General features: G+C 41.5%; 2 protein-coding genes across 4 annotated transcripts; one reads left to right on the top strand and one right to left on the bottom strand.

Moving 5' to 3' along the window:
* The first annotated feature begins 6913 nt into the window (after positions 1–6913).
* On the top strand, positions 6914–8796 carry LOC110343399 (testis-expressed protein 13C-1-like). The gene is made up of 2 exons (XM_021234722.2): positions 6914–7616; positions 8573–8796. The coding sequence occupies exons 1-2, from the start codon at positions 7007–7009 to the stop codon at positions 8620–8622; spliced, it is 660 nt and encodes a 219-aa protein (XP_021090381.2). The 5' UTR covers positions 6914–7006; the 3' UTR covers positions 8623–8796.
* Positions 8797–41117: 32321 nt separating this feature from the next.
* On the bottom strand, positions 41118–90454 carry Lamp2 (lysosomal associated membrane protein 2). 3 transcript variants are annotated; one of them, XM_021234703.2, is made up of 9 exons: positions 90228–90454; positions 74512–74630; positions 72893–73106; positions 66708–66866; positions 64632–64828; positions 63681–63803; positions 59154–59217; positions 58374–58538; positions 41118–43467 (listed from the first exon to the last, which is right to left on the bottom strand). In XM_021234703.2, the coding sequence occupies exons 1-9, from the start codon at positions 90424–90426 to the stop codon at positions 43325–43327; spliced, it is 1383 nt and encodes a 460-aa protein (XP_021090362.1). In that variant the 5' UTR covers positions 90427–90454; the 3' UTR covers positions 41118–43324. The 3 variants fall into 3 exon arrangements, with proteins under 3 accessions (XP_021090362.1, XP_012978254.2, XP_012978255.2); XM_013122800.3 differs by lacking the exon at positions 41118–43467 and adding an exon at positions 46108–46588; XM_013122801.3 differs by lacking the exon at positions 41118–43467 and adding an exon at positions 53671–56002.
* Between the last annotated feature and the right edge of the window lie 36027 nt (positions 90455–126481).

Here is a 126481-nt window from a genome sequence, read left to right on the forward strand (position 1 = left end):
GGTTTGGTTAATCTATGGGGCCTCTGGTAGTGGATCAGTATTTATCCCTAGTTTAAGAATTGATTTTTGGAACCCACTCCACATAGAGGAATATTCTCTCATCCTAGACACATGGGGGAGGGGAGGGCCTAGGACCTGCTCCAAGTGATATGACAGACTTTGATGATCCCCCATGGAAGGCCTCACCCTCCCTGGGGAGCAGAAAGGGGATGGGATAGGGGTTCAGTGGGGGCAGGGAAGGAGAGGGAACTGGGATTAACATGTAAAACAAACTTGTTTCTAATTTAAATTAAAAAAGGAAAAAAGAAATCCTGTCTCAAAAAAAAACAAGAAAAATAATCAAATTTGATAAAAGAAATATAAATCCAAGTGTGAGCAGTATTTAGAATTCCATTCAGACACAACCAGAAAACTGCCTTTCCCTGTTATATCATAGCTAAAATATTAAGTGCAAAGAACAAAGAAATACTGGAAGCTGCAAGAAAGAAGTGGCAAATTCCTTACAAAAGCAAACCTATCAGAATAATAACAGACTTCTCAGCAGAAACCCTAAAACCAGGAAAACATGAATTGATGTATTTTGAGTGCTGAGAATAAATAATTGCAAAGCAAGGCTACTATACCTTGCAAAGTTATCCTTTAAAATAAAAGGAGAAAGTCATTGCAGGGTAAATATAAACTAAAGCAATTTGTGTCTGCTAAGTCAGCATTGCATATGGTTCTTAAAGGAGTACTACACAGGAAAGAAAAAAGCTCAAGCCTATATATATGTATACCACAGAAGCTCAAGAAAGAACACACCTCACTAGAAGTATGGATTAAAAATAAGAATACTGGCCTTTTTTTTTTGGTTTTTACGAGACAGGGTTTCTCTGTATTGTTTCGGAGGCTATTGGTCCAGCCCGGCCTCACAGAGATCAGCCTGCCTCTGCCTCCCAAGTGCTGGGATTAAAGGCGTGCGCCACCATCGCCCAGCTAGAATACTGGCCTTTAATGGTGGCACATCCCTTTACTCTCAGCAATGGGAGACAGAGGCAGGCAGATCTCTGAGTTCAAGGCCAGCCTGGTCTACAGAGTGAGTTCCAACTTAGCCAGGACCATGTATCAAAAAAAAAAAGAATTTGAAATAATCGAAGGTTATCAACACAGTAAATAAGCAAATACCTAAGATGAAGGAAAAATTGATACACACCATTCAATAATAACTCTAAAAGTATGTTGTCTTAATAATTAAAAGTCACAGATTGGCTTAATGGATCAAAATACTATTTTTGTGTGCCCTAAAGAACCTCACCTCACTAAAACACATACAAACTGAAGGCAAAAGGATAGAAAATGATATTTCAAGAAATTAGAATCCAAAAGCAAACAAGTGTGTTTGTTCTAGTATGTGATAAACAGACTTCAAACCAAAATTAGCCAGAAGGGATTTTTAAATAAGGTGATTACATATTAATAAATGAGTTGTATTAGTTAGGGCTCTCTCTAGGAAAAAACTTGTGTGTGTGTGTGAGAGAGAGAGAGAGAGAGAGAGAGAGAGAGAGAGAGAGAGAGAGAGATTTTAGAGTGGCTTACAGGCTGTGGTCTGGGTAGTCCCCCGTTGGTTGTCTCCTGATGAAAAAGTCAAGGATCTAGTAGTTGCAGTCCATGAGACTGTATGTCTCTGCTGTCCCAATCTTGTGCTAGAGTCCCAGAGCGGTCCTAGAAAGCTGCTCGTCTTCATTCTACATTGGGCTCCTGAAAAAGAAGGTTCTAATACCAATGAAGAATTACTCGGCAACAGAAAGATGACTTCATCAGCAAGAGTGAGGCAAAGAGAAAAAAATTCCATCTTCTATATCCTTTTGTGTGGGCTGCCACCAGAAGGTGTGGCCCAGATTTGGGGTGGGTTTCCCACCTCAAATATCTAGATTTAGGGTGCATCTTCCAACTTCAACTGATCCAATCAAGAAAACCCATCACAGACATGCCTAGGTGCTTGGATTTTGCTTAATTATATAGTCAAGTTGACAGCCAAGATTAGGGTTCACAGGGAATAATCCATCAAGAGGCTATAAAAGGGTCAGCAAGATGGCTCAGCAGGTAAAGGTGTCTTACGCCAAATCTGACCATTAGAGTTCAATTCCTGAAACCCACATAGAACAACATCCATAAATTTTATATTGACCTCAACATATGTGCACTGTACTTACACATATGTGTACATGCAATTGTGTGTGTGCACACATGCATGTGAACATACATATACCCCCTACACCCAAACACACATACACAAAAAATCTAATTTTAAAAATTAGGCCACTGAGAAGGCTCAAGTGTTAGTGGTGTTTGTTGTCAAGCCTAACAACCTGATTTTGATCCTGGAGCCCACATGACAAAAGGAAAGGTCAACTCTCAAAAATTTTCCTCTGACCTCCACACTTGTACACATGTGTGCAAAAACACACATACACTCAAACTAAAGAAATGCCATTTCAAAAAATTCTAACTTAGAAAACTGAAGAAAATTAAATACAATTTACTAGAACCCTTGGTGCACAGCTATGGCTGCTCTGAGAGGAATGTTTTAGTTATGAGTGCTTATATTAAAAAACCAGAGAGTGGGGGGAGAGCCCCCCAGTGCAGGCCAATGCCATCATACTTGGTTGTCCACCAGAACTTGGCAGTATGGCCCTATTAGTGAATACAGCTCAGACTGGTCACAGGACTTGGAGAAATCAAGCTGACACTGAACTAGCAGTCTCCCCCAACCTGCTGTTAGCTTCCATAGTACTAGGTAGGCATCCCAGAGAGAACAGGCACAGTGTTAGCTAGCTGTCACCCCTATGAACTACAATAACAACTCACCTGGAAAGATGTGCCATTGGTGTAAGTATGGCATGGCTATTTTCAGCAGGAGTAGTCAATGGCTGACAGCTGGATTTAAGGCATGCTCAACAGGAGTACCTCATGCTTGATATGGTAAATTTGGCAAAAAACAAAACAGTCCATGATTAGAGGGGTGGTAGAGCCTATCAGAGAATCTAATACTATCGTTCTGCTAAACTGTCATAGTATCTCACTGCCTTCTAAATACTTACCCTTGTACCCATAGATTAGCCCAGCTCACACTCCTTATCAAAGAAGTCTCTTTTTGCAGTGGTGGAAATTAACATGGAGAGCACAAATAATCAAAGTACAGGGAATAAGAGACTACGGAGTACTCATCCCTAAATAGGGCATCTATTTCATAGCCCCTTCCCATAAGGCTCAGGGAACATGACAGAAGATGGGGCAGAAAGACTGTAAGATCTAGAGCTTGTGGAGGGTAGCTTCAAAACTGTCTTCTGAACATGACAGGCAGTTGCACTCATGAGCAGCTGTGGTTGTCTACACAAGATCTGCACAAGAACAATCAAGTCAATATTACAGCATGATGGAAAGGGGAGTGAGTCAAAAGGTCTAGCTCTTAGTTAAGATGCTACGGGAAATCCATGGCTGTCAGAGGAGAGAAAGGTCAGTTTTCTTCAGAGGTGTGGCCCCTGGTAGCTTGTACATACCCTTCTATACTTGTGTGCTTTTGGGCAACAATAAGTGGACTCAGTAGGTTTTATATATGCATATGTAAAAACAATTATAACTAATAAATATTTATATTAAAGTATATAGTAGTAGTAGATTGTGTTTAAAAAGCAGTAGTTTCAAAATTGTATCCAGTAGTCACATATGTTTCCCTAGAATATTTTCTTTGACTATGAGCTTGGGAAATAAAATGATTTCAAAGTGAAAAAAATAGAGATATCTTAAATATCTTATTAATGTACTCTAGGGTCTAAGAAAAATGAGTATAATCCAAACCCCAAAGCAGTAGACAGCAAAAAGTAATAAAGATCAACATAGAAATTAATAAAATAGAGACAAGGAAAAATACATAGGCTCGATCAAACAAAAAAATTGTTTCTTAGGAGAAAAAAAGATTGAGAGACCCATAACCAAATCAACACCCCCAAAATCTGAATTAATGACATTGCAGAAGAAAAGGAAGTTGTTAGACTCCTGTGAAATCCAGAAACTCATTGAGAAATACATGGAAATTTTCTATTCCAAATATCTAGAGTAGATAAAATGGACAAATTCCTATACACCTATGATGTACCAAATTAAATGATGATGATTTAAACAACTTAAACAGGTCCAAAACAAAAACAGGATTCACTGCCCAATTCTTTCAAAGTTTTAGAAAGGCAATACCAATGTTTCTCAAACTGTTCTATCAAATATGAAGTCAATGGAAACTACAAAAATTGTTCTGAAAAACCAAAATCACCCTGATACTAAACTGAGTAAGAACACAACAAAGTACTGACCAATTTCCATGGTGAACATAGATGCAAAGATTCTCAACAAATATCTTATGATCTGTATTCCAGAACACATTAAGAAGATCACACACCATGGCTGAACAGTTTCAATTCTAGAGATACAAGTTTGATTCAACAAAAGCAAAAAAAGAAGTGTAATATAGCACCCAAACAGAATTAAGAACCAAAACTATGTTATTATCTTATCAGATATGCCAAATATCTTCAAGAAAACTCAACATCCCTTCTCTCATGATAAAGTCCCCAAAGAAACTAGAAATAGATGGAATACACCTCAGTAAAATAGGGGCAATAATATGTGACAAACCTATGACTGACAATATACTAAATGACGACAAAACTGTGATTGTTGTCTCCAAAATCTGAAATAAGACAAAGTGTGCACTATCTCCTTTTTTATTCAATATAGTGCTTGATGTCTTAGCTGGAACAATGTAATAAGAGAAAGAAATAAAAGCTATAGAAATAGGAATAGAAGAAGTCAAACTATCTTTAGTTTCAGATGGCACGATCCTAGTTGTAAACGATCTTAAACCCCTATCAGAAAACTCTTAGGACTGATAAACCATTCATCTAAGTAACAGAATACAAATTAACATGCACCATACAATGATAAACTTGCCAAGAAATAAATAATGGGGGAAATGCCATTCACAATAGCTTAAAAATAAATACCTAGCAATAAACCTAGCTAAAGAGGTTAAAAAACCCTCTATAATGAAAACTTCAACACAATGAACAAATAAACTTAAGACATTAGAAGATAAGACCTCCCATGCTCATGAACTGACATAATTTACTGAAAGCAATCTCAAGATTCAATGCAATCTCTATCAAAATATCAGTGATATCCTTTAAAGAATGAATGAAAACAATTCATATGGGACCAAAGAAAGAACCTACACCATCAAAGCAATCCTAAGTACAATGAGTGATGCTGAAGGAACCACCATACCTGATCTCAAACTATGTCGCAGAGGGGGCCAGAGAGATGAATCAGTGGGGAAAAGCACTTGTATCGCAAGACCAACAACCTGAGTTTGTATCCCTGGAACCCAAATAAAAGCCAACATATTCTTGACCTCTGGTCTCCACATCATGGAGAATAATCACTGCAAAGAGATGACCTACTGAATGGAAGGGAAAAAACTTAACCTACTGTATACCAGACAGATGATTAATGTTTCCAGTATATAGAGTCACAATATTAAACAGCAAAAACAAATCATCCAATCAGAATAAGTGCTGATGAACTGAACAGACAGCTCTCAAAAGAAAAATGCAAATGGACAATAAATACTTGGAAAAAATCTCAACATCATTTGTCATCATGAAAATGTAATTTAAAATTGCTTTGAGATTCATTCTCACTCACTCAGAATGGCTCTCATCAAGAAAACTAATGACAACAATTGCTGGCAGGGATGTGGAATAAGAGGGACATTTATACACTGTTGGTGGGTATGTAAATTTGTGAGGCTACTATGGAAATCAGTGTGCAAGTTCCTCAAAAGACAGAAAATGCGCCGGGCGGTGGTGGCTCACACCTTTAATCCCAGCACTCGGGAGGCAGAGGCAGGCAGATCTCTGTGAGTTCGAGGCCAGGCTGGACCGATAGCCTCCGAAACAATACAGAGAAACCCTGTCTCATAAAAACCAAAAAAAAGACAGAAAATGGGACTGCCACATGACCTAGCTATATCACTCTTGGGGATACGCTTCAAGGATTCTAAACCAACATATCATAAAGATGCGTGGTGTTCTAGTCACAATAGGTAAGAAATGCAACTAGTCTACATTTCTTTCAACAGATAAAGTAAATGCAAATAAAAACAAGTAAATAAAGTGTGGCACTTAAACACATTGGAATTTTATTCAACCAGAAGGAAAAAATGAAATTTCAACTTTTATAAGAACATGGATTAAATTGGAAACCATTACAAAAAATAAGAAAGTTAGTAAGACAAATAGCACAGGTCTTCTCTCATCTGTAGAACTTATATTTAAAGGTGTGTGTGTGTGTGTGTGTGTGTGTGTGTGTGTGTGTGTGTGTGTGTGTGTAGGGAATCACTGGTGATCTTAAGGGGAGAGAGCGTAATGGAATGCATGTCACATGAAAGCAGAAAGGTGAACGAACCATTTGGAAAGAGGAGGAAAAGCATCCAGAGAAGGAGGAAGCACTGGGAAGGCAGTTGGGAAGAGCCAGTCATGACTGTTTGGGAAGAGGAAGGAGGTAAAGAAAGAAGGGGAGAATAAAGAAGGAAGAGCAAGAGAGAAAGAATCCATGCCAGATAGGCTGCTGTACCTTTCAGAAACTCTGAGGAAACTGTGGCCTCACTGCAGTCTCCAGGACTGTTGTACTCCCATGGCCTACCTTACAGAACAGACACACAGCTTACCAGATGATCCAGTTATCTGTGCCACTACATTTTGGTCCCAGCGGGCAGTGCTGCATGTCTCACAGCCCATGTCTATGACGTCCCCGCTGTGTTAATCCCTTGCGTAGAAGGAGTTGGTGTGAGGGGCTTCAGGAATTCAGTCAAGGTGAGGAGAGGAAAGAAGTAGGAGGTAGGACCCAGGACTGGACAGGGCACCAAAGTGAAGGGCGAGCCCATTGCAGTCCACTACTTAGAACAGGTTCAGCCATGGCTGTGGACATTGCGGACCCCAAGAATGGTTTCCGCCACTGCGAAGTGGTTGTGTTCATCAATGAAGAGGTGATAAGGAATGGCGGTGGTCCTGCCTTCTACCTGACTTTCCGTTCACGGCCATGGAAGGATATAGAAGATTGTCTGAGGTATGTCATAGCCGATACCCACGTACCACGCACCATCAAGAGGGCCTGCGCATGGAGCGCTCTGGCCCTGGGCGTGAGGGTGGCTACCAGGCAACGAGAAAAGCAGTCGCGACGTGTCCAGCACCTGAACGACCAGGTAGAAGAGCATGAGGCAGCGACCTGGACTTTGGCCACAGACTTACAACGGCTGCGTGAGGAGCGTGATGAAGTGGTCTCTGAGCTTCGCAGTGCAAGAGACAACCTGAAGCAAGTCATACACGAGTGTGGTATGCTGCATAAGAGGCTGATTGAGTTCGAGCTGTCACAGAAACTCCTCGCTGAGTCACAAGATACTGAGTATCCAGGAACTCTGCCATGGCATCTAACTGTCAAAGAACATAGAGAGGCTCTTGACACAGACTTGCAGAATGAGCAATATGCCGTGTCCCGGAAGAAAGCCCCGATGTCATCCATAACAGGTATGCCGGTGTCCCCTAGTCCTTGAGATAGGCCCCATAACCCCCTCTGCCAATGTCCTCTGCATTATTGCCAATGACATCTCCTCCCTCATCCAGAGTACTCTCAGAAGGGGAAGGAGGAACTCCATCCATTAGCTCCCTTGCCTGAAGTTGACTACAGTGGGATCCCTGTGCCGGGGCTTGCAGGGTCAAACTCAGGGACAAAAACTAATCTAGATATAATCAGGGAAGCTGGGAAGCTTTGGCGCAACACAAACTCCTCACTGGATTTAGGAAGGGAAAAAAAAGAATGGAGATGTGTTTCAAAAAGAAATCATTTCTTGAGGGCCCTTTCCTAATATATGTGATTTGTTATTTTATTTACTTCATATACTATTTGAAAACTCATCAAGTAAAACTTTTCACTATGCTACCACCACGAAATAACCTCTGGGCTTCTTTGCTTCCTGTGCTAGGGGATCCAACCCATGGTCTCATGCATGCTGGCACAGTACTCTACCACTGAGCTATACCCTTAATCTGCAATTACCCTTTTTAGCATAGTAAATCTAATTGCATGTGTGAATCTCTTTCTCCAGATTCAATTATACATGTGTATGTGTATATATAATTTGTATTGTTTTGAGAAGGATAAAATTCTACTGAATATGTCAATTTAGTTTTAAAAGGAAAACATTTCCATTTGCAGGTACATTTACCAGTGAACGGTAGTTGAGTGCTATCCATTTAGTTACCACTCAGAAGAAACTGATGTTACGGAACATGCTCTTTTCTTTTTCTGTACCCTCTTTAACTTCCTTCTTGCATAAAATCAGATCTTCTGCAGGCATAGATATGTTTTTAAAATATTAGATGCAGCATGCTCCAGGTATGTTGCTTTATCTTTGAGAATGTTATTGCTGTTTCTTTCATTGGTTTTTGTAACATTCACGGGTGCTATTCTTTGTGTATCTAAGTTCTAGAAACTGTGAATGAAGCTGAAGAATTCCCAGCTTCCGGTGTGTGAATCTTCATGAAACGCCCTTCAGCAGCAGCCACCGCCTCAGTAAGACCTTAGCTAGCTGCTGCTACAAGCAACATGAGGAACTGAGGAGAAGAAAGCATACAGATTTTGTTAGAACTTAATCCGCTGACATTGCAGAGTTCAAAGGGATTCAAAGGCCAATGTAAAATTTTAGAGGATGTCACAAGTTTGTTGAATTTCATTCATTAGTCCTTGGAAAGGTTACTGATAAATCGGTGTGTGTGTGTAAACTACAATTACACTACCCGGTATACACACTATAATCCCTTTGGGTAAGGTTGGTAGGTGACAGTAGACGACATAATTTCAGACACGGCGTGGATCATGATGCCCTTTGTCCTGTGTGAAATATAACCTTTGGAGAAACTTTATTGAAAGAATATCAAGATCCATTTCTGTAAGGTAGTGGGGGGTCATTTAGAGACTTTTATTTGAGCAACACCGGCGGACAAAATAGTCTTGTTAAAATTTAATTTCTGCCTTTATGGAAGGATTAATTTCATAATTAAGGAAAAATTTTTGATTTAGTTTTTTTTGAGAAAGGGTTTCTCTATGTAGCCTTGGCTGTCCTGGAACTCACTATGTAGACCAGGCTGGCCTCGAAATCACAGAGATCCACCTGCCTCTGCCTCCTGAGTTCTGGGATTAAAGGCATGAACACCACTGCCCATCTGATAATTAAGGAAGAATTTAAAGAGCTATAGTGTTAATAGTAAATTTGATCAATTTTGAGTAATTCATAAAACAAAGTTATTGATTGCTTGGGGTTTGCTAGGAGTTGGAACTATATTGGATAGTGACTGGTACATATCATAATTCTTGGTTAGTTTAGCAAAGAAGGAGCATAATTTGGGATTCAAATGAGGTCAGGACTGTTTTCTCTGTCTTGCATATAATGTGGTCCTGGGTAAAACCAATAGAAAGAATAGTTTGGGTCCATTTTTTCAGTTAGTTTGGGGGGCAACATGAAAGAGTTATTCATGAATGGATTTGGGTCCATTTTTTCAGTTAGTTTGGGGGGCAACATGAAAGAGTTATTCATGAATGGATTTGAGTGACCACTCTTCCTTTTCTTAGTCTCAAGTTACACAAACTAATGGGGCCAAAGACCAGGAAGGTGGTCTCATGAAAATACAGGCAGGACTTTCCTGACCCTCCAGCTGTTTCCTCCATGGAGGATCATAGGTGTTTTCCTAGCTTTTCACCAGACTACCTGGAAGATCACTAGGTCGTCTTGAAGTATTTAGGGGAGTTTTGGCTACACTCTCCAGCCCTCAGCCCTGAACTGTCCCCATCCCAAGTACCTCTCCTGTCAGAAGTGATGAAGATCAGGGCTACCACAGCACTCTGTATGGATGGTCCTTCCATGGAAGGACTAATTGGGTTTTAAATAGAACTGGTGTGTAGGAAGTCACACTTCCCAGTCTCTTCCACGATGTGTAGGATTTGCAGGCTTTCTGTTCCCCTGGGTCAGTGGCAGCAAGGCATGGAGTAGCCATGGTGGAGCTGGGCCTGGTAGGCTAGGTAGAGCCACCTTCAGTCTGAACTACAAGTGTCCCTGAGGTCCCTGAAGACCCTGCCCAGCTAACAGGGATCCACTTTGGCATAGTTTTTCTGGTGTTGATTGGTAATGGAGTGTGCACCGGCCTGGTGTGTGTTCTGTGGAGCTTGTATTTCAGAGATTTGTTTACTTTCCTTCCATCTCAACGGAGTAAAGTGAAGTTCAACCTCACTCCCTATTGGAATGCTGATCCTGCTGTGATGATTACCAGGAATTGGAGGCACCTCTGAGGGTGAGGCCTTCAATCTGGTATAATTTTCCCAGCTACCCTCATTATCTAAGTCTGCATGGGCCCTTGGAAGTGGGCCTATCTGCAGTTCCTGAGCTAGGAGAGTGAGGTGAGTATCTCTCCCTGATATCTGGGGTCCAACATCCCTCTGTGGAACAACGTTATTTTCCTGTGGCTCCCCGCAGTTCCTTAATGTGTTATAAGCAGAAATCTCTCTTGCTTTTCTGCCATTTGTGGTTTTGTCCCCATTCACAATTTCTTTTCCTTTCTTTCCTTCCTTCTTTCTTTTTGTCTTTTTTCCTTCCATCTTTCCTTCCTCCTCCCCCTCTCTCTCCTTCCACCCAACTCACTCTTCTCCGATCCACCCAGCTGTCTGTCCATCTGTCTGTCTTGTGTAGCTTACACTGGTCTTGAACTCACTAGCTAACTGATGAACTGGTATATACTCTTGCCTCTGCCTCCTGAGTACTGGCACTATGCATGTGGCCCTCAACTTCTGGGTTTACATGAAGCTGAGGAATGCCATCCAGAGCCTTGTGCATGCTAGGTTCCAACTGAACTACATCCTCAGCCCCTCTCGTACACATAATCTTACCAAGATGCTGACTCTGGAAAGCAGTCAGGCCACAGACTAGTCACAAGATAAATGTTCCATAAGGCTTAGCAAGGGTATAGGCTGACTGCCTGCTTGGTGTTGGGATAGGAAAGGGGGCAAATGACAAAGTGACCCTGCCTCCATGACATTCTCATCCCTCAGTTTTGTGATTACTTACAGAGTCTGGAATACTAAAGAGGAAGGAGTCCACAAGGGATATTGGCCTCAAAGCTAGACTGTCTGGATTGGGGTACTTTTTATGATATTCTTGTGTGCTACCATAGCCCTTTGAAATATGGGAAAGACAGGACACAAATGAGACTTGGGTGTACCATGGTCCATTTTAGTGTGGACCAATTGGGTAAAGATTACTGGGGTTTGTTAGTTGTAAATTCTCAAGTACAACTTCATACTTGCTGACTTCAGACATTCTGGAAGTGATACCTAGCAGGCATGACAGATGCATGCCTAAAATACACAGCAAAGGGTTGGCTCCTGTTTTCATATATATTCTGTTAGCTTGTCTTTTTATAGGTGAATTGAGTCCATGGATATCAATGACCAGTGATTGTCAATTCCTGTTATTTTTGTTTTGTTGTTGTTGTTGCTGTTTTATTCATGGTGGTGGAAGTGTGTGTGTTTTTCCCTTCTTTGGGATTTGCTCATCTATTAGCTGTGTTTTTGCAGGTATAGCTAACTTCCCTGGGTTGGAGTTTTACTTTTAGTGCTTTCTGTAGTGTTGGATTTGTGCATAGGTATTGTTTAAATCCAGTTTTGTCGTGGAATACCTTGCTTTCTCTGTCTATGGTGATTGGAGGTTTAGCTGGGTATAGGAGTCTAGGCTGGCATCTGTGATTCCTTAGTGTCTGCACATGTCTGTCCAGTATCTTCTGGCTTTCAGAATCTCCATTGAGAAGTCGAGTGTTATTCTGATGGATCTGCCTTTTTCCTTTTTCCTTTGCAGCTATTAATATTCTTTCTTTATTCTGTATGTTTAGTGGTTTGGTTATTATGTGTGAGAGGACTTTTTTTTGGTTTAGCCTATTTGGTGTTCTGTAAGCTTCTTATATCTTCATAGGCATTTCCTTCTTTAGGTTGGGAAAGTATTTTCTGTGTATTTGAGCTGATACTCTTGTCCTTCTTCAATCCCTGTTGTTCTTAGGTTTGATCTTTTCATGGTGTCCCAAATTTCCTAAACATTTTGTGTTGTCTTTGTTGGCTTTAGTTTTTCTCTGGTAAATGAATCTATTTTTTTCTATCATATCGTCAATGTCAGAGATTCTTTCTTCCATCTCTTGCATTTGTTGGTTATGCTTTCACCTGTAATTCCCATTCATTTACCCAGATTTTCCATTTCCAGTATTCCCTTGATTTGTGTTTCTTTTATTGCATCTATTTCATTTTTCAATTCTTTTGCTGTGTCCTTCACCTGTTTAATTGCTTTTTCTTGGTTTTCTTGATTTCTAAGGAATTTATTGGTTTCTTCCAATTTTGTTTATCTTTTCCTTAATTTCTTTAAGGGAATTTTTTTTCATTTCTTCTTTAAGGGCCTCTACTATCGTCATAAAGTTATTTTAAGGTCATTTTCTTCTGCTTCTTCTATGTTAGGATGTTCAGGTCTTACTGTTGTAGGACTACTAGGTTCTGATGTTGCCATGTTGCTCTTTATGTTGTTGAATGTATTTTTATCTTTTTTAATTAACTTTTTATGCATGTCACATTCAGTTCCCTCTCCCTCCCCTCCACCCCTACCCCCTAATCCTCCCAAACCCTCACCCCCACTCCGTCCCCCCTCTGTTCCCTAGGGAGGGCAAGGGCCTTCATGAGGGATTTTCAGAGTCCGTCACATCATCCTGGGAAGGGCCCATGTTCTTCCCCATGCTTCTAGGCTGAGAGAGCATCCCTCCACATGGTATGGGTTCCCAGAGTCCTTCTATATGCCAGGAATAAATACTGCTCCACTTTTCAAGGACCCACAGATTGCCAAGGCCCCCTCTCTGTCACCCAGGTTCAGGGGGAGGGTGTCTGGATCAGTCCCATACTGGCCCCTAAGTCATCAGACTGGGGTCCATGTGTTCCCCTTTGTTTAGGTCAGCTGCCTCTGTGGGTTTCACCAACCCGATCTTGATTCCTTTGGTCATCACTCTTCTTTGCAACTGGGTTCCAGGAGTTCAATTCGGTTCACAGCTGTGGGTGTCTTCCTCTGCCTCCATCAGCCACTGGATGAGAGTTCTAGGATGGCATATAAGGTAGTCATCATTCCCATTATCATGGGAGGGCATTTAAGATAGCCTTAATGTCAGAAGATCTCACTAGTGCCAGATCTCTCCTCCAACTTATAATGGCTCCCTCTTTTATGGTATCTCCCATACTTTTCTCCTCTATTCTTACCCTGATTCAACCTTCCTGCTTTCCGATGTCCTCCTCTCCCCTCCTCTTTTCTCCTTCTCTTCCTTGTATCTCCTTCTACCCTCCCCTTCCCCCCCCAATCCAATTAAGAGATCACATCCCCTAACCCTTCTCCGGGTTACCATGTATATCTCTCTTAGGGTCCTCCCTGCACCACAGACTCTCTGGCGGTGGGATTGTGGGCTGGCAATGCCCTCCTCCATGTCTAAAATCCATATATGGGTGAGTACATACCATGCTTGTCTTTTTGTGACTGGATTACCTCACTCAGGTTGGTTTCTTCTAGTGTCATCCATTTGCCTGCAAATTTCAATATTCCATTGGTTTTTTCCTGCTGAGTAGTAATCCATTGTGTAAATGTACCACATTTTCCCTATCCACTCTTCAGTTGAGGGGCATCTAGGTTCTTTCCAGGTTCTGGCTATTACAAATAATGCTGCTATGAACATAGTTGAGCAGATGTCTTTATTGTATGAGGGTACATCTTTTGGGTATATGCCTAAGAGTGGAATTGCTGGATCTTGCGGTAGACTGATTTCAATTTTTCTGAGGAATCTCCATACTGATCTCCAAAGTGGCTGCACAAGTTGGCATTCCCACCAGCAGTGGAGGAGTAGTCCCCTTTCTCCACATCCTCTCCAGCATAAACTGTCATTAGTGTTTTAGATTGTAGCCATTCTGACAGGAGTGAGATGGTGTCTCAGAGTTGTTTTGATTTGCATTTCCCGGATGGCTAAGGATGATGAGCACTTTCTCAAGTGTCTTTCAGCCATTTTAGACTCCTCTATTGAGAATTCTCTATGTTGTTCTGTACCCCATTTTTTAATTGGATCCTTTGGTATTCTGGAGACTTGCCTCTTGAGTTCTTTGTAAATTTTGGAGATCAGCCCTCTGTCAGATGTGGGGTTTGTGAATATCTTTTCCCATTCTGTGGACTGTTGTTTTGTCTTGTTGACTGTGTCCCTTGCCCTGCAGAAGCTCCTCAGTTTCAGGAAGTCCCATTTATTAATTGTCGATCTCAGTGTCTGTGCTACTGGTGTTATGTTCAGGAAGCCGTCTCCTGTACCAATTCGTTCCAAGGTACTTCCCACTTTCTCCTCTAAGAGATTCCATGTGGCTGGATTGATGTTGAGGTCTTTGATCCATTTGGACTTAAGTTTTGTGCATGGTGATAGATATGGATCTATCTGTTGTCTTTTACATGCCAGCATCCAGTTACTCCAGCACCATTTGTTGAAGATGCTTTCTTTTTTCCATTGTATAGTTTTAGCTTATTTGTCAAGGTCAGGTGTTCAAAGGTGTGTGGGTTGATATCAGGGTCTTCGATTCGATTCCATTGGTCTACCTGTCTGCTTTTGTACCAATACCAAGCTGTTTTCAGGACTATACCTCTATAATAGAGCTTGAAGTCAGGGATGTTGATGCCTCCGGAAGGTCCTTTATTGTACAGGGTTGCCTTGGCTATCCTGGGTCTTTTGTTTCTCCATATAAAGCTGAGGATTGTCCTTTCGAGGTTGATGAAAAATTGTGCTGGTATTTTGATAGGGATTGCATTGAATCTGTAGATTGCTTTTGGTAAGATTGCCATTTTTACTATGTTGATCCTACCTATCCAAGAGTATGGGAGATCTTTCCATTTTCTGGTATCTTCTTTAGTTTCTTTCTTTAAAGACTCAAAGTTCTTGTTATAGAGTTCTTTCACCTGTTTGGTTAGAGTTACCCCAAGATATTTTATGGTGTTTGTGGCTATTGTAAAGGGTGATGTTTCTCTGATTTCTTTATCATCCCCTTTATTGTCTATATATATTAGGGCTTCTGATTTTTTTGAGTTAATTTTGTATCCTGCCATTTTGCTGAAGGTGTTTATAAGCTGTAAGAGTTTCCTGGTAGAATTCTTTGGGTCGCTTACATATATTATCATATCGTCTGCAAATAGTAAAAGTTTGACTTCTTCCTTTCCAATTCATATCCACTCGATCTCCTTTCGTTGTCTTATTGCTCTAGCTAGAATTTCAAGTACAATACTGAAGAGATATGGAGAGAGTGGACATCCTTGTCTTGTTCCTGATTTTAGAGGAATACCCTTTAGTTTCTCTCCATTTAGTTTGATGCTGGCTGTTGGGTTGATGTATATAGATTTTATTATGTTTAGGTATATTCCTGTTATCCCTGATCTCTCAAAGACCTTTATCATAAAGGGGTGTTGGATTTTGTCAAAGGCTTTTTCAGCATCTAGCGAGATGATCATATGGTTTTTATTTTCATATTGTTTATATGGTAGATTACATTGATGGATTTTCATATGTTGAACCATCTCTGCATCCCTGGGATGAAGCCTACTGGATCATGGTGGATGATTTTTCTGATGTGTTCTTGGATTCGATTTGCCAGTATTTTATTGAGTATTTTTGCATCAATGTTCATGAGGGAGATTGGTCTGTAATTCCCTATCTTGGTTGTGTCTTTGTGTGGTTTGGCTACTAATGTAATTGTAGCCTCGTAAAAAAAAAGAGTTTGGCAGTGATCCTTCTGTTTTTATTGTATGGAACAATTTGAAGAGTATTGGTATTAGCTCTTCCTTGAATTTTTGGTAAAATTCTGTACTGAAACCATCTGGCCCTGGACTTTTCTTGGTTGGGAGACTTTTTATGGCTGCTTTTATTTCTTTAGGGGATATATATCTGTTTAAATTGTTTATCTCTTCTTGATTTAATTTTGGTAAGTGATATCTATCCAGAAAATCATCCATTTCCTTTAGATTTTTCAATTTAGTGGAGTACAGATTTTCAAAGTATGATCTGATGATTCTTTGGATTTCCAAGGTGTCACCTTTTGCTTTTCTGATTTTGCTAATTAGCATGTTCTTTCTCTGTCTTTTAGTTAGATTTGATAAACGTTTACGTATCTTGTTGATTTTCTCAAAGAACCAACTCTTTATATTGTTTTCTTTGTTTCTACTTTATTGATTTCAGCTTTCAATTTGATTATTTCCTGGCGTGTACTCCTCCTGGGTGAGTTTGCCTCTTTTTGTTCTAGAGTTTTCAGGTGTTCTGTTAATTCTCTAGTGTGGCAATTGTCCAGTTTCTTCACATGGGCACTTAGTGCTATGAATTTTCCTCTTAGAACTGCTTTCAAAGTGTCCCAAAGGTTTGGGTATGTTGTGCCTTCATTTTCATTGAATTCTAGGTAGTCTTTTATTTCTTTCTTTATTTCTTCCTTTACCCAGGGGTGATACATTTGATCATTGTTCAATCTCCATGAGTTTGTGAGGTTTCTGCAATTTGTGTTGACATTGAATTCTAATTTTAAGCTGCGGTAGTCTGACAGGATACAGGGGTTATTCCATTTTTTTTATCTGTTAAGGTTTGCTTTACTGCCAAGCATGTGGTCGATTTTAGAGAAGGTTCCGTGTGGTGCTGAGAAGAAGGTATATTCTTTTTAGTTTGGGTAGAATGTTCTATAGATATCTGTTAAACCTAGTTGGGTGATAACTTCTATTAGTTCCATTGTTTCTTTGCTAAGTTTCAGTCTGGTAGACCTATCCAGTTGTGTGAGTGGGGTGTTGAAGCCTCCCACTATAAGGTGTGTGGGGGTTTAACATGTGATTTGAGTTGTAGTAATGTTTCTTTTATGAATGTGGGTGCCTTTATATTTGGGGCATATATGTTCAGAATTGAGACTTCTTCCTGATGGATTTTTTCCTATGATAAATATGAAATGACCTTCTTCATCTCTTTTGACTATTTGAAGTCTATTTTGTTAGATATTAGAATAGCTACACCCACTTGCTTTTTACGTCCGTTTGATTGGAAAGTATTTTCCCAACCCTTAACCTTGAGGTAGCATGTGTCTTTGAAATTGAGGTGTGTTTCTTTTTTTCATCATCATCAGAAATAACTTTATTATTATGTATTTTTAAGGCAATTCAAAGAAATTCGTAGCAAAATGGCCAATAAACCAAACCAACTGAAGAGCTAAGAGAACAATTACTTAATGTTTTTATTTTAATTTTAAATAGCTTGCTTCACATGTCAATCCCAGTTCCCTTTCCCTCCCCTCCTCCTGTCCCCCCACCATCCCCCCAGCCTCCCACCATATCACCACTTCCTTCCACATAGGGGAAATCTAGAGTCTGTCATTTCACTCAGGGCAGGGTCCAGGCACTCCCCTAAGAGTCCAGGCTGAGAGAGCATTCCTCTTTGTGTTATGGACACACGAAGTCTGTTTGTATGCCAGGGATAAACACTGATCCACTGCTCAGGGCCCCATAGGTTGCCCAGGCCTCCTCACTGACACTCACATTCAGGGGTCCGGATCAGTCTCATGCTGGCCTCCCAGCTGTTGGTCTGGGGTCCAAGAGCTCTCCCCTGTTCAGATCAGCTGTCTCTGCTGGTTTTGCCAGCCCATTCTTTGCCAATGTGCTCATCGCTCCTCTCTCTGTGTAACTGGGTTCCTTGGGTTCAGTTCAGTGTTTAACTGTGGGTGTTTGCCTCTGCTTCCATCAGTTACGGGATGAAAGCTCCAGGATGGTTATAGACATCAAGTTCATTATCAGGAATGGGCATTCAAGGTGTTCTCTCCACTATTGCTTAGTTTGCCAGTTGGTGTCATCACTTTAGATCATTAGAGGTCTCACTGGTGCCAATTCTGTCTTCTAACCTATGATTCCCTCTTCCCCCTATTCTACCCCCCACTCAACCTTCCTGTTCCCCCATGACCTACTCTCTCTTCCTCTTCTCCCCCTCTCTTCTTCCCAGCTCCCACTCCCCCCCAACACTTGCCGTGTTCCCAATCTGTTCAGAAGATCTTGCCTCATTCCTCTTCTCTGGGGTATCATGCACATTTCTCTTAGTTTCTTTCCTGTTTCCCAGACTCTCTGTCAGTAGAAGTGCAGACTGCCACTATCCTGATCCATGTCTAAAATCCATATATGAGTGAGTACATACCATGTTTGTCTTTTTGTGACTGGGTTACCTCGCTCAGGATGGTTTCTTCTAGTGCCATCCATTTACCTGCGAATTTCAAGATTCCATTGTTTTTTTTTTTTCCACTGAATAGTACACCATTGTGTAAATGTACCACATTTTCTCTATCCACTCTTCAGTTGAGGGGCATCTAGGTTGCTTCCAGGTTCTGGCTATTACAAATAATGCTGCTATGAACATAGTGGAGCAGATGTCCTTGTTGTATGAATTTGCATCTTTTGGATATATGCCTAAGAGTGGAATTGCTGGGTCTTGTGGTAGATTGATTCCCATTTTCCTGAGGAATCTCCATACTGATTTCCAAAGTGACCGTATGAGTTGGCACTCCCACCAGCAGTGGAGGAGTGTTCCCCTCTCTCCACATCCTCTCCAGCATAAATTGTCATTGGTGTTTTTGATTTTAGTGATTCTGACAGGAGTGAGATGGTATCTCAGAATTGTTTTGATTTGCATTTCCTTAATGGCTAAGGATGTTGAACACTTTCTCAAGTGTCTTTCAGCCATTTTAGACTCCTCTATTGAGAATTCTCTATTTAGTTCTGTACCCCACTTTTTGATTGGATCCTTTGTTGGTTTGGAGACATGTTTCTTGAATCCTTTGTAAATTTTGGAGATCAGCCATCTGTCAGATATGGGGTTAGTGAATATCTTTCCCCATTATGTGGACTGCCTTTTTGTCTTGTTGACTGTGTTCTTTGCCTTACATAAGATTCTTAGTTTCAGAAGGTCCCATTGGTTAATTGGCGATCTCAGTGTCTGTGCTACAGGTGTTATGTTCAGAAAGTGGTCTCCTGTACCAATTCGTTTAAGAGTACCTCCCACCTCCCACTTTCTCTTCTAGGAGGTTCAGTTTGGCTGGGTTTATGTTGAGGTCTTTGATCCATTTGGGCTTAAGTTTTGTGCATGGCGATAGACATGTATCTATCTGCAATCTTCTACATGCCAATATCCGGTTATGCCAGCACAATTTGTTGAAGATTGTTTCTTTTTTACATTGTATAATTTTAGCTTCTTTGTCAAAAATTGAGTGTTCATAGGTGTGTGGGTTAAAATCAGGGTTTTCAGTTCAATTCCACTTGGTCTACCAACACCAAGCTGTTTTCAGGACTATAACTCTGTAATAGAACTTGAAGTCAGGGATGGTGATGCCTCCGGAAGTTCCTTTATTGTACAGGGTTGTTTTGTCTATCCTGGGTATTTCATTTTTCCACATAAAGTTGATTATTGGTCTTTCAAGGTCTGTGAAGAATTGTGCTGGTGTTTTGATGGGGATTGCATTGAATCTCTAGATTGCTTTTGGCAAGATTGCCATTTTTACTACGTTGATACTAGCAATCCAAGAGCATGGGAGATCATTCCATTTTCTGGTATCCTCTTTGATTTCTTTCTTTAGAGACTCAAAGTTGTTACTATACAGGTCTTTCACTTGTTTGTTTAGCGTTATCCCCAGCTATTTAATGTTGTTTGCGGCTATTGTAAAGGGTGGTGTTTGGTTCATTGAATGTAATGGTTTTCAATTTTTACATTAGGTTTATTAATTTTATGTGTTTTTCCTTCATGCATATATGTGTATCACATATGTGCTTGATGCCCACATATGTGCTTTAAGTTAGAAGAAGGCATTGGATCCCCTGGAACTGGAGTTGTAGATGTTGTGAACACTATGTGGTTTTCTTAGCTGCTTAGCCCTCTCTCTAACTTCACTACAAACCTCTTTTCTACTATTTTTCTCTCATTCCGACTTCAGTTTCCCCTCCCTCCAATTCTCTGAGCACCTCCCAACTTCCTTCTCTCCCATATCTACTCCTCCTCTGTTTCCCTTACTAAAAAAAGAGCAAGCCTTCCAGGGATATCAACCAAGTATGGCCTAACAAATTTCAATAAGACTAGGTACCGAGGGGAAAAAAAGCTGGGCAGTGGCCGCGCATGCCATTAATCCCAGTACTTGGGAGGCAGAGACAGGTGGATCTCTATGAGTTTGAGGCCAGTCTGGTCTAGAATGAGTTCCAGAACATGCTCCAAAGTTATAGAGAATCTATGTCTTGAAAAACGCAAATCAAACAAAAAAGACTAGGCTCAAAAACCTCCCACTGGATAAGGCAACCCAGTAGGAGAAGGACCCCAAGAGCAGGTAATGAGTCAGACACACACACACACACACACACACACACACACACACACACACACTCCCACTTTGGAGAGACCCAGAAGAACACCAATTTACACAAACATAAGGTATATGCAAACGGCCTCATTCAGATGCATTCAAGATCCCTGATTGTCAGTCCAGTCTCTGTAAGCCCTTCTTAGTTGAGCATTCTATGTGCTATGTTCTCATGGTGTACTCAACCCCTCTGGTTCCTACAATGCTTCCTCCTCCTCTTATGTGGGGTTCCCCCTGGCTCTGCCTAGTGCTTGGCTATGGGTCTCTGTATCTGTTCCCATTAGTGGCTAGAAGACACCCCTCTGTTGATAATTGGGCTAGGCACTTATTTATGAGTGTAGCAGAATTTCATTAAGAATCATTTCACTGACTTTTTTCCCAGTAGTATTTGCTTCTCTCTTGGGTCTCTGGGCTGTCCCACCTCTGGTTCTTGCCAATCTAGGCAGTATCAGGCGTCGGCTCCCTCTCCTTGGCTAGGCCTCAAGCTGGACAAGTCATTGGTTGGCTACTCCCAGAAGTTCTATGCCACCATTATCCCAGCACATTTTGCAGGCAGGACAAATTGTAGGTCAAAGGTTTTGTGGCCAGGTTGATGTTCCAGTCCCACTGCTGGAACATTGCCTGGTTATGGAAGATGGCTAGTTCGGACTCTGTATCTCCCATTACTAGGAGAGTTTGCTAGGGTCAGTCTTGTAGAGTGCAGGGAGTTTCCACTACACTGGGTTTCAACATTGCCCCCAAGTGCCCTCCAATTCCAATCATCTCTCCCAGTACTCTCTCCCTTCTACCCCCATCTGATCCCTCCTGTTCCCATCCCCAGCCGACTCCAATCCACCAGAAAAATCTATTCTATTTCCCCTTATGAGTGAGAGCCCTCCTTGTTACTTAGCCTCTCTGGATCTCTGGATTATAGCATGATTACCCTTTATAGCTAATATCTACTTTTTAAACTTTTTATTACTTTAATTTTAAATAGCTTGCTTCACATGTCAATCCCAGTTCCCTCTCCCGCACCCCCCCTCACCAATCTCCCCAGCCTCCCACCCTATCCCCACTTCCTTCCACATAGGGGATATCCAGAGTCTGTCATTTCGTTCGGGGCAGGGTCCAGGCACTCCCCTAAGAGTCCAGGCTGAGAGAGCATCCCTCTTTGTGTTATGGACACACGAAGTCCATTTGTATGCCAGGAATAAACACTGATCTACTTTTAAGTGACTACATACCATGCTTGTCATTCTGGGTCTGGATTACTTCACTCAGGATGATCTTTTCTAGTTCCATCCATTTGCTTGCAATTTTCATTGTTGTGGATGATGCTGCTTGGACACCCTTGGGGGAGGGGGTGAGAAGATGCAGCGCCAACAACTCAGGCACTGGGAGTCAGTGAGTAACAGAGCATGCTGCAGAGTCATTTATTAAGGGGGCCTGCCTTCATGCCCCCTCCCAAGGTCCCATTGGTGTCTCTGGCCAGGTGTCTCTGTCAGCAGTCTCTGAGCATAGAGGCAGGCTTGGCTCAGGGAGGAAGTGTCTGCCAAGCATGCTCATACTGGGCTGGCCTGGGCACCTGAACAGGGTGACTGTGGCTTGGGTAGGATGGCCAACAGTTTCTCCTACATTTCATGATGTCATTGTTTTTTACAGCTGAGTAATACTTCATTGTGTAAAAGTACCACATTTTCTTTATCCATTCTTTGGTTGAGGGACATCCATGTTGTTTCCAGTTTCTGGATATTATGAATAAAGCTGCTATGAACATAGTTGAGCAAGTGTCCTTGTGGTAGGATAAAGCATCCTTTGGATATATGCCCAAGAATGGTACAGCTGGGTCTTGAGGTATGTCAATTCCCAATTTTCTGAAGAACAGCCATACTGATTTCCATAGTGGTTTTACAAGTTGACACTCCTACCAGCAATGGAGGAGTGTTCCCTTTGCTTCACATCCTCTCCAGCATAAACTGTCACTTGTGTTTTTATCTTAACCATTCTGTCAGGTGTAAGATGGAAACTCAGAGTCATTTTGATTTGTGCTTCCCTGTTCAAGGATGTTGAACATTTCTTTAAGTGTTTCACGGCCATCTGAGATTCTTCTGTTGAGAATTCTTTGTTTAGATTTGTACCCCATTTTTAACTGAATCATTTGGTTTGTTAATGTCTAGGTAATTGACATTGTATATCACATATATGATATTAGCTCTCTGTCAGATGTGGAGTTGGTAAAAAATTTTCCAATTCTGTAGACTGCCATTTTGTCCTTTTGACAGTGTCCTTTACTGTGCAGAAGCTTTTCTGTTTCATGAGGTCCTGTTTATTAATTGTAGATCTTAGTGCTTGCTCTAATGGTATTCTGTTCAGGAAGTTGTCTCCTGCGCCAATTAGTTCAAGGCTATCTCCTACTTTCTCTTCTATCAGGTTCAGTGTATCTAGTTTTATGTTGAGGTCTTTGATCCACTTGGACTTGAGTTTTGTGCATGGTGATAGATATGGATGTATTCATATTGTTCTACAACAGTGACATCCAGTTAGACCAGCACCATTTGTTGAAGATGCTTTCTTTTTTTCCATTGTGTATTTCTGGCTTCTTTATCAGAAATCAGGTGTTCATAGGTGTGTGAATTTACATCTGGGTCATCAATTCAATTCCATTGATTCCTGTCTGTTTTTGTGCTAATATTATGCAGTTTTGATTAGGATGTCTCTGTAATATTGCTTGAAATCAGGGATGGTGATACCTCTGGAAGTTCTTTTATTATACAGTATTGTTTTAGCTATCCTGGCTTTTTTGTTTTTGCATATGAAGTTGTTTGTAATTTCAAAGTCTGTAAAGAATTATATTGGAATATTGATGAAGATTGCATTGAATCTGTAGATTACTTTTAATAGGACGACCATTTTTACTGTTAATCTTAGTGATCCATGGGCATGGGAGATATTTCCATCTTTTGGTATCTTCTTCAATTTATTTCTTCAAAGACTCGAATTTTTGTCTTATAAGTCTATAATTCTCTTGGTTAGAGTTACCCCATGATATTTTATATTATTTGTGGTTATTGTGAAGGGTGTTGCATCCCTGATTCCTTTCTCAGTCCTTTTGTCATTTCTATATAGATGGGATACTGATTTTCGATACCTTTGGTGTTATGTAAGTTTCTTGTAGCTTTATACAAGAAACTTACTTTAGAAAAAATTTCTCCTATGATTTTGTTAAAAATATTTTCTAGGGCCGGGCGGCGGTGGCACACTCCTTTAATCCCAGCACTTGGGAGGCAGAGGCAGGCGGATCTCTGTGAGTTCGAGGCCAGGCTAGACTGACAGCCTCCAAAACAATACAGAGAAACCCTGTCTCGTAAAACCAAAAAAAAATATTTTCTAGGAAATTGGGAATCAATCTTCCTCAAGACCCAGTGATATCACTCTCAGACATATGCCCAAAGGATGCTCAACCATACCAGAAGGACACTTGCTTAACTATGTTCATAGCAGCATTATTCATAATAGCCATTACCTAGAAACAACCTAGATGTCACTCATCTGAAGAATGGATAAAGAAAATGTGGTATATCTACACAATGGAGTGTTACTCAGTTGGAAAAAAAGGCATCATGAAATTTGCAGGCAAATGGATGGAACTAGAAAAAATCCTGAGGTAACCTAGACCCAGAAAGACAAACATGGTATGTACTCACTCATAAGTGTATATTAGATATAAAGCAAAGGATAACCAAGCTATAATCCCCGGACCCAGAGAAGCTAGATAACGAGGACCCTAAGAGGGATGCATGGATCTCCCTAGAAGAAATAGATGACACATCCTAGGTAAAATAGGGGCAGGAAGTAGATAGAAGGAAATGAGAGACGGGAACATGAGGGATCAGGATGGTCAAGGTTGGGGTGGGGTGGAGGGGAAGAGTAGTGAAAAAGATATCTTGATAGAGAGGGGTTAATATGTGGTTAGGGACTCACGAGGATGACCCCAGCTAAGATCCTAGCAATAGTAGACAGGGTACATGAACTGGCCTTCCCCTGTAATCATATTGGTGATTCCTCTAATTGTCATCATAGAGCCTTCATCCAGTACTTTATGGAAGAAGATGCAGAGAACTATAGCCAAGCACTGGGCTGAGCTCTGGGAGTCCAGTTGAAGAGAGAGTGGGGGGGTTATTTGAGCAAGGGGGTCGAGATAATGATGGGGAAACCCAGAGACAGCTAACCTGAGCTTGTGGGAGCCAGCATGGGAACAACCTAGGCCCTCTGCATCTGGGTGACAGCTTTGTTTGTAGCTTGGTCTTTTGTGGGGCCCCTAGCAGTGGGACCAGGACCTGTCCCTGATGCATGAGCTGGCTCTTAGGAACCTATTCCTTATAATGGGGTGCCTCACCCAGCCTTGATGTGGAGTGGGGGTGGAGTGGGGGGGGGGAGCTTGGTCCTGCCTCAACTTGATATGACATGCTTTGCTGATTCCCAGGGAAGGCCTTACCCCATCTGAATGAAGATGGAGGAATAGATGGCAAGGGGGGGTTGAAGGGAAGGGAACAGGAGGAGAGGAGGGAGTGGAAACTGTGGCTGGTATATAAAAATAAAATGATGAAAAATATATTTTCTGGGCCTTTGAGCAGAGATTCTACTTATTCCTAGTATTCTTAGGTTTGGTCTTTTCATGGTGTCCCAGATTGCCTGGATATTTTTTGTCAGCAAGTTTTTAGATCTAACATTTCTTTGACCAATATCAATCATGAGATTCTCTCTTCCATACCTCATATTCTGTTGGTGATGCTTGCTTGCGTCTTTAGTTCCTGTTGGCTTACATAGATTTTTTTCAGGATTCCTTCAGTTTGTGTTTTCTTTATTGCTTCTATTCCCATTTTCAGATCTTGAACAATTTTATTCATTTCCTTCAACTTTCTTTTCTTGGCTTTAAGAGATTCACTCATTCCCTCCAATCATGTGTGTCTTCCTGGATTTCTTTGAGGGATTTGTTCTTTTCCTATTTAAGGACGTCTATCATCTTCATGAAGTTGGTATTAATGTCATTTTCTAGTGCTTCAGCTGTGTTGGAATATTTAGGCCTTACTGTGGTAGGATAGCTGGGCTCTGGTGGTGACATAGTGCCCTGGCTGTTTGTTGTTGATTATGTTCTTACACTGGTGTCTAGGCATCTTGGTTTGGGATAATTATGGGACTAGGTGTCAATTTCTGAGTTTCTTTGTTGGATGGGTGTATTTCCTTGGTTTCTGTTTCCTCTCTGGTCTTCTGGGAAGAGTGGCCTGTAGTTAAGTAGTGTCTCTGAGTTGGGGGCTGGAGTTCTGGCATTTGGCATAGCCTCTGATCTAGCTGGGGATCCTTCCACAGGAGTTGGGGCTGGGGTATGGTGATGAGGAGGGGGGTTAGGGGTAGGCTGGGCAGAAGGAGTAGGGATACTGCTGGACTGGGCAGGCTACCTGTGGTTCCTGGTTGATAGTATGTTCTATGGTTCAGCAGGGTACCTATTGTGGAGTTGGGGGCCAGATAAGGTGATGAAGAGGTAAGAGCTAGTTGGGGATGGGATGGGCACACACTGAGAAAGCATGGGTGGTCCACGGGCAATGAGCAGCCAGCCAGAATGTCCTCTGATGGGTTAGAGACCTTCCACCAGAGTTGTGGGCCAGATATGGTGAAAAGGGGTGGAGGGCAGTTGGGGGTAGCCTGGGCAGGCACTGAGTGTTGGCAGTCTGTAGGGGTGGAGACTGCCTGCGGTCCTGGTTACCAGATATGGTGAAAAGGGGTGGAGGGCAGTTGGGGGTAGCCTGGGCAGGCACTGAGTGTTGGCAGTCTGTAGGGGTGGGGACTGCCTGCGGTCCTGGTTACCAGATATGGTGAAAAGGGGTGGAGGGCAGTTGGAGGTAGCCTGGGCAGGCACTGAGTGTTGGCAGTCTGTAGGGGTGGAGACTGCCTGCGGTCCTGGGTACCAGATATGGTGAAAAGGGGTGGAGGGCAGTTGGGGGTAGCCTGGGCAGGCACTGAGTGTTGGCAGTCTGTAGGGGTGGAGACTGCCTGCGGTCCTGGGTACCAGATATGGTGAAAAGGGGTGGAGGGCAGTTGGGGGTAGCCTGGGCAGGCACTGAGTGTTGGCAGTCTGTAGGGGTGGAGACTGCCTGCGGTCCTGGGTACCAGATATGGTGAAAAGGGGTGGAGGGCAGTTGGGGGTAGCCTGGGCAGGCACTGAGTGTTGGCAGTCTGTAGGGGTGGAGACTGCCTGCGGTCCTGGGTACCAGATATGGTGAAAAGGGGTGGAGGGCAGTTGGGGGTAGCCTGGGCAGGCACTGAGTGTTGGCAGTCTGTAGGGGTGGAGACTGCCTGCGGTCCTGGGTACCAGATATGGTGAAAAGGGGTGGAGGGCAGTTGGGGGTAGCCTGGGCAGGCACTGAGTGTTGGCAGTCTGTAGGGGTGGAGACTGCCTGCGGTCCTGGGTACCAGCTTGGCTTCTGGTGGAGCAGGGGGCTTCCACTAGGGTTGTGGACGCAGATATGGTGACAAGGAGAGGGAGGAAATTGGGGGTGGCCTGGGAAGGTGCTGAGGGAATGTTGGCAGTCTGAAAGCAGTGGGGACAGGCTTTCCTGGGGTTCTGGATGATAGTGTAGTCTCTGATAAAACAGGGGCAACTGTTTAAAAATGTTAAAATTGTCATAGAAAGTCTTTCTATCTCCTTCAATATTGGCAGATAGTTTTGTTGGTTATATTAGTCTTAACTGGCCATCATAGTCTTTATCTTTTCTTCCAACAGGTGTGGCTTGTGCCTATGCCTGTTCTTCCAACTAGTGTGGATTGTAACTGTGCCTATGTAGTCTGCAGGGGAGGGCTGACCAGAGAGGATGCTCAGGTGTGTGAAGTTGGGCAGCAGAGTTGGTCTTGGAAGGAGAGAGTCCAGTGGGTGGCAGGGGTGGGGCACAGCCTGGAGGCAGGTCTCTCGCCTGCTTGAAGGCTGGTGGGAACTGCCATCATGGTCTTTAAGGACTGGGAATGCATTGCTCTAGGCTCTTTTGGCTTTTACAGTTCCCCTTGGGAAGTCAGCTATATTCTGATGGGTTTTCCTTTATATGTGACTTATGTTCTTTTTTATTTTCTCTTGCAGCTTTTAATACATTTTCTTAATTATGTATAGTTTGTGTTTTAACTATGATATGCCATGGGGACATGGGAATTTTCTCTTCTCATCATCTCTAGTTGGTGTTTAGTATGCTTCTTGTTTCTGTATGGGTGCCTTTATTCTAGTTTGGGAAAGTTTCCTTTCATTATCTTGTTGAAGAGAACTTGAGATTCTTCTCCATCTATGCCTATAACTAAAAGGTTTAATTTTTTCATGGTATTCTACATTTCCTGTGTATTCCTTTCTTCTAGCATTTTAAATTGTTCACACTCAATGCTTATTTGGTGTAGATCTTCAAATACTTATATTCTATATTCTGATACTATTTCCTGTGTGTAAGGCTTTCCTTCAAGTTCCCTAGTCGAATTTATCGGGGCTCTCAATTTCCTCTTCATTCCAGCTTAACTCCTCTTCAATAGTTCTATCTCCTTACTGAATTTTGTTCTCAAGGCCTGGATTGTCTTGGTCATTTCCATCAGTCTTATATTTGTGTTTTCTTGGGTATCACTCAGGCATTTATTCTCCTTAAGGTCCAGTGGTTCTCACCCTTCCTAATGCTGCAACCCTTTAATACAGTTCCTCATGTTGTGGTGACCACAACCATAAAATTATTTTGTTGATACCTCATTGCTGTAATTTTGCTGTTATGAATTATAATATAAATATCTGATATGCAGAATATCTGATATTCAACCCCCAAAGGGGTCACGACCCATAGGTTGAAAACTACTGCTTAAGCTCTTTTTCCTTAATTGCATTGAGCTATTTCCATCTTCTTTAAACTCCTTGAGTTCTTTGATAAATTTTATCATTGTTCTTTTAAATTTTGTGCCTTGGGTTCACCTAGGAAATTTTCATTGGCAAACTTTTCTACAGGACTGGTACATTTTGGAGAGAAGATACTGGCTTGACCTTTCATACTGTTTGTATTTTTGTGATGAGATCTGGGCATGTGGACTTGTTTTCTTTTGTATTGTTTTGTTTTACAAGACAGGGTTTCTCTATGTAGCCCTGGCTGTCCTGAAACTCTCTCTCTGTAGACCAGTTGGAGATCTTCCTGCATCTGCCTTCCAAGTGCTGGGATTAAGGGCATGTGTTAACACTGCCAGCTATGGATTTCTTTTGTTATTTCTGACTCTGATAATGACAGAGCAGGTTGGGCCTAGAGATTGGAAACAGCTTGGATGGAATGAAGTCAGGTAGACAGAGGGGACTGGACTGGCATACAAGATGTGCTTCCTGGTCCAGTCCTGGAGTTTAAGGGTAGATTTGGCTCAGTGGAAAGATTGGATATGTCACGGGAGGGTCCTGTGAGTTGGAGAACAGTTAGCCTAGAAATCATTTGTGGTATAAGCAGGAGAGCCAGACTAAGCTGGGTCCTGGGCTAGATCTGGCAGGTTGGGGGAAGGTATGGATGGGGAAGTCACAGGGACTCACCAGGCTAGATCCTAAAGGGGAGATGGAAATTTTGGGTGGGTGCAGAGATTAGATGAGAACAAGAGGGACCTATTGGTGGTGTCAGGTAGGGTGGGTCCTGGGAGAAGCCTAGATGTTGGCAGTGGTATAGATGAAATGGCCAGATTATGCAGGAATACAGGATGTGGGACCCAGTGGAGGCTTCTAAACCTCTTTTCTTTTTGAAATACCCACCTTAAGTATTTTACTGTAGTAGCAAAAAATAAATAAATGGATTGATACAGTACTTATAACACTGTGTATGGTATAGCTATAATAGACACCCTTACTGAGAATTCTTTAGAGGCTGGACGATGGTGGTGCATGCCTTTAATCAGAATACTCAGCAGGCAGAGGCAAGCGGATCTCTGTGAGTTCAAGGCCAGCCTTGTCTACAGAGCAAGTTCCAGGACAGTCTCCAAAACAATACAGAGAAATCCTGTCTCGAAAAACCAAAAACAAAATTATTATTATTATTATTCAGAAAACATATTTGCATATTTATTCAATTTAGTGCAAGTCAATCACTTACCCATAGTCATTACTTGGAAATTAACACAACCTGAATGTCAAATTGGACATCAAATCCATACTGTTTCTATATTATTAATCTTTTATCCTTGACAGCTAATAGTAAGCAACAGGGTCTGATTGATGGTGCCTTGATCCACAGAAATGACAACAGAGCAGGGAGTTTGAGTCAGAGAGCTAATCTGATAGACAGGAAAGTGGGTGGAGATGGCATATTCCCTAGTGTTGATACTAGCAAAGGAGGTGACTATTGAGCACATGACCTGCTGACACCATTAGGGACATTAATAGAGTCCCTTCCCCTAAGCATGTCCAACTCATGTTTGTCTCAACTACAAGTACTGGCTCCCAACTGACCCCTCCTCGTGAGGGCCCTTGCATACATGTATGGAAAGGCATGATGACAGAAAGTACCCTTGCCTGTCACCTCAGACAGACCGGAGAGCTGTGCTTCTGCACCCTTCTGGGGTAGAGCTTGGGAGCCCAGGTGTATGTGACTAGACTAATGAACAACATAAAAGAAAGGATAAGTGTGTATTTCAAAGAGTGATGGGAGATGAGAAGTGAGGGCTTTGTCCTTTCAATTGTGTGCTGAGGACAAGGGAGAGCCAAGGAGATTCAAAAAAGCCCACTCTGAGAGAATTATGTTCCCAAGGCCTTTCTCATTATCAAAGAAAACTGGATTCAGTTAAACTGAACTACAAAAAGTAGTGAGAACCATTCATAACCCAAAAGTCAAGAGGAGGTTAAAATTTGATCTATCGGCCGGGTGTTGGTGGTGCACGCCTTTAATCCCAGCACTCAGGAGGCAGGGCAGGTGGATCTCTGTGAGTTCGAAGTTAGCCTGGTCTACCGAGCGAGTTCCAGGACAGGCTCCAAAGCAATACAGAGAAACCCTGTCTCGAAAAAAACTTTTTAAAAAATTTGATCTATCTTCTTTATACATACAAATACCTTTCTACATACATATATAATATATAGACTATGGGATTTTTTATAGGTTCCACAATTGCATAAGCAGGGGTCCCAAGTGTATCCTTCAGTTTTAGACTGTGTAGACAGCATGAGGGAAGACTCAGGGAAAGGAAGAATGTTTGGAGGAGAGGAAAAGTGATGAAACAGAGGGAAATAACTTACATATCCCGAGAAAGCAGTGTATTTGTTGTGTAGCCGGAGAAGACCAGTTCTTCCTGCCTCCACTGCCCACTCACTAGAATTATAGGTATGCAACACTGGGAATGAACCCCAGGGGGTCATGCCTGCAAGATGAGCACCTTTCCCACTGAAACACACCCTCAGCCCACTATTTTTAACAGACATAATCACATTGTCATTCTAATTTGAGAATGAGACTTTAAATGGGTATATGATACTCTAGCACTCAGCATTATGCTAGTGTGTGGTTGTCTGAATCACAGGCAAAAGTAGATATTATCATTAAAAATACAATCTAGGGAGCTGACGAGATGGTTGCTGTGAAACTTGGGGATCTGTGTGCAAGCCCTCAGAACGTACATCAGAGCAGAAGGCACGAGTTTTCCTCTCATCCCCACCCATGCGCAGTAAGAGCACGCACACACACGCATGGTAATCCTCCTTAACTTGAAGAAATGTTTAGCTGATAGTTAAACTGCTTTCCTTTCTGTCTCTTCAGTGACTATGAAGATGGAGCATCTTCTCAAGTTGTCTATTTGCAGCTTTTCTGCTATGATACACCTATCTGAGTCTTTACTCCAGTTCCCTCTTGGGAATGGCTGTCTTCTCTTTTCTTTTTTTTCTTTTTTTTTTTTTTTTTTTTGGTTTTTACGAGACAGGGTTTCTCTGTATTGTTTCGGAGGCTATCGGAGGCTATCGGTCCAGCCCGGCCTCGAACTCACAGAGATCCGCCTGTCTCTGCCTCCCGAGTGCTGGGATTAAAGGCGTGTGCCACCACCGCCCGGCTGTCTTCTCTTTTTTTTTGTCAGGATCTGGCAGTAAGAGTGTTATCCTAACCCATATACTTTAGAAAACAAATACGTTCTCTCGTTTTTTCCCTTTCATGTTTAACTTTCTGACTGGTGTCACTTTAATGTTTAGAAACAGTAAACTTTTATGGATTCGAATGCATTCATTTACACTGTCGTTTTCAGCCTTCATTATATTGTGTGTGTGTAAGGGGGGGGTGGGGATTATTCCACAGTCCTGTACATGTTCAGCAAGTGCTCTGCCAGAACAATTGCCTCAGTACTGTGCTCTTTGAGGTAAGATACACAGCCCAAATTTTTTGGTTTTTGTTATTTTTTTTAGTATAAATGCTTGACTGACAGCTCAGGCTTATTACTGACTCTTACATTTAGATTAATCCATATTTCTTATCTATGGGTTGCCATGTGACATGCCCATCTTGCTTCCCTCTTTGTCTGCTTGAGACTCCTGTGGCTCTGTCCTTCCTCTTCCCAGCATTCTCCTAGGCTGGCTCTCCTGCTCAGTTATAGGCCAGTCAGCTCTTTATTAACCAAAGAGAGTAATACATATTTACAGTGCACAAAGATTGCTCCTCAGCAATGAAGGGTTCTGCTTACTGGCTTACTCCCCCTGGCTTGCTCAATGTGCTTTCTTTATTTTTATCTTTTTTAAAATTTAAATAAGAAACAAGCTTGCCACTCGGGAGGCAGAGACAGGTGGATCTCTGTGAGTTCGAGGCCAGGCTGGACGGACAGCCTCCAAAACAATACAGAGAAACCCTGTCTCGTAAAAACCAAAAAAAAAAAAAAAAAAAAACAAGCTTGCTTCACATGTCAATCCCAGCTCCTTCTCCCTCCCCTCCTCCCCCAGCCCCACCAACCATCAACCCCCCACCCAATCCTCACTCTGCTCCCCAGGGAGGGTGAGGCCCTCCTTAAGGGATCTCCATAGTCTGTCCTTTCATTCAGGGCCCTCCCCCATGTGTCCAGGCTGAGAGAGCCTCCCTCCATGTGGAATGGGCACAGCCCAATTTTAACAGACCAACAGTTCTACAGATAAACTACAGTACACACAAGCATGCTGTCAAGTGTACATGTGCTTGTTAATTTAGAGTTGTTCTCCTCTGATCAGTAGGGGAAGAGTGGAACATTGAAAACGATGCTTAGCTATTAAAACAATAGGTTACTTATTTGTGGAAAATGGGTTTAGACACCTAACTTTATAACATTAAAATAAATACAAATGTGCTTAAAGAGGTTAAAAATTTAAACTACAAAAGATCTAGAATCAAATATAGATGTTTGATTCTAACTTCATAACACATTTCAATAAATGCATTATGTTATTACTCACCAAATAAGGTCCTTTTAATTATTATTTTGTATCTGATGAGTTGTGTTGTGCATGTGTATTTGTGTGTGGAGGGGGTGCGTGTACAAGCAGAGACCAGAAGAGGACCTCAGGTGTCTTCCTCTATAAGAATCTGCTATATTCTGAGACAGGGTCTCTCAGCTATCCTGAAGCCCAACATTTCGGTGGCTCTGCTGTCAGGGTTGCAAGTTCCCTGGCTCCATCTGTCTCTTCCACACAAAGCTGGAATAAAAGGCATACATGATGGTGTCCCAATTTTATGTGTGTCATGGAAACTCAAACCCAGATGTTCATCCTTGCGCAGCAAGCCTCTTACCCACTGACCAGTCTCCATAGCTCATATTTTTAAAAACTGACACATAACTATAAATAATAATGGGACACACTGTGACATTTCAATACATTTTTCTATATTTATGTAGTAATCAGTTCAGGGCAACTGATATATATTTGTGATGTGAACATTCACAATTCTCCCTACAAGTTTTTAATGTTTAAAAAGGTATTTTTCAACTACAGTTATCCTACTCTGCTACAGAACCTTAGGGGTTATTCCTCCTACGCAACTTCATCTCTGTACTCTGAAAAATTCTCTGTCCATCCTCTTCTCCCTATATCCTTCCCAGATTCTAGTAGCCAGGATTCCACTCCCTGCTTTCTATGGAAACAACATTTTAAGGTTCCTCCTATCAATGGGAACATATGGCATTGTCTTTCTATGCCAGATACATTTCATGTAACAAATATCCTCCAATTCTATCCATGTTGCTGCAAATGATTAAATTGCAGTTTTTTCCTCTTTCTACATAAAAAAACACGTGTAAGATTGTTTTGCCTGCAAGCATGTCTGTGCACTATGTGTATGCCTGTTGCCTATGGAGCTTAGAAGACGGTGTCAGATCCCCTGGAATTGGAGTTTCAGATGTTTGTGAGCTGCCATGTGGGCAGTGGGAATTCAACCCAGATCCTCTGAAAGAGCAGCCATCTCTCCAGCTCCAAACGGCATTTTTTTGAGATTGAAGAATGCTCTACTGTGCATTTGTACAACACTTTCTTTATACCTTCACCTGTCAATGGACACACAGGGTGCTTCCATATCTGAGCTCTGGTGAATAGTACTGCACCTAACCTGTAAGTATTGAATCATACTGATTTCATTTCCTCTGGATTTGAACCCAGCAGTGGGCTTGTTATATCATGTGATAGTTCTATTTCTCGTTGTGAGAAATCTTTCTATTATTTTCCACAAATATTTGTTTACAGCAACAGTTTTCAAACCTTTAGCAGTATTTGTTAGTTTTTGCCCTTTTAGTAGTGAAGTAGTATCTCACTGTGGCTTCTTCGTATTCATCGCTGATGTATTCTCTCAACTGAAGCTTTCAAATCAAAGACTTTATCCCTTTGAGACTCGTGTTTACATATTTCAAGTGGATTCTGAGACTCACTATGTAACTTCACAACCCAGCCTTCTTTTTCTAACTCCGTTTCAGTATATGTCTTCTGTTTTGTCTGTTTTAGTTATATGTCTCCAGGTTTTATCTCAGCCCCATTCCCTCTCCTCTTGTGATCCCAACATCTTGAATTTATCATCCTTAAGGAACAGATTCAGCTTGATATCATTAAGCAAATATGTATTGCCTACTATATACTTGATGGCATTCTCTTCAACCTTTTAACTCTACACCATAGAATGGATTGTTACTTTGGAGATGGATAAGCCTAACTTGGAGAATTTAAGGAAATTGTTCAGGGCCACACAGCTACTTTGTGGTTTAAAAGCCAGGTTTGAAAATATGTTCTGACATATATGCCATACTCGAAGATACAGCACTTAAAAGAAAGCAAAGAGGACATTGAACATGCTATTTCCCTTAAAATTGAAAAGTCCAGCAGCCAAAGATACAGACTACCTTTTAGAATTAGAAGTGACACAGTAACTACTGTGTTCTAACTTTAGCCATCTGGGAAATGGACATTAAACTACATTGCGACTCCATCTCACCCCAGACAGAATGGCTACCAGCAAGAAAACTGACAATGGCAAATGCTGGAGAGGCTGTGAGGAAAGAAAAACCCTTACAGTACAGATGTAAACTGGTGTAGCCAGTACTCAAATCAGTGTGAAGGACCCACAAAACAACTAAAAATGCAAGTTTCATCTAATCCAGCCATAACACTCCCGAGTATATGTTCAAAGGACTGTAAGTCCCTACCACAGAGGCACTTACACATCCATGTTTATTTCTGTACTCTTCATAATAGCTAAGAAACAGAATCAGATCAATGAGTAAGAAAAAACGGTCAATATATGCAATGCATTTTTATGCTACCTTAGAAATGCAATCCGGGGGCTGGAGAGAAGGTGCAGTAAGAGTGTCTGCTGCGCCGGGCGGTGGTGGCGCACGCCTTTAATCCCAGCACTCAGGAGGCAGAGGCAGGCGGATCTCTGTGAGTTCGAGGCCGGGCTGGACCGATAGCCTCCAAAACAATACAGAGAAACCCTGTCTCGTAAAATAAATAAATAAATAAAAATAAAAAAAGAGTGTCTGCTGCTCTTCTAGAGGACCTGAACTCACAACCACCTTTAACTTTAGCTCCTGATAATTTCGGACCCTCTTCTGGCCTCTATAGACACCTGCACTCATGTGCATACACATAACAACCAAGTACACACATATACATACAACTAAAAACAAATCTTTAAAAAAAAGAATCATTCAACCTACCGCAAGACCCTGTAATACCACTTTTGGGCATATACCCAAAGGAGGTACATTCTTACCACAAGGACATTTGCTCAACTATGTTCAGAGCAACATTATTCTCAATAGTCAGACCTTGGAGACAACCAGGATGCTCCTCAACTGAAGAATGGATAAAGAAAATGTGGTACATTTACACAATGGAGTATTACTTGGAGGAAAAAAACAATGAAATAATGAAATTGGCAGGCAAATGGACAGAACTAGAAAAAACAATTGTGAGTGAGATAATCCAGACCAACATGTGCTCACTCATAAGTGGATACCAGACATAAAGCAAAAGATACACAGCCTTCAATCCACAACCACAGAGAAGTTAGAACCCTCTTCCAGAAACAGATGAAAGCAGATGCAGAAATCCACACCTAACCAGTGGGCCAAGCTCCTGGAACATAACTGAACTGAGGGAGGAGCGACAATATAAACAAAGGAGTCAAGACCATGATAAGGAAATCCACATAATCAGCTGACCCAAGCTAGTGAGAAGTCACTGACTCTAGTCTGACAAATGGGGAACCTACATAAAACTGAACTATACTCCTTTAATATAGGTGACAATGATGTGAATGGAACAATATATACGGCTATTGGCAGTGGGTCCAAGATCTAATTGTAATGCAAAAACTTAGTGGAGCCCATTCTATATGGAGAGATACCTTGCTCAGCCTAGACACAGGGATGTGGGGGTAGGGAGATGCCTTGGTCCTGCCTCAACGAGATGATGGGGCAGACTTTGTAGACTTCCTAGGGGAGGCCTTGAGCAGATGGGAGGTAGGGGGAAGTTTAGATAGCGAGAGAAGAGGGGCAACTGTGGTTGAAATGTAAAAACTAAATTAGTAACAAATGTTAAAAAGGGAAAATCTTAACATTTATGGAAAAATAAATGGAATGGCATTATGTGACATAACAATTATCACACACATAAGAAAGCACATTCTCTCATGGATCCTAGTAAAATACACGTTTTTATTTTATACCTTTGTGGTTTTGTGGGTGTGGTTATTGGCTGTGAAAGTAGGAAGGAGACCATGAAGCCAATCTGTTGATGGAGTTTCTGTCCCACCTGGTACCACACCTGTTTAGCCCAAAATAAGCACACAGAGACTTACAATAATTATAAACTGTTTGACCTATGACTTAGGCTTCTTACTGGTTAGCTCTCTCTCAGTTATTAACCCATTTCTTTTAAACTGTGTATCTCCATGTGGTTTTGGCTTACTGGCAAATGCTCCAGCATGTTACTCCTTCAGCAGCTACATGGCGTCCCTCTGGCAACTCCTCACTGCATCCTCCTCCACGAATTCTCCTTGTGTGGTAGTCCTACCTATACTTCCTGCTTGGCTACTGGCCAATCAGTGTTTTATTCATCAACCAATAAGAGAAACATATATACAGAAGGACATCCCCATCACCAATCCCCTGGGACAAGAGTTACAGATGGTTTTGAGCTGCCATATGGGTACAGGCAATTGAACCCAGGTCCTCTGGAAGAACAGCCAGTGCTTGTATCTGCTGGGTCATCTCTCCAGCCCCCGCATGTCAATTGCTCAAAAATTTAGAAGAGGATCAATAAGATGGCTCAGTGGGTGAACGGACCTGGCACAAAGCCTGATAACCTGATTTGATCCTTGAAATTCACATGGTGGAGAGAGAAGCAACTCCCACAAGTGATCCTCTGACCTCTGCACATATGTGCATGCCAGTACACCAAATGAAAATGTGAAAGTTTCAAAAATGAGGATTGGTATCCTGTCCTATAGAAGGTTGTGTAAGAGCCCTGACTTGATCATTTCCATGATACAGATGGTATATGTTTAGTTTTCATTAAATGATTGATTAATGGTAGATGATATAATCTATGTACAGCACTCTCCATGGTGCCTGAAAAACATCAATTCCAAAATCTTTTTTATTCCAATTTTTAACAACTTTGAAATCAGCAGGACTCTTATGGCTACATTATAATTGGCAATATTGATCTTACCATTGATAGATCTTAGACTTGATGGAGTAAGGCACTTAGTGCTTAATAAATGTTTAGCTGTTGTAGGAGATGATTGTTCATTCATTTAATAAGTTCTTTTTTTCTCCTGAATAAATCATATGCCAGCCAGTAACTGTTTTAGGTACTGGGACAGAATAAAAGATTCACCAACAACTCCTGTTCTCACTAAATTCATCTTCTAGAGGGAAACATACTTGAAACATACATTAACTTAACATGGAAGGGACACAGAATGTCTGATAGAGACACAAAGTAAGGAGAATGGAAAGCCATCGGGATGCTGTTAACATGTGTGTTTGTGTGTATGTGGTGTGTGTGATGGGGGTGGTGTGGAGGTGTGTGTATGTATGTGTATGGTGTGCCTGTGTATGTGTAGGGGGTGGTAGTATGATGTATGTGTGTGGTATGTGTGGTGTGTGTGTATGCATTAGTGTGTATCTTTGTGCACATGCAAAAGCCAGAAGACAACAGGTGCCCTATGATTTTCCACCTTATCTCTGTGAAACAGGGTTTCTTTCCCTTCCCATATTTTTAGCATGTTTCCCCTCCCCAATTCCTCCATTTCCCACCCAACTTCATGTCTTCTCTGTCCCTCTCCCAACCTCAATCAAAACAGTAAGAAAAATTCAAAACAAAGTTTAACCATAACCTCCCCACACACATACACATACAAAACAACAACAATAACAACAACAAAACATGGAGTTTCATACTGGCCTGAAGTTTGCCAGCAATATCCTCCAGCACCTGCTGGTCTCTGCTCCTGGTGCTGGGGTTATGAGTATGCATGGCCATACCCAGCTAGGGGTTCAAATGCAGGTCCTTAAGCTTGCACAGCGAGTGCTCTTACACACTGAGCCATTTCTTCAGCCCTGGAGTGCCATTTTAAACAGGCTGGGCAGGTAATGCTTCGCTGACAAGATGACGGTTTAAAAGACATGACAGCGCTGAGAGGGTGAGCTAGGGAGAGCTAGGGAACAAGCATTCCAGGTAGAAGGCATATGAAGTGCAAGATGAGAACACCCTTGGGAGTTTGGGAGGTGTCAATCTGGCTAGAGAGGAGTACAGCAATGTATTGGACATAGTGTATAGTCACTTATAAATGAACATTAGCTGTTAAATAAATTTAACATGCTACCATCCACAGACCTAAAGAAGCTAAGTAACAAGGAGGGCTCTAGAGAGAGCACATAGATCTCCCTTGAAACTCTTTCAAAACTGCTCTAGATTGGGGAGTAGGAACTGTGTGTGCATCAGGGTTCAAACTGCCAAGTGTCATAACTACAGTGCACTTAAAGCCAAGGGATGACTCGGGGACAGGAGTGACATTAATTTAAGGAAAGTGAGGACAGAGAGAGTTCCATTTAGTTTCTTAAATACACTAATGCACAGTCAAAATGATTCATGATGCAGAAGAACTTAAGGGCAAAATGATAATGGTATGTGACCAGAATAACTGAATGAGGCTAGCTTGGGGGAAATGTCATCCAGAGGCTAACATCAGATTAATAAGGTACACTGCAAACTGGCACCAAACTTTGAAAAGGCATGCTGCCACAACATTCGTCCACCCTTCAAAACTCAAGACTACTAAAGACCATTTATGGATTCATTATAGGCAAGCTGGTAGTGGACAAAAGTTGGGTTTCTGTAACTAATATAAGGCAAATGCTTTATAAGCCTACCATTTCTTAGAAGGGCAGGATGCATGGCACGATCTGTGGGGGCAGACAAAGCGGAGCTCAGATGTCAGCTCAGCCTCTACCTTCAATGCTTCGGTGACGTCACCTCTGAAAACTGGGAATGATAATAAAGAACCTCAGAATTCCTTTCCTGAATAAAACAGTGTGTGACAAATGCTTAGCACTGGAACTGTTCACTTAAAGTAGAGTTGCTACCAGGAGTGGGGTGGGGTCCTTTAACAACAGGAAGATCTCTTGTGAAGTCTGAAGTCAGCCAGGGCTACACAGTGAGACCTTGTCTCAAGGGGAAAAAAGAGGACAGAAGAAAAGAAACCACAGCTGCTTTGCTACTAGAAATGCATTGTGTACCAAAATTTGTCATTCACTATACATAGTTCTTGAAGCAAAGCAATCCAGATTTAGAGTACCACCAAAATACATAAGCAGCAAAAGTAATGGAAAAGAGGAAATGTTTCCTAAGCATTCTAAATGCAGTACTAGCTTTCAAGTATTAGACACACTGACCTTAAAGGGTGATCCTTCAAGTTGACTTAGATCCATAGAAATCCTTACAAGCAGCACACATACTCTACTTGCTAGCTGTAATCTTGTTTCTGTTTTGTTTTTGTTTTTTGAGACAGGGTTTCTCTGTGTAGCTTTGGAGCCTGTCCTGGAACTCACTCTGTAGGCCAGGCTGGCCTCAAACTCACAGAGATCTGCCTGCTTCTGCCTCCCAAGTGCTGGGATTAAAGGTGTGCGCCACCAATGCCCAGTTTGCTAGCTGTAATCTTAAAGTAAGGTATTGAATTGTGAAATATATTCAATAAAGGAGCTGAAACTAGTCCCACCAAATATTTGTAAAGTGTAAAGCCATTTTCCCACTTAAAGCTATAAAAGCTACACATGGCAGTACTGTCTACAACATCAGTACCCAGGAGGTAGAAGCAGGAGGCTCAGTTCAAAGCCCCAGCCTGGGTTAGGTGAGATCATGTCTCAGGAAAAAACAGGGGGGGCATACCTGGGTGTAATAATGTATGTCTTTAATCCCAGCACTGGGGAGGCAGAGGCAGGCAGATCTCTGTGAGTTCGAGGTCAGCCTGGTCTACAAAACAAATTCTCGAACAGCCAGGGCTATTACATAGAGAACCCTGCCTCAAATAAAAAAAGAATAAAAGGGGGGAACATGAAACACATAGCAGTCTCAAAATGAAATGTAAACATTTAAGAACAATTGAATGTCAGTGTTAAATTCCTTCTCCCACCAAAATTTATGTACATAGGAAGGAGAACAGTTATGTATTATTTAACCTAGTCATCTAACAAATGAGTAGGCAGAGGAGTTGTAAGGAATTTAGGGAATCCTTGAGCTCCTCTCCTGCCTCTGTTGGAAAGCATCTACTGATGAGAGTAAAATTCAGTAATGAGTACAGGTCATTGGTGCTCACAAAATAGAAGTACATTTATTAAGAAGTTAGCGTTCTGGATGTATACATTTTGGTTTGGGCATTTTCTTGGCATTTTCATGACTATGTAAGCCCTCATATTTGAATTGTCTACTAAAAAGGTTCTAGTACCTTCCTCACAATGGGACTCAGTCAAGTTGCAGACCCCTGAGATCATGATTCCACTGTGCACAGAGAATAAAAATGAAGATATCCATGGTGTCACAGAATGCATCACCTTTATTGGCTTTAATGTATCAATCCAAAATCACACATAGGAGACCAAACAATATCACAGCATACTTTATTTTTCCCCAATTCATTAGCTCTTTAAATGAGCAAATCCAAATCTTGAAAGAGCAGCAAGCATCAATTCTCCCAAAGAGGGTTGGGTGGAAAATGAATCACCATTCATGAGTTCAAAGCCTTAGTCTGATGCACTGTTGTATTGTTATAAAATGAACTCACGGAGAAAGGCTAATTGAACACTCCACTCAGTTCACAGACTTTGAACCTCCTATATTTGATTGGAGCTGAAGGAGCTTTTCTACCCTTCTGTTATTATTTTGTATTATAATGCTCAGGGAATAAAATACATGTCTGCTAATTATCTAAGATAAAGCCATGACACCTAATGAAGAATTATTTACATTAGTTTCCTGCTCAAAAAGTAGAAAGGTTTTAAATAAACCCATACTTTTGGAAGCTATCTGAACATTCAAGTCATATACTTAGCAAGCCAAAAAGTCCATTTAATTAATCAGGCTTCTAGATAATCATCCAAAATGCGTATTGAAATGAAGCCACCGTTCTTTATAGTACCAAGTGACTTTTACTAAGTAACAAATAAGCAGTAGCTTTTGGAGGACATCTTTTTAAAAGCCATTCTATATATACTGGAGCAAATGGAGCACTTGACTCTGCTAAAGGAGATGGGGTTGAGTAATCCAGTACTCGACCCATTGGAAGTCTCTACCTTTGAGATGGACGCAGAGATAAAATAGCAGCTTTCTTTTTAACACAATTCCCTAACTGCAATTAATGGCAAAATATCCTGGTATCAGTTAACGAGAGCAACACAATGTTGAGAGCTGCCCTGTGCTGAGAGGTAGATTGGGACTTGAGCCTGGGATCTGCTACCAAACTAACATCACTTAGACTTACGATCACTGTTTTAGGCTTAATAAAAATTGCTCAAGTGAATCTTTGGGTTCTTCTGTTTTTAACTGAGAGAAAATAGCTCAAGAAAATCAACATCTGCCTCATGCTAATATCGGGTGTGCAAAGCTGACATTTGGGACCTAAACATGCACAGTAGTAAACGTCAAGAAACTCAGAGGCTGAAGAACCCAGCAAACATAAAGATGAGTAGTCTCTATTACCCTACTCCATAAGGGAGAGCCATTAGTTGGCCCCTACAGGGATAGACTATCAAGAACAATAAATGTCTAAGATCATCCCAGCCGAGCTTTGGTTAGGCGGCCACCTGATGGATGGCACGTCAGGGCCCACTAAATTCCACAGTTAGCACGTGCTACTGTGAGAGGAAGAAGTCAATGCGTTAGAAATATCAATTTGAACTCACTGAGGCACAAAAAGTATACAGATGGGGTTTTCTTTTGTTATGCAGGGTGAATGAACTCTCTGAACAAGTTACAAGCCTGGAAACAGTTCTAAATTCCAGCCTTAAAAAAACAGTCTATTCAAAATCAACACCTCACACAGCGCTGACAGGGTTGCTTCATCTTGCAGTATAAATATGATCAATACATTCCCAACTGCAGAAGCCAACAAGAAAATGAAAAGAAAATCCTTGTTAAAATATAGTCGTTCTAACAGTAATGAAGAAACAGGCAGAGTTTTCTGTTGAGTACATTTTTTCTTTAAAAACATTATTTTTGCAGTTATGAGGGTAGAACTCAGAACTTCACATATACATGCACTATCACTGGGATATGCCCCCAGACCCCCCTTGTTTTAGTAAAAAGTATTACACAGACTTAAATACTTCTCTTAAGAAGGTGAAAAAACTCATTATTATGTATGTCCAAGATGAATTCATTAAGTTTTAAGCTTTTACTTTGGGAAGCAAGTTAAATTCTCTATCAGCTTTGATTTTGCAAGTAACATCAAAGTAGCAAAATACAACTAACTACAATATATAAAATTATATTTCAGTAGAAATGCTTTCAAAATTGGATCCAGATGCTTAAAATTATAAAGAGACATAGTGTGAAGTGTAGGTTTTCTTTCGATTACATCTTAACAAATGGAGAAGAAAATGAAGGGGGAAGACTGGTCCTAACATATTTTCTTAAGTTACTGCTCATGTCCAAGCCAGCTTGCAATTCACCAAAGTCAGTCCATGAATCAATCTAACGCACAGCGATCCTTGGCCTTTAGCCAATGGAAGCACTAGACTGATCTGATTATACAGACTGATAACCAGTACGACTTTTCCTTCTTCCAATCAGGTAAGATATAAACACAGCAATTATTAGGAAGCCCAAGGCCACACCCACTGCAACTGGAATAAGAAAGCTGAGGTCAGAATCAGCAGCACATTCTTCAGCTGTTAGAAAAGAACAGACAGACAGCAAAGAAAGGAAATTAGTAAAGGATGCAACAAGATAGAAAGAAACAAACAAGACACATTTGGAGAGTGTAGACACATGCTAATCTCTTTAGAGCACAACCCTTATTTTCTCAATAGCCACCCGAACATTCCATGGCCATAGATCACTGTTTAACACTTCATGTAAAATGACCAAATTTCTCAGTATAATAGGGGAAAATGGGGAAGGGTTCAAATTCAGAATTAAGCTTATACAATATGGCTATATTATTAGAGGTATGATTTTAGACAATAGGGACTGCCTCTGAGTCTCATTTCCTTTCTCCCTTGCTGCATCTACCCTTAGAGTGACCTAGCTCAGTGCTAGAGTACTCGCCTAACATGCTTAAGGCTCTTAGGTTCTGTACCAAGCACATTTGGGAAAAAATAATTCTGTACAAGTAAAAGACAGGATCGAGGTAATGTGCTCTAGCTCTTTTAAAGATTCATTTATTTGTATTTTATGACTGGGTTTTTAAATATATGTCTGTATACCACATTTGTCCAGTGCCCTGGAGTTACAGGTGGGCAATACCTGGCATGTGGGGGCTGGGAAACAAACCCAGATACTCTGCAAGAGCAACAGATATTCTTAACAATATCTCCAGCATCTTTTTGTTTGTTTGTTTTTTGAGACTGTTTCTCTGAAACTCACTATGTAGACCAGGCTGGCCTCGAACTCACAGACATCTGCCTGCCTCTGTCTCCCAAGTGCTGGGATTAAAGGCGTGTGCCACCACTGCTTGGCTTAGTACTTTTTTAACATAGGCATTCAGTAGCTCACAGGTTACATGTAATTCTTTCCAGCTAACTGATGGCCTTGTTGAAGAAGAGTCTAAGACATACAAGTCCATCCCATGGAATCAGACTCTTTGCAGTACTAACTTAAGGATGACTTTATCAAGTTACTTAAGCTGCACCTCATTTCCTTCAACTATTAAAAGGCAATACTGATGGCTACATCATAAGGGAGTTCAGGAGTCACTATATTTTTAAAGTACCTGACCCACAGCAAGTGATCCACAATTACTCATTCCCTTCTCTTTCCCTCCTATATTTATGATTCAGAGGCTTGGGTTTTGACAGCACAGAAATTCTAACAGGTGTGTCTTAGTACATGACTGAGAAGGAAGGCCTATATTCATTAATTCAAAATGACTAAAGCAAAACAAAGGACAACTCAAAGTGCCTACCTCTGGTCTCAAAAGTGCAAGTTTAAATCAGTCATCATTTTACTATTGAGCAATTGCATTTCATTCAGATTTGAATCCAAATACTAATGGGTTCATTGCTACCATAAATGGAACATCAGTGAAGTCATGTCCCTTTCCATACTATTCTGGACTTAAGAGTAAATAATCTCTAAGGTCTTTTCAGTACAAGGCTAAAGCAATGAATAAATTATAGTGTTTTGTGTGATCTCTGATCATCAACGGCCTGCCTATATGCTCTGAGACTTCCTCTTCTTACACTTTTGTCATTCACAGAAACACTGCCATGGCTCTGAAAACATAATGTGAATTTCAGTAACTACAATTAGCCTTTTTTTGGGGAGGGCTACTGTTTAACTGAAAGCTCCCTAGCAGACACTGACAGCTGGGTACCTAAACACATTTGTACTGTTAATTAGTACATGACAGAAACTCTGAACAAGTCAATATACACATTCGAATGAATTAATGATCTTTTCAGTATGAACATGGCGTCATGTGTTAAATAATTGGATTTATTTATATATCCCACCAGTGCCTCACTTTTACCATGAGAACATTTCAATCTGGACTGGCTGGCTAACATTAATGCCCCACAGCGCCTGTCTTGGAGAAGCAAGGGCATAGATGCTTTGCTTTGTTGCGTCCCTTCTGAGATCGCTGTTAGCTTCCACTGCATAAGTACCAGTCTGATGACAACACTAAATAGATTTTAATGCTCCAGAGATCAACAAGATGAGGTAGAGAAACACAACACAATCTGTCCTAATTATTTCATAGAATCTCCTATCTTTCAGTGTTAATCAGGCATCCAGAGAGGAGGAAAACAAAGCAAGTGGTTAAATGTTGGAATGTCTTCAGTCTATATTGCTGAAAAATAAACATTTTCTTAAAAGCCCAGGTTGTCCTATGATCTCCGCATTTGGCAAGCCAACACAAGTGGATATCTGTGAGTTTGAAGCTTGGACTCCATAGCAAGTACCAGAGAAGCCAAGGCTACAGAAACTCTTGACTCATAAGACAACACCCCACCCCCCATCCCCACCAAAAATCCTCTAATTAAGAAGCCAGTTTGGGTTCTCTTATAGCCTCGTGAGTCTGTTTTTAAATCTAGGGAAAAATCACAAACTTGAAAATCAAATTTCATATTTAACTTGAACTCAAAGGCAACAGCAAAAGTCATAACTGTAGAAAGATGTAAAGCTCTGGTTTGTCTTCAGGTCTTATAAAAATGAGGATAGCCCTAAGGACTATCTGTACTTCAGACCCCTGAAAACCAAATCTAAGCATATTCGATAGGCATTTGAAGCCTTGAACTATATTGCAAAGGCGTAGTAGTGATGAGCTTAAATCAGAACAGCTGTCACACATCAAAACAGAACACCAGTAGTGAAGTAGTATTTATTAATTCCAGTGAGATACAACTCCATATATCTTTTTATAATGGTCATATTAATACGTTTAAGGCATCTCAGGTTAGGATCCCAATTTTGCCAAAGCTTCTTAAGACAGACCTTAATACTGTGTTCTTTTTTTAAGCCACTATGCATTTTAAGATGATCAGAGGAGAACAGTTTTTATGAAAAATTAAAAAAAAGATTGATATCAAAATGTTGGGGCTGATTTAGGAATGAAAGTTCCAAGGTGTCTGTTTTAAGGAGCACGGACAGGCAAGAAAATCTTGTTATTTGAATGTATTTTATAATATAGTCAATCAGATTGCAGGTTCTAAAACTGCTCATATCCAGTATGATGGCGCTTGAGACCAATAAAATAAACCAGCAACACTAGAGCAAGTACTCCTGCCAGAGCTGCTCCCACCGCTATAGGCACAAGGAAGTTGTCTTCATCTGCACTGCAGTCTTGAGCTGGATGTGGAGAAAGGACAATTGAGAACAGACACAATGACATTTCAAATGTCTCCATTTTAAGTTAAATGACAGCACTTCCTAACATACATATTTTTACATCAAAACAGCAAAATCATTTTGGCATTCATTATCAGTAAAGGAGATGTTCCCAAAAGTGATCCCTTAAAAAAACAAAAGCAGACAAAAACAAAACAGCACTTTTATGCAGTCGCCCCTCCTTAAAAAGCAGTCATGGGGGGGGATATATATATAGTGATCACATACTCCCAGGCTTCTTACAGAAAGTGACAATGAATAAATATAATTTGATTTCCCTTAATCAGCCTAGAGCTTTCAGAACTAACTACCATGTTGAATTCTGAATGTTCTAAGTCATGAAATGAACAGCAGCTATTTCGAGCTGACACAAGAGCACAACTCACAGCATGTGCGCTCAGTTGGTAATGAGGAAAGATAATCTGGCCCTACTGGTGTAGCTGTTGGCTTCATGATATGTATGTAATCTAGGGAAAGAGGAACACTTATTCACTACTGGTAGGAATGTAAATTCGGTTTAGCCATCATGGAAATCAGTATCAAGTTTCCACAGGGGATGGGAGGTAATTATGAATCTGGAAAAGATACTGGCCAGGAACGAGAGCACATTGAAAAGGGAGGGAGGGAGAGGAGGGAGGGAGGGAGGGGAGGGAGGGATGCAGGAGAGAATATTCAGAATACAATGTATAGATACATCAAATTGTCAAAGAAACAAAATTAATCTGAAAAATTAAAAAGAAATACCATATATACAGTTATCCAGGAATTCTATTACTGGTTATGTATCCACAGAAAATTAATTTAGCATATCACAACAAAACACCTTAAAAATAGAATCTCCATATGATCCAGCTATACCACCCCTCAATATACATCCAAAAAATAAATCAACACATCACAGAAATACCTGACCACTCACGTTTATTGCAGCACTAGTCACAAGATGGTCAAGACCTAACTTAGACATCTAACAGGTGAGCAGATAAGTGTGCTATATATGCAAAATGGAATTTTATGTAGCAATAAAAAATGAAATTCTTCCATTTGAAGGAAAACTGATGGATCTAAAAATAGCATGTTATGCAAAGTAAGAGAGACTCACACAAACCCCACTTATTTATATGCAGATTCTAAATGTGTGTGTGGATACAAAGGAAACCATGAAGGGTAGACGAGCTTCTGAAGAGGCAGAAGAGGGCATAGATGTGTGGTTCATGTCACACAGATGGCATGAAAGCAGAAGAGGAGGCTATTTGTCAAGAAGCGATAAGCAAGAGGGGAACAGGAAGGACAAGGAGGGCACTGCGGATGGATAAAATGAGAACAAAATATAACAGAATATGTATGAGATGCTATTAACCAGCCTAGTCTACAGAGCGAATTCCAGAACAGCCAGGGCTATTATACAGAGAAACTGTCTTGAAAAACAAAACAAAATGCTATAATAAAACACTGTATGCTAACTTAAAAAATACGTGTAGTCTAGTGTAAGAGTGAAACAAAGAAATCAGTGGTTAGAAATGCAAGATATGCTATGGTGGGGCAAGCAAAACACAAAACATCATGGAAGTGGTCAGCTTTGTTGCCTAAGACACCTTGGAAAGGTGACATTTGGGCTGAGTTTTAAGACAATGCAGGTAGTGGGAGGCACTGTAGGTATAAGAAACAGTACAGACAAAGCATGGAGGGTAAGAAAACATGAAACTCCAGGGAGCAACGCAAGGAGGGTGACATAGAACAGTGGGTGGGTTGGATGGGAGCCAGAAAGAAGGTACATAAGACCAGCTCAAAAAAGTGCTCTCCACTCTTAGGTGCTTCTGCCTTCTCCCAATGAAAGCAAACAAACAGCAACAGAAATTCCAGCAGGGTAACTGTTTCAGAACTGCAGATTGCAGGTAGTAAGCTAGGAGCCACCGCAATTGCTAGCATCCTAGTGACCAATATAATTTTCCTGAACTGGGTTAATGAAATGTAGATGCAAAAGGGAGAGACCACATATCCATTTAGAAGGCAAACTTGACAAAAATGGATGTAAAAACTTGACCAAAATGGCTGTAGTGACAGGATGTTTTCCAATTCTACACTTGAGTGGTTTCAGAAATGATGGTGCTGTCAATCATGATGGTAATCCAAAAGAAAGAAATGTAAATGTATTTTAGTCTTGCTGCACTTGTAGTTGTTGAGGATGAGTGGGATAGAGGGAAACAGTTAGCAGAAGAGGGAGATACTCAATTTTCGATTGAATTATAGATGTCTGTGTCCCCAGGTATACCGTTCCTGAGTGCACACCTAAAGGGGTCTATCCTACCTGCTGCACTGCATATAGCAGTAAACAAACACATAGTAGGAACCAGCCTACAAGTCTACAGAAAAGTGACTAAAGAAAATGTGGCACACACAATGGAAATGAAATCATTCCATTTGAAGGAAATTTGATGGACTAAAATGAGCATGTTAGGCAAAAGAAGCCAGATGCAAAGACAAATCCCACAGGATTTCTCTCATACTCATATACTGTATTTTAATTTCTATATATAGTCATGGAACTTGACCATAGCGGGGAGCTGTTTTTAAGGAAGGAAGAGTGTGATCCAATGCATGTGACATGTAAGCAGAAGAGGGAGGGGAGGGCAAAGAGCATCAGCAAAAATGGGTGGGTAGGAAAATATAATGAAAACCCATACCCTGTGTAGTTTCCTTAAACGCTAACAAAACAATATATCTGGGTCCCAACCAAACTGTCTATAAACTGGGACAAGTAAAATGAAAAGGGTCCAAACAGAAAACGCCCGGAATACTAATATTTGAGATGTAGGAAAGGCAGGTAGAAGATGGTGTGGCAGCTTAGGAGGGGGAGAGCTCCAATTGGCATGGGAAAAGAGTTTAATATATTACAGTATTCTGAAACAATGCATACTGGATCTAGCCATGTGGAGGATAAGGTATGAGTCAAACCGCTGCAAAGACTAGTGAATGGCAAGTGAATAGCTAGTGATCAGTCACAGCATCAAGGACTAAGGAGAAAAAAGTCATTTCTATAAATTTAAGATCCAGAGAAAGAAAGCATGGAGGTACTTGCAATAGAGACATAAAGAAAAGGTGGCATCTGGAATAGATAAATACGTTTGTAAGATGAGATAAAGGGGGAAGGAAAATGTTCATAAAGAGCGAGGCTAATATTTCTCCCCCATATTCTCACGGACAAAGTGGAGTCTGCTAGAATGTGTGCAATGTGTGTTATCTTGGCAGATTAAAGAGCAGATATGGAGTAACAGCTTCCCTTTATGAAAACATAGGGGTTTTTAGGACTTGGTGTCTTTAATTACCATCTTCAGTTTGAAAAACTTGTTCTATTTAACAAACAAGTAATTTTTTAAAAGAACAAGGCTAATGACATATTGAAGATGTTCAACGGAGGGTTTCCTAGGACATAAAGGAATGAGATTCCAGAAGTACAGATTATAAAAAGAACAACCTACTGTGACTGCAGACAAAGATGGATAGAAAAGCCACTTGCAAAGATCCACAATGAAGACCAGGGTTCTAAAACACCACTTAACCGTATTCCCCACTCCCTTGCCTCATGTTGCCTGCAGTTTTCTTCCAGGGACTAGACTCTACCAAAGGTTGATAAATCACAAAATTAAATACATTTACTAGGATTGCGTCAAAGTAAGAATGAACAGCACTGCAGTTAAGAGCACTGGCTGTTCTTCTAGAGGACCTGGGTTTGATTCCCAGCATCCACATGGCAGCTCATAACCATTTATAACACCCATTCTCAGGAATCTGGTACCCTCTTCTTCATTCCACATTGAAAGGGCACACAAGTGGTACACAGACATACATGTAGGCAAACATACATAAGACAAAAAGGAATGAATAGGCTGAAATGAAGTTCTGACCATGACATGCAATCACAAAATATGCCAAGCTCTTTTCTGACAGCCAGCCTCTAGGGCAATAACCGGAAACTAGAAAGAAGCCTGGAGTTTATAGACAGTCTAACATTGACTCTGGCTGCCAACTTGATGGTCATTCTAAACTGGGTTCTATTAAGAATCCAGAGATAACACTGCTGGATTTGACTTGTGAACAGATGCTACTAAAGTTCCCGGTGAACTGTGCCCCTTTAATTTCCCAAATTACCACTCAGCCTATAAGATACTAGGTAGCACATACCAGACAGAATTATGCCTTAGATTTAATACCTCTTGGATTTTTGAAAATTCATTAGTAGATTAATTTATTTTGGCAAAAGTCTCAACAGTCCTTTCGTTCCCAAATTTGGGTATTTGATCCAGTACTGAGATGACTTTCATAAACAGTGCCAATAAGGCTTTCATGTAAGACAAATATTCCCAGAGCAGATCAAAAAGGCAATTCCACTAATACAAAGATTTTTCTAGATGCTGTCACTTACTTAAAATGCTCACTTAGTATGTGAAATATTAATTTATAATTATTGATTTTTATGAATTCAACTATAAGGGTATGTATGTAATTGAAACAAATTCTGATTTTACAAAAAGCAATTGTTTTACTCTTTGTTCTTTGTTTTTGAAACAGAGTCTCATGCAGTCCAACTTGGCCTCAAATTCACTATGTGGCCAAGGATGACCTAGAAATCCTGGTCTCCTGCCTCCACCTCCCGGGTGCTGAGATTATGAATGTGCTCCACCACTAAAACAGTTAATATTAATAGGACTGTGTCCTGAAGAAAAGAAATACTCATTATGTAGGTCAATTTGACCTCGGCTATTTGCTTAATGTACACTTAATAATATAATGAAAATGTTTCTGCGAAAGGAAATAAACTGTATTTGTGGGATTTTCTTGAGACAGGATCTAAGTGTGTCATCCTGTTTGACCTTAAACTCACGATGCAAACCAGGCTTGACTTGAACTTGCAGGTATATCTGCCTGCTTCATTCTCCCGAGTGTCTGATTAAAGGAATGTGTGGCACATTGTCTAACTGTTAAGATCCCTTACCCCTAGCACTGGGACTTGAACTCAGACCCTGATACATGCTAAGAAAGTGCTTTATTACTCAGATACCCACAACCCTGTGAAAAAGTTTCCATGCCACAGAAGCAATAAAAGTTTTAAAGACAGTGGGCGGTGGTGGCGCACGCCTTTAATCCCAGCATTCAGGAGGCAGAGGCAGGAAGATCTCTGTAAGCTCGAGGCCAGCCGGGTCTACAAAGAGAGTGACAAGACAGGTTGCAAAGAAAATACAGAGAAACCCTGTCTCAAAACATTTAAATATTAAAGGGTTCCATGGCCATTAAAATTCAATTGAAGCTACCTATAGAGAAAAACAAACCCCTGCTAATCTTCAATTTTCTACTCAAAGATCTTTCAAAGATAATTTTCAGTCTAAGAATTAGAAAATACTTCTCTATCTATAACAAAATATGAAACTCCTCTTAAAAACTAAGTTTTTTAAAAGGGTCACTTCACGACTCACCTTCTAATACAACATCTTATTTACGTATCTTTTAGATCTATATTCAAAACATTTCAAGTACATCGCATGAAGCTGAACAGATACTTGAGACTGGCACAGGAGAGATGGCTCAGTGGGTAAAGAGTATGTTGTGTAAGCATGAAGAACTAAGTTGAGATGTCCAGCATCCACTGTGTGCATCTGCAACCCCAGGTCAGCAGTAGGGGATGAGACAGAGGATCCAAGAGCACTCTGGCCAACTGTCTAGTGAAAACAGTAAGCTTCAGGTTAATGAAGACCCTGTCTGAAAAACTAAGATGGAAAGCACACAGGAAGAAACTAGACCTTGATGTAGACTTCTGGCCTTCACATGCGTACACGCAGACAACCACACACACACACACACACACACACACACACACACACACACACACACAATATATATACACACATGCAAGTACATGTACATGCACACACACAAAATATTTGAAGCTATTCAGTATAACATGTCTACAACAATTTCAAAGACAGAGATATAATGATTACACAGGAATTTAGCTACCCAGGTAAAGGAAAAGGAGATAAGTGGGAAAAAATGAATCCAAGACAACTTTATCTACCTAAACAAACAGATGAAGTGCTATCATCTTAAAAACAGTGAATCTTCTAAGAATTCCTCCTGGAAACATGCAGGAAATCTAAAATGGTGCACAGCTCACTGAGTTTAAGTATGCACTTGAAATAAACCATGTGGCCTCTTAGTTTTCTTCTAAAATACTCAATGGCATATTTATCTTTTCTGAAATGGAAGGTACTACTAAAAGCAAGAGGCAGCAGAATTTTCAAGCTTCTAATCCCTAGATGAAGAAAACTGTGAGGCTACCACCCTCAAGAAGTTCAGCAACTTGCCCCAAGTCTCACAGTAGCTAACAATCATGTTGAGAAGTGTGGTAACTGTAATCCCAAGGTTTACCTCAGAAATCCAGGAGAAATCTGCCAGCTGGGTGCTAAACTGTCTTGCATGACATACTAACATGACTGAAAAGTTACGTGGAGATTCTGGAGATAATGTAAGAGAAAGATTGTGTTATGGATATAAAATGCTAGCCTCGACTTAAGAATCAACAAAAGTGTACCAAAAAGATGTTATGAAGCTTTTGATATGAAACAAATAACTTAGATCACTATTTTCCTCACTAGCAGTGATTGTGACTCAACAAAGGTGCTGACAGACAGACAGACAGACAGACAGACAGGTGCACACACACACACACACACACACACACACACACACACACACACACACACACACACAGACTTTATCACAGACTTGCCAAATAAAATCACCCAGCCCTGCAGCCTAGGTAAAGAAGCATGTCTCAGGTAAGTGTTATTCTGCAGCCAGCTTTATGTCAGTCACGCCTTACATATGGGACTTTCTTTCCAGACAACAGCACACAGACAAAATGTATTGAACACAGTCTAGTTCTTCTCTTAAGCACTTCTTCTAAAGGTCATTTTTTTCTGTTTGAAACTGCCATCATGTAATATACAAAATCTTCACTTTAACCAATGGGAAAAAATGTAAGCAAATTTCCTTAAGAAATAAAAGATCTTTATTGATTTAGAAGCAATGTTGGGCAAACAGACAGGCAAATATCTGAGAAGAGATATCGTACATCAACTAGCACTTTAAACATTTGAAGAAAAAACATGGAAAGTACTTACATGGACCAGTTTCTTATACAAGTGCTAAAGCATGGAAAAACATCCCAAATCAAATAGAGTACTATGATCAAGGCGCAAAACCAGTCAAACAAAACAAAAATACAAAAGATACAAAGACAATGTGTCTATAGGAAATAAAAGTGTAAATAGCAGTACATAAACTGGCCCATGTAAAATACAAAAATATTCATTGAAGTCAGATCTTTCTATAAAACAGTGCTTTGGAGGTATTTTAATATGAGACCGGTATATAATCTAAATGTAAAAACTTTTAGAAACATTTTAACAGCATTAAGCCAATGCCACCCACTTGTTCCAATTAGTCTTTATAAAACTCAGTTTTGTTGATTCGTGACAAAGGTCTAATACCTATGTTCTTAAAAGCATAATCCTTTCTTTTAAGATTAACAAGCTTATGCTAAAACATGGTTTAAATGGAAAAATATTTTAAAAATTAGATTTCCATTTCATTCCTAACAAGTGTTTAAGCTGGCCATGCAGATCCCTGTTGCTGTAGGAGACGGTTAGTTAGGAATATGATTCAGAACCAATAAGGTTTTCAGGCTAAGTGGATAGCAAGTTAAAGTGACACAATCTCTGTCACTTCTATATAACTCAAAAGACACTTACAGACATACACATGCTAACATGCAATTACCTATACATGTATGTATATGTACCATGTATTCTACATTAGCATTTTGGAACCCAGACAGTTCTTCATTTTCTGGTGAATGAAAGCCATACAATCTGCTCTCCCCAAGTAACAAGAACCTGCTACACATGGCTGCAGATCAATATTTTAAGAAATGTTTGCTGAGTCATACCAACATTTATGTATGTATGCATATATGTATGAAAGATCTTGAAGCTGCAAGGAATACATGATGTGCTATCGGGCTGAAATAATTTGCTCTCATATAAGCATTAGCTGATGCACAGCAAATGAACAACTGGAGCCATCTCTGCGCACAAAACTGAATACAAAAGTACTACAATCAGCAGTAACAATGGAAGTTTGATTAGCACAGAACCATTTAAACATGAAGCCAAATTAGTAAATGCTGTAGCAGTCGATGCAAACTGCAAATGAAGACTGTGTTAATGGACTAAGGCAAGACTATGACTTTTGAATTAGGTGCTATTTTGTGAGTGTAAGTGCACTTCGTTACCTAGGTTCTAAGACATACTGACATTTCTTGAAGAAAAAAAGAAAAGAATAAAGCATATTGCCACCAACAAGGAAGACTGGATGGTTTAAGAGAAATCTGTATTCATCTTAGTGCTGCATGTAGAGGCCAATTTCTGGGTACAAAGCACTAATGCCTTCATTTGGCACTGCCTAGCAATTATCTCTAAAGCACCTAAAAACATTGAAATGCCCAGTTGGAACTGCCTTGTGTCTTGCAATTTAAAAGATTGAAATATCCAGTTTTAAAAAAATTAACATCTATTCTAAAATTTAAAAAGCTTTTTTTGTGTTTTTGTCATTTCAGCCACATTAAATACAAATGTATTCAAAAAGCATGAGAAAAGGATTTTACTGGCAAGAGCATGATACTGCTGGACTCTGCTCAAATCTACTGATACCTCTTTCACAGGTCAAATACGGAGCAATGCCAAAGTAGCTAAGTCAACCTGCAAACAAAAGTCACACACAATGCAAAAGAAGCAAGTACAAATTCTGGAGATCATGTTCAAAGTCAACCTCATGCAGGCAGAGAAAACCTGCACTTTTTCCTACACTGTACATTCTCATCAAAATTTTTAAGTCAAACACTGAGACACAAATTCCACCCAGTGAAACAGAACCTGTAGCTCAGGTAATTTTGTACACCCCTTTTGCTATAGAAGTTTTAAACTCCTTGGTCAGGAAAAGCAAACTTGCATGACTCAGTTGTAGTTGACAGTATTTGGGATTCTCTTGTTAAAGTTTGAAATCTACCATACCACCCATCTAAGAGCAGGACTGTAACTAAGTGTACCTTCAATAGTATTACATACAGAACTTGTACTTGCTTTGTTATTTTGTAACAAAGATCACATGTGAATTAGCGTTACAGAGTCTGATATCCAGCATAACTCTTTCTTCTGCCAATTAGGTAAGCAATCACTATAACGATAATCAAGCCTGAAAGACCAGCACCAACTATAATTGGTATTAGAATGGTGTCATCATCCAGCGAACACTCCTGGGCTGTAGGTGAGAAAAAGTGTGTAACAAATAATGAGTATAATCAAAAAAGAATGTCCAAAAGTAAAAGATGTTGATTCAAAAGTCAGAAATGCTCTAACAAAATAAATTTCAACTAACAAAGGCAGGCATATTTTTATGACAAAATATAGAAAGTGATGAACAGTTAAAGCTAAAATTCAAAAGTGTGTTCGCCCTTTCATTTGTGAGTATATAAGAAAATATTCATATCTGTAAATAATGTATACTCATTTACTGCTCTAAGTAAAACCATGTATCACATGATATACACACTGCATTATACTTCTAAGATAGGAAAATTACTTTATCAGAAATGAAGAGACCTAAACCAGCCCATGTCTACAGAACCAGTTTAACCTCTGAATGGGAAAGTGTACATCTCTGGGGAGACAAAGAAAACCAAGGTTATCACTGGACTGAGCAATTCCTGGCTTTGGAGTTCTTTAACAATGGGGGTCAGCAAACTACAGCCCATGGGCCAAACCTGGCTGAAGAGCTAAAAATAATATGAATAATCAATTTTAAATGACTGGAAAAGAAGATAGTCTTTTATGAAACATGAGAGTTACATGAAATTCAAATTTTCATATCCTTAAAGTTTTACTGGAATGTAGCCACACTCATTTGTATGAATTGCCTAGAGCAGTTTCTAAACTACAATGGCAGAGTTGAAGAGTTGTGACACACACCAGATGACCTCAAAGCTTGAGAAATCAGTTTAGACTTTTTCTCAAAAAGCTTGTACGTCCCTGGCTTGAAATATGTGAAGAGTTAAGAAACTAGGACCTCTTACTAATTTAAGTGTGTTTACTACATGTTTTATCAATCTGGCTCAGAATAGCAGGCCAAAGGGGCTATTTTTTCTATTTATAGCAAGTAGTCTGATCTAATACAATCCAATCAACACTCTTCAAATTGACTGCAATTCTATTTCCTCCCTGAATAAACACTTAAGTATTACCTGGGTGTTATATTTATAGTTACCCACAACCAAGAACCTAGTGCCATAAATAGATCATGCATTCAATATCAGTATTAAACGTTATATATCTCTCTGGCACCCAATCTTTCAAATTAGGCAAAGAGCATAGCTCATCTTGGGCTACTGCCAACTAGAAAAACAGACCTGAACTGAGAATAATACTGCAGGTGATTTTAAATTCTAAACACAAATTCAGACCTCAAATTAGGATAATTATGTAGGAGAAATAGACTTAAAAAATAAATCGATTACAAGATCAAAATAATTAAGGTAATAAGCAAAACCAACACACAGGAAGAAACTGGATTCTGCTTTAGTTTATTTGAAGTAGGATTTCATATACCCCAGCCTAACCTCGAACTGACTATGTAGCCAAGGATGACCTTGAACTCCAAATACCCCTGCCTTGACTGCCTGAGTACTATGATTATAAGCATGTCACCACTCCTGGCAAAGCAAATGGAGTCTTGAAATTTTTGAAGCTGTGAATAACCTTTCTTCCCACAAGAATGGTAGGGTAAAGGGCCAACTATGTGTTTGATACTCCTGCAAATGCACCAAATAGTTCATAGATGAATAGCTCACAGCACATTCACTTTAATCACAGCTTCTCCATTTACTTATAAACCTCTAGATTAATTGTTTGAAAGGATGGGGATGATTGGAATAGTTCTGCTCAGCAAAGCTCTGCTCCACAAACTCCCAATTTTAAGTAATTGGTTTAAAAGCATAAGTCACTTAAGGAATTTGCTGTACTTTCTTTCTGTCATGCAAATTTTAATCTTCATTGCCAAATACATCTTTTCATATTCACACAAATACAATATAATGAACCCTTCAGGAGATTTCATTAAAACATGATAAAGGCCATCATTAGCCCAAACAAAGTAGGTCTTCAAAAAGCCTTATTTGAACTAAGACTCACTCTAAGGACTGCCTACGTCATTGTGGCTAGCAGACTAGAATTCATGGGATGCAAGTCTTTGCTACCACTACCACCCTTTATCTTGTGTCTTGAGCAAATCAAACCAAGCTGTTTTCATTTGGGTACAAAATGTTTCGCAAGATGGTCCACAGAAGGCAGGTGTAAGGTGCTTAAAGCTGCTGCTTCAAGTGCCACCCCACCCCAAATGCAACCCTAGGGGAGCACCTGTTTCTTAAAATGATTTTCAAAAATTACATCTGCTTTGAACAAAATGATGAGCCAAATGAAGTTACACAATTTGTCCCAGGCTCTAAGAACTTTGTATCAGAATCAAGAAGGGAATTTGTATTTCTCTATGTTCATGTACAAAATCCCCGGGACTCAGAGGAAAAGCCACCTGTAGGATGACAGAAGAATGTAGTAAATAAAGTTTGCTTGCTTCTTACCTGTGGAATACTTTCCTTTCGTCACATTAAAAGGTTGCACCTTTAGGTTAAAGGTGTTTATCTGAAAGGTTCTAGACACTGTAACAACCTGCTCTTTGTTACACATATAAGAACTTCCAAGAGGGGCATCCCAGAAGCTAAGGTTGTTATTTGCAACGCTGAAAACTGCAGGAAAAAAGACAGGCTAATTAACTTCTTAATCTATCAACATAAGAAAAATGAGACAGTCACTAGAGTTGTAAGGGGTTTTAGTAAAATACAGCAGTTTGGAGTCAGGTTCTGACCCCCAAAAAGCAACTCTCACCATCACTAAGTTCACTAATTCATTTGTTTTCTTTTGCTTGGTTTCTGACACAGGACCTCACTATTTAGCCAAAACTGACCTATGCATCCCAGGATGTCCTCAACCTTATGACCCTACTTGTCCCTGCTTCCGAAGGCTGCAATTCCAGGAATGCACCACCACATCCACTTCTCCCTAGTCTTTCCATCAATGCTTCTCTAGTCTAAAATTCAGGCATTTCAATAGCAATTATCCACCATACTTTGAAAAGACGATTCTGCAGAGGAGATTATTCTACAAGAGATACACTATAGTTCTACACTATAAAGTACGGTCTAGTTGTCTAGTTCTACATCAGATTCTAAGTTGTGATGAAGAAATACTTTTTACATAGCATCTTCTATTTTGTAAGACATGGTCTGGCCATAAGCTAATTATCATTTTCACTCCTTCCATAAAACCTGAACTCTTCTCCCCAAGTAAAATGCTGTGCTTACCTGAGCCATTAGCCATATACATGCTGACATTAACTTCCTTCAGATAGAAACGGTTTTCACTTTTCTGTTTGAAAAAGAGCTTCCAGTTAATAACATAGCACAGCTGTCTAAAGAAGCAGTTACTATACAGATGGGGAAACTGTTAGACATCAGCCAGCAGTATAAACTACAACTTAAGTCTTGTCACTAATTGTAATAAAACCATTTTCCAATGCATTTCATTTCTAAACTCTTTGAGCACATTATTCAGGAATTCCTGGATACAGGATGATTGTCCTCTGTTTTATTCTTCTTGTCACTTGCTGAGTCCATACTATGTAGCCTATGTCACAATGTGACCTTTTTTGTTTTTGTTTTGTTTTGTTTTTTGAGACAGGGTTTCTCTGTGTGGTCCTGGCTATCCTGGAAGTCCAGGGCTATCTAGTCACTCTGTAGATCAGGCTGGCCTTAAACACAAAGATCTGCCTGCCTCTGCCTCTTAAGTGCTGGGATTAAAGGCATGCACCACCATACCAGGCTCATAATGTGACCTTTAACTGTGGGTCCTGTCTATCTTACCTGCTCACCATATTGATTTCTCAATACTATTACCTTTGCATTTTATTTTTGCTTTCTAACCTTTGTGTTTGGGGCTGGATCCCAGGGTTTATTGCACATACCATGCAAATGTTTTTCAATTGAGGACATCATCAATCCAACGTTTGTCTACTACAATTTCCATTGCAGTTATTTGTTTTGTGTCTGTGGATGCATGAACTCATACCGTGTGATGTGTGGAGGTCAGAGAACAACTCATAGGACTTGACTCTCACCCTCTACCATGTTGGTTCTGGGGATGGAACTCAAGTCAGCATCATGCTTGGCAGCAAGTGTCGTTGCCCACTGACCCATCTTGTCCAGTTTTTTTGTTGTTATTGGTTTTTTTGAGACAAGGTTTTTCCAGGGAGCCTTGGCTGTCCTGAAATTCTCTCAGTAGACCAGGGTGGACTTGAATTAACAGAGATCCACCTGTCTCAATCCCGAGTGCTGGAGTGAAAAGCATGCTCCACTACTACCCAGCACTTAATTATATGTATTAATGGTGCTTGGTGTGGTACCCTGACACATGTATACAGTGTGTACTAATCAAATAAGGGTAACTGGCATTCCCCTCACCTTAGAACTATCAATGTTTGAAGCTCTGATGTCCCCTTTTCTTTTTTCTTTCTTTTTCTTTTTCTTTTTCTTTTTTTCTTTTTTTTTTTTTTTTTGGATTTTCGAGACAGGGTTTTTCTATGTAGCTTTGGATACTATCCTGGAACTCACTCGGTAGACCAGTCTGGCCTCGAACTCACAGAGATCCGGATGCCTCTGCCTCCCGAGTGCTGGGATTAAAGGAGTGTGCCACCAACACCCGGTTAATGTGCCCTTTTCTAGATCTTCATGAAATATAAACTAGGGTATTCACAACTAGTCATTCCATTGCGGTGAGGAACACTTGCTGTATCTTATCCAGTATCCCTCTACCTAGCCTCCCCACCTTATCTATTATCTTTCTGAAACATTCAACTGATGAACCAGCCATTCTAATAATACAAGTGCTTAGCATACACCAAGTAACATATTTAAGTGCTCCATGGAACTAACAAGCTGAAACAGACTTGTATCTTGCCCTCCTAGTACTTGTAATCTGTCAAGGAATATAAGATAAATACATAATAAATTAAAGATATAGCTCAGTTGTGGAGGACCTGTTTAGCATTTATGAGCCATGGAGTTCTGTTCCCACACCAACTCCACTAACCCCTGGACTGGAAAGAACAGATATACAAATAAGCTAATCCTGTTACAAAAAGAAAGTAGCAAGTTAAGAAAATTGACAGGGCCAGGCATTGGTGGCACACTCCTTTAATACTAGCACTTGGGAGGCAGAGGCTGGCGGATCTCTGTGAGTTCGAAGCCAGCCTGGTCTACAGAGTGAGTTCCAGGACAGGATCCAAAGCAATACAGAGAAACCCTGTCTCGAAAAACCAAAAAAAAAAAAAAAAAAAAAAAAAAAAGGAGGAAAGAAAATTGACAGGAATGAAATTATTTCCAATGAGCTGATGAAGGATGGGGAATGTGGGGTGGGCAGGATTTGGTTACAAAACAAGTGGACAAAGGATATATTCGAGAAGGCAATAATAGCATAAGCAAAGGTAATCAGAAATAAGCATTATCCACACACTTGAGAACTAAATGCCAACCTTGTTCTTTTTGTATGTGAGACAGTGGATTAAACCCAGCATTCTACACACACTGGGCAAGCATCCTGACACTGAGTTATTTTATTTGCTATTTTGAGACAGGGTCTCACTAAGCTGCCCATACTAGTGCTGAACTCATAACACAGGTTGGCCTTGAATTTGCAATCCTCTTATCTCAGCTTCCCAAGTAGCTGGGAGTATAATACCTATGCCACCAGCCCTGGCTCCAACACCTCTATACTACTAATGCCGTTATTGTCCCCAGTTTAAAATGAGTCATTCAAGCACAGAGTTGCTAAGTGACTTCCCCCACTGCTGCCAATTAGTGATCGGCGAGCTGGAATTTCAACCCAAAGTCTGACTACAAATATATGGACTGGTTACTGCTGTGCTCAGATTTCACAAGCTACACCTGAAAGTCAGAGTAAAGGAGAGCCTACTCTTGCTGTATCGAAGAGGTTAGTGAAATAACATACTGACATTTTTTGAGTGGTATTTTTTTGAGACAGTGCCTCACTGTCTAGGTAGCCTTGGACTCTTGATCTTCCCACTTCGCTGTAGGTAGATGTATACCTCCTGCCCCGTCCATAGGTACTTCTTATACATCAGACACTAAGACTCTATCCCCACCTACATATAGTAATATGATTGAAAGCCAAAGTAGTTTGCGTACAATTCTGCTCCAGAATGGTGGTGACTCTCCATCTTCCATCACTTATAACTATGTCCTATTCTTCATTCCCATTTGCTACTATTGCACACATATAACCACCAATCACACAAAACTAAAACTAGTAATTGTTTCTGAGATGGGAGAAATTAAGATCTCCAGTTACTAACAGCTCCTAGTTCATAAATTAACATAAGTATGAGCAACAAAAAAACTGAATGCTGGCCAGGCAGTGATGGTACACACCTTTAATACCAGCACTCAGGAGGCAGAGGCAGGTGGATTTCTGTGAGTTCGAGACCAGCCTGGTCCACAAGAGATAGTTCCAGGACAGCCTCCAAAGCCACAGAGAAGCCCTGTCTCAAACCCCCCCAAACCCCCAAATGTTGGCACTATAAAGGATCCTGGTTTATGAGTTAATATGTACACTTAACACAGAGACTTCATATAACAAGAGAACTGTCCCTCAAATTCTCAGAGGATCAGCACCAGGATCCACTACAAATAACAAAATCTAGGATGCTCAAGTCCCTTTTTCAAAATGGTGCTACCTGCTTACAACTTATACATATCTTATAAATACTTTCAATCACCCCCACATTACTTATAATCCTTAAATATAAATGCTTTGTAAAAGGAATAGTGCATTGTTTACATTTTAATAACAAGACCAGGTCTGTGCACTATAAATGCAATTTTTGTGGCTCTGGTGACAAAACCAGGGTCTTGGGCATTCTAAGCAAAATTGTCTGCCACTAATCTTAAACCCCAGACCTTTTTACTTAATATTGACTCAAGATTGTTTTAATCCGTGTATGCAGGACCTAGAGAAACAAACAGCTGACTATGCTTATTAATGCTAGCTATTACTAATATAGACACTATTATAAAGATTCTTAATGAGGACTGTAGAGTGGGCTCAGCAGTTGGGAGCAGTAGCTGCTCTTCCAGGACCCGGGTTCAATTCCCAGCACCCACATGGCTGCTTGCAGTGGTTTATGGCTTTAGTTCCAGGGGATCTGGCACCCTCCCACAGACATGTATGCAGGCAAAACACCAATGCACGCAATCAAAAATATATTTTTTTAAAAAAGAATCTTAAGCTAGGTGGCGGCGGCGCATGCCTTTAATCCCAGTACTCGGGAGGCAGAGGCAGATGGATCACTGTGAGTTCAAAGCCATGCTAGTCTAAGAGTTTCAGGACAGCCAAGGCTACACAAAGTAACCCTGTCTCAAAAAACAGCGAAAAAGAATCTTAACTATAAATAATTTAAATGTTATGTGTAAACATGAGAATTGTTAAATAGAGAAAATATTACAAAAAATAATTATATGTGGAGTAATTAATTATAGTTAGTTTTTTTTAATATGAGTTCATTCTTTTTCCTAAATTAAAGTATATATAATGGCAGAATGGCAACTTACTCTGTGATTATTAATACAAGAGTCCAGCTCACAGAAAATCGAACTGACTCAGAAATGAACAAGAGTAAACAAGCTTTACTTTATAGTAGTCAAGGTTAAAAGTGAAAAGAAATCCAAATACCCCCACACATACACCTACCGCTGTTTAGACTTTCATATGCACTTCGCAGAGAAAGAACTTAACTTTAGAAAACAGTTGGTACTCACCACAGCAAAGATAAAGTCAAGATACTTAATTTGGCTGTTGTTCAGCCTAAGTTGAGCAGTTTGAGGATGACAGCTGCCAGTGAAGTTAGTTGTACTGGGGTTGATGTTAAAAATGAAAGGCGCCTTCAGGAGAATAAGCAGAAGGAAGGTACAGATTAACTAAAAGTCCATAGCGATGCCTTATACTCTGATGAAACCAGCTTCAATGTACAACAAAAACGCCTTTGTTTCAATATGTGAATTTGTAGTGTCTTACTTTCACAAGAACTTGGCACAAGCCCTCAAGCTATGACTCAGCCGACTTCAACAACAATAACAAGAGGGAAGCTTCCTCAGTAATGAGCCAAATAAAAACACATTTTTGCAGAGCACAAGAGCCATCTGTCTGGCTTGTTTCAATCACAGAATCCTGAAAATGGGATTTGTTCAACAGCCCTCCCCCTGGTGCCTCAATGAGGTACTGCAACCAAACAAGTACTTGAGAGCATAGCTATGCTCTCTGACTCATCAAATAGCCTTGCTCCAGCACACCAACCTACAATGTGGTTCAAAGAAAAGGGTGAAACAGTTTTGGTTTGGTTTTTTATTTCTGGTGGCGTTTGGATGGCACCCAGTGTCTTGTGCATGTTATGAAAGTGCTCCACCTCTTAACTACATCCATTCCCATGCCCAACTTAACTATGTATGCTGAGCTACTGAAGGCTGACAGAATCTAAACCATAAAGAAGCCTGTCAAGCCGGCAGGTATTCTTCTGGCCAAGATGCCTTGAAGGTGATATTAACTCTTCATGGCTATAGTCATTCCAAACTAAACAAAACGCAAGTCAACACCAAATCTGCATTTAAACTTGAATCATTCTAGTAACAGTTCTTAAGTCTATGATAGCCTATATATTACTTGAGATGGAAGTTTAAAAAAAAAAGGTTTACTAATAAAACAGACAGCCCTACCTTCTCCTCAGTGAGGTTCAGCTGCAGCCCCATGGTAGCCAACAGACAGGTAGCATTGCCATTACTAACGGAATAGTTTCCAACCTTTGGATTTGGAGGGGCTGTCGGAGTTGGAGTGGGCGTCGTAGTAGATGGCACAGTAGTATGAATGCTGGGTGCTGCAGTGGTGACAGGTCTGTCTTCCTCACACACAAATTCTAAAACAAAGGATAAAATAAGCTGTGGTAGTCGTCTTGCTTTATTAGGCCAGGGGAGAGCAAACTACTTCTCAGAGTTAGGTTTTCACTGTCTCCGAGCGTTAATTCAAGCAAATGAAGGCCTTGGTGCTATATTTCTAAAGTGGATTACACAGGGGTTCTTCCACTACTGTTTCATATACACATGATGTCTTGTGAGTTTTGACCAGAGTAGACAAACTCAGAATACATCAGAAGGTTGGAGCTACTCAAGTATGGCCACATACTCTTATTTTTCAGGCCCACAAAGCCCTTTATTTCAAAGAACTTCACCTGCCTCTGATGGGAAAGTCATAGCATGACTGAAAACACCCCCAACCCCAGCTAAAATGTTTTTCCTTCCAACATACAACCACTGTGAGGAAGGAAACTGCTTACCAAAAAATAGTTTGGAAATCATTAAGGGTTTTGAATACAAAGGAATCTTTTATTTCCATTCCCCCTACAGCAGGTCACAGGCACTTAAATCCCTTCTTAGGAAGTATCAGTAGTTTTCCAATAATGAATATGAAATTATTACATTTCTATTAAAAAACACATAATATTGTTTTAAAATCAACTTCCGAAAGGTCAAGGTTAGAACACAGAAATCTAATTTCTAAACTTTGGGCACAGAACTGCTAAGAGCACATGGCCAAGCAATTTGAGGAATTGTTCAATGGTCAGGTTTTACAGGCTGAAAACATCAAAGAAAGTATTTTTAAAAGACTATTCCAAGGGCTAGATAACTGGCTCAGCAGTTAAGACCACTATTTGTTCTTCCAGAGGATCTGAGTTCAAGTCCCAGCACCCACATGGTGGCTCAAAACTGTGTGTAGCTCCAGTTACAGGGGATCAGACAGCAGGCATACATATGGTACACAGACATGCATGCAGGTAAACCACGCATACCTACAAATTAAAAAACATCAAATGACCATTCAGAGCCAGGCATGGTGGTGTATGTCTTTAATGCAAGGAATGTAAGAAAGAGAAAGAGGCAAGTAGATCGATGTCTGGGAGTAGGAGGTCAGTCTGGTCTCTACAGTTCCAGGCCCTGGCTCACAAAAACCAAAAGCCATTCCAAGGCTGAGGCTGGAGACATACATAACTCAGCTGGTAAAGTATTTACTCTGCGAGTCTGAGACTTGAGATAAAACCCCAGAACTCCTATAGAAAATAAGCATAGAGGCATATGCTTTCAAACCAGTAGTGAAGGAGCGGGTAGCCACAGGGAGATTCCCACAACTCCCTGGCCCACCAGCCTAGCCTACTCAGTAGTTTCCAGGCCAGTAAGAGACCTTGTCAAGAACCTATGTGAAGGTACCTGAGAAGTTATACCCAAGATTACCTCCAGTGCATGCCCCCCCCCCGACACCATATCTTGTATATATCATAAATTTGCAAGTGAAATTAGCAGTAAGAAGGACTATCACTTTAACCCAGGCATGGTGGCCACACTTTTAGTCCCAGGAGGCAGAAGGTGGGTTTCTGAGTTCAAGGCCTGTCTGGACTACAGAACAACCTCTGGGACAGCCAGGACTATGAAGAGAAACCCTGTCTCAAAAAAACAAAAAAGAATTTCTACCATTTTAAAAATATTTAGACTGGCCAGGCGGTAGTGGTGCATCCTTTAATCCCAGAACTCTGCTGGCAGAAGCAGGGGATCTCTGTGAGTTTGAGGCCAGCCTGGTCTACAGAGCGAGTTCCAGGACAGTCAGGGTTACACAGAGAAACGCTGTCTCAAAAAAACAAGAAGTAAACTGTGCCTTAAGAAATGTTCTCAGATGATGACCTCAATGATACAGTCAGCCCTTAAAAATAAGAGCACATAATATAAATCCATACTTTGAGCACTCACCTTTTTTACTCAGTGTGCCGTTTTCAACAAAAGCTTGCAGATGAACATCCCAGTAGTTCTGGACCACAGAATCCTTAGTGACAGTTAATAAACTATTGCATCTAAAGATGTCATTCAATGGAATTTTGAATCTCTGAGCACTGATAACATCAACACTTCCTATAAAACAATATTAACAATGGCATTTCCAGGAAAACATGAGAAACTGTTAATACATTAACATACAAATGTAGGTTCTTTCCTTCTAGGCCTCCCCCCACCCCGACCATGCCAAATGTGGGGCATGTTGACAGGAATGACAAGTTCACTGTGGCTGAAACTGTAGGGAGCAGGGAAGGCAAGTAATAAGGGTTAAGTAAGACATCAGTAAGACTACAGGAATGGCTCAGTGGTTAAGAACACTGCCAGCTCTTCCAGAGTTCCAGAGTTCAGTCCCCAGCAACCACATGGAGGCTCTCAATGCTTGATTCCAGTTCCATATGATTTGACACCCTTTTCTAGCCTCTGTGGGCAACAGGCACAAATGGAGGCTTTCCACTTTAGCTGCTATTATTTTAATTATTTTGGGTGCATGTGCATTCATTTGCTATGGACATGAACACATATAGGGAGGTCAGAGGATAAGCTTCAGGAGATGGCTTTCTCTTCCTATCACAGGTTTCAGAGAGTCAACTCAGACTGTCACACTCGCACAGCAAGCACTTTTACACATGGAATGATCTGAACAGTCCCACATCAGTTTTTTTATACAATATATTCTGATCATGTTTTCCCCTCTCCCAACTCCTCCCTGACCGTCCCCACCTCCCTATTCACCCAACTTCATATTCTGTCTTCTCCTTACTCCCTCTCTCTTAAAATAAGCAAGAGCACAGCAATGAAAATTGAAACAAAAAAGTGTCAAAACAGAAAGTCCACAAAGAAACACACACACACACGCACACACACACGCACACACACACAACCAGGAGTCCATCTTTTTGCTGGCTAACTACCAGCAGATACCAATTACAAATATCTTGGTTGGGAGTGGGGCTTAAAAGAGGAAATAAGGCCAAATTTATTTTAAGGGCTGTAACAAATATGCAACAAAAAGTAGAGAAAAGCCCTAACTTTTAATTAACAGGGGAAACAGAAGGCCAATGGGCTATACTTAGGTAAAAAGTGAGGGTGGAAAAGAGGGGGTTGCCAACACTAAGAGAGTGATGAGCAGGAGGAAAGATCAAATTAAAAATGTCTCTCTAGGTAGGAGAGACCTTAGTGACTATAAGAAAGGAAGAGTGCTGAGAACATAGCTCAGGGGATACAGTGCTGGTACTTTACAGGTAGACCAGCAGCCCCAGGTTCAATACCCAGAACCCCACAAAATGAATGAGGAGGTGGATCCAAACAGGCAAGTACTGAAACCTCTGCCACTCCAGAGCTAGAAGCTGAAAGACTGGGACTTCAAGCTCATGCTTGACTTCAGCTGGCTAGAGGCCCACCTGGGCTTCATTACAAATGACAGATCTCTCCTCCTCCCTGGGCTGCTGAGATGGCTCAGGGAGAAAAGCGAGGGTTCACTTCTCAGGGCCTACATGAAGATGAGAGAACTGACCCCACAAAGTTGTTCTCTGACCCCCACATACACTCCCACACATCTTAACAGTGATGATAACAACTGTTTTTCAAAAGACAGTCTGATTAAACACAGATTTTTATAATCAATCTCTATTTTTGTGGTACTATTCACAAGTATGTTACATCAATTGTAATTTACTTATAAACTTATTCCTAGATGGAATTTGAACATGATTCCAGCTAGGCGGTAGTGGCGCATGCCTTTAATCCCAGCACTCAGGAGGCAGAGGCAGGCGGATCTCTGTGAGTTCGAGGCCAGCCTGGTGTACAGAGCGAGTCCCAGGACAGGCTCCAAAACAATACAGAGAAACCCTGTCTCGAAAAAACAAAAAAAGAAAAATAAAGATGATTCCATTTCAGGAAATCTCTAGATAAAAAAGTTATACCGCTGTGAACAGTTTTCACTGGAATGCCTACAGTGAAAATTCAAAATACTGATTTCATACAAATCTAAACGGCTTAGTCTCTTGGAGAAACAGAAAAGGCATTAATGATCATTAATACAGGCCTTCTGTGCCTCATCATAAAACAAGGTATCCACTTAATGCTATCTTGGCACCCCCTAATGGGCAGATGAGGTTTGAGAGTTTTTTAAAATTTGAATTTGTTTTCCTAAATTTGTTGCCTTCTTTTTCTTATCAAAAAGGAACAGATGTGAACTTGCTATATAAAGACAGACCTCAAAACACAATGAAGGGGAAACAGGGTGCGGTGGTGCATGCCTTTACTTCCACAACTCAGGAAACAGGCAGATGGATCTCTGTATGGTTGATGCCAGCCTGGTCTACATAGTTGAGTTCCAGACCAGCCAGAACTACTTGGTGAGACCCTGTTTCAAAACAAATTAAACAAACAAACAAAAACAATGATGGAGGTGCAGGGCCCAAGCTTTTAATCCCAGCATTTGGGAGGTGGGGCAGGTGAATCTCTTGAGTTTGAGGCCAGCCTGGTCTACAGAGTGAGTTCCAGGACAGTCAGAGCTGTGGCACAGAGAAACTGTGTCTTGAAAAAAAAACTGATGGGGTAAAAAGTTCTAGACATATTAGGGTTATACTATGAAACTATATAAAAATTACAACTATTATTTTTGAACACAGATAATATTACACAGGAATGACACACCCTGAATTTATGAGGCTGGTTGCTTCTAGCAGGCAGGGAGGAAAGTGTACCTGAGGACTACCTTAAATAGATCTGTAAAGTTTGTTTCTTTAAAATAATGAAGCAAGCCGGGCGTTGGTGGCACACGCCTTTAATCCCAGCACTCGGGAGGCAGAGGCAGGCAGATCTTTGTGAGTTCGAGGCCAGCCTGGTCTACAGAGCGAGTTCCAGGACAGCCTCCAAAACAATACAGAGAAACCCTGTCTCGAAAAACCAAAAAAATAATGAAGCAGCCATTTAAAAACTACATTTATTAGGCCAGGCACACTCCTTTAATCCCAGGACCCAGGAGGCAGAGGCAGACAGATTCTGTGAATTGAAGACCAACCTGGTCTACATAGGGAATTCCAGGACACCTAGGGCTATACAGTAAGGCTGTCTAACATAAAAAATTAATTCTGAGCAATGAGTCTCTGTAGGTCTGCTATTTTATTCTCTCTAGCTTTTTTGTATTTTAATCATGAAAACATTTTGACTAGCAGCTTCAAAGTTACTTCAATTATTAAATGCCTAAAATTAGTATTTCAAAATAGTAAATTATTTCAAAGACAATTCCCAAAAGTGCATGTAAGGAAAGTATTTTTAATTCCAAACAGTTATAATAAATACATTATTATACAGAATACAGTCATAGAAAAATTCATCAAACACTAGTTTAAAAACAAGGAAGGAGGCAACATGTCAATGATTTTATCTGTCAGACTAAAGCCATCTTCCTTTAACAGTTGACCACGTGGTTGGGGCATGCATTACATCATCTCCTGATTATTATAACAGCCTCTGAAGCTGGCTTCTCTGCTTGTAGTCTCCTCACTTCCAAATTAACCGGGCAGTATATTCTCTAGAAGCCATTCCCTCTGCTTTGCTTGTATCGTTTTCTGGCTAAGGAAACCTGCCACAGTCTCCCTGGTGCCTACCCCATCATGCTAACGGCCTTTTCTTGGCTTCCCAGGACCCCTATAATGAGGCCACTGCACTGAGCCAACGGTCTTTGCCTCCTGCTACACGTACAGACAGCCTGGGTTTAATCAGGCAATGGCTGCTGTGCATCCTCTGCTTCCCCCTGGTGGAAACACTCTGCTCAAGGTTTTCCACTTACTCACATTGTACCGTTAGCGGCTGCAACTCAGGCCCCATTTCTCCAGCAAGCTCTTTTACTCCTCCATCATAAACTGACCTCTCTTTCTGTTTCCAACCTCTTCTCTCTCTGCCCCTCATCAGGACCACTAGTGAGAACACTCAGAAAGTAGGCACGCAGCCCAGAGATCAACAGAGGCAATTGCAGAATGCATACTACATTCTAAATTTACTGTGTGCTTTTATGGTGTTGAGAAAGAGAGCCTAGAACTTTCCTCCCATACTCAGAAAAGATTTATGAAGTCTCTACCTACTCAAACAGAAACCACAAACAAAAAATTCAGACTGAGCTCCGTGTTCTTCCTATCACTTGGAAAAGCAAATAAGCTTTGTCTTCCTCAATGATTTCCAAACCACTTGCAAGTCAAGGACAAATCTTATCCTAGTTATTACAGATAATGCCTCACCCACAGAGAGGGTATCTAAAATAGACAATAAGCTCTTGCCTCAGTTATTCTTTCAAATTAAGAGATTAGCCAAATTAAAACTTGGATTTGCACAAGAAAACCCATAGCATCAACTAACCTGGGTTCCCAGGGACTCACAGAGACTGACGTGACAACCAGGGAGCCTGCATGGGACTGACCTAGACCCTCTGTCCATGTGACAGGTGTGTAGTTTGGTCTTCTTGTGGGAACACAGGCCGTCTCTGACTCTGTTGCCTGCTTTCAGGACCCTTTCCTCCTACTGTGCTGCCTCATTCGGCCTTGATAGAAGAGGAGATGCTCAGTCTCACTGAATTTGATATTCCATGGCTGCCTTATAGCCATGGAAGGCCCCCCTTTTCTTAAAAGAAACAGGAAAACTGGAAATGGGGAGACTGGGAGAAGAGGAGGGAGGGAAAGCAGCAGTTGGGGTATAAAAATAATTTTAAAACGCTTGGGTTTGATTTTCAAGTCCTAGTTTGCGCTAGCTCTGAAGTTTAACATGAAACTTATTCACTTCTGAGTCTTTGGTGGGGGCAGGGTGGAGACAGAATTTCTCTGTATAGTCCTGACTGTCCTGGAACTTGGTTCTGTAGACCAGGTGGGCTTTGAACTCATTTACCTGCCTCTGCCTCAAGAGTGCTGGAATTAAAGGCATGCGTCACCACCACCTGGCACACTTTGGAGTCTTTAAGGCATGATTTTTCCATCCACCAGTCCAAAGATATTATTAAACGCCAGATGTAGGCACCTGATGTTGATCTGTTAGTGTTTGTGCAGTCAGAATGGCATACTACATGTGAGAGGTAATTACTACTCCAGACACCATATTAATCTTATCTCATGGGAGGAAGTTGAAAGGAGAGAACTATGTCCCTAATAAAATCAGCATCATAAATTGAACATGGTGGTGTGCAAACACCCATAACCTCAATACTTCAGGGTGCTGCAATAAGAGGAGTGTGTATTATAGGTCAGTCTGGCTTGGAGAGACAAAAGAACTTAAAATCTCCACTATACACACTTTCAAAACACCTTAATGCATATTTGTTTTAAGAATAACAAGATAGCCAGGCACTGGTGGTGCACACCATTAATTCCAGCACTCGGGAGGCAGAGGCAGGTAGATATCTGTGAGTTCGAGGTCTGCCTGGTCTACAAGAGTTCCAGGACAGCCAGGACTGTTAAACAAAGAAACCCTGTCTCACAAAACCAAAAAGGAAAAAAAGAATGACAAGACTGGCCTAATTATCTAAGTTGTTCTTGACCTGAAGTTGTCTCAAAATAGCAAATGTTGACCTTAGTTAACTTTAATCCCTATTTATCTTTCAAGTAAAAGTGCATCCTAATAGTAAAGAGATCTGAAGGGGAGGTATTTCTTCTAATCTCAAATTACTGAACTTGTATACTTTCAGTTAGTAAAGAATTTTCTCATTCATTTAACATCTGCTGAGTGTCCATAATAAGTGTATGAACTCTATCGCCAAGTAAGCTTTGCTTCAAACGCTAGCTTTTCACTCACTAAATTTGGAGCCTTTTGCAAAAGTCACCAAGCCTTGTTCCCTTTACTTACCTCCCAGGGTTGCTATAAATTGTACGCTCACTAAAACACTGCGTGTGACAATCAGGTAATCAATGGTATAGAGTAACACACTCCAGCAATGACAGTCAATATCACTTTGTGCCCAACACTCTTCTATTCACAGAGTCAGGACTGAGATTGGTAAGAAAACTGATTTTTCATTTTTATTAAGACAAATGGGCATATTAATGATTATTTTGTTATATTTTTGTTACTACCAAAAGCAAGAGAATGTAACATAAACCAATTCTGAAGGTTACCTTTATGGGCAGCACCAGGAAATGTTGTGTTATCACTAGTATTGTAGGAAATTGAGATGTTGTCAATAAAATAATGAGATGCATCCTTGGTAAAAGTCACATTCCAAGAGACAGCGGATCCAAATTGCACAGCTATTTTAGCGCCACTCCGGTCATCACCACAGCTGCTTCCATTATATGTCACGTTGTGAGGTTCTGAAATGGTTACTGTTTTCTGAAAGATAAAAAAAAATTTAGAACTGGCTGAGAAAAACCAGCCGTGAGCCCAGCACCTTTGCCTGTGTGTATATTGCTATGAAAAGCGATCTCAGCTTCTTGAGTTCCACACCAGGTATCTGGACAAGTCCGTATATGTCTAAAGAAGATGGGAAAAGCTACCCGAGTCTTCTAATCTAGCCGCTCGCTCATTTCTGCAGACTTGGAGACGGAGTTCAGGGTCTCATGCACAATGGGCAAGTGTTCTACCACTGAGCAATTTCCCAGCTCGTACTATTTTTGTAAGTGATGCTATAGAGAAGGCCTTAACAAAATGAAAATAAGGCAAAAAGACCAAGAAAAGAACAACAAAAAGGCAGACAGAAATAGCAAACTAGTTCTTAGAAGCCGGGAACTGGACAGATGGCTCTGTGGTTAAGAGCACTGGCTGCTTATCCACAGCACCCAGATTGGATTCACAGAATCCACACTGGGCTCACAACTGTCTGGAACTCCAGTTCCAGGGAAAGCAATGCCCTTCTCTGTCCTCTTCTGGCACCAGGAAAGAGTGGCACACAAACATACATAGAAAAAAATTTAAATCCACATATCCATATATACACACAAAATTTTTTAAAGATGAAAAAAAGAAATTCAAGATTTAATGTTAGTGTGTTATTTTAGAAATGGTTAAAACTGAAATACCATGAAGACTTTCCTCATTGGCATATAACCGTATCCAAGGAAAACGCCAAAAAAAAAATGAATTGAAAGCATCCACTCCAGGTGGATAAGAGTATAATCCTTTTTGAAAACATAGGATTTAAGTGTTAGGTCAATTAACATGAAATCTTATTTTGTACACATATATCTAAATGGTAAAAAAAAAGTCTAAACATGAAGACAGGCGTAGTGGTGCACACCTTTAATCTCAGTACTCAAGAGGCAAAGGCAGGCGGATCTCTGAGTTTAAGGCCAACCTGGTCCAGAGTTCCAGGACACCCAGGGTTGCATAGAGAAAACCTGCCTCAAACAAAACAACAAAAAGAGCCTAAATATATATAAATCCCTACTATAAAACTCAAGACAAATATGGGACTGGGAAGTAGTACAGTGACAAAGTACTTACCTAGCACCTAAGAGGCTCTGGGTTCAAACCCCAGCACCACCACCAAAACAAACAAACTGTTTACTATAAGGGATTAGAAAGATTCCCCAGTGTTTAACAGCAGTGGCTACTACTCTTCCAGGGGATTCCCAGAACCCACATGGCAGCTCACTCTCATCTGTAACTCTGGTTCCACAGGATTTGATGCTGTCTATTGACCTCTAAGGACACTATACGAACATACACAGATACCCATTCAGGCAAACCACCCATATACATAAAAAGTAAATCTCAAAAATGACAAATGTTTACTTACATAGGTTTTGTTTGTTGTAGTTTCATAAGATATTGTGAAATTCATCTCCCATTTTGCAAAAAGGCAAGTACCTTTCAAATCTTTCAAATTAAGTTCCAATGCATAGGACTTAACAGCTCCTAGATTTAAAAAAAATTGAACAATATAAGATAAAAATAAATTCTAGCTACTGCTGAAGTTCAACTCTAAAATGAAACCCATACGTTCAAGTATATGGTGTCCTGGTAGTTACTTTCTTTGTAGTTTTTAACAGAGCACTAGTAATTAAGGTACCATTTTCTCTTCTGGAAATAAACGGCTGCTAGATCCTTGATGCTTAGGTGATGGCAGAAAGTAGCGACTTTCGATTCCCACATTCACTTGTACCTTATTAGTTCAGTTTTTTCCTGTTTTTTTTTTTTAACGAAACAGGGTTTCTCTGTATTGTTTTGGAGGCTATCGGTCCAGCCGGGCCTCGAAATCCCAGAGATCCGCCTGCCTCTGCCTCCTGAGTGCTGGGATTAAAGGCGTGCGCCACCACTGCCCTTAGTTCAGTTTTTGACAATTACAGTTGCCTTTTTGCTGTTCTTGCTTGTTTTTTGCAGTGCTGTTGATCAAACCAGGGCTTCACGTACTGGCAAGTGCTCTACTGAGCCACACTCAATGCTTCTTTTAGTTTTGGGGGTAGCTAAGGTAGGGGAAAGTTTGGAAGGAAGATTAAACTTCTGTTTCTCACCGGGCGTTGGTGGGGCATGCCTTTAATCCCAGCACTCGGGAGGCAGAGGCAGGTAGATCTCTGTGAGTTCGAGACCAGCCTGGTCTTTAATAAGAGCAAGTTCCAGGACAGCCTCCAAAGCCACAGAGAAACCCTGACTCAAAAAACAAAAACAAAAACAAAACCCTCTTACTTCTCTCAAATCTATCAGTGAAACTTTCTCTGCAATAATGATAGGTCAGATGTCTTATGCTCTCCCTCAGAATTGTGTTGTCAACTGGATGCTATGACACATGGAAGTCTTCTCAAATGATTTTTCTGATATGATCAGGGTTAGCTTTTCTAAATACTGTATCGCAAGACCCAAGAAGCATCATCTCAACAGGCTGTCAGAGCCTAGATCCGTAAGAAAAGTCAATCTTTACAAATGCAGATTTCATAAATTTATTTCAGCCTACAATTAAACTGAGTGTCAGGAGATGGTGTCACGCCTTGAATCCCAGCACTTGGAAGGCAGAGGTGGGTGGATCCCAGTGAATTTGAAGGCAGCCTGATCTACAGAATGAGTTCCAGGACAGCCAGAACTATTACACAGAGAAAACCTCTCGAACAACCAAAACGAAAACAACAACAAAAAAACTGAATTGAATAAAAAGCTGATGAACCTTTCACATGGACCCACAATTCCTTCCTAAATTCTCAACCTGCTCCTTTTGTAAATGGAGAAACTTTTCAGGCAGAAATGCTTTGGGACTTTTCACCTAACTTAACTCTCATGTATACTTAAAGGTTACTGAACTTAAACTCAACTGCTTAAAGCTTCAATATTCTAATGGAGAAGGGGGAAATATACCAGCAAATACACCTGCAGCATACATAACAGGCAACCCTATGAGAATTGTCTTGCCTGTCTTATACATTACCCAAGGGGAAAGTTGTTTCCTGTTAAGATAGCTGCACACCCTTTAATTCTATCCGACCAGTCCAGTGTCATCTACAGGTAGGGACATGTTATTAGACTAGAGAAAACTCCTGCGAGGAATACCAAACTGGCATGCCTCGGCACCAACTTTCATGCTGCTGAGACCTGGCTGCCTTAGCAAGCCCAAACAGTTTGCTAAAGCTTGTGGTTGCTGACAGGGACTAAGTACTGGCAAGGATACATAAAGACCTTGTATGAGGGACACAGGTTTTTGCCACCGTTCTTTTCTCCATAGCCATGGGATGGAACTGTCAAGCAGATCCAAGTCTACCCTGCAGAGTGCTGCTGAGAACTCCAGCTTACAATTTTCCCAGTCATCTGAAGGTTTGGTGTGCCTGTGCTCACTCCCTACGCTTGGCATAAAGTCCCTAGCTTGTGTTCCTGGTATAAAGCCTACTGGATCATGATATATGACCTTTTAAATAATTTGCTGGATTCAATTTGCTATTGTTTCATTAATAATTTTGCGTCTATATTTACTACAGGTATCAGTGTACAGCTCTCTTTTATTGTACTCCTTAGAAGTTGAGGCTGGAATTGTGGTCACAAGAAACTAGGCAGAGTAGATGGAGATCGAGTTACAATTAGGACAATTAGGAGTGAGAAACCCTGATGTGCTTCAGTGCACTACACAGTGGGGTGAATACAGACAGAAGCAATGCTTCACAAAGAAAGGATTTTCAAAACTTTCCCTATAGAGGTGAGCAACGCCAGGAATCAATGTTTAGTTTGAGTCTTTAAAAATCATACAATACTCATATGTGTAAAAATCATAATACCTCATTTTATTGTGTACAATTTTGTTTCATGTATTAGTTAAAATCAATTTTTAAATAAATGGTACTCTTCTTCTACTCAAACCACTCAAACTATTAGGAAAATAATTGAGGGGGCTGGAGAGATGGCTCAGAGGTTAAGAGCACTGACTGCTCTTCCAGAGGCCCTGAGTTCAATTCCCAGCAACCACTTGGTAGCTCACAACCATCTGTAATGAGATCTGGTGCCCTGTTCTGGCCTGCAGGCATACATGCAGGTAGAACACTGTACACATAATAAATAAATCTTTTTAAAAAAAGGAAATAATTGAGAATCCAGGCATGGTGGTGCACACTTAAAACTCAACATTCAGCAGGCTGAGGCATGAGGCTGCAGGTTATGGCTAAAAGCATCTGTCGTTCTTTCAGAGGACAGGTATTCAATTCCTAGTACCCACATGGCAGCTCACAGTTCCAGGGATCCCATGCCCTCTTCTGGCTTCTGTGGGCACATAATTATATACATGCAAAGCACTAATATACATAAAAACAAATGTGAAATACTAAGCAACAAAGGATACGCTGGAGAAATGGCTCAGTGGTCAAGAGCATTAGATGCTGTTCCTGAGTTTGAGTCCCAGAACCCCATGGTGGCTCCAAACAGCCTGTAACTGCAGCTCCTGATATCCTCTTCCGATCTCGGCTGCACTAGGAACACAAGTGAGGCACAGACATGCACACAGGCAAACCGCCACGCCCATAAATTAAATTTTAAAAATGTAAAGAGGCTGAGGCAGGTGAATTACATGTTCAGAGCTAACCTAAGCTACAAAGAAAGATGGTCTCAAAAACAGTATTTGGAGGCAGGAGGATCCCTATGAGTTTACGGCCAAAATGGACTACAGAGCAAGTTCCAGTACAGCCAGGGCTGTTACACAAAGGAATGCTATTTTAGGAAAAAAAATTATGGAAAATAAGTATCTCATATGGCAATTATTCTCAAAGATATTAAAGTAACAGAAAGAAAGTTGTGTAGATAGTAATGGGAACATTTTGCCCAAGGTGAGAAAATAAAGATTTTAAGAAGAGTTCGGGTGGCAAGCGGTGGTGGCGCACGCCTTTAATCCCAGCACTCGGGAGGCAGAGGCAGGAGGATCTCTGTGAGTTCGAGGCCAGCCTGGTCTACAAGAGCTAGTTCCAGGACAGCCTCCAAAGTCACAGAGAAACCCTGTCTCGGAAAAACAAAAACAAAAACAAAAACAAACAAGCAAAACAAATACCAAAAAAAAAAAAAAAACAAGAACAAGAAGAGTTCGGGTAGTTGTTCACATTTATCACTTACAATCAAACCCAAGATAGCTAATCTACCTCCTGAAGACTGGAAACAGGAATGCCCTGGAAATGACACTTACCAACCCATCCCTCTCCAAGCCCACCAATATAGTGGTTGCTTTTACTCCAAGGCTTATCAACTCAACAAGTTCAAAATCCACCTTCATTCTTTTACCTCCCCCTCCAAATGGCTTCCCTCCTCACCCCCATCCCTTGAAATAGAAAAGCAAAGTCTGAGATTTTCTTCCTACTTTTTATTCCCAATCAACCACTCCATCGTTATGCTACTACAGACCCCTCTGAGATGTCCCTGAAAAGCACTGCTAGATACTAACTCCTTCTCCAAAATACCCCCATTTAAACACTTACCGGTTCCCAAACTAAATTTAAGTTCCTGTCTGACTTTCAAAGTAATCTTTAATCTTGTCCTACCCTATGGCTTCAATACCATTCAGATCATTTTTCCAGAACACACCCTTTAATCTGGTCGAAACTTGTTTCCACTGAGCCCAAAGGCTACACTCCACTCAGTGGCTTCTATGGTTTCTAGCACTTGACATCCACTTTCTTCTGATGGCTTAAATCTTTTGAGGACTGCATTCCTTGGGGCTGTAAAGGTGAGATAACTGAGCCTTGGCCGTGGTGGCGCACACCTTGAATACCAGCAGAAGCAGGACGCTCTCTGTGAGTTCAAGGCCAGCATGATCTACAGAGCAGAGTTCCAGGAACAAACAACAACAAAACTGCTGGCCCACATCACTGGCTGCTACATGAACTGAAAATGTTGAACACTTGCTTTCCCAGCCTCCCTTACAGCTAAGCTAACAAAGAACTCTATCCCAGACTTAAAGTAAAAGCACTGAGAATGGAGCCCAGCATCCTATGGTTAAGGAAATGGCTCAGCAGATTCAAGTGCCCAGGCAAAAAGGTGACACTAGCCAGTGGTAAGAGCTTTTTTGCACTTGGTCATAACAGTGCAATCCAGTATTGAACCTGGTTTTGTTACACAAGGCCAGAGGTGTTCCTCTTTCTAAGTCACTTAACCTATTATGCACCTTTGTAAATTTTTGCACATCATTTATTTTATGGTTTGGGTGCTGGAGATTGAACTGGAGGGCAAGTGTGCTACATGCACAGCCCTTGCTCACTTTTGTAAAAAGATAAATGTTATTAAGATGTAACATTCTTGTCAGGAGTTGGTGGCGCACGCCTTTAGTCCCAGCATTCGGGAGGCAGAGGCAGGCAGATCTCTTGTGAGTTCGAGGCCAGCCTGGTCTACAGACCAGGACAGCTTCCAAAACAACAACAAAAAAAGATGTAACGTTCACAACAGAACATGCAAGGAAAAGGTGTACCCAGTGTTAAATATAGCTCAGAGCATTTTTTTATTACATGGGCAAATGAATACTCCTTCAAGAAGCAGAACATTCCAGGTACAGTCTCAGTATCCATAGGAACATGGGAACAGACTCCAGGACTTTCAGAGGACACCGAAGTTGACAAATGCTCTAGTCCCTTACATAAAATGGTATATAAAATATTTGCACTTAACCCATCCACATCCTCCTATATACTTTAAAATCTCCCTGGATCACTTACATAATCAGCGTGAATGTCACGTAAATAGTTTTGCTATATTGTTTAGGTAACAGCAACCAAAATGTCTATAATTCAGTATAGATACTATGCTTTTCTCTCGCACTTTGATCCATGCTCATTGAATTTGTGGATTTGCAACCTATAGAGAACAAAGAAGGCTGACTATATCCCCAAAGTTCCAATAGCTTCCCCATTCAGTTACTATTCCCCTTCTAAGGTAAAATACCACCCTGATTTGTAATAATATAGATGAATACTGTCTGTTTTTAGCTTGCTATGAACAGAATAATTCACTATGCTCTTTTGGGTCTAGCTTCTTCAGATTCACTGTGATGTGTGTAACTGCAATTGATTCATTATTTCTACTACATTGCTTCTGATTCTGGGGTGAATCTTTGCTATATATCTGTGGTATTGTTGATGGAGTTTCCAGTCTGTGCCATCACAAATGCTGCTGTAAACATTCTTTCTGTATTCGTAAACCTGTGTGTGTTGAATATTCATCTAACAGTGGAATTGTGGTTTCAAGCAGTATGCGAATGTCTCATTACAGTTTGAGGGTTTGTTTTGTTGTTGCTGATTGGCAGGAAGGAAGTTGTTTGGTTTGTGTAGTTTGCTTGTTTGTTTTGAGACAGTCTTTTATTCCTTTTTGCCCCCTTTCTTTTTGAGGTAGTGTCTCACTATGTAGCCCCGCTGGCTTGGAACTCACTATGTAGACTAAAATAGCCTTGAACTAAGATTACATGCATCTGCCTCCCAAGTGCCAGAATTAAAGGAGTGAACCACCATGCCTAGCCAGCTAGACAGTCTCAGTATGTATCCCAGGATGATATTGAACTCACAGTTTCCCAGGCTAGCTAAGAACTCCATCCTCCTGCCTGGAATTGCAGGTCTGTGTTATCAACCCGACCCACTGTTTTCAGTAACTTCCCTTTGTGTTTGAAATCCGTCAGGCTTTCTTTCTCATGCTTGTAACTGAGAACCTGGACTGAAGCTTGGCATGGTGATATATGCCTGTAATCCTAGCACTTAGGAAGCTGAGGCAGGAGGATAAGGAGATTACATGTATAGTCCAGGATAGTAAGCCCCTCAACCCGTTAAAAAAACAGCACTCTTGCTTGCATTGTTTCGCAGTCATTTCATTGCAAACTTTCCTTGAATATAAAAGCCCTTACAGGGCAGTCCATAATGAATACTTGTACATCTCAGTGGACTTTACACTATCTTGAATTACCCTTATTTTTTATTCTTTCGATATTTATTATACGGACAAATGACAGATAATTTTCAAGTGAAGAACTATAAATAGCCAATAAACACATTAATAAGTATTCAAAATCATCAGCTCTCAGGGCAATGCAAATTCAAGTTATTTTATATCATTAAATCCTGTCTCTCCTAATGTCAAAGGCTCCAAACCAGCATTTTTGAACTGTCAATTCATAACAAACTAGTATGCTATAGAAACTGAAATACAGTGATTTGTCACTAATAAAACACCAAAGTCTGTGAGTGAGTGATATATGTGGATAAAGATTCTCTTTTGCTAGTGTTTCCAACACTCATTTGAATTCCAATATGTACCTTTAACCATAAGATCTTATCTAAGCCACAGTTCCTAAAAGTGTGTCTTTTATATGAACGTCATCAATCTTGTCTGTCACATTGGAAAACAGGTCTATTACTTTTCCTCTATCTCCTGTCATTCCTAATAGTGCTGAATACATATTAGGTTTTCAACAAATACTGACTGATTATATCAACGTGAAAATAGCCTGCAACATGGACCTGAAGTACAGCTCAGTCTAATTACAGTTCTTTTGAATTTCCAAATCACAGATTAATCAATGTTCTGGATATTGCCTCAAACCTCATGTCAGTTTTCCATAAACTGTGACTCAGATGTCAAGCGAAGAACAATGCTTTTCCCATAAACTGAGAGATTAATTTGGAAATGTTACACTTGAGTAGAATGTCTCTAACACTTAACTCTTACGTTTGATTTTTAGAATATCCAAATTACTGTAAAGGCTGTAATACCTATAAAAGCCATTGCTGACTGTATCGTAGAATGTGTGATTATGGAGCTGGGAGTTTATTCTCAAAAGAAGGGCTGGCTGGAGAGATGGTTGAGTGGTTAATAACACTGGCTGATCTTCCAGAGGCCCCTGGTTTAATTGCCAGCAATCACATGGCAGCTCACAACTGTCTGTGACTCCAGTTCCAGGAGATACAACTCCACATAAACATACATGCAGGTAAACACCAATGCACATTAAATTAAAATATATATATACATAAACAAAAAGAAAAAGATCATGCCTCAAAATCAACATTCTCCCGTGCATTTATCTTCTCAGTACTGCTCCAAACAGGTCATTTATAGGTTCTTTCAAAATTCTGACACCGTTATCCATATACAAAAAGCAGTAGTGGTGCCCACCTTTAATCCCAGCACTCGGGAGGCAGAGGTAGGCAGATCTCTGTGAATTTGAAGCCAGCCTGGTCTACAGAGTGAGTTCCAGGACAGCCTTCAGTATCTACACAGAGAAACCATGTCTTGAAAAACCAAAAAAAAATTGTCTGTTTAGCCAAAATAAACCTGAAAAGTACACAGATTAAAACAAAGGCCTGTGGGGGGTTGCACGCCTTTAATCCCAGCACTCAGGAGGCAGAGGCAGGCGGATCTCTGTGAGTTTGAGGACAACCTGGTCTACAGAGTGAGTTCCAGGGCAGCCAGGACTGTTACAGAGACCCTATCTCAAAAAACAAAGAAATACAGATGGAAGATAGTTTAAAAAATCCATACAAGAGGGGATAGAGACATGGCTCAGTGGTTAAAAGCATTACCTGCTTTTCTAGAAGACCCAGGTTCAATTCCTAAGGCCCGCAAGTCTTTAATTCTAGTCCTAGGAAAACCAACACACACCTTGTGGCCTCCTCAAGTACCAGGCATAAATATGATCCACAGACACACAAACAGGCAAAACACTCAGATAAAATTTAAAAACTGAAAATAAAAATAAAAAATCCATACAACGCACTGACCTCAGAATCAATATAATGAAGTGAGAAAGAGAACCCATCTGTGGAGCTTAGAAGCTAAAATTCCACTCAGGAAGCCAAGCTTACTAGCTGTGAGACTCTGGGCCCGTTACCCTTGCCAAGAATTACAGTGTCTATTTGTCTAATGGGTCTTTCGATGGGATATAAACATTCAAAGCTAAGAGATGCTTTCCAAGCAAGTTAGGGATTACAAGCCTGCCTTTCAGTCAGCACTGGAGCTTAAAGAAGGGGATCTTTTCCCATTTTAAGGTATAGCTTTACTTTTTTCATATTAAGTCCTAGCCTAAACTTTACCCGTTTACCTTGAGGTTGGCCAAAAAGGATTTTTGGGGGAGGGTAGAGGTGAGAAAGGCATATGGACTTGTAGAGATGGCACGGTGGTTAGAGATCTGTTTTCAATTCTCAGCACCCATATGGTGCTCACAAACATCCATAACTCCAATTCCAGGGTATCCAACTCCCTCTTTTGATCTCCAAGGGCACCAGGCATGCATGCAGTACACAGACATACATGCAAGCAAAACATAAAGTAAATAAAAATCTTTTTGGAGGCATAGGGCCAGGAAGGTGGCTCAGCAGGTAAAGGTAATTGCTACCAACCTGATAACCTAAATTCAATCCCTGGGACACACAGGATAGAAGTGACTCCTCTGCTTTCTACATGTGTACCACACACATATGTGTACACACACACACACAAATGTATATGCATACATACACACACACACACACACTTTATAAAACAGCCATAGCCTACAATCCCTGCACTCAGGAGGTTGAGACAGGAGGACTGCCATGAATTCTAGGCCAGCCCAGGCTACAAAGTTAGTTCCAGGCAAGCTTGGGCTAAGAAATGAGACCACTTAAAAAACAAAACTGCAGGACATAAAGGGAAATACTTTTTCTTCCCTGTTTAATGATGGCCTTCCTGTAAGTTTACATCCAATTAGCTGTTCTCATGTTTACCTGTGATCACACACATTTCTTTTTGTTAGGTCTGCTACAACAAAAAATAAGGTTTTAAGCTATGAATGTTGGTCATGTGAAAAGCAACATTGGAAAATTAGCAAAACATACTTTTCTAAACTATGAAATGACTTCCTTGATTAAGGTCAGAGACTATGTAGTAAAATGAGACTGTACTGAAGTAATGGAAAGTGCCTATTACTGAGCCGCATTTGGCAGGCCTCCAGAGTTCTTTTGCAATGCACAGTGGGACTCCAACAAGTACTTATAAAATACACTTTTGGAATTTAAGAATCTCTGGTCACTTTAGTAGTACAGAATTGTGATTAGGAAGTATAGCCTTCCTGAAGCAGGGTTGCAGACGTTATCTCCTGTGCTGTGAAATAATGCTGGGCTACAGACAAAAGTTCACCGTATATTATGGTAAAAGACTAGATACACAGGAATATATTTGAATATTATAACCCCATCAGATGTGATAACCAATGACTAATGGATTAATGTCAAGCTTGTCTTTCAAGTGTCTCTACTACAGACAGACGAATTTTAACTGAACCATGAATTCAAAGTTATCAGTTAAAACAAAATGTGCTAAGGCTGAGAAAAAACAAACAAACAAAAACAATACTTAACATTGTCTTTCTGATGTTCTTCAAAAGGAGAGAAATGCTGGTTGTCTGAGAAAACCTAATTCTCACCAAGTCCTTCTAATTCTCCACATTAACCCTCATGCCTAAGAAGGCAGATGTCAACTGCTGGATGTGATGGTGAATGCCTTAAATTCCTGCACTAAGGAGGTAAAGGTAGGTGGATCTCTAAGTTTGTGGCCAGCCTGGTTTACATAGAGTTCTAGGAGTAAGACCCTGTTCACTCTTTTTTTTTTTTTGTTTTTCCAGACAGAGATTCTCTGTACCTTTGGAGACTGTCCTAGAACTCATTCTGTAGACCAGGCAGCCTCGAACTCACTGAGATCCGCCTGCCTCTACCTCCCGAGTGCTGGGATTAAAGGCATGCGCCACCACCTCCCAGTGACCCTGTTCACTCCTAACCCCCCCCAAAAGAGTACAAGTAGGAGACTAGAATTACCATGTGAGATTAGCCCATAATTATCTGCCCTCTTACCACTGATTTTGGAGTTCTTATCCAAAGACACAAAAGAACTTTTTGAAAACATCTTTATTGTCCACAGAAGACAAAGAGATCACGTTTGGTCTAGTTCACCATCTTATCTACAATGCCCAATGATTACCCCCAGCAAACCTTTACTGACCTTTAACCACTAGGCCATGGAAAAGACCAGTAGCTAAGTTCACCCCATCCTCTTAGAGACTAGTACCATAAAGTAAAGAACAGAAAATAGAGTCTAGGAGACAAGATTTATTCTTTTAATTTTTTTAGCTTTTTTTTTTTTGGTTTTTCGAGACAGGGTTTCTCTGTGGCTTTGGAGGCTGTCCTGGAACTCGCTTGGTAGTCCAGGCTGGTCTCGAACTTACAGAGATCCGCCTGCCTCTGCCTCCCGAGTGCTGGGATTAAAGGCGTGCGCCACCAACGCCCGGCAATTTTTTTTTTAGCTTAAGCAATTTCTTTTATGTGTTTGTTTTATTTTATTGAAAATTTATAATCTGATCAGTTTCCCCCTCCTGACTCCTCCCAGATCCTCGCCACCCCTCTTATCCTAAATAGTTGTAGGTAGGGCAGACCTTCCACCACCAAAGTCTCTATCCAAATGTCACACAACACTAGAAAGCCCGACAGCCATATAACATAAACACACAAGTCATCCCCGCCACCCAACACTCTCACCTATTCATTTTAACTCCTCATTACCTGCTTCCCATCTGTTATGGTCCTTTTCACTATCTCAAAATGGTATCTTCCCCCTCTAAAACAAAGGTTCTATGGCAGCAGACCCTTCATGTCTTGTCTGCTGTCTCCCTTTCATCTGGTTGTAGTTAGTGGTTAGAATATAATAGGCAGTTAATAAACATCTGTGGGAGAGCATGGCCCACAACCTGAACTACACTCAGGATACTTATCAAAGGTTTTTTTCCACCTGTAAAAGGAGTCTCAAAGCTTTTTTAAAAGTCTCACTCAACCCTTAAAAAAACAGAAGTTAAGCCAGGAATGGCAACACATACCTTTAATCCCAGCACTCGGGAGGCAGAGGCAGGTGGATCTCTGTGAGTTCAAGGCCAGCCTGGTCTACAGGGAGAGTTCCAGGACAGGCTCCAAAGCAATACAGAGAAACCCTGTCTGAAAAAACCAAAAACAGGAAGTTAAGGTAGTTATAAAAAAAAAAAACAATGAGCCGGGCGTTGGTGGCGCATGCCTTTAATCCCAGCACTCGGGAGGCAGAGGCAGGCGGATCTCTGCGAGTTCGAGACCAGCCTGGACTACCAAGCGAGTTCCAGGACAGCCTCCAAAGTCACAGAGAAACCCTGTCTCGAAAAACCAAAAAAAAAAAAATGACCACAGAATTCTATCACTAAGGAAATACAATGAAGCAATGGTGTTAGGAAAGGAATTGTATCTGTTGCCCTTTTCATGTTTCTAGAGCATAGACTTTTTTCTCATCATGGTCTTTCACTGGTTATGATACATTCAAATGAAAGCCAGCAAAATTTTTTTCTGTGAGCAGTGGTAGTGCATGCCTTTAATCCCAGAACTCAAAAAAACCAACTAAATGAATAAATTTCTCTGAAAAACACCAACATAAGGTCTAAGAATATTTTTTATACTTACTTTAAAGCAAGTGACTTTTGGTCTTCCTTTTTCACAATGCTGGAGATTGAACCTAGGACCTCACACATGCTGTGCAAGGTATAGGCCCAGCCTTGTAGATTATTTTTTAGTTTTTCAAAGCAGGGTTTGTCTGTGTAACAGACCAGGGTGGCCTCGAACTCACAAGTCCTCTGCCTGCCTCTGCCTCCCAGAGTGCTGGGGTTAAAGGTATGTGCCACCACTCCGGCTAAAGAAGATATTTTTGAGAGGCTACTAATAGTCAGGCAGTGGTGGCACACAACTTTAATCCCAGCATTCGGGAGGCAGAGGCAGGCGGATCTCTATGAGTTTGAGACCAGCCTGGTCTACAAGAGCTAGATCCAGGACAGCCTCCAAAAGCCATAGAGAAACCCTGTCATGAAAAACCAAAAAAAGAGGTTACTAATAGAGCTGGGGTAGTTATAAAGTTGGAAATGAGAAATGAGAGCTCACATTCAGGACTGGCACACAGTTAAGTACCAGGTACGCAGTAAGTGCCTACTGGGTTTTCAAAATCCTATTCTTGGGTGCCCATTTTGACATGGAAATATAAAAACACAAACTCCGAAACCAACTGAAGACTTGCAAAATCCTTATGAGTAAAAGGCACACAGGATCTTGAGCCTCAAAAGATGTCTGAAAGAACAGCAGTGCAGACTTTGTTTTTATTTTTGTTTTGTTTTGGCTTTTCAAGTGTATCCCTGGCAGTCCTGGAACTCACTCTGGTAGACAAGGCAGGCTTTGAAGTCACAGAGATGGACCTGCCTCTATGTCCCTAGTACTGGGATTAAAGATGTATGCCACCACCACCTGGCTTCAGCTAAACTTAAAAACCGGATCCTGGGGTTGAAGAGGTGACTCAGTGGTCACTCTTCCAGAGAACCCAGTTTTGGTTTCCAGTTACCCACACTGCAGCTTACAACTGTCTATGTAGACTCCAGTTCCAGGGAATATGATGCCCACAGACACCAGGGACACAAGCAGGCATACAGGTATACAGGCAGACAAAACACATACATAAAATAAAGATAAATTCAAAAAATAACCCTGAATCCTACATTGTTAAATGTCGCTCCTGTAGATCCCTTTCTGAATTCGTGAATGGAGGGTATCAGCTTTAGAAAACAAAAGACTTCATTAAAAACTTTAATGGCACAAAAGCCAACACGTAGGTCCACTATTTTTCTCACTTTCTCTGAACAATAATAGTGTTATGTTTGTGCAGATTCAATTGGCAGTTGTGTTCTTGTCACCGATAAGGTATTTTCCACTGTAAACACGTCTCTCATGGGGTCAGCCAGCCCTCAGCAAGTGCTCCCCAAGTAAGGGTTAGAATTAAGTGTTTATGCCAAGCCTCATGGCTCAATTTCATAAATGTTATAGGAGGAGTTGCTTACACACTATGGTCAGCTAGGACCTGCAGACATTTTAGAGTCATAATGTCCCATCTACAGAAAACATTACAAAGTGTTGATTTAGGTGAATTATATCTGCTGGCACTTCTGTTATTAGAAAGTTGAGAAATAAATAAGAACACTGGAGTCATTAGGGTGGTGATATCATCACATATTACGTAGCTTCTGGAAAATTCTACTATATATAAGCAAAAGGCTGAGAGTGAAAAGGAGAAAGATCTTAGTACTATTGGGGAAAGTTCTGACTGCACAGGCTCCCTAGGAAGGTACTTGAGAGTCACTGGCTAAACTCATCAAATGCTATGCTTGGAAGCTGGGTTCCTCACATTTGGCAGTGCTAATATGTTGGAGATAACTTTTTACTTTTTTTTGGTGTTTTGAGACAGGGTTTCTCTGTAACAGCCCTAGCTGTACTGGAACTCACTCTTTAGACCAGGCTGGTCTTGAATTCAGAGATCTGCCTGCCCAAGTGCTGAGATTAAAGGTATGGCCCCAGCTGGAGACAACTCTTTGAGAAGGGCTGTCCTGTTCCTGTAGGCAGGCTAGCAGGATCCCTAACCTCTATTCATTAGAAGCAGCCTTGTGGGAAAGCAAAAACTGCCTCTAGGATATATATGTATACGCAAATCCATATTTGCATGAAACAACAATAGATGCAAAAAGAGGTCATGGATTTGAAGGGGAGCAAGCAGGGGTGTGTGAGAGGACTTAGAGGGGAAAAGGGAAGAGAGAAATAAATGCAATCTCAATACAATCTCAAAAATTAAAAACTAAACTCAAAAGCTATTATGGAAAAAATTTAAATGTCTCTACAAGATTTTGCCAAATACCCACTGGGTCAGAACACACTGTTCCAGCTGATCCTACTCCACTGAAATGTGAATTACAAACTCAATTCTTTGCCTCAATATACCTATCTCCACCCCATCCCAATCTGGGTTTTTTTTCTTCTATCCCTTTAGTAAAGTACAAACAGCAAGAGCCACTGGATAACAACAAGCAGAGTAATTCAGGTCAGGAAGACAGCCACAGTGATCAAAGTTCAAGTGTAGGTTGTTATGGACTCTCAGTCTATTGGGGCAGATCACAACCAACCTTAACCCATTTATTCTTACCGCCAAGTCACAAGCCAGTCCCTTAGGCTATTACCTACTACTTTTACACCACAAATAAGCTGACTGCAGAGGGATACCAGAAAAAAGAGGCTCTGAAAAAAAGGAGGTGGTATACAAAACTCAAATAACTTCCATCTTGGAAGCTCCCTGGGTTTTACATCTAAGCAGGATTTTTTTCTGATGGAGTCTGGCTGGAAGGAAGTACCAAAAAGTTACCTGGAAAAGAAAACAACAAAAAACCCCCACGAGATCCTAAATACCTCCAAGTCAGATATTCACTCCCCATCAAAGTTCTCACTCATCCCTTTAGTTTCCAGAGGCTGGGAATAAATTTTCTTTCCAGGAAGTTACTCCAGTTACCTTAGATTCCTTTGCTCTCAAAACTCCCAAGATCATACTCAAACTCCGCACCATTCCTCATCTGGTCACCTTTCCTCCTAGCCTCAAATGCCACCTACAGAGTCCCCAACGCTGTCTCTTCCCCTTAGGCCCTACTGTCCTATCTACCCCCCCTATTCTGGCCCAACAATTCCAACAGGGGTACAGGTCTTCCGTTCCAAATTCCCTTTCTCACGTTACAGTTTTTCCACCATCTCCAAACTCTTCCCTGATCCAAGTAACCAAGGCTGATCCAAGTAACCAAGGCTCCCCAGTGTGTCCCTCTGCTCCCCAAGACTCTTGTCCAAGTTGCTCCCTCTATCCCAGGTGTCTTCGAACTCTTCACTCCTCTTGCCTAGTCCGGTGCGGTTCTCCACATCCCTGGCTTGCCGGGTTGTTACTCTCTGGGGTCCTCCCAACCCGCCATCCCTTAGGCAGGCCTTCTCTAGGTCATTGCTCAAGTTCCCCCCCCCTTGTCCCCCCCCCCCGCCCCGCCTCGCGCCTCGGGCCGCCGCCACCTCCGCCCAGTGTCAGCTGCTCAGTCTCTCACCGCGTCCCCGAAGACCAGTCTTTCAGGTTGTGGCCTTTGAACTCCCCCTCCCATCCCCCCCGGGCCCAGCTGCAGACACTAAAGGAGAGGGCCGGAAAACTCACCCAGGAGCACACAACACAGGACGAGCCCTGAGCCCGAAACCGGAGAGAGGCGGAAGCGCATCGTGATCCCGCAGGGCAGGCGTCGAGCCGACCGGCAAAGCCAACGAACACCCTCGCAGACCCGGGGAAAGCGAAAGCACAGGTGACCACCGACAACAGCACCGAGAAAGCCAGGAATCGCCGCTTCAGCCCCAGTCATAAGACCTGGGGCGGGGCTCTTTCTTCCTTTCAGCCAATCACCATGCTTGAGAGCAGTGCGAGGGGCTGGGCTGTCCGGGCAGGAGGGCGGGGTGGCCACGCCCTGTCTTTTTGGTTCACAATCATTACAGTAGAAAGATACAAGCGCGGAGGGCATTTTTTTAAAGGCTAACAGGAGAGGAGGAACTTTTGAGGTTTGTAGATAGTGGATTATTTCTGTTCTTGGTCCTTGAGAACAAACAACCATTTTCCTGGCATCAAAACGGTTGCAAGATAAATGTATGCAAAAATAAAACACTATTATTCTCCAAGCACGGAGGCTACCTATGCAGTTTATGCTATTAATGGACAGGGAAGGTAGAAGATAGTATGGAGTCACTAACCACCAGATCAGACCCTGCTCTTGAAAGTACAACATTCCCTTTCCCAAATGGGAAAATTGAAGCTAGAAAGAGGAAGCATATTTTTAAACAGAGGAAGAAAAGGGTGAGAGAAATAAAACAAGAATAAAAGGAAATAAAGAACATTCCTACTACTACCCAGAGATGCTGTTTACAAAAATCATAAACTTCCAGGAATTTTCTATGCATACATAAAAAACATCTAATGAGTTCATACTAAACAATATTCTGTACACTTATCAAGTGAGCAGTAAACAGACACAACTTAAACCAACATAGGAAAACAATCAAGCTTAAAACTCTAGAGTTGCAAAAAAACATTGACCCTCAAATGTCTAGTTTCCAAAATACACCACACACACACACACACACACACACACACACACACACACACACACTCATCACTCATCTAGGGTTTTAGAAGGTTCTTCTGTTTTTGTTTCTGTTTTTGATTTTCTTATCTGATGCCTCAGAGATTCTGGAATAAATGGCCTGTGTCTGTCCTACAAACTTAATTTTTTTTCTTTTTGACAATACTGAACCCAGGGTCTCCTCACACATGCTTAGCAAGCACTGAGCCCTTTTGGAAAAAAAAATTTGAGACAGGCTCAGTAAGTTGCCTAGTTTAACCTTGAACTCATAGTATTGTTGTAGCTCAGGCAGAACTTGAACATATGATTCCCCTGCCTCAGCTTGCCAAGTAGCTGAGATTGCAGGCTTTCACCGCCAGTCCTGTCTTATTACTTTCTTAAACAACACTTGGAATGATTCTGATGCTATGAACCGTGGACCACACTTTGAAAAACACTAAAACATTGATTCAACATCACACAGTTCTGATCTTAAATCTGAGGGTTCTGTCTATAAGCAAGCTAGAGCAGAATTGAGGGACAGCTAAGTGATTCTCTGAAATGACATGCGACACTGATGGGGCTTCTTCTGTAGAACTTTAGTTAATTCTCTAATGGGACTGGTGACTACCCATCCTAGTCCCCCACTCCAACACTAGTATTAATAGCCACAGATCTGCATTCACTGAAAGTAAGAACACTTGAGTATGATAAATGCTCTATCATGGGTGAAACTAAATCATGAGCAATTGACTCGTTGAACATGGAACTACTAAACTTTACAGCATTAGTCATTAGCTTTAGCAAAATGTCATTTGCCCATTCTCCCGCCCATAAGATCTGGCTAGAGTTTCTTTCTGGATCTGCAGAGAACATATGACTGGAATCAAGTCTTCAGAAGTACACCCACCAATCCTTACATTTATGAACTCCGTCCATTTCCTCAACTCTGGTTTCTTGCTTTTTGTTTTTTATTTTTGGTTGTTGTTTTGTTTTTTGAGACAGGATCTCACTTTGTGGCCTTGGCTGACCTGGAACTTGTATAGACCAGGCTGGCCTAGAATTCACAGAGATCCTCCTGCCTCTGCCTCAAGTGCTGGAATTAAAGGCATGCACAATCAGCCTGGCTGGAAAATTACTGATAAACCCTTTCCCCAGTATCAGGACAATGAATGATGTAATAAAGACCCTGTGGACATAATCAAAGTTTCTCATATGCACATATGAAAAGATCGACCTGAAACCCATTAGTTTATACAAATCACAAGTATTATTTATTTTAAAAAGATATAATGACCAGGCATGGTAGTGAAGAACATTAATCCCAGTACTAGGGAGGCAGAGGCAGTAGGATCTCTGTGAGTTTGAGGCCAGCCTGGTCTATGTAGTGAGTAGTTCTAGAACAGCCAGGATGACATAATAACACTTTGTTTAAAAAGAGAAAGAACCCCTACTAGATTTGATACAGTATGAAATTCAGGGATTAAAGGAAGGAACTGAACTCCTGGGTACACAGATTAATAATTAAAAAACAGTGGCTGTAGAGATGATTCAATGGTTAAGTGCACAGGCTGCTCTTCCAGAGGACCTGGGTTCAATTCCCAGAACCTACTTGGCAGCTCATACCTGTCTGTGACTCCAGTTCCAGGGCTTTGACACCCTCACACAGACGTACCTGCAGGCAAAACCAATGAACATAAAATAAATCATGTACTCAAAAAGAATTATGAAGCAAAAATATTTTAAAAGAAACCAGCAAGTACCCCTGAGCTACTGGTATCACCTACTTGTTATCAGGTGATCTTTTTATTAACATGTATTAATTGTTCAAAATAATGGGTTTTGTGATGATGTCCAGTGATGCCACTTCCTCCTACTGGTCCCCTTCATCTTCCCAGGTATTTCCCCTCTACTTTCTTTTTTTCTTTTTAGATGTAGAGTCTTCATACGGCATTTGTTTTTTGTTTTTTTTTTGGCATTTGGTGTTTTGAGTATGGCTTATTTTACTTAACATAATGATCTTCAGTTTTATCTATTTTCTTGAAAATAGCACAAACCCATTTTTCTTTATGAGCACATTATCTATTTTTATTTATATTTTGGAGGAGTTTTGTTCCTGTGTAATGTATATGCCTTTGTGTGCATGAGTGTGGGCTTATCTCACACGTTACATGTGTGTGGAGAGGCCAAAGGTAGATGTTTTGCTCTATTGTTCTTCTGTCTTACTATTCAGACGAGGCTTCCCTTCAACCTGGAGCTTGTTGTTTTGGCTAGCTTGGTCAGCCAGTGAGCCCTGGAACATACCCGTGTCAGGTCCCCCAGTTTTGAGGTTACAGATGCACTATGCCTGACTTTTACTTGGGTGCTGGAATCCTAATTCAGGCCCCCATTCTTGCATGATAAGCACTTTCTCCATCTAACCATTTCCCCAAAACTGACTTTCATTTTCATATACTCCTTGAATTTGGCTCTCTTCTGGATAAGGCCTCGAATCCATGGCAAAATGGCCACCACTGAAACCCACACAGAAGTCACTGTGGGCTCAGACAGTTGCCAAACCTTGAGCTGGAGTTCTCAGGGCAAGTGGAGATGTGCTACTTTGAGGTATAAGTTTCCCCCAACAGTATTCTCAGATCCCCTTGCAAAAAGATCTGGCCCAATCTGTTAAAACACAGTGGTTCTCAGGCCAACTGTACATTAAAATCGCCTAGAGGGCTTATCACAACACAGACTACTGGACCCCACTGGACTTTGTGCAGGTCTGAGGTAGAGTGAGAGAAAGTCTGCCTTTCTAGTAACTTCTCTGGTTGACCTGATGGTGCCCTACTAGAGACCACACTCTGAAAAACGATATCTCAAACACCTTTTGGGTCAATGTCTTTATTAATATACACATTTATTTATTTGCTTGTTTGTTTGCTTATATTTACATATGAATGTATGCCACATGTGTCCAGGTACCCAAAGTAGACATAAAAGGGCATTGGATTCCCCAGAGCTGGAGTTTCAGGCAGTTATGAGCTGTTCAGTGCAGGTGCTGGAAGTTAGCTAATGTGTTGGTGCTAAAAACTGCACTTAGGACCTCTGGAAAAGCAGTAAGCGCTCTGAAACACTGAGCTGTCTCTCCAGCCAGAAACACAAACTTTTGTTTTACACAGGGTCTCACTATGTAGTTCGTTTCCCCTGGCCTAGGACTCCCTATGTAATTCAGGCTGGCCTTGAACTCCACCACCACAACCGTCACCCGGCTATTTTTATTAGTATATGTTCATTCTACAAAGTGATGACTCTCATTATGACATTTCCCGAAGTATATCATGAATTTTGTCTATACTCATTCCTCATTGCCCTCTCCTGTCTCCCACCAATTCTCTGCCTTTTCCTAAATAGTACTTTCTACTTCCATGCTTTATGATATATAGTTGTGTGGGTGCATGTGTGTACATGCGTGAGTGTGTGTGTGTGTGTGTGTGTGTGTGTGTGTGTGTGTACAATCTAGGTTATGCATATAAGAGACTATCAGCAGTTCTCTTTCCTCTGTGGAAAGGAATTAGAAGTGGGAAAGGTTAGGTGGTGGTGGCGCACGCCTTTAATCACAGCACTTGAGAGGCAGAGACAGGTGGAGCTCTGTGAGTTCAAGGCCAGCCTGATCTACAGAGTAAATTCCTGGACAGCCAGGACTACACAGAGAAACTCTGTCTTGAAAAGAACCCCCCCACAAAAAAAGAGTAGGAGAAAAAACACTCTTATTAACTTCAACAAATTTGTAGAAAAATTTGGTTGTTTATAGTAATGCTTTTTTAAAATTAATTAATGAAAATAATTTTAGATACTCCAGCTGGGAGTATAGTTCCTTGGTAAAACTCTTGCCTAGTTTGTATGAAGTCCCGGACTCCATCCCCAACACCAAATTAAAAATAAATATTTAAAACTAGAATATTGAGCTGGTCTGGAAAGATAGCTCAAGATATAAGAGATCACACTGATCTTGCAGAGGACCCCAGTTCAAATCCCAGTACCCCCAAAAGGCAGCTCATAACCACCTGTAACTCCAATTCCAATATATCAATTTGAAGGTTCCTCAAAAAGCTCGAAACAGAACTGCCGTATGACCCAGTTATACCACATCTGGAGATATGCCCAAAGGACCCCCACACTCTACAGCAGAGATACCTATACTTCCATAGTCACTGTAACTCTAGGCACAGTATCACAGAAATAGAACTAGCCTAGATGTGCATCAATGAATAAATACATAATGAAAATACATGTGTGGATGTGTGTGATATAAATATATAAGTGACGTACATATGGTGCATATATGTGAGACAGGGTTTCTCTGTCAACCCTAGCTGTCCTGGAACTCTCTTTGTGGATCAGGCTGTTCTGGAACTCACAGAGATTCACCTGCCTCTGCCTCCCAGTGCTGGGAACAAAGGTGTGTACCAATGCCCAGCATAAACAAATTCTTGAACCACACTCCCCAACCTCATGTGGTTAGTAAATATTGTATCATACCTGAGCAGTGGCGGTGCACACCTTTAATCTCAGCACTCTGGAGGCCCACTCTGTGAGTTCGACGTCAGCACGGTCTACATAGCAAGTTACAGGACAGCCAGGGCTACACAGAGAAGCTCTGTCTTAAAACAAATAATTGACTCAGAAAACACCCCATTTTTATTTTATTCTTTTGTTAATTTGAGATCTGGTCTAACTACATTATCCAGACTGATTTGGAAAGATGAGGTAGGTTCAAGCAATCCTCTTACTGAGAACCCTGAATAGCTCCAAGCACATATCTGCCTCATCATCATTTTATTTTACAGGGTTTGTAATCGACAACTTAGACTTGGTTTACTGTTTCGGACATTTGGAAATGTGTCACAGGGTAAGTACTGTTGATGAGATAAGAGCAAATCAGGTTCTGGCGGTTGCAATGCTAAACGAGACTTCTGAAACCCATTCTGCCAGATTACCACACAAGCTCCTGTTCTCAAAGGCTTAGGATGAGTTGGACCGGTTCACCCACTGCCTTTCTTCTTCAGGAAGCTGCAGTTCTACTCTAAATACCTTTGAACTAGTTGCATTATGACCACAGTTTATCTGGCATAACTCCCATTCCTTAAAGTCAACAGATGCACGAACTTTAATAGCATTTGAACAATGCCGACACAGTAATAACGAGGCTAGCTTTAGGTTGATTAATTAGCCTTACTGACACATCAAAAGATTAAAAAAGGAACATGCTCTTTCGTTTAAAAAATATGCAGAACACTATTGCTCCAAGGACAGTCTGATCCATGGAACAGAATGGACAGTTTAAAGATACACCTGTTTGTTTGTGTCTATGGGACCATATATTTTGTGCTGGGGTTAGTCACGGGGTACTGTGCATGCTGGGCAAGCACTTTGTTACCGGCAGCCCTTTTTCTTTTTGTACTTTTACTTGAAAAAAACTGAGTCTTACTAGGTTGCTCTTGAATTCCCTCTGTAGCTCTGGCAGGCCTGAAGTTTAGAATTTCTTTCACAGCATCTCAAATGACTGGGATCTTATGCTCATACCACCAGCTGCAGTAGATCAGTGGTTCTCACCCTTCCTAATGCTGCAACCCTTTAATACAGTTCCTCCTGTTGTGGTAACCACCAACTCTAACATTATGTTTGTTGCTACTTCATAACTGTAATTTTGCTACTGTTATGAATCATAATGTAAATATTTTTGGAGATACAGGTTTGTCAAGGAGGTCAAGACCTACAGGTTGAAAACCGCTGTAGTATTTACAAAGGAGATGAAAGAGCCCGGGAGCTCTTAGAAGACAAAGGCAGGTGGATCTCTGTGAGTTCAAAGTCATCCTGGTCTATGTGCTAGTTCTAGGCCAACCATGGTTACATAGTGAGACATGACTCAAAAACCAAATGACAACAGCAAAAGAGGAAAATTAAAAATGAATTAAATTCTGGGAAATGACCTTTGTCATTATCATGCAACATGGAAAATACCACTTTCTCCTTTTGTGCATCGCGCCCTCTTCACACACAGATTATTGTATCCAAGATGACTTTCGTACTTTACAATTATTCTATACAAATTGCATGTGAGTTAAGTGGAGAACATTACAAAAACCCTGCTAAATGTAGAAACAAAAACTGAAGTAGCCTATAGTCCAGAGCTTCTGCCCAGCACGTCCTTTCTCCCACCTCCGCCTCACCAGGGTGACTCTTGCTTCTCTTTAAGGTAACCTGTTTCCCTCCTGAGCCAGCAAAGGAACTACGGGGCTGAGCCTATGTGAGCACTCTGGACTTCCCTCAGACAGGTGTGTCTTCACTAGTCCTGACGCTCTCGAAGTATAAATGTGGCCGTGGCTTTCAACAATCTGTTCTCATAATCAGTGCTCATTAAGTGCTTCTTGAATTAATGAGTAAACAGAGGGTACAGGGATATTAGAAAGCATACAACGTCAATACTGAGCTGGAGGAATTATCTCTGCCTACTTCCTGTTTTTTTTCCTTCTGTGTTATATCAGGGAAAGTGGCAGGGTTTTTTTTCCCAGTTGACCAACCAGCTGTAACTAACAAACTTTTTACTCTTACTTTGACCACTTTCTCCTTGTCTATGTGTCTTTTTGTTGAGTTGGGGTCTTAGTATGTAACCAAGGCTGGCCTTGGATTTTTTTGTTGTGTTGTGTTGTGTTTGGATTATCTTTTCTTTTGATTTGCAATACAGTTTCACTGTATAGTCTTGGCTAGCCTGGAACTCTGCTCTGTAGACTAGACTGGCCTCGTACTCATAGAGGTCTACCTGCCTCAGTCTTCTGAGTTATGGGATTAAAGGCATGAGACACTACACCCTGCTGGCCTTGAGTTTATCTCCCTACTTCACCATGTCATATATATATGTATATATATATGTATGTATGTATGTATGTATCTTTCTCGTACTGTTTCATCCTTTCTGAATCTTTGTTTCTCTATTTCTGTGTCTTTCCCTTTCTTACACACACACACACACACACACACACACACACACACACACACACAACCTTCATCATCTCTCCTGTCTGTGATTTCTTCTTTTTTCTTTTTTGAAAAGTGTGTGCTCTCCAATATGGAGATGCCCTGGAACAGGAATTACAGGTGTTTGTAAGCTGCCTGACCTGGGTTCTGGGAACTGAACTCGGGTCCCCTGGAAAACCAATCGGCATTCTTAAGCACTGAGACTTTGCTCCAGCCTCTAATGTTTTTCCTTTGAGATAGTGTCCCATGCTGCCTAGGCTGGCCTTGAACACTCCTTTCCAGTATTAGTATTGCAACCGTGTACTACCATGCCTTTCTCTGGGATTTTCATATTTTTTGTCTTACTTCATAGCCCAGGATAGCTTTGCACTTGATGTCATCCTCCTGCCTCAGCCTCCCAAGTGCTGGAGTTACAGGTGAAAGCTACCATGCCTGGCTTTTTTTAAAATAATTTATTTTTATTTCTTGTGAATTGATACATGTATATTTGATCCCCTGGAACTAGAATTACTGACACTTATGAGCTGGTGCTGGGATTTGAACCCGGGTCCCCTGGAAGAGAAGCCAGTGATAGTAACCTCTGGGCCATCTTTCCAACCCACCCCCATGTCTCACTTTAATATTTGTCTTTCTACTCAATAGACTATGGAAGAGAAAGATCCTAAAATATAATCTACCAAATTTTGAAATGGCGCACTGAAGGAAATAATGTTATAATGTTCTCTTCCTTCTTGGTGGCAGTTTAGAGGCGAAAATCAGACTCAGGAAATTTTTGTCTCCCCCTATATAAGACTATTTGATGACAATCACCTACCCAAAAAGTCTAACTGCAATGGCTGCAACAAGCTGTTTGACATAAGATGGTAGCCACATGCTTCAGGTTTCTTGATTGTGGAATAGCAGATATTTTGAAATCGGAAAGGGCCCTTACCCTGCCATTTCGCTCACCAAGGTCAAGTTGCTTACTCAAGTTAGCAGCAGAGCTGAGAGCGGAGCTCTTACCTCCCAACTTCTTCCCCGCTGTTCTGTTCTCATTTGGCTCTATCTCTGTGCTCTAAATGCTCCCTTCATTAAAGTTTCATGTGAACGAGAAAGGCACAGGAAACACTGAAAGCCCTGTGCACTTCTGCTACAGAATTTATTAGATGGTGACCTTAGCACTCTTACCAATTGAAATGCACACGTTTCCTAGCAACTTCACTCTTCAGATGGTGTTTTGTTTTCCCAGTGCATGCTCATGGAAATATTTGTTGACTTGCAATAGACTTTAAAAAAAGACAGGCCATCTAGCCAAACTCTTCTCTTTTTGTTTATTTGTTTGCTTTGGGTTTTTTTTTTGAGACAGGGTTTCTCTGCATAGCACTGGCTGTCCTGAAACTCACTCTGTAGACCAAGCTGGCCTCAAATTTGTACAGATCCACCTGCCTCTGCCTCCCAAGTGCTGGGATTAAAGGTGTGCACCACAATGCCTGGCCTGTTTCCTTTTTGAGAGAGGGTCTCACTATACAGTCCTGGATGGCCTGGAACTCTTAGACATCTGCCTGCTTCCACTCCCTAACTGCTAGGATTAAAGGTATGTGCTCAGTGGTGAAGTTTGGTTTTAGGTTGATTTTTTTAAAAAATCTCTTAAGACTGGCACACCTTTAGCCCCAGTACTCAGGAGTTAGGAGCAGGCAGATTTGTCTTGCAAGTTTGAGGAGCCTAATCTACATAATGAGTTCCAAGCCAGTGTGGACTACAACATATCCTGTCTCAAAAAAGAAAATCACTATTATAGGGTCTGGAGAAAGCCTGGTGGTTAAAAACACTTGTTCTTGCAGAGAACCCAGGTTTAGTTTGTAGCACCCACATGACAGATAACAGTCATCTGGAAGTCCAGGTCTATGAGATCTCATGTTTCTCCTAACCTACACAGGTACCTGAGTGCTTGTGGTATATGTACACATACATAAAACAAAACAAAATACATGAATATTTTAAAATCTGTCTTACAAATACCAAGTAGAAAAGAACTATAATTATTAAAAAGGAAAACAAATCCTCCCCCACCCCCCAAAAAACATGTGATAGAGCTACGGGATTTTATTATTGACATACTGTGAGTCAACACTGTTTCTTTTTAAAAGTACAAAGTACAAGCTAAGGCCACTTAGATGGAAAGTTCAAGAGAAGGAAGGGAATGCACACTGAACTGTGACACAGTTGTATGGTTTAATGTGGGCTCCATGGTTGCGGAAGGACATTGACAAAGTCAAAGAGCCTTGGGGAAGGAAAGTGGAATGAGACATCTGGGAAATCTTCCCATAGGACCAGCTTCAGGCTGGAGAACGGATGTCTCAGTAAAATGCTATCTCCAAATACCTCCAGATAGGCTTGAGAGGTGGCTCAGTAACGACAGCGTTAGCACTCTCCCAAAGGACCTGGGTTCAGGTCCCAGGACCCATATCAGGCAGCTCACAAGAGTCTGAAACTCTCATTTCAGGGATCCAATGCAACTGGCCTCTCCCAGCACCCATATTTGCTCACACATACCGAACCCCAACACAGTCAAGAATAAAGAGCGTCTCTTTGTAAGAAGTGCATAAGCAGCTACAGAGGCATAGAGGGGAGAAAAAAGACAGGTTAAGTCATGCAGTTCCAGAGAGATTAGAAAGAAGAGTTAGACATTTTTCCTTCCTACTGACTGAACTTTAGCTCCTTTTAAAATTTCAAACAAGACCTCAAAAATTAGTAACTCAGAGTAGTGTCACACACCTTTAATCCCAGCACTCAGGAGGCAGAGGCAGGTAGATCTCTGTGACTTGGAGACCAGTCTGGTCTACAGAGTGAGTTCCAGGACAGCCAGAGCTACACAGAGAAACTCTGTCTTGAAAAACAAAAAAAGTGTAACTTATAGTAGCGTGTTCTTACAGAGAAACCTAAAAACTGATAGGAAACTGTAAGATAAGATTTACCATCAGAAGTTAGGTAAGGGGACTTCTGAGGACTCTGCCAACTTGGACCCCAGAGCTTTTGAAAGTTTCTTGGGCCTCAGTGTTGGATACAGATGTAGAGACATATGCTTCAAAAGACTCTGCCTTTTCTTCAGTTTACAGAACTAGCAGAGGTGGGTCAGTGGTTATGGTTCAGTTAGAGCTTGTCTAATATGCACAAAGCTCAGTGTTCAATCCTATAATTATTTAAAATTACATATATAAATAAATTATATATACCCATTTTGAAAGATTCGTGTTTACTTTATGTGTATGGTGTTTATCTGCTTGTATGTGTACCATGCACATGCAGTGCCTGCTGAGGCCAGATGAGGGCGTTGGAGTCCCCGGAACTGGATTTACAACACTGTGGGCCTCCGTGTGTGTGTGTGTGTGTGTGTGTGTGTGTGTGTGTGTGTGTGTGTGTGTGTGTGTGTCTGTGTGTCTGTGTGTCTGTGTGTGTGTGTCTGTGTCTGTGTCTGTGCCTGTGTCTGTGTCTGTGTGTGCTCAGAACTGAACTCAGGTCCTCTGTAAGAGCAAAAAATATTCTTTTTTTAATTCCAGGACAGGGTTTCTCTGTGTAACAGTCCTGGCTGGAACTCATTTTGTAGACCAGGCTGACCAGGCTGGCCTCAAACTCATGGAGATCTGCTACCACTGCCTGGTCAAAGTACTCTCTTTTTTCCCCTGTCAGGGTTTCTCTGCATAACAGCCCTGGCTGTCCTGGAACTCCCTCTGTAGACCAGGCTGACCTTGAACTCACAAAGATCCGCCTGCCTCTGCATCATCAGTGAGTGCTGGGATCAAAGGCCTGTGTCACCACTGCCTGGTAATTAAAGTGTTTTTTTTTTTATGTGTATGAATGTTTTGCCTCCACGTCTGTAAATGTACCTTGTGCAAGCAATGACAGTGGAGGCTAGCAGAGGGCGTCAGAACCCTGGGAACTACCTTTACTACCTTTGAACCACCACGAGGGTGCGGGAACCTCTCATCCACTAAGCCACTTCTCTAGCACCCTCCCTCAAACAACACATACTTTTAAACAAAATAACTAGTGAAAGGCATAGCGTGTGCAATGCTCTGGTTCAACCTCCAGTATAGAAAACAAAAATAAGGAAACAAAAGTAACACTAGCACTGACTGGAGAGATGACTCAGTGGATAAGAGAACTAGCTGCGAGGATCTGAGTTCAGTTCCCAGCACCCACATGACAGCCCGGAAGTCTGTAGCTCTGTTTCAAGGAATCCAAAACCTTCTTCTGACTTCTTCAGGCACCAGGCATGCACACAGCTACACATGCAAGTGAAACACCCATAAGCATTAAGTAACAATAATGAAAACATGTAGAGTAACGCTAGGAGAGGCAGACTTCCTACCTCTGGTCGGAGCTGATATGCAGAACACTGTTCCCACAAAGATGCCCACATCTTGTCAGGGGAAATTTTAAAAAAATGAATTAACGTCTAAACAGGCTTTTCTTTTATTGAGACAGGACTTCAGGCTGACTTCAAACTCAAGAGCTCCTTGCCTCCACCTCCTGAGTGCTGGAACTACAGGTGGCTTTCCTCTGACTTTAAAATGAGCAAATTATGATAGGTTGTCTGTACTGGGCCTAGCATAGTCACAGGGTCATCATAAGTGAAAGAAGGAAGTGTCAGAGTCAGAGAAAGATGTGGCAACGGAAGCAAGGGTCACAGTAAGCTGACATGAGGATAGCTCCAGGAGGGACTGAGCAGCAGGCTTCAAAGACAGGACATAAATAACTGTGTGGGACAGCTTAAGGTCCAAAAACAGGCTGCAAAGCATGCTGGGATGGCTGACTCCAGATTGCTAGGGCAGCAGACCAAAACAGATCTAAGGGACAAAGTGAGATAGTGGTCCATTCTCACTAGGTCAGATTAAAGCAACCTCAAGAGTCTGGTTCTAAGGCAGCAGGCACAGAGTATTGTTCTTTCCGGTGGACCTGCCAGCTTTAGGGGACATAACCCCTATACATATTCTTGCAGTTTACACATCTAAGAATGGATTGTGGTTAAAGTGGGTTTCTGACGAAAGTACCTCTTTCCTAGAAGTGACTGCCCTGGAGGAGGAGGCCCAGGGAGGGGACAGCAGAGAAGCTAGGATACAGACTCCTTCCTTCTCACTGGCACTTTTGAAGTTTTTTTCTTTCCAAAGCACAAGAAGCAAGACGGTTGATGGGGTGGGGGCCAGAGGAAACTGGACACTTCTCCATAACAAGATCACAGCTGCCATGGTTCCCTTGGAAGATGGAAGAGGGGCCTGTCAACCAAGGGCCACAGACTGATTGCCTGAGCTAGAAAGGGCAACGGCACAGTTTCCCCCAAAACCTGCAGAAGAAACACCAGCATACCGACACCGTTTTAGGTCCTTGGACTTCCAGAATGGTACCACAGTACATTTGTATTATTTGAAACCACCCAATACTTGCAGAAGAAAAAGGAATGCGTGCCTTTTGGGGGAAAGCAGTGGGTCTTTGATCTTTTTACCTTGGAAATTAACATTAGAACATGTTGCATGGAAATAGAGGTGTTTTTAATTTTGGCTACTCTCTTTTTCTTTCACTTAACAAAAATCCAGAGGGGATACTGGAGAAGAAGAGGTATGTGGGCAGAGGGGAGTTCAAAGTGAGGAGAAGAGGGTAAGATGGAAGAAAAATGTCAATATTGGGGAGAGAGAGAGATGGGGAGAAGGAACTGAGAGGGCCAAGGATGGCAGGGGAAGACAGGAGAAGGGCAAAAGAGGGGATGAATGGAGGAAAGGGAGTGAATAGGAAAGGGAGAAGCATGCCTGGCGGTGGTGGCGCACACCTGCACTCAGGAGGCAGAGGCAGGCGGATCTCTGTGAGTTCAAGACCAGCCTGGTCTACAAGAGCGAGTTCCATGACAGGCTCCAAAACCATACAGAGAAACCCTGTCTCGGGAAAAACAAAACAAAGAAAGAGGAAAGGGAGAAGCAGGGGTTAGGGGAGTGGAAGAGAGAGAATGGGCAGGAGGTGAGGAAATACAAGTTAAATGAGGAGAGGGTGGGCATTAATGAGGGAAGAAGATGGGAGAGGAGGTTTGGAGTGATGGCAGGGAGGGGAGGAGGACGGAAGGGCGGGAAAGAGGAGAGATGTGAAGACTGGTGAGGAAAAAGAAGAGAGGCGGGAAGGGAGTGGGATGCGCATGGAAAGGGTAGGATTGGAAAAGAGAGTGGGGGTCATAGAGGTAGGGAGGTGAGACAGGAGGAGAAGGGAGGAGAGGGTGGGAAGAAGTGGATAGAGGAAGGATGAGGAAGAGGTAGAGAGGGGGTGGCAGAGAGAAGAGGTCATGAACGGACAGAGGGGAGGAAAGGAGTGGATGGAGGTAGAAGGTGGAGGAGAATTAAGAGTCACCAGATGAGGTAGTGTTGAGGTGACAGGGATGGTAGCATAGAATCATGGAGATGCAGGAAGGGGAGAGCAGAAGAAGCGGAAAGTTTGTAGAGCTATGGGCAGGGTGTGGAGCAGGGCGGAAGAGGGATGCAGTAGGAGAAGAGAGAAGAGGAAGTGAGGGGAATTGCTTAGGGGGATGGTGGCTAGAATGGAGGAGAGATGGAATCAAAAGGTAGATGAACCAGGGAGTGGAGAGAAGAGCTAGGGGGAGGACGGAAAGGGGAAGTAGAGGGGGTGCAGAAAAAAAGGAAAACAAAAACCAGTCACGAGGTGTGGGCACATGCTGGTCTTCTCAATCTTCTCAAGACGTAGGTTTCTCTTCCTCCTGGAGCCTACAAGTCTGGACAGCAACTTCATGGGCATCTGGAGCCCCCGGCTCCATTTCATAGCACAATGGTACCTTCTGCGACTCGAGCTCTAGGAAGCCGACCTAGAAGCATCTTCTGATAACTTCTGTCGGTCTCAGTAGATACTCAAGTATCCTTAAGTTCAGTCGGCAGCAGAGGTGGAGCTCAACTCTTGCTTGGGAACCACAGACCTACTATTTATTTATCCATTTGCTTATTTATTTAAAGACAGACTTTCCTTGTTTATCTCTGGCTAACCTCAAATATTTTATTTTAGGTGTATGACTGTTTTTCCTGCATGTGTGAATGTGCATCATGTGTGTGCCTCATGCCCAGGGAGGTTGGTAAGGGGCATTACATCCCCTAGATGTGGAGTTATGGATGGTTATGAACCACCATGTGGGTGCTAGGAATTGAACCCTGGTCCTCTGCAGGAACAAGTGTTCTTAAGTGCTGAGTCATCTCTCAGAGTCCACTATCACTTTCTTAATGACTACCCTACTTAATACTGAGCCTGCAACACACACACACACACAAGTTCCCCATTCCTATCCTATTTTCTCATAGCACTTTCCTCCTTCTACCATAAAATAACAGTTTCACATTTAGTATATCTTTCCTCGTTGAAACATTAATGCCCAAAGTAAAGGGATTTATGTCTTTTGTTTTTACCAATATTAATGTGAAGAACCAAGAACAATGGAATAATGTACTAAATAACTGATGCTTGGAAAATATTACTGAATGAACCAGTTTTTCTTCTCTGCCTATATCAGACTAGATCCTGGGACAGGTCTATAGAAGAAACAAGACAATATTTGGTTTAAAAATCTGCCTGTTCAAATATTACATACATATTTGATTACTTTTTTTTGACTAACCTGAGATATAAACACTTGGGGGCAAGAATACTGCATGTCTTTAATTTTTACTTAACTTCTGTGATGCCCAGCCCTTCCTCCCTGTGTCCCAACTGTAATTGCTAGTCTAATGAACACCTATTCTTTCCAAGTTCATCTTCACTATTAAATACAAAGGGCGTACATTATTCTCACACACATTCTGGGTACTTGCGGAGACATACATACATGCACATTGTCGAAAACCTGTGGACAAACACAAAAGAAATGATTTAGAAAAATAGTTTTGTGAGTTATTGGGCTTTGAGACAGGGTCTCTCTATTTAGCACTGGCTGGGCTGGGACTCCCTATGTAGCCGAGGCGGGTTGTGTTTTGTTTTTTGTTTCTTTAACCTACATTTGAAGGAAAACCTCAAAGTCAGGCTCCGGCGGCGTGAAAGCAAACTCTGACTCCAATAAATGAGAATGCAAACTTGTAAACATAGACCGGTTTGGGAGTGGCTATTAGCATTTCAAAGGACGTCTCACCTCATACAAAGAATCCACTACAGGACTATTTTATTCAGCTAGCTCAAACGAAACACACACACACACACACACACACACGGACCCCAAAACGGAGAACTGGGCTTATGTGATCCGCATTCAACTCATGAATTGGCCCATGAACTGTCTGTTAAGGTACATGTTGGAGGAAGGCTGTATGTCAGTTGTGGAACACTTGCCTACCATGTGAGAGAGACCTTAGATTTAGTCCTCTCAGTACCACTAAAAGAAAAGAAGTTTTCAGTAAAGTTGGAAAATGCAGGTATTGTGATAAGGAGAAATATTTTAGAAACAGAATTGTTTAGTGACAATTATTTATTTTTATATAATTTGTTTATTTTTAATGTTATGTGCATTGTTGTTTTGCCTGCCAACTATGTGTGTATAAGGGTGTCAGGTCTCCCAAAACTGGAGTTACAGGCAGTAGTGAGCTGCCATGTGGGTCCTGGGAGATGAACCCTGGTAAACTGGAGGAGAAGTCAGTGCTCATAACTGTTGGGCTACCTCTCCAGCCCTGACAACTATTTCTTAAAAATCTGTAACAAAAAATGAAAAATAGTTAACCGATTATTTCCAAGTACAGCGATTAAAAATGATTTCCATTGTGTCTTTTGAGTTGCCCCATTGTCCTTCTTTTTCAATAATCAGTGTGTAACGATGAAAAGAAACCTTCAGGGACTGAAGAGAGGACTCTGTAGTTAAGAGTGCTTGCTGCACTTGCAGGGGATCCAAGTTCTGTTCTCAACATCCATGTCAGATGTCCCATAACTACTGGAAAACAGGCAAATGGGCTGATGGCGCACACCTTTAATCCCGGCTCTCAGAAGGCAGAAGCAGGAAGATCTCTGAGTTTGAGACCAGCCTGGTCTACATAGTGAATTCCAGGACAGCCAGGGCTACACAGAGAATGTACCTCAAAACAAACAAACAAACAAATCTGGCCATGAATCCAGCTCCAGGTAATCTGAAATCCTTTTCTGGCATCCATGGACACTTGCATTCATATACATACATACATATATATATATATACAGAATTTAAGAATAAACTTTATTTTTAGTTTTTCGAAACAGGGTTTCTCTGTATTGTTTTGGAGGCTGTCCTGGAGCTCACTCTGTAGACCAGGCTGGTCTCGAACTCACAGAGATCCATCTGCTTCTGCCTCCCGAGTGCTGGGATTAAAGGCATGCGGCACCACTGCCCGGCTCTTAAACATTTAAAAGTGAAAGTCAAAGTTTAATTTGTAAAAGATTGATTTGCACACAACTGTAAGGAGAGGGACGAAGAAGTCTCAAGACAATTTTTTATCAAATCTCTTAAAATGTCTGTGGGCAGGGCAGTTGCAATCTGACTCTAGAATACAGACTCGCCAGGCATCACATTGGGTTAAGAATGGGTCTGTAGATATTGTACATCAAAGTGACAATATTTGATAACTATATTTCATGACCTCAAAAAAGTAGATTTTGTGCTCTCATCACAGAAAATAATGAAAGCCTGGTGGTGGTGGTGGTGCACGTCTTTAATCCCAGCACTCGGGAGGCAGAGGCAGGCGGATTTCTGTGAGTTCGAGACCAGCCTGGTCTACAAGAGCTATTTCCAGGACAGCCGCTAAAACAATACAAAGAAATCCTGTCTTGAAAACCAAAAAAAAAAAAAAATCTTTTTGTAGGCTTGAAATAAGTTGGGCTAAAAGAATTAACTAGCTCGGTTTTAAAATAGTGCTGATTCCTTTTTTCAGACAGGATCTCTCTGTGCATCCTAGGCTGGCCTCCAACTCGAGATCCTAAACCTGCAGACGCAGTGCCTACTCCCGACTTTTCTTGACTTTTACTGTTTTAAACTTACAAGTCGTGTGTAGCTTATGTCGAATAAGAAAGTTTCTTTACAAATGTTCAAAAGTGGTAGATAGGACCGTAAAGGAAAAAGGGGAAGGCGGTGATGACAAACCAAATAATTAAAGGCGGCGGTTCAGAGAAATAGCTGAGTCAGGAGTCGGACAATCACGTGAATAGGTGATTAAAAAACGAAACTTGGGGCTGACACAGCCTCCCGCCGCCTCCACCCCCTCTAGCCACTGCTAAGCTTTGGGGAGCATAGGGTTCAGGATGTCCTTTGCTTTGTCCCATGGGCCGAACTCAGGCTGAGGGTGGCGCGCTTTAGGCAACTTGGGAAGCCTTTGCAAGCGGTGGGGCGCAGAAGCTCCGGAGGAGGCGTTGGCTTTTTGTGTCTCCTGTGGTCTAGATCCTTACCGCAGCTGTGGGAGGCCGCGTGTGCTGCCCACGGTCAAAGCAACTTTGTTCAGTAAAAAGGACTATTGTACTTTGAGCGAACAACTCCCAGGGTTCTGCAGCCTTCTAGGCAGTCTTCCAGGAGCTTTCTCCCCCTACAGGCCCGGGCTTTAAATGCAGTTTGTTTTTACAGTGGCATGTTGCTTTATTCTTGGATTGGGCGCCAAGCCCTACCAGTTAATTATGGCCTTTTCGAGAACAGGGCTGTCCTTAGGTCCAAAGTTGGTGCTCCAGGCTTTACTGGCAGAAGATGCTTTTGAAGTCTTTCTTCTGCGTATCTACTCAGCCAGCATCCGGTATGCAAGCATGAACATGCCCGGAAGCCCAGCTCGGGTTCTGGCTTGGCACATGACTTGGGTGGATCCACAGAGACATCAGCATCATTTCCTGCACCCAGCTTCTTTCAAAATTTACCAAACTGTATTCTTGAAATATGTGTAAGTTACATGTCAGCAAAACTAACTTAAAAAACTAACTTAAAAAATCGACACCATCATCCTATTTTCTAAGTAACTATCAAGATACGATAAAATGTCCCTCTCTCTTTTAAAAATCACGTCTATTTCTCTTTTCATTGAGTAATTTATTTACTTTAAAACCTTGAGTTTCTATAAATATGGGAACAAGGTTTTATTTGCAGAGTTTTTCATTAGGATATTCCATTGTTTTATTCGGCACACGCCTTTAATCCCAGCACTGGGGAGGAAGAGGCAGGCGGATCTCTGTGAGTTCAAGACCAGCTTGGTCTATGAGAGCTAGTTCCAGGACAGCCTTCAAAGCCACAGAGAAACCCTGTCTTGAAAACAAACAAACAAACAAACAAACAAAAAGACCTTCAAAAAACTGTCACTATGTGTTAAGATGCTATTTGGGACAACGCAAATCTATACGGTGGGGCTGTGCTGGTTCATATTTGTCTCCAGAGTAAACTATCTCTTGTTTCCTTTGACCTGAGAGCTGTGCTTTTGTGTTGATAGATGTGATCTCAAGGAAAACTCAATGCCAACATGCCTCAATAGAAAGACACTGGAGGAGGTGTCCCAGGCTTCTTACTACCAGCATTGGGGAGGAAGAAGCAGGAGGATTCCAAGTGTTTTGTTACAGCACTGAAAAAGTAACTAAGATGTTCCTAAGAGGTCAGGATGTGGCTTGTCACAAGTTGGGCTTTTCAGAAACAGTGAGGCGGAAATGGAGGTGTGAAGTGTGTGCATTTAGAGATTAGTCACTGCCAAAGGAAGGGGTGGGAAGGCAGATGAGGCAAAAGACCAAGCTCAACACCAGCTTAACACCAGCTGGACAATGCCTGGGTCAAGCCTACAGGACGATGTAGGTGAGTGTCTCCCGTGAACTGACCAAGGCAGGGCTTTACACACTGTGTCTCAATTCCTGAGTGGTGCTTGTTCAAAAATGCTTGTTAACCACCACACCCTTCCATATGCTCACCAGCATCGCTGCGGTTTGAGCATGCTCACCAAGTATCACCATTGCTTCTTCTGCAAGGTCCACTTGAGAACTCAACAGAGGATGGATTAGCAAAGGACACAGATCACCCTCCACAGAACAAGATGTGGCATCCTCACTGTTGCAAACTGGAGGAAGACATGCTCCACTCAACACTCTCCCTTGTATGACTCAGGTGACAGAAACAGCAAGCTCAGCAAGAAAAGAAGTAATGACACATGACATGAAGACATGTGCACGAGTCACTTCTTGAACATGTCAGACAGTCACCATCACTTACAATGAGTCATTCATTAAGTGTTGAGGAGGCACTGACCCTTTAATACAGTTCCCCATGGTGATGGTCTACACAGTGGTTCTCAACCTTCCTAATGCTGTGTTCCTTTAATACAGTTCCACATGTTGATGGTCTACACAGTGGTTCTCACCCTTCCTAATGCTGTGACCGTTTAATACAGTTCCTCATGTTGATGGTCTAGACAGTGGTTCTCACCCTTCCTAATACTGTGACCCTTTAATACAGTTCCACATGTTGATGGTCTACACAGTGGTTCTCACCCTTCCTAATGCTGTGACCCTTTAATACAGTTCCTCATGTTGATGGTCTACACAGTGGTTCTCACCTTCCTAATGCTGTGACCTTTTAATACAGTTCCTCATGCTGATGGTCTACACAGTGGTTCTCACCCTTCCTAATGCTGTGACCTTTAATACAGTTCCTCATGTTGATGGTCTAGACAATGGTTCTCAACCTTCCTAATGCTGTGCTCCTTTAATACACTTCCTCATGTTGTGGTGACCCCAACCATAAAATTATTTTTGTTGCTACTTCATAACTGTAACTTTGCTACTGTTATGAATTCTATAAATATCTGATATGCAGGATATCTAATATGCAACCCCCGTAAAAGGATCATTTGACCCCTCCCAAAGTGTTGGTACCCACAGGTTGAGAACCACTGATCTAAACTAATCTTAACCAAAATTTGGGATCTCCTTATATATGAATATACACACCAAATACTATTTAAACATGGGGGAGAGGGAAGAACAGCAAGGTTGGGGCAAAATCTCCCAGAAACCAGAAGAAAGAACATTTTAAGGAAGTTAGTCTAATTTACTGGGTCAATAGTTAATCACTGCCATCGTATGTTATTCTCAGAAATTGGAGAGGATGGTATGGAATTATTGAAGGGACCCAGTTGAGGAAACAATAATCTATAAAGAAGCACCGAGTATGAGCAAGTTCTAGGACAGCCTCCAAAGCCACACAGAGAAACGAGAAACCCTGTCTCAAAAAAAAAAAAAGAGGGAAGCACAGCCAGTGCCTACCACTTTGTCTTAGACAGTCTCAGTTTACACGTGATACCCCACATCTCATCCACTTTAGCATTTATCCCACATAGTTTTTGGTTTGGACTAAATATTACTATTAATAGTTGTACAGGGGATGGGGCTATAGCTCAGTGATAAAGCAATTGGCTATCATGCACAATCCTGGGTTCTGTCCCAAAAAAGTTGCATCAAAATCATTTTCATTTGCCGGGCATGGTAGCACATTTCTGGAGTCACAGCTAGTTGGGGGGGGCTGAAGGAGGAGTATCAGAGATCCCAGCCCTAAAGACATTTAGCAAAACCCTGCGTAACATAATTTCAAAAATTTTATTCTATTTTATGTTTTGGTTTTTCAAAGCAGAGTTTCTCTGTGTAGCCCTGGCTGTCCTGGAACTTTTTTTTTCTTTTCTGTAGAACAGGGTGGCCTTGAACTCAAAGAGATCCACCTGCCTCTGCCTCTTGAGTGGTGGGATCAAAGGCTGTGCTACCAACTCCAAGCAACATAAACCTTTGTTAAAGGCTAGGGATATAGCTCAGTGTTAGATCTCTTGTATCAAGTGTATGAGGCCCCAAGTTCAATTCCTGATACACAGTATTATACAATAAAAACTGTAGCCATAATAGTTATAATAGAAATGTGGTCAGAGAACCATAACTTAAACGTCCAGCTCCAGCCGGGTGGTGGTGGCGCATGCCTTTAATCCCAGCACTCGAGAGGCAGAGGCAGGCGGATCTCTGTGAGTTCGAGGCCAGCCTGGTCTTCAGAGCAAGTTCCAGGACAGCCTCCAAAACAATACAGAGAAACCCTGTCTCTAAAAAAAAAGTCCAGTTCCTACAATGTTCCCACACAGTGAAATCTGAGAGACGACCACAGATAACTCATCTCTTTTTTAAAAACTATTGATTTATTTTATGTATATGTGTGTGACTGAGTGTGTGTGAGATACATGTGCACCAGCTGTCTTCAGGGGTGTGAATGTGTCAGAAGAAGGTGTCAGATGCCCTTCAACTGTAGTTACAAGCACTGTGAGGGACCATGTGGGTGCTGGTAATCCAACCTGGATCCTCTGCAGGAGCAAGAAATGCTGCTAACCACTGAGCCAGCTTGCCAGCCCCTCGTTTCTTTCTTTTTTTAAAAATAACTTATTTACTTTATGTGTTTGAGTGTTTTGGGCTTTGGGGGGGGTTGTAGTTTTTCCTTGTTTCAAGACAGGGTTTCTCGGTGAAACATTCCTAACTGTCCTGGAACTCACTCTATAGACCAAGCTAGCCTGGAACTCAGAGATCCACCTGTCTCTGCCTCCCAAGTGTTGGGAATACAGGAGCCCACCACCACGCCTGGCTGTTTGAGTGTTTTGCCTGCATGTATGTATGAGCACTATGTGTGTGACTGGTAGCAGTGGAAGTCACAAGAGGGTGTCAGATCCCCTGGAACTGGAGTTATGGATGGTTGTGAGCCACCATATGGTCCAAGAGCAGCAAGTGCTCCTAACCTCTGAACCGTATCTCCAGCCTCAGATGACCTATTTCCTTTCTTAAGTTGTGTGGCTTGAACATAATTGATTTCCTCATCAAGAAAGAAGACAAATCACTGATGAGAGGCAATGAGCCAGCGATAAGAATAGTAAACCATCTCAAGTCTTCGGAAGGAGTGGAGGGAAGTGTGTGACACCATCCAGCGGCCTACTGCTTGCTGTACTGGTCACGGGTTCCTTGGCTTAGATCCTAGTGGTTCTCAACCTGTGGGAATCACATATCAAATATCCTGCATGATAACAGTAGCAAGACTACAGTTATGAAATAACAAGGAAAATAATTTTGTTGTGGGGGTCACCACAACATGAGGTGTTCCAGACCAGTCAGGGCTACACAGAAACCCTGTCTTGAACCACCCTTCCCAAAAAGTAGACAGTACATTCTTTTCTTTCCTTTCTTTAAAGTTTTTTCTGAGGCAGGGTTTCTCTGTGTAGCCCTGGATGTCCTGGAACTTACTCTGTAGACCAGTCTGGCCTCAAACTCATAGAGATCTGCCCACCCATCTCCCAAGTGCTGGGATTAAAGGCATGTACCACTACATCCAGCTTGGACATCTAATTTTTGTTGTTGTTTCGTTTGATGCTTTAAATAGCAAGTCCCTGCAAGACTATTTGGGATACTACTTCGAAGGCAGAGGCAGGTGGATCTCCAGGTTTGAGGCCAACCTGGTCTACATAGCAAGTACCAAGAAAGCCAGGGCAATTACACAGAGAAACCCTGTCTTGAAAAACCAATTAAAAAAAAAGAATTATTTCTGATCCAATATTTACAGTTTAATTTTTAAGAACATAATTGGTAACAGCTTCACTTTTATGTAACTTGACAACTTGTTGGGTACCTCATCACTTGTGGTCATTCTAAAATAAAATTCTGTGGCGATCTGGAGATGTACTTTGGTGGTACTTGCCCTCTGTGCATGAGGCCCTAGGTTCCATCTTCAGCACCAACAGAAAAACAAATTTTTTGAGACAGTGTTTCTCTGTATTGTTTTTGGAGGCTGTCCTGGAACTCACAGAGATTCACCTGTCTCTGCCTCCGGAGTGCTGGGATTAAATGCATGCGCCACCAACACCCCGCTCAGAAAAATAATTAAATCTGGGCATGGTGGCCCATGACTCCTGTGTTCAGTAGAGCACATTTACAATTGACTAGAGTCCACTGACTGGTGAATAGATAGAGAGAATGTGGTACATCTGCATAATGGAATAGAACCCAGCAATAAAACACTACCATTTGCAGCAACATGGATGGCATTAAAAGACATTATGGTAAACAAAACAGGTCAAGCATAGAAAGACAAATATTGCATACTCCCATTAATATAGAGGCTAAAAGTAGACATCACGGAGTAGAAGGGCCGTAGTTATGCCAGCCTGGGCTAGGGTGGGAGTTTGAAGAGAAGTTACTCCAACTACTGTGATCACATCATTAAAGTATGCTGTACACATGCTCTGAAATTCTATGTTGTACTCCATAAATATGTACACTAATTGTCAACTAAAATATTAGAATGCATGTTTTAAATAGTATGGTTTGCAGATGTGAGGCAAAGGAAAATGTAAACAATTTCAGTGTGTGTGTGTGTGTGTGTGTGTGTGTTGCTGAAGACCAAATGCAGGACCATGCATATACTAAGTGTTCCACCCCTTAGGTCTATCCTTATCTAATCAGCTTATTGAGAATGGCTCTCACTGTGCAGCTCAGTTTGGCCTCAAAGATGGCGATCCTCCTGCCTCAGCCTCCTGAGTGATGGGATTACTGACATGCACCACCATATTTGACTCAATTTCAATTTTTGAATTGCTGGTGCTTTAAATTTATTTATTTATGTTTATTTTATATACATTGGTGTCTTTGCCTCCGTGTGTCTGTGTGAGGGTGTCGGGTCCCCTGGAACTGGAGTCACAGACAGTTGTGAGCTGTCATGTGGGTGCTGGGAATCAAACCTGGCTTCTCTGGAAGAGCAGTCAGCGCTCTTAACCACTGAGCTATCTCTCCAGCCTGTGGTTGCTGTTTTGAGACAGGGTCTCACTTTGTAGCCCAAATTGGCCTTGGCCTCATTGCAATCCTCCTAGCTCAGCCTCTCCAGGCCTCAGGACTGCAGGAATGAAATGCCAAGTGTGACTCAATTTCAAAATGCTTTGTTTATATGTGTCCATAGCATATGAACACAAGGCAGAGGACAACCTTGCGTGTCAACCCTCACCTTCCACCTTGCTTTTTGTTCCCAGTTTTTTAAGACAGGGTTTATCTGTGTAACAGTCCTGGCTGTCCTGGAACTCGCTCTGTAGACCAGGCTGGTCTCAGACTCACAGAGATCCAACTGCCTCTGCCTCCCAAGGGCTGGGATTAAAGGCGTGCACCACCATCGTCTGGCACCTTCTATCTTTTCTTTCAGCTGAATCTGATGGTGCATACCTTTAATTCCAACACTCAGGAGGCAGAGGCAGACGGATCTCTGAGTCCAAGGCCAGCCTGATTTACAAAGCTAAAAAGAGAACCCCGTCTTGAAAACTCAAAAAAAAAGAGAGGGAGGGAGGGAGGGAGGGAGGGAGGGAGGGAGGGAGGGAGGGAGGGAGGGAGGGAGGGAGAGAGAGAGAGAGAGAGAGAGAGAGAGAGAGAGAGAGAGAGAGAGAGAGAGAGAGAGAGAGAGAGAGAGAAATGGGTTTAACCCTTAGGAGCACTGACTGCTCTTCCAGAGGACCCAAATGGCCACCCCATAACCATCCATAAACACAGGTCCAGGAATCCGATTCAGTCTTCTGGCCTCCACAGGCACCAGGTACATACATATATGCAGGCAAAACACCCGTACATTAAACAAAAACTTTAGATAGGGGCTACAGACCACAGAAATGGAAGCATGGTGTCTTGCTTGTAATGACTCAAAATAACCGCCAGATGGAGAACTTCCCTAAGTGGTGGCAATTTAGATTCTGAGCAGAAAGGCACAAGAATTTTCAAGTTCCTAAGAGACTGGAGAAGAGGGAACTCACTCTGTAGACCAGGCTGGCCTCGAACTCACAGACATCTGCCTGCCTCTGCCTCCCGAGTGCTGGGATTAAAGGTGTGCACCACCAACGCCCGGTTGACAGATCCTTAACATAGCAACAAACTCAATGAATCCCTCCATCATATAGTGGTTGACCCTATTTATACAGTTTACAAAACCAGTCACAGTGAATCCCTCCGTCATGTAGCCCTTGGCCCTATTTTACAGGAGTTTACAAAACCAGTTCCAGTTTTTTGTTTTCTGAGGCGGGGTTTCATGGAGCCCAAACTGACCTCAAGCACTGTAGCTGAGGATGACCTTGTATTCCTGGTTCTCCTCCACCTCCCCAGTGCAGAGATTACAGGTGTATGCTATCATGCTATTCATGCCTGGTCTCTGGACTGTCCAGTCTCTGGTTTCTGGCCATCCAGGCAGTGTCAGGTGTGGGCTCCCTCTAGTTGCCTCAAGTTGGACCAGTCATTGGTTGGCCACTCTCCCAAGGTCTGTGCCACCACTGCCCCAGTACATCTTTTTTTTTTTTTTGGTTTTTCGAGACAAGGTTTCTCTGTGGCTTTGGAGGCTGTCCTGGAACTTGCTCTGTAGACCAGGCTGGCCTGGAACTCACAGAGATCTGCCTGCCTCTGCCTCCCGAGTGCTGGGATTAAAGGTGTGCACCACCAACGCCCGGCTTCCCCAGTACATCTTGCAGGCAGGACAATTTGTAGGTTAAAGGTGCTGTGGGTGGGTTGATGAGGCTCAGAGACAATTGGGGATCTTATATGTGTCTGACCTAAGTCCCCTGTGAATGTTACAGTGGTGTGCTTGGTGTTCTCGTGGGGCTCCTAACAATGGGAGCAGGTTTGTCTCTGACTCTTTCACCTGCTCTTAGACCCTTTCCCTCCTACCGGGTTGTCTAGTCTAGATTTGATGTGAGGGTTTGTGCCAAGTCTTATTATAAGTTGTTATGCCATGTTTGCTTGATGTCCCTGTGAGGCCTGCTCTTTTCTGAAGGGAAACAGGAGTGGATGGAGGAGAAATTACAGGGGAGGTATGTAATGTAAAAAAGAATGACCCAGGTGTTGGTGGCACACATCTTTAATCCTAGCACTTGGGAGGCAGAGGCAGGAGGATCTCTGTGAGTACAAGGCCAGTCTGGTCTACAGAGCAAGTTCCAGGACTGACTCCAAAGCTACAGAGAAACCCTGTCTTGAAAAACCAGAGGGGGTGAGGTAAAAAGGGAGGGGAGAGGGGAGAGAGGAGAGGGAGGAGAGGAGAAGGGAGAGAATGAACAGATGATAGATACATAGCTACCAGCACTCATGAGGCAAAAGCAGGTGAATCACTGTGAGTTTGAGGCTAGCCTGGTCTATATAGTGAGGTCCAGGACAGCCACAGCAACAACGAGACCACGTTTTTTTTAAGTAGCAAAAACATATTGCTGTGGAGGCCCACAGAAGTGGCTCAGTTTCATCTTGACTTAATGTCAGAGAGTTCAGGCCTATTATTGCTCCTTCAAGGTTAAACCATAGTATGTCTGGCCTAAGGTATGGCTATTGTATGTCTTTCTTGTCTAGACAACAGGATATTTGGCCTAAGATGTAGCTGATGAATATCTTTCTTTATCATTTTTTAATTTTAAATAGCTTGTTTTACATGCCAATCCCAGTTCCCTCTCCCTCCCCTCCTCCCGCACTCCCCTTCCCCCCTCCCACCCTATTGCCAAATCCTTCCACATAGGGGATATCTAGAGTCTGTCACTTCACTCTGGGTCCAGGCTGAGAGAGCATCCCTCTTTGTGCTATAGGCACACGATGACTGTTTGTATTCCAGGGATAGACACTGATCCACAGCTCAGGGCCCCATAGGTTGCCCAGGCCTTCTCGCTGACACTCACATTTGGGGGGTCTGAATCAGTCCCATGCTGGCCTCCCCACTGTAGGTCTGGGGTCCAAGAGCTCTCCCCTGTTCAGATCAGCTGTCTCTGCTGGTTTTGCCAGCCCATTCTTTGCCAATTTGCTCATCACTCCTCTCTCTCTGCCACTGGGTTCCTTGGGTTCAGTTCAGCTGATGAATATCTTAACAGGGTATTTGCTTTAGGGTGTTAAGGAGGCAATTACGTTAGTTTGTTCTTTATGTCTTGGTAAGAAAGTCTTTTGCCTTCCTCCCTTATGATTGGGGTATTTAACAACTTTGATCAATAAACTTGGGGATAATCACACTATTCACTGGAAGCCCTCCTGACTCTTATGTCTTGTCTCTTTCTTTCCTCAACCCACACTCCTCCTTTCAAGTATGGATTGGACAAGACTGCTGAACTGGACATATTGCTTCTTCCTTACCAACTTTAGATTAGCAGCAGAAAAACATTTGTAAAAGTTAATTCCTTGGTTTGGGAGAAACCCTTAGATTAACACGTACACACACACACACACACACACACACACACACACACACACACACACACACACACACCAGAAGCAATGGTTTCTTTTTTCTCATTTTGTGCCCTCAGAGTTTTCTTGGCTTTGTGTCAGGACACACTGGTTAGCAGGTTTGTGTAAATATTGAAAGGCCAGTCAGAAATATGCATCATAGCCACTTTCAGCTAGCATCCTATCAGCAATAGTCTCAAAGACTCTTTCTTCTTTGGAAGTAGCTCAAGAAGTTTGGCAGGCTAGATTTTTGTACTCTCTGTGGAGATTCCTCTTGCATTCTGAAATTCTAGTTGGTTTGAGTCAGTTGGCAGGTATATCTAGTTTTTAAGAAGTTCACTACTGCTAGAAATGCTTTTGTTGTTGCTGAGACAGGGCCTCACTCAGCTTGGGTTGGCATTTACTCCTGAGTTTTTTTTTTCGAGACAGGGTTTCTCTGTGGCTTTGGAGGCTGTCTTGGAACTCGCTTGGTAGTCCAGGCTGGTCTCGAACTCACAGAGATCCGCCTGCCTCTGCCTCCCGAGTGCTGGGATTAAAGGCGTGCGCCACCAACGCCGGGCTACTCCTGAGTTTTTGCCTCATCCTCCAAGTACAGAGATTACAAGGTGTGAGCTACCTTGCCTGGCAACATCATGTTGCTTGAGACTGAAGACCCCCACCATACTGAGGAGCCAACTCAGAAGTTCCTACGTAAGTACCAGTGAACCTCACTCACCCCAGCCCCAGGCTCTTACTGAAGCACTAGACACTGTCTGTTCTGCCAACATTGCCACAATCTTTGTGGGCACATTTTTTATAATATGATGTGAAACATTAGCAGTTCCTTCAGGAAACTTGAGCTTTCTCCAAATTAATTCCCAAGAGAGCTTTTCCTTTAACGATTCTGCTCCTCCTTGTTTTGCAACTTGCAATCTTCAATTCTGTTCATCTGGATCTCCATATAATCCCCCCCCCCAAGCTCCAATACTGCCTCATCCCAAAATGTTTTTCCTCCTCACTACAACTTCCCAGTCACTTTAACTTTAGGCTCCTTTGCTCATGAAGGACTTGGGCACCACTGAAAATACCTGAAGCTGCAAAGAAAACACAAACCAGAAATGGACATGTGCTATGCACTTGACAGTGTGTGGGGACATTCTGATGGCTGGAGAGCTCCTTGGTCACTTCTAAGGAATTTAGTCCAGATCCTTCCTTAGATTTACCACTAGTAATCCAGACAGGACCCCAAGTTCCTTGTAGGGGATAATAATCAGAAGGACAAAACATTTTTGTTGAAAACTGAGCAAGTAATTTCTTTCTCACAAATATATGTAAAAACATTAGCCATATGAGCAATTTAAATGTAACTATTTGAGTCAGGTGTTGGTGGTGCACGCCTTTAGTTCCAGCACTCGGCAGGCAGAGGCAGGCGGATCTCTGTGAGTGCGAAGCCAGCCTGGTCTACAGAGCGAGTTCCAGGATGGGCTCCAAAGCAATACAGAGAAACCCTGTCTCCAAAAACAAACAAAAAATTCAGCTATTCTTTTCCTAACTATTGTGGCTTGTATTACAGCACCTGACACCTGCCTGAAAGTTTTAGGTGAAACCTGTCAGATCTCTGCATTTGCATGTGTTGTATATATATATATTTTTCTACCTCTGATTGGTAGTCAAAATTAATTTGTAAATAAATCCTACTCAATTGTTTCAAAGCAAAACAAACACACTATTTTCTCAGAAAATAACCCAAATCCTTTCCAAGTTCTCATGGCTTTGGCAATCCTCATTAAATAAGAATACTGCTGGTTTATTTAGCCCAAGAAACTAACTGAAGTGTACCAGGCATGCCTTGGTAAATGGCTGTGTTGCTGGTGGCAAGGTTCAAAAGCGATGCAGACCCCACAACTTTCCTTCTACCTGTGTTTACGTGTGTGAGTGTAAGTGAAGAAGATGTTTATTCTGAAGACTTGCAGACACTAGGACCAGGAGAGCTGTGATACTGCAAACTGAGAACTAACATCTGGGACCACCTTCAGTTCCCCTTTATTTGTATGTGCACACACAATGCATTACACATATGTACATGTGCATGTGGAAGACAGGTCACTTTGGGTCTTTCCTCAGGAGTCATGAACTGTAATGAGACAGTCTCTCACTGGACTAGACTAGGCTGGCTGCTCACCATTTTACCTTCCCAGTGCTGGGAGTGAAACACACTACTCGGCCTTCTAAAGGGGCTATTACGGATCAAATCTGGGTTCTCACATCCGCAAGGCAAGCACTTTAATGAGGTGTCTCCCCAGCCCTTTAGGACCTTTAAATAGCCATTTACTACCAACCTCTATATCTAATTTACACCCTGGTGACTACTAAGCAAAATTATTGGAATGTGTCATTAAGCATAGTGACCTCACATTTCCACCAACCCTTAAGTTTAGGATGCTGTGGTGTCTGACATCTATTAAAAAAAGAATTTTCTGCCTAGTTTTAGTCCACCTACTAGATGCCCCCACCAGTGGACTCAGGAAGTAGATTGATTTATAACATTTCTTTTGGTCAGTGACTATAAAATGTCACAAAACCTCTTCCATAGTGGAAGAAGTCCCTGGGAATAACGAAATACTTATCCCTTGGCCATGGTCATTCATATTTTCCTCAGAAAAAAATTTTCTTACCTCCTATAAAGAACAGTTATATATTGTTACCTCTAAATGTTTAAGATTTAAACTATACATTCAATCTCAACCCAAATGTACAATGTAGAAATTCAGTATCCCTCTCTTCAGTACTCAAACAAAATCTATTAAATGTCTGCATATGTACACATGCATGAAAGGTACTACTAAAGGTGTTGATGAACAAAGAAGAAATTATAGAAAGTGGGAAAATGGCTTAAGTCCTCTTACCAGTAATTATTTTAAATATCAGATAATTAAACACTTTAATTTGAAAAGGAAGAGACTAGGGAACTATATTTAAAAATACAGTCTAGTAATAGACTGTCTACAGATACAAGCATCATGAAAAGGAAGGGTAGGTACAGAGACAACATATAAAGTGTAAATCAACAAGGGCTAGGGTATCTCTAGTAACTTCAGATAAAATGTTTGTGAGTGAAAACTCTATACAGTACATGACATTATGAGGTGAGGGGTCAATCCATCAGCCGGATGGAGTAATTATAAACATATACACCTATCCCAAAATACATGGAGCAAGAATTGGTAGAACTGAAGAGAGAAATGGTGTGCAACCGGAGCTAAAGATTCCCAAAGACTCCAATGCCCTACAGATAGAAGATGAGCAGGGAAACAGTGCATGTAAATGATTCGAACCTATCTGCCTTAGCAGACATAACACAGAATACTGCACCCAAAACAGCACACACTCTTAAGTCTCCACAGAACATCCTCTAGGCTACATCGTTTGTTAGGCCATGTGGAAGTTTACAAAGAATGAAATCAAACACTGTACTTCTGTCACAACAAGGTGAAATTAGAATTCAAAGAAAGCAGGAGGGCTCAGAAGATGAATGCTTGTCTCCAAGACTGACAACTTGAATTGGGTCCTCAGGATCCATTTGGTGGAGAGAACTGACTCCTGCAAGCTGTCCTCTGACCTGCACACATGGGCCATGGTCTATGCATGCCCACACATCTACAGATAACATAAATAAATAAAAATGTAATGCGAGGCGGTACACATGCCTTCAATCATAGCAACTAGGAGGCAGAGGTAAGCAAATCTCTGAGGTTTTGAGGCCAGCCTAGTCAATACAACGAGTTCAAGGTTAATCAAGGCTACATAGAGATAGAGTCTGCCTGTCTGTCTGCCTGTCTGTCTGTCTGTCTGTCTGTCCGTCCATCCATCCAAAAATTTAAGAATTTGACATTAGAAATCAGTTAACAGGAAAACTAGAAAACTCATACTATATGGAAATTAAGCAACATATTTTTCAACAACCAATGAGGCAATCTAAAAATTACTTTAAGATGAATGAAAGCAAAATTCAACACAGCAAACTGATGGGATGCAGCAAAAGTGTAAATGCCTATACTACATAAGATTTCAAATCAATAAGCTAGTTTTATGTAAGAACCAAAACAATTGGATGACATAGATGGTTCAGTCAGTAAAGTCCTTCCTGCCCAACTTGAGGAAAAGAGTTTTATTTTAGTCCCTTGAACTCATGTAAAAAGCTAGCTGTGGCAGCGAATGCATATAATCCCAGTGCTGGCCAGGCAGAGCCAGGAGGAGCTCTGAAGCTTGCCGGCCAGTCAGTGTTGCTGAACCGGTGAGCTCCAGGTGCAGGGAGAGCCTATCAGAGGAAGATAGCCAACACTGACGTCTGTTCTCCACATGTGCACACGCATACTTATGCCACTGGCACACACAAGAACACATACAAAAACAGAAGGAACAATGTAAACCCAAAGACAAAGATACAATAGAAATAATAAATGAAAAATTAATACAACAGAAAATGCAAAGGATCTAGCCACCAAACCTGACGACCTGAGTATGATCCCCAGAATCCACATGGTGGAGAACCAACATCTACAAGTTGTCCTCTGACCTCCACATGCAAAATGTTGCATGAACATACATGTGTGCATGCGTGTACACAATGAATAAATAAGTGTTAAAAGCTCTTTAGTAGGGACAGATCAGCAAGTAGTTGAAGCAAAGTCATAAGTGAGTGACTTCTGCAGCCTCATCACTCAGGAGGAAGGTGGAGACTGAGTAGTCTCGAGTTTGAGGTTACTCTGGGCTACAGAGTAAGTTCCAGGCTAGCTCCAAAGAAATAGCTCCCCTCACACCAAAAAAAGGAAGGGAAAGGAAAAACAAACTGAATCAACAACCAAAAGCCTTCATCAAAAGAAAAGCCGTGATCACACTTCTTCTCAATGAATTCTATTAATATTTAAAAGAGGGTATTAATATTTAATGACCAACTTTTCTGTCTTCCAAATATTAGAAAAATAAATAGTAGTTCCTATTATGAAGCCACTATTACCTGGTATCAAAGATACAGTGAGCATACTACAGGTATAAAGGCATAAACTGGTAGAGTTCAAATCCTGGGACTCACATATTGGAAGAAGACAAAGCACTCCTGCAAGTTATCAACTAAGGTCCATTAAGTACCTTAACATGTACATTCCACCACCAAATATCATAAAATACTTTAAAAAAGAATACCATACACGGGGCTGGAGAGATGGCTCAGAGGTTAAGAGCACTGGCTGCTCTTTCAGAGGTCCTGAGTTCAATTCCCAGGAACCACATGATAGTTTACAACCATCTGTAATGAGATTTGGTGCCCTCTTCTGGCCTGCAGGGATACATGCAATCAGAACACTGTATACATAACAAATAAACTTTAAAAAAGAACATCATACACAAATATTTCCTATAAACACTTATGCAAAAATTCCCAACACTAATAAGCAGTTCCACAAGATCAAAAAATTTGACTAATGCTAGAAGAATTGTAGCACATATGAAAAGGAACCCAATGTAGCCACATTACCACAATTACCTCAACTAATGCAGGAAGCTATTTGACAAAGTTTCACACACATAGCTTAATGATTAAAAATCAAACTCTGGGTGTTGGAGAGACAGCTTGGTGGTTAAGAACACTGGCTGCTCTTGCAGAGGACCTTGGGTTCAATTCCCAGTACCCACAGTGGCTCACAACTGTCTGTAACTCCAGTTCCAGGAGTTACATGTGGCATATGTATACAAGCCAGCAAACACTCATACACATAAATATGAATAAATTATTTATAAAAATCAAACCCCCAAAACTAGGAATTTGAAACAAAACTTCCTGTTCTCATAATAGGTATTTATGAAGCTCCCACAAAGTTACCCACTTTACATGCCTATTCAACGTTATATTAGAAGCTCCATTTACAGACTAGGCTTACATACCAGGCAAGAGAAAAAAGGCACCCAAACTAAAAACTTTTTGGTAGATGACTAAAATGCTATAAATAAAACCCACCAAAATATATTAGCACCAACAAATCAACAAGAAACGGAAGATAACAAAACTATTATGTTAAAAAAATCAGTTGTAGATGGTTATTTAGACTGGCAATGCATGTATAAGTTCAGAAAACAATTTCATTCATAATAGCATTAAAGTAAAACATTTAGGTATGTTTAGGGAGTAACACAAAACTTTACATGGGAAGTACAAATCTAGCTGAAAATTGAAAAGAGCTAAAATATACATCTTACAGTCATTAGAAGACTTAAAATACTAAGATGGCAATACTCTTCAAGACATTCCTATTGAAAACCCCAAAAGCCTTTTTACAGAAATGTGAATTCCTGCTAGAGTTCACATAGAATTGCAAGTGACCCAAGTACACAAAATCATCTCAAAAAGTAAAAACAAAGTTGGAACTCATGCATCCTGACTAAATCTATTACGGAGCTACAGTAATCAAAACAGTATAATACTACCATAATGCTTCAACATATAGACTCAGCTGGGTGTAGTAGTGCACACTTTTAATCCCAGCACTTGGGAGGCAGAGGCAAATCAGACAGGGCTACATAGTGAGACTCAAACCAGGGGGAAAATCCTAAACAAACACAAACTAAGTCAACCAAACCAAACCAAAAAACTGAGCATTAAAAGCCAAACCTGACAACTTGAGTTCAATCCCTGGTATCTATCTACAAGGTGGAAGGAGAGAACAAACTCTTTTTTTTCCCTGAGAGAGGGTTTTACTGTGTAACAGCCTGTGTATCCTGGAACTCACTCTGTAGACCAGGCTGTCCTCGAATTCAGAGAGATCCACCTGTCTCTGCCTCCCTGAGTGTTGGGATTAAAGGCGTGCAAGCATGCACTATCACCACCTGTCAAGAATGAACTTACAATTGTCCTGACTCCCACCATGTGCCATGGCACATGCACACACACACACACACACACACACACACACACACATACACACACACACGTAATAAATACTTTTGTGCAAAGGATAGAAAAGAAATACAACTTTTTTTGTTGTTGTTTTTCGAGACAGGGTTTCTCTGTATTGTTTTGGAAGCTGTCCTGGAACTCGATCTGTAGACCAGGCTGACCTCGAACTCACAAAGATCCGCCTGCCTCTGCCTCCTGAATGCTGGGGTTAAAGGCGTTGCACCACCAATGCCCCGCAAAAGAAAGACAACTTTTAACTCGATAAAATATTAGCAAACTATTCTGTTTGATAAGAATCTAGTATCTGAGCCAGGTGGTGGTGGCTTATAATTTGGTAACAAAAGGGACAATCCTATATGAAAATGGCCAGTGTGGAGACCAGTGTAGAGTCATTTAAGAGAAAATAAGCTATAAGAGGTGAACAGATGATATTCAAAATTATTAGGTAGTAAGGAAATAAAATCCCAAACTGTCATGAGCCCACTTCACATCAACTAGGATGGCCGTAAGACAGCAGAAAACACCATACACTGATGAGGCTGCAGAGAAACTGGAACTCAGTCGTTTAAAGGTTTCTTACAAAGTCCAGAACAGAATCACCATGTAACTCAGCAGTTTCAGTCTGTGTGTACTCTCAAGATTGTGAAACAAGGAAGTAAACAAGTGAACTCAAAAGTGGAAGCAACCCAGATGCTTAACAACTACTTTCAACAAACCATATGACCTATGTAACATATATGCATATGTACCTATGTATACACAAACACACACACACATATATTTCAGTTATAAAACAGAATGAGTACCTGATATGTACATGGATGAGCCTTGTATCGTGCTAAATGAAAGAAACCAAACCTAAGTTAAGATTCCAGTGATCTAAGAAATGCAGAGTAGGCAAATCCAGATAAAGGAGTTACTGATTTCTGTGGGCTGGGTAGAGGAGGAATGGAAAATAACTGCTGAACTTCCTTCTGGGGTGATGAAAATGTTCTGAAACTACAGAGTGATGATAACTGCACAACCCTGAACACACTAACGTCTCATTGGATTATCCTAAAATGGCTAGTGGGGTAAATTTTACTACAATAGAAAATTAAAAATAAAGTCAGGAGAGATATTACTACAGGAATTAGCAGGTGAAAAGATGGTTTTGTA

Source organism: Mesocricetus auratus, unplaced genomic scaffold, assembly GCF_017639785.1.
Source record: "Mesocricetus auratus isolate SY011 unplaced genomic scaffold, BCM_Maur_2.0 Super-Scaffold_100003, whole genome shotgun sequence".
Lineage (NCBI taxonomy): Eukaryota > Metazoa > Chordata > Mammalia > Rodentia > Cricetidae > Mesocricetus > Mesocricetus auratus.

Excerpts from the sequence above, each read along its gene's own strand:
- LOC110343399 (XM_021234722.2), top strand. The coding sequence starts at position 7,007 with ATGGCTGTGGACATTGCGGACCCCAAGAATGGTTTCCGCCACTGCGAA. Across the intron at positions 7,617-8,572 it reads CCCGATGTCATCCATAACAG|TTCTAGAAACTGTGAATGAA; the intron begins GTATGCCGGTGT and ends TGTGTATCTAAG.
- Lamp2 (XM_021234703.2), bottom strand. The coding sequence starts at position 90,426 with ATGACTGGGGCTGAAGCGGCGATTCCTGGCTTTCTCGGTGCTGTTGTC. Across the intron at positions 74,631-90,227 it reads CCTGTGTTGTGTGCTCCTGG|GAGCTGTTAAGTCCTATGCA; the intron begins GTGAGTTTTCCG and ends TTTTAAATCTAG. Across the intron at positions 64,829-66,707 it reads CGGCACACTGAGTAAAAAAG|AATTTGTGTGTGAGGAAGAC; the intron begins GTGAGTGCTCAA and ends CCTTTGTTTTAG.